We start from the raw sequence: 144,179 nt of genomic DNA on the forward strand, positions 1-144,179 counted from the left end.
ACAAATATGGTTATTAATAATTGTAGTATTTTATTAAATAAAATAATAATTATTGTTTTAATAATTTAATGATTAATATTTAAATTATTTTATGATGATTAATAGAGGCAATATTATTTTAATGAGTTAGCGGTAGTTGTACATTCAAATTTGAAAGTGAAAATGGGTTAAGTTGTATGGGGAAATATTATAGATTTATCAAACCAAAAACTTGCAACAAAATGAAAACTTGAACCTTACTGCTAACTAAAATTGTGTGTTTTCAAAACCAAATAGAAACTCTGAAACTACATTGCTCTTTGTATGTTGGGTTTGGGGTAGACTTAGAGTGTTGACCAGTTTCAAGCAGTCTACCAAAGGCTGGGAGTTATTGTTTTGATGATGTCTTGTAACGTCATGTGTTTGTAGATATGTATTTGATTTTGAATTAGTCCTAATATGATGATTGTATGGGTAAAATATGTGATTTTGATCATTGATATTTTTTAGTACTTTTCAGTTACTTGTTTAAGAACTTATCTGTATTTTTATGGTCATATGAGACCTTCTAATTTTACTAAGGTTATGGTAGGTTATATGCATGTCTTGTTGGAAAGTGGATTGCAATGGAGGTCGGAGCCCTAAAGAGGCTACTTAGGTAACCCATTATAAGTTATTTTAATAAGTGATAATGTTGCATTAAATGAGAGTAAATGAATTAACAGGAGTCATTGTTCTTCCTCTATGTCAATGATGCCTCTAGGTTTAGATGTCACTTGTGTCTTAGTACCTTGAGTTAGATTTCTTTTATCTTTTCCTTGAACTAGATGTTGATTTTGACTTTTGGGATTGTTATCCTATTTGGGACTTGAGACTATCTCCTTAGTGTGGTGGGAGTGGACCCTTTTTGAGTTACCATTAGCTCGGGTGGTAGTTCCTTTTACTTATACCATTGAGATCCAATAGTTCAATGATGTGGCTAGAATTCCTTATTTTGTATTTCCTTTCATTCTCTTCTTGTGTACTATGATGGATGGTAATGTTAGAAATAGGGAATACTGAAAGGGGGGTGGGGTGAATTAGCATTTTACAAAACTTTTTCACCAACTGGATATTATTTGTTACTTTGTACCATGCACAAGAAAGTAAACAAGTAATGCTGAACAATAATAATAACCATGCATAAAGAGAAATCATAACACCATATTTTGTTAATTAGGGAAACCCTAGCCAAGGCAAAACCCTAGTGGGGATGATACCCACTAGATGATATACTAATGTAAATGTTCCTTGTTAGAGGATGGACCTTGGTATGAGTCTATAAAATATTTAGTACATAGGAGTCCCTGTTAGGAGACTTTGAATCTCTATTACAAGATTCTAACCCTGTTAGGAGTTGCAGTACAAATGATACAAGAAGAAATCCCTACCCAAACATGCACTTTCAATTACAAGAAGAGCTCACTACCCAAACAAGTAACTGAACTTTATGTTTCTCAAATACAAAAGTATAGATGTTGTAACTTCTTCTTTAGTTGATCTCTGACCTTAGTTCGATCTCAGATCACAAAAAAGGGTTCTCATAAACTTCATAAATATCACTTCATAAAAAGTTCACATATAACTTTATTGCATTACAATATAGATCACTTGTACATCACATTCACAAATGACTTCACAAGATGTCTTTGTATAAATAGCATGCCTTTTCACAAATTGTTGCTTGGTTAGCTAAGACCATAATATACTTTACCAACTTAGAGTAAGCATCTAGGATGTCAGCTCTAATTGGTCAAGTAATTATTTTGTAAACAAAATAATTCATTTACCTTTAATTATGTTGTTTTGTTCACTAGTAAATCATGAATATCTCTTTTCTGTATTGTCCATACTAATGTCTAAGGTTATACATCTTAGTTTGTGGTCACTAATCAGGGAAGTACTATACATACTTCATAGTTTGTAAAAATTTTGGGCCTTATTTTATCAAGATTTTGGGCCGACATGTAATTATTAATTATAACTCTAAAGTGGTAAAAATAAAAGTATAAAAGGGATTAGGGTTAGGGTTTTTCATAAGGTGTGATGCAAAAATTACTTCTCATGGTGGTATTGAGCTATAAGAGATTACAAATAATAATCAAGTTGTAATCAGTAGATCATAATAATATTGGACTTATTGTTTGGTGGACGTAGCCCAGGGATTGGGTGAACCATGCTAAATCTTGGTGTCTTATATTCTCTTCTGTGTAATCTATTATTTTCTGTTATTATTTATATTTGCATGTAATTGTTATTTATGTCCATGTTTTTATCCTAACAATACACATCATCATAAATATGTAGACTATTGACCTTTCTCTCTCAGATAACATCTTATAAACAAGTTATACATCAAAACAATACATTGCTATAAACTAGGTTCATACTTAGACAATTTTTTGAGTACCAAAAGCTAAGTATCTTTATTTCTGAGGTTTTCTACAACATGTACATCATATGTTTCCATTAATGACAAAAATTACATCACTACATATAGCCAATTGTCAACAATCTCCCCCTTTGGCATTGATGGCAACAAAGTAAGGAAAATTGGCTAAGTGACAAATTTTACCAAAACTTACATATATAACATCTATAACATTACATGTACTTCATATTACAAAAATAGCTTACAACAAATTTTTTTTACACTTCTTTTTCACAATTTTCTTCTACACTTCTCCTCCTTTGACATCAATGACAAAGGTTAGAAAGTCCAAAAAACTATCAAAATCTTTCAAACACTATCAAAGTTTTTGTCTTGTGCCTCAAACTGCTATTATCTTCATACAATCATCAAAATTTTCCTTCAAACTATTCATGCCTTTCTCCCATAAATCCTTTGCTACTTCAATAGTAGTGAGCATTGCACATAAAGCATATGATGCAATCTTAACTGCATTAAGTTTAGAGTAGGTGAAATTGGCATAAGTTTCCTTTGCTTTGACACATTCTTCCAACTATTTGTCAATAGCTGATATATTCAGAGTAATAGACTCTTTGAATTTTGATAGTCTTCTCAAAATTTTCTCTTTCTTAAGTTCCAATTTCCTAATGTATATGTGAACACTGACAACTTGTCCTTCAAACTCATCAATTCTACAAGAAGGCTGTTGTATTTGACTAGTTTGAACTTCTAGCTCACTCAACTTCCCTTCAATCTTTCTATCCAAAACTTTGGTCAACTTATGAGATAAAGTACACTTGATGTATAGTACCTTGCCAACTTGTTGACATTTCCAGAGTTTTGATACAAGTATCAAGACTCAACAAATCATTCTGAATGTTTTGAAAAATGGTGCTAAAAAGATTAGCATCGTGTGAAATTTGAGCTTTAGACTCAGCAACATTCAACAAATTTGTAAATTTATCATCAATTGATTTTACAATTTCTTGAGCTCTCTATTCAAGGTCTACTTCTGTGTGATTGGCTATGAGAGTGTTGTGTAATCTGTCAATCACCTTCATTAGTGATCTCTATAGAATTTTGACTTTTCTATTCTTCTCAATAAATTTTGTCAAGGATGAGATCAAATTGGATTAATCATCATCATCACTTGTAAGGTCAACAAGAGATATAGGAGTGGACGAGCTAGATGCTTTCACCTAATCTTCCTCTTGTTTATCTTTGCTACCTTCTTAGATTTTCTATCTTCTTCTTCCTTCTCCTCTCTTTCTTTTCTTTCTGCTACCTTCTTAGATTTTTTGTCTTCTTCTTCCTTCTCCTTTCTTTCCTTTCTTTATCATTCTTTTCCCCCCCTTCTTCTCTACTCTTTTCTTCTTCTTTCTGCTTCTTTTCCTCTTTAAGCAATTTTAGCTTGGCTTCTTCAATATTTTTCTTCTCTTCTTCAAGCTAACTTTTCTCTTCTTCAACCAGTCTCAATTGATCCAAAATATCTTTGAAAAGGGGCTTAGGATGATCATAGCTTACAAAAGGGTTATCATCAATGTTAACTGTAATATTAGTTTGATCAATTTGCATAGTATCACTGCTTATTGATACTTTCAAAGTTTTCTTAGTAGTGGTAGGAACTATCTCTACCTTAATCATCATTTTGTTGATAGCTACAACAATTTCACTTCTTATCACATCCTTATCATCACCCATAAATAGAATTGGCCTCATTTTTTTTCTGTGGATAGGGTGCTAGTTTATCCATCAATCTCTTTACTTCTTCATTTTTAGTCTTGCACATAATTCTTATCATTGGTTTCTAAAGTTCCATATCTTCTTCTTAAACTAGTGCCTTCTTAGCTATAAGTTTGTTATAGACTTCTTAATTGACAAAACCTTAAATATCTTCAAGTTTCAAGCTATTAAGAATCATATATCTTATAGTAGAGATATCAATCTAATCTTTGTCAATATCATTACACAAATCATAAAAATTATTCATATGTACAAAGTTTCCTTCATTAACAATGGTTTTGTTAATCTTATCTATCTTAGGTTTCCATGGTTACCTTGTTTTACTTGCTTATTGCTTGGACACAATAACCTTTTCTAGTTTTTTGTCTTCTATTGAGATAATGGTTGTTGCACACATTGCATAATATTGTTATATTGTATTATTTTATTTTATAATGTAATGTTTCACTTAGGTGGACTTGAAACATGTAAATATTTCCATGGGATATACTTGATGAGTTGTACTATAACATTGTGATAATATTTAATCCAATTATTTAATATTAGGGAAAAAGGAATTAAATTTCCAATATTAAATGAGGGGTCAATGGGTTATGTAGCAGATAGTTTTAGCACATGGTTTATGTAATACCACATGGTGCTTTTGTGAGACTTTTTACTATATAAGAAACCATAATGGTAGTTTTTGGTGTGAGAAGAAGAAGGAAAAAAGGGAAAGAGTCGAGAGGGACAAGGCTTGACAGGTTAGCCAAGAGAGCATTTGTGAAGGTTGGAAGTATGACATGGGATGTGTGGATTCATGCTTGTTGACATAGATTTCTTGGTTGTGGTTATGGAATTGAAGGCTTCCATGGTTGTAATGCAATGGTATTTTTGCTGAATAATACATGGTGATAGATACTTTTGGAGGCTGGATTTCTTTTCCCTCAATGAAGGTTTCCTAGGGTATATCTTGTGTCACAATTTTGTGGGTATGTTGTCTATTCTCTTGCATGTGGATTTCAAATATATATTTATTTTAGATTTATTATGGGTTATGTGGAAATGGTTATATTCTTTCTTTCAAGTTTTCTTACAAGTGGTATCAGAGCTATGGTTTTATTATTGTAAATGTAGATTGAATCCATGAGAATGCATGAGAGGATAAAAGAAAGGGCAAGATATATGAGTTGTTTATTATAGATATGAGCATTTTGGGTTTGCTATTATGATGGAATGTTGAAATATTTTGGGCATGTGAAATTGTTGGTCAAAATATTTTTTTGGACATTTCATTTGAATGAGGGTTTTAGAGGAGCTTGTAGTAATGACCTCCTGGGTAAAAACAGAACTCACCATTAGATTTGGGTCAATTTTTCATAAATTTTGATATATAATATGCCCTAGTTTCGCCATGTTTAGAGGAAATGCAAAAGTTTTTTAGTTTCAGCCCATGATGGCCATCAAATTTAATCCCTTCAAAACTTTTGTCACACAAAAAAAGATCATAGTGAAAATGGTAAAAAAGACTGTCTTAGTAAAATGACCATAACTTTCTCTTAGAATATTGAATTTTAGACTTCTTACAAGCATTGGAAAGCTAATTTAGAGCACTACAACTTGATGTAGGTTTAGATCTATGATTTTGAGGTTTTTTAAGTTTTAAGAGCCTTAAAATCAGATGTTATTTATTTTGAGCACAAATTAGGGCATAACTTGGGCATATAGAGTTAGATTTTGGACTTTGAGTAGTCAACAGAATGCTTTTGGAGATCTCTACATATTGGTTTAGATTTGGTTTAAGTTTGGCATGGTTTTTTTGGTGATATATTGATCTAAACAATTTATGGTATATATTGACTATGGTAGCATTATGAGTTTATGACATTGTACGTTTGAAGATTTAAGATTTGATACCATTGTATACTCAGTTCATATTTTAGATTAGTCTCATGATGATATTATTATCAATATTTGGTTTGGATATGTATGATAACTTGATGGGTCTACAAGTTGTGTAGTGTTGTAAGCGGTTTATACTTACATGTTGCATTTATAAATTAGTTATGGATTGTCTTTTCCCATTGATATTTCATTTTTGATGCATATTCATATTGGTGGCTTGGATTTGGGTTGTCTATACCCTAAATCACATGATTTGCTAATTTTTCTTCATGTAGAAGCAATGACATTTAATTACCAAGTACAGTCATGGTAGAAGATTGTGGTTGACTATTTTATGCTAATTGGTTAGATATATTAAGAGCTAGATGCTCGATTCATGGATGTGATCATGGTGTCATGGATTTTGGCATGAAATGAGTGGATATATATGTACATCCTTGATGCTATTTGGCTTGGATTCTTAATTTGGTTATGGTGGTCTTCTTGGTTGAGGATCATGGTTATTTAGTTTATTTTGAGGAGCTCATGATGTGCACTTTGAGTTCTTTGATGGTTTGATGCCTGCATTGATTCTCATAGTTAGAGGATGATTTTTCATCATGATGTCATGGATATTTGGAGACATAGTTTAGTGGGAGCTTGTGATAGTGATGGGGTGACAGTGTAAGATTAGTTCCTGGTTATATTTGTATCTTCTTGGTTTGGAGATCTCTATTTCACTTGGTATTGAAACTTTCATTGTGTGAGTGTAGACTTGGAGGATCTTCATGTAGGAGATGGATTTTATGATACCATAGGTGACTTGGCTACCATAGTTGTGGGGGAGTTTTTGACATTGATATATTTATTGAGTGTGTGCAGATATTGGAGATTTGTCTTAGATCTTGTTGCTTATCTTCATGCTGTGTGAAGATGGTTAGATCTTGAGGACTCATGGAGTTCTTGGTTTTCTTCATTGTGTGTAGAGATGGTTACATCTTGAGGACTCACAAGGTTCTTGGTAAAGGTCTGGCTTATGCTTTCATTTGACATGTTATCCTTAGTGTTAATATGGTTTCATTATTATGTCATGATAAACTCTTGAGAGAGGATTATTTTTAGATGAATCTTGGTTAGAGATTTGGATATCTTGATGAGCATTGTCATTCCCCACTTTTGGTCTACTGAGTAGTTTGATACTTGAGAGATTTATGCTTGTCTTTCATGGATATGGATCTTGAGCTACGGTATATGAGTTAGTTCTAGAGGGTTCATTTGAGAGATGGTTTAGCATTGGTTATCTCCATTCATATATATTTTTATGTTGGTTGTGTTTGAGAGATTGTTTTATATTAGGCATATTCCTTAGATTAGGAATAGTTTTTGAGTTTGATCTTCTTGTGAGAGGATTACATCCATGATTAGTTATATGGTATGGTTTGGGTCTTGTTGTGGCTTCTTGGTTGGGGTTTTATGGAGGAGATTATACTTACACAATTTACATCTAGAGGTGTATGTAGAAGGACATGATACAAGTTATGATTTGCATGGTTTCTCTTTGGTCTTGGTTGTCTTTCTGGATGTTTAGTTTCACTTACATTGGATTTGAGATTGGTTAGAGATTGTAATCACTAGTTTGTGTTCATGTATGTCATGTGAGAGATGACATGGTTATTCCTTTATCTCTTTCCTCTATTGGTTATGGAGAACTTAGGAGATTGTTGGAGTCTTGTTATGAGAGTTGTTCTTGTAGGTTATTGGTTTATGTATTGCGGATGTCCTTCATACTACATGGATTCAGTTCTTTGAGATGTTGTGAGTGGATTGGTTTTAGATTTGACATTATCTTTTGCAATGGGAGCTTCTTGATATATATGTGGCAGGTATTTCTCTCAAGGCTTGTGATTGTAGGTTACATATTGGATATGTTGATGATGTGAGATTCACTTGGTATGCCTTTGGAGGTATGGATAGTTGGATGGGTTTGGCACTTGTTGTGGGTGTTATTTCAGCTATGGATATTTTGACAACTACAGATACATATGATTACCTTTGGATCAAGTTTTTGTGCTTGACATTATAGTTAGTATAGGATTTTATGATCTTCTAAAGTAATAGGTTGGGTGGATTTCTCTTTGGATGGCTTCTATGTATGTCTAATGGCAGTGGCATAATATAAAGTGAGATCATTCATGTTTGAGATGTTGGATACTTTGATTTTGTTGTGGGTACTAGGATGGAGCACTTTGTGTACTTTGATCCATGATGGTGGATGTGCAAGGAGGGATTGTTCCCTTGTTCATTTATGTGGCTACAAATTAAACCTATGCAATGTATACAACAAGTGGGAGATTGTTGAGATAATGGGTGTTGCATACATTGCATAATATTGTTATATTGTATTATTTTATTTTATTATGTAATGTTGCACCTAGATGGATGTACAACATGTAAAGATTCCCATGGGATATACTTAATGAGTAGTATTGTAACATTTTGATAATATTTCATGTAATTATTTAATATTGGAAAAAAAGGAATTAAAATTTCTAGTATTACATGTGGGGTCAATGGGTTAGGTAGCACATGGTTTTAGCACATAATTTATGTAATACCACTTGGTAGTTTTTTGGGACTTGCTACTATATAAGCAACCATAAGGGTAGTTGTTGTTGTGAGAAGAAGAAGGCCAAAAGGGAAAGAGTTGAGCGAGACAAGGCTTGACAGGTTAGCCAATGGAGCATTTATGAAGATTATAAGCATGGCATGAGATGTGTGGATTTATACTTGTTCACATGGATTTCTTGGTTGTGGCTATCATATTGAAGGCTTCCATGGTTGTACTGTAATTTTATTTTTTCTGAATAATACATGGTGATCAATGCTTTTGGAGGCTAGGTTTTTTCCCTCAATGAGGGTTTCCTAGGGTATATTTTGTGTCACAATTTTGTGGGTATGTTGTCTATTCTTTTGCATGTGGATTTTAATTGCATATTTATTTCAGATCTATTATGGGTTATGTGGACATGGTTATATTCTTTCTTGCAAGTCTCCTAACATCTTCTTGTTCCTCTTCTTCTTCATCATCACTAGAGTCTTTAATTGTGAACAATTTCTTCTTTCCATTATCTGGTCCAATAGCTTGCTACGTAACTCTTTTTTAATACCTCTTAGATCCACTTGGTTTCTTGGCTGATATAGGAGCATATGGAATGCTCTATTCAATAGGATTTTCTACAATAGATACATCAGATGCTTAGCCAATTGATAAAGGTGTCACATATATTACACCTTGTTCACTAGTTTTTTTCAATTTGGAGATTGTCTAGAGGTTGTTTGTCTAATTGCCAGTGATTCTTCTTCTAACATACAAGCCTCAAATAGTGCTTTCTTCATTATAGTTGCAATCTTCTTATGAGATGTCTTCTCTAAAGATGCCTGGTAAGCTACTAAATTATCTCCTTATACATTCCAAATCTATATAATGCTTGATCTATATCAGATTTCAACAATAAATCAATACAATCAATAGCTATAACATCACTTAACTCATAACTTAAGGGCTCAAGAAATGTTTCCTGAGTTTCAATTGCTTCGATATATGTTAGGTCTATGTCCACCATAAAACATATATCATTCTTAAATATGTCAACAATTGTAGGGGCAATTCTAAACCTCTATTTCATTTCGTTCTAAAATGTCCTCATAATCATATCTCTGATGTCCAAGATTTTCTCTATAGGATGCCTTCTATACACATCTGTTATCTTGTCCAAATGCATCTTTCACTGCTCATAATATCGGTTACTGATAAAAATGGAAACCTTTAAAGTAAATGAAAGAAAATATAATTAATCAGAGATTGGAATCTGAATACACCATTCTTAGTTCTCTTAATCTTCTACAACTTCTGAAGGAGTTTTACTCTTAGAATCTCACTTAAATTTACTTGGTTCTTTTCAACACAAATCTTATAGGCTACATAGATAAAACTTTCTAATGACTCATCATTCTTAGAACTTGCACAAATAGAATATGCAATGATTCTGTTCAAGAATCTTACATCATGTTGTCTAATGGTGCTAATCACCATTGCCTTACCATTATAAACTACCTTAGTATAACTCTTAATATTTTTCTTTACTAGTTTCTCACCAATAGGTACAGTTCCTTTTTTTCTAAGACCAGTGACCTCATGAATAAGGTCAGCAGAGATGTCAACTACATCTTCTCCCATCCAAATCTTTTCATTATGAATTTTGCTTAATATAATCTAAGTCAACTCTTCAATATCAAGTTTGTGGTAAAAGCGATATCTAACTAAGTCTAAATCCTTTAGATACTCATATCTAGGCTTAATAGTCATATCATTATTGAAAATGATTTCCATATCTTTGTTCATAAACTCACTTCCAATAGTTTGAAAACTACTACACAGGTAGCTTCCTATGTCTTCCAAGAAAACAACATTGTTCAGAGTAATTGATAAAGCCAAATTAGGGTTTTCCTCCAAGATTTTCACAAGAAAAACCTTTAATTTGGGTCTATCAACATTCTCAACATCCACATTTACACCAAGTAGAATTTTATCAAAGAATTCCTATGTGGAAAATGATAAAATGCCCTTTTCTCGAATTAGGGATTTGCATAAAATTAATTTTTCAATTCACTTCTTAGTGCTCTAAGCTTCTAAGATAATCACAATGTGGAAATAATCAATTTTGTACTCTATTTATTCAGGTAGAACTTTCTTTAATTGTGTACTTCACTAACTCAAAAAAGTTGTTAATTTTTCTCTGAAATCAAATATCTACTCAAGATCTTCCATCTGATCTTCAAATGCTATCCAAGATTTACCATAGCTTCCTTTCATCTTGACACAACTCCCAAAAACTTCACTCCATGATTTTTTTTGTAGAAATATAGATTTCATCTTCTATCATAGAATAAACTTTATTTGTTGTAACAATAACTTTTATTTCCTTTGTAACTTGTTACAATAAGCTTCAAATTGTAAGTGAGCTTAGTTATCATCTAAACTCATCAAGATACATATTCTCCCAACCTTGCTACTCATAGCTCGATCTCTAAATCAAGTTTTACATTCTGGTGTTGAGAACAAGCTTAATTCAACTTGGTTGAATCAAACTCGATTACTGAATACACTTTTCCTGTCTCATTATCATCTAAATTTTCCTCTAAGATATCTAATCCTTTAGTAAATGCCTCATTAAGTCCTTCTCAAAGTTCACTGACTACATTTGTTTGATCTTAATTATCTATATTAGTTTTGGAGTTACTTTCATGATTCCTTCTATCATTTTTGAAGTTTCTTCCATTGTTGCTTCTATTTATGAAGTTTCTTTCATGATTCCTTATGTCATTCTTGAAGTTCCTTTGATTTTTCCTTCTATCCATTTTTTAGTACTTTGTTGTATGTCCAAAGTGGTTGCATAACTGACATACTAGGGTTTTACTTCTAGGGTTCTGCTAATCAATAGGTGCTTGACAATTTCAAGCTATGTGTCCAAAGTTGTTACAATTATAACACATGATCTACTTTCTTTCATCAAAAGGTCTTTTTTCTCTCAATGTCCTTTTATTAGATCTTCTTCTATCTATAGTGTTAGTATTTTTGAACATTCTACCATTTCTTCTATCATTCTCATATTTAGGCTTCTTACAATCAATTTCTTTATGCCCCATACCATGACAATTATGACAATAAAATGACTTAACATGATTAAATGACTTATTTATACAATATCTTTCCATATGATAAGTTTCACTTCATGAAAAACACTTACCTTGAAATACATACCTAGTTTCCTTAGGAGATTTCACTTTCTTAGGTTCATCCAATTTCATAGTTTCCTTCTCTTGTTCAACTTCTTTGGATTTATTAGAAGATTGACTTGATTCAATCTTATCATTAGATTTATCCTTTACTTTAAGATCTGATCTATTTTTAGATTTCTTTGCAAACATGTTAAATAGGTAACCAAAACCAGTCTTATCATAGGTAGGTCTTTGTATTGACATTGATTCATCAAGATTTTATCTACTACAATAAAGGCTTTCAAGCTATACCTTACTTTGATTTAGTTCACCTTTCATAATAATATTTTACTTTTGAAGTTTTTCATGATCTACTTTTAATGTTTCAAACTCATATGTCAACTTTTCTAGATTCAATCTAAGATCTGAATTTTCAGTGTTCAATTTAGATTCAACTTTTCCAGGATCATTCCTCAAACTCAACTTTAGATTTGTAATGTTTAATTCATGTTTCAAGATCTTGTGCTCTATTTTTAGTTTTAAATATTCATCATCACTAATTTCAAATTCCGTAGATTTAGGCTTGGATTTGAGATTTTGGATTTTGTCTTTCAATTGTCCAATGTATACTTTAGAGTCTTTATGTCTATCTTTTAGCTTATCTCTTTCTTTAGTAAGGAGATCAATTTGTTCAAGTTCCTCTTCAAGGTTGTTCATCAGCTATTGCATATCCATAGGGATCTTACTCAAGCTATTAAGCCTCTTATAAGTAAGTGTGCTCTAATACCAATTATTAGAAATAGGGAATACTGAGAAGGGTGGGGAATCATTATTCTACAAATTTTTTTCACCAACTAGATATTATTTTCTAATTTGAGCTATGCATAATAAAGTAAACAAGTAATTCTAAATAGTAATAATAACCATGCTTTAAAAGAACTCATAACACCATATTTTGTTAACTAGTGAAACCTTGGCCAAGGGAAAACCCCGGTGGGGATGATACCCACTAGATGACTAAGTAATATAGATGTTCCTTATTAGAGGATGGACCCTACTAGGAGTCTATAAAATATTCAGTACATAGGAGTCCCTATTAGGAGTTTTAGTACAAAGGATGCAAGAAGATCTCACTACCCAAACATGCACTTTTAATTACACGAAGAGCTCACTGCCCAAACAAGTAGCTGAACTTTAGTGTAATGATCCTGAATCTGATCCTTACATTTTGGAGAAGATTTAAAAAATATTTTTTGGATACCCCTCTATCTCCCTGCTTCTCCCTTATTAAATAGCTAATATTCCCAATGGTTTTCTTTTGAAAACTTATTTAAATAATAATGTTATAATTAATTTAATAATCTATTAAATTTCATTAATTTATTGTTATTAGTTATGTTTAATACATTAATATTATAGTATATGATCATTATATGATATAGTTTATTATTATTACATCAAGATAACTATAGTTATTATTATTCACTCATAATATAATTATATTTTATTATTTTATATTATTTTAATAATTACTTATTATTTAACCCCATTAAAGTGGAGGTATCAATATTTATTTCTTAGATTACTATATCTTAATAATTATTTAATATTTAACCTTATTTTAGTGGGGATATCACAGTCCTCTCCTCTCGAATTTTCTTGTCCTCAAGTAATTAAAATTTTTCTTGTCCTCAAGAAATTTCAAATTCATTCTTTCCCCTACATATGTGTTAAAATATTTGCAAAGTACACATGCTAGTATATAATGGTCTACAAATGAAGACACAAAGTAGACACATTAATACAAGAAGACACAATGCAAACACAAGATAGACATATGGATACATGAAGATATGAAAAAGACAAAAATCAAACACATTGATGCATGAAGATATGATGTAGACACATTATACATGTTAGAATCTTGCTTCAAAATTGAAATAAGAAAAGGTAAGGAAATATTTTACCACTTTGATTGTGAATGTCGTGCTCCTTTCTGTTGTCTCAAAATAAAAAGTTCTTAAAGATGCATATTTTTAACAACTTTTTTATAGCTAGTACTATAATAGGGTGTATAATTCCATAGTGGATGGTAGATTCACTACTCCTTGAGGTTGGATATGCTCAACTTGGGGCTCTCTTAGATTTTTAATCCATATTGGGATTCTCTTGCCCCAACATGACCAATTTACTTCTCCTATGTATGCTTCCTACCAACAAGGAACATGCTTAATTTTGATGTGGATCGTAGATTTATTGCTTCTCGAGGTTGGATACACTCAGCTTGGGGCAACCTCATATCTTTAATTCATATTGGGATTCTCTCACCCCAACATGACTGATTTACTCCTCCCTTGTGCACACTCCCTACCCACTATGTACATGTTTAGTTTCATTATGGATGGAAGGTTTACTGCTGCTCGAGTTTGGACATGCTCAACTTGGGGCTCTCGTAGATCTTAAAATCTATATTGGGATCCTATGCCCCAATGTGACCGATTTACTTGTCACCCTATGCACCCTCCCTATTCATCATGAATTTAATCACAAATATTTTGAATAATGTCTCCTTTTTGAAACATTTCTTTATAATTCCAAAAATTTTCATCATAAACCTTTCAAAATTTAATTTTATGCACAAGAAATAATTTTTCTTCCAATCATGCCCAAAGTTACCATCATTTTTGAATCAAGAAATATAAATGTCATTAATATAATCACACACACACACACACACACACACACACACACACACACACACACACACACACACACACACACACACACACACACACACACACACACACACACACACACACACACATTCTAATTATATATCATAAACAACTATATAAGATAACTCTTCATCAAAGTAGGATAGCATAATACTTTATAGTAATTAAAATATGATCATACTTGAACATACCTCTCCATATTTCCATGATGAAATCACTTTAAATTAGTGATTATCCTTTTGTACTCTGATGGTGATTGGGTTGGCAAACTTAATCAAAGGAAGTTATCCTTGAAATCTCATAGACCATCTTATGGAAGTAACTGGTCATTGGTTTGGAAAACTTAATCATAAACGAATACCAAGCTCATGAATAAATACAAATTTCATCTTAAATATCCCTTTTCCAAAATTGGAAGGCCCATACATTAAGTTGCATGATTTTTTGTGATTTCATCTTACATGAGCTTTTTCCAAAACTGAAAGGCCCATGTATCTAACTTACACAATTTTTTTCCATAACTTTGAAAATCACATTGTGCTTGATAGATGTTCTTTATAATGCATTAGGTATTCTTCATTATGAACTACCTCATCATTCAATTTAGTCTCTGAGGTTTCAACAGAAGCTTGGAAATTTGTTGGGCTAGTCATATACCCTCTAGTACTAAAATAAACCTTTTCTATGAAAGTGTTTGCACAATATTGATTTGTGACCATTATATTTTTTAAGACAATAACATGTTTAGAGGGTGACAAGATAGAGGCAACAGTAATAAAACCAATGCTGGAGGAACTTATTACATTAAAATTGGAGTTTCCATGAGAAAATTGTAATGGTAATTTGACATGTATGTTGACTGACTAATGTGGCTTACTATCCCAATGAGATCCACCATTTTTCCATTGACTACTATTGAAGGGCTGAAGTAAGAATCATCCCTATTAAAATGACTTCTTTGGTATGCAGCACCTAATAAATACATTTTAATAAAGCACTTTCTTGAAGAATCACATCATTAATGCAGAGTAATACTTTTGACTATAGATTTATATTTTAAGGAACAATGAGTATTAGATATACAATGTGTATAATTTTACTCCAAAAAATTTGATGATAAAAGCTAGTTGCAAACTTTAAGGTAGTACTAGAAGTAACAATTACTTTGCATACCCATAAGGAATTTGGAAGACACGTAGTTTATGAAAAGTTTGTTTTGTGTGAAATTCGGGGACATTCTTGATCAGCGTTTTTCCCTTAGAATAGAGTCAATGTAAAGGACACAACCACTATATATTTGGGCATTCCAAACATCAAAATATCCATATGGAACCTCATAGATTTTAGTGTCATAGATCTAGCCTCCTTCCTCTGCATAAAAGTTCATAATTCTAAGCATAATGCTAACATCCTCTCTAGATGAGACAAGATCTATGAATTCCAATCCATTATAGATTTATTTCACTTTACTAGTGTGATATTTAATTCACACAAGTTTATCAAGGCAAATAGATTTGAAATGACATTTGATACTATTTTGATTAATTAAAATCAAGTTTTAAAGGACCCAAAACCTTTAACAAAGTATTAAGAGAATATAATAGTAGTACATTAGAAGTCCAAGATGAAACATAGAAAGTCTAACAACATAGTACATGAACTAAAGGCATCATAGAGATCAAATACAAACAAAAAATAGGAGGCCAACTATAAAAAAAACTTTAAAAAATAGCAAAAGGACAACAAAAAGCCAACACTTAACAACTATGTAGTTTGCAGCATGTCAGCAACTTAATCCACCAGAATGTGCACGTTCTTCATAGTAGCCTCCATTTCCCCGATCCTGTTTGTATCACCAACCTTCTTGGAATGATCCCTTGTACACTTACTTGGTCCCTAGTTCTCAATCGCAGTAGGTGAATCATACCCTTTATCTCGATCAACCTTTTTCATAAGACTGCTAACATTATTCGCCACTATCTTCAAAATGTTACTATTCTAATTAGCCATCTTCTTAACCATTTTTTCAATATTACTCATTCTATCCTCCAAACTCTCTAGTCTCTTCTAAAAGTTAGTATTAGCATTCTCCAATACCCAATGTGTTTTCCCCTCTAGCCGTCTTACTAATCTGCTTAAAATCTTCAGAAATAATCTACATTTGTTGTTTTAGATTAACAATTTCCTTTAGAATGGTACTAGGATTGCCCATAAGCTATTTTGTCACACCCATCACCCCCTCATTTGTGTTACTATTAGGGGATTGATCCTTCTCACCATAATTCTCTTTTTCCAAAACCATATTCTTGGAGGACTTCTCAACTCCCTTCTCTTAAGCCATTGCCACTTTTCTTTTTCTTTCCATTCTATGAATTAGAATTTCCTCATCTGAGGGAATCAAAACCCTATCCTCATTTTGGCCCCTATTCCCTGAACCCTTTCCTCCACTTCCTTTCTTATGAGATCCCCTCCTTTGTCCCTCATCAAAATCACTATCTTGATCAAAATCACTTCCCTTAGCTTTCTTATTCTTTTTCTAAGAACTACAACCAATACCCCATTTAAAACTTAGACTACCCCCTCCACCTTATCCTCAGTATCTGAATCATAGCCTTTGTTTGGGACACTGTCCTCAGTATCATACTCAATCAACTTCAAACTATGTTAGGGTTTGTCCATCCTCTTTAATTTTAGTAAATTCATTATGAGTACCATTAAACCCTCATGCCACACATGATCACCATCCGAGTCTTTTTGAGTTGTTTGTATGGAATTATCCAACAATTGTTTAAGATAGAAGGGCAAATTGAGCATGATATTATGTCTAAAATGGTTAGCTAGCATAAAATGATAACCATAAATCTTCGTGAAATAGCCATCCAAAGAAAGGTATTCAATGATCACAAATAACACAAATCTCCAAGGCCACAAGATAGAGGCATGATTGTAGTAAAAGTAACAATTTTTCATTAGTCGATTATGTTCTTTGTCAGAGTCCACGAATTATTCAATCACCCTATTTGAGAGCTTCTTGTCATAGTAGAAATTAATTCCCTCCTTATCCAACCCTGTGGCTTCTACAATAATCTCTTCTAATACCTCCATTATTTGATATCCAACAAGGATAGATCCATCCTTCCAAGTCTTAATAAATTTTTGGGTAATAGCAGGGTTATTCCCTCTAAGATTTTCCATAAAATTGGTGAAATTTCCATGCTTTAGAATTTCCCACACCTCCTTTTTCTACTTCCACTCATTACAATTGGTAGGTTCCACTCTTCTATTTCCCTCCCATATTCTTGTCTCCAATGCCACTACACTAATCTCTTAGAAAGACCCTATGTAGAAGAACACCTAATTCAATATCACAGTCGATAGTGATAATGGTAATTAAAACCCACAATCCATGTGGCATAAAGAACTCCATTCTAGACATCATAACCCACCATTTTCCAAATTTTTCCAATGCATAAATGCTAATTACTGACATGATCATCATCATTATAACATCTTTGTGTCATGCCCATTTTATCACAATCAATAAATAGACAACCTTAAATAGGTAAAAGATCATAATTATTCCAAATGATCTTTTAATGACTCAAATAAGCCACATTAGCTATCTAGTCAGTAGCTCAATTTTCTTCACTAAAGTTATAGGAAACAATATATATTTTAAAAGACTTAATAATAATAATTGCCTGAAAGATAACATTACTAATAGTCCATGAAGGTTTAGTGATTTTATTAAGGCAATTAATGATATTAAGAGAATCTCCTTCCACCCAAACCTTCCTCAAATTTAAACTCTTTGCAAAGATGAGACCATGAAGGGCGGCACTAGCTTTAGCAACATGATTGGTTTGGTTGCTGATAGAAATAGCCATAGAACCCACTTTCTCTCCATAAGCATCCCTAATAGAAACACCACAACCAACAATTCCCAAGTTTCCTTTGGAAGCCCCATCAAAGTTTATCTTATACCAATCCATCAGTGGGCAATCCCATCTCGTATTATCCCTTGTATTAGGATCCTTTTGGTTCACACTCAAGCCACCAAGGTTCCAATTTTGAATCACCTTCTCTTCCAATCATTATGGTGTTGTTTTCAAAAACCATTAGTTTTGATATTCTCTATCATTAGAGCCTTAATTTTATAGAACACTTGATCAGAATTAGATTCAACACATCTAAACACCCTATCATTTTGTTCCTTCCATATACCCCAACAAAGATATGGAAGAATAAAATCCCACATTCTTAAAATCAAAGAATTATTAGAGGGAGGCTTCTGACTAATGAAGAAAATTTGGATAGTAGTAGGGAAGAGCCAATCGATGTTCATTAGACCACACACCCTTTCCCAAATCTTTTTAGTACAAGAAAAATGTAGAATTAAATGGTTGGTTGACTCAGCATCATTCTTGCAAAGGTAACATCTATTAATGATATCGAACCATCTCTTCATTGAATTATTAGTAGTCAAGATCTTATCCTACAAAAGAATCCAAAAGATAATATTAATTTTAGGTGTCATACCTTTTACCCAAGCCTTGGCCCAATAAGGTTAAGGATGCATATCAAAAGAGTTGACATAGACTAAAGAAATAGAGTACATCCCACTAGGATCATGCTTCCATATCAATTCATCCTCCTCTTGACTTAAAAAGATAGCATTCAAAAATTTGTTTAGTTCAGCCATGTTCTCATCCACCCTTTTGAGATCTAGCCAAGAATTATTCTCTTAGTAATCCACAACAAAAGTACCAAAGATATTCTTACATTGCTCCATATAATTATTCCACCTTTGATCAACACAAAGTGGATGATCTAGGATCCAAGAATCTTCCCAAAAATGAATAGTCCTTCCATTTCTCACCTTCCATCTAGTCCCTTTCTTGATAATGTGTTTACATTTCTGAATATTTTTCCATATCATGGAACCCCCTTGCACCAAATCATGATTAATAAATTGATTAAATTTATGGTTATCCCTGTTATATTTATCATCCCAAATGTTCCTCCATTCCCCTTCCTCCTTGTACCATCTCCATAATAATTTGGCTAGCAGAAATTCATTCATAACAGTTACTCTTCTCAATCCAAGTCCACCCTTATTGATAGGCATGCAAAATTTCTCCCGAGCAATCAAAGTAATCTTTTCTTTTTCTCTGTACTAGTCCATAAGAAGAGCTTCTAAATTTTTTCAATAGCTTGAGAAAAATTTCTAGGAATCTTGAACACACTCAAAGCATAAAGTTAAACACTCTAAAGGATGGACTTCAAGATAATAATCTTCCCTGCTTGACTAAGAAGGGAGCTTTTCCATCTTGCTAGTTTCAAGTGAATCTTATCAATCATCAAAATCCAAAAACTCTTAGGAGGCTCTAGATAAAGAGGTAACCCCAAATAAGAACTTGGTAGGGAACCAATCTCATAACCCATAATCTTTATAATTTTTTTCTGCCTAGAAACATTAACATTTATAAAATAAATCACGCTTTTGTTCCAATTAATAATTTGTCTTGAAGCTTGTCCATATTCCTCTAAATCCATTTTAATGTTCCTAGCATTTCTAATTGAGGCCTCTCCCATGAAAATGGAATCATCCACATATTGTTGATGTGAACATATCAAAGCTCTAGAAGAAGGATTAAGGCCCATAAAGTCCCCCATATTCACCATTTTTTCCACAAATCTTCCCAAACATTCAGCCAACAAAATAAAAAGAATGGATGATAGCAGATACTATTGATAGTACCCATGTCATAAATCACTAAACATCTTGGATTTTTGAAGCTTGCAATGACCAATTTTCCAAATTGGAGTATTTGTTTCTTTATATTTTAATGTTTAAAACTAGATTTATTGAATTCTTTGTACTTTTGCCTCACATTTATAGTGTACATAAATTGGAATTGCAGCTAAACTATTCCTTGTCAACTGTACATTTTAGATTTCTCTGTCCCATAAATCTATAAACAATGTTTTAATTTCTATAAAAATCTTTATACCTTTGCATATTTTCCAACTAACTGAAGAAAAACAATAAATTTTCCCACAAAACCTGTAGTCCTTTCTCTTTAAAAGCCAACTTTATTTGGATTGAATTTCACTTGAGCTTATGGGAAAATGAAAAAATTAAAGCTACACAAATCAATGACCCAGATCCTTCACTTTTAAAACTTGGTTTAATACTCATCACTGCTATTTTAATATTTCACTTTATTTGTAATGAATGGAAGAAGCCACCTCAAAAGATGTATATGTGTACCTCCTTCATTGTTTGTTAACCAGATGTATATTATAATCTCATATTCCTTGTTGATTAGACTTGTCAATTTGTTGTCTTTCCTTCATTTCTTATTTATGTCACATGAATGGATGTTATATTAGAATCATCTTATATCTTGAGATTATGCTATACTAGGTTTACTAGACATTCCAATTTGGTCTATTCAAACCATTGATTAGAAATTTGTTGATGCAATTATTAATGTTTCTTATCATTGGAAAATGTGGATACTTATGCTGATCAAGCTTAGAATGCCAAAATTATTGTTTACAGTAATGCCTATTTCTCAATCTATTTCTCGGTCTCCTCTTTACTCCTTTGCATCATCTCACTATCACATCACTACTGTTAATCTTCACTTGCCATATCGAATAGTTTTCTTACTAGATACTCTCTTATTTTCTATTTTCCATAGATTGGTAAGAACATGCTCTGATACCGATTGTAATGATCCCCAATTTGATCCTTACATTTTGGAGAAGATTTTAAAATTATTTTTTGGATACCCTTCTCTATCCTTGCTTCTCCCTTATTAAATAGTTGATATTCCCAATGGTCATATCTTTTGGAAACTTATTTTAATAATAATGTTATAATCAAAATATAATTAATTTAATAATCTATTAAATTCCATTAATTTATTGTTATTAGTTATGTTTAATACATTAATATTATAGTATATGATCATTATATGATACATTTTATTATTGTTACATCAAGATAACTATAGTTATTATTATTCACTCATAATATAATTATATTTTATTCTTTTATATTATTTTAATAATTACTTGTTATTTAATCCTATTAAAGTGGGGGTATCAATATTTATTCATTATTTATTTCTTAGATTACTATATTTTAATAATTATTAAATATTAGACCTTATTTTAGTGGCGATATCACATTTAGGTTCGTCAAATACAAATGTATAGATGCTATAACTTCTTCTCCAGTTGATCTTTGACCTCAGTTTGATCTCAAATCACAAAAATATGTTCTTATAAACTTTGAATATATCGCTTCACAAAAAGTTTGCATATAACTTTATCACATTACAATACACATCACTTGCACATTGCATTCACAAATGACTTCACAAGATGTCTTTGCATAAATACCATGCCTATTCACAAACTATTGTTTGGTCCGCTAAGACCACAATATACTTTTCCAATTTAGAGTAAACACCTAGGATGTTGGCCCTAATTGGTCAAGTAATTATTTTGTAAATAAAATAATTCCTTTACCTTTGATTTCGTTGTTCTATTCACTAGTAAATCACTAATATCTCTTTCCTATATTGTTCGTACTGATGTTTGAGGTTATACACAACATCATCAATATTTATAATGCTACTATCTAAACTTGATGTCTCACATAACATCATATAAATAAGTTATACATCAAAAAAATACATTGTTCTAAACCAGTTTCATGCTTAGACAATTTTCTAAGTACCAAAAGATAAGTATATTTATATCTAAAGTTTTCTACAACATGTACATCATGTGTTGCCATTAATGAAAATAATTACATCACTACATATAGCCAATTTTCAATAGGTTATACCTATTGTATTGTATTTTATTTCATGGATCTTAAAAGATGATGTAATCTATTTTATAATGTATATTTTTTAGCCTTTCATACCCTATGACTTGTATAGTGGATGATTGTGCATTTTAATTATTTCCAAGTGGCATTCAAGATAATTGTATATTTTTTAAATGGAATTTGTACTTGTAGTTAATCTTTAATATAAATGTGTTATATATTCATTTTAGTATTAATTAAACTTAGATGTGATTCAATATTTGTTGTTGTCAAGTTATTACCTTTCAAAAAAAATTATTTGGGAAACTTAGTGAAACTTTAGGTTAATTTCTTTTGGGTTTCCTAGCAGGCCGTTACATAACCAAACCAAAATTGACAATTTTATATAGAGTGAATCTTCTCCATAATTTCCTTACAACTTCCTTTTCATCAAGAAAATTCTCCCAGTGATCCTCCAAATTAGGTAGAATCAAATACTATGGCCTTAGGGCACTAAATGTTCCCTATTTAAACTTTGTTATCAAAAGTAACTCTTAGTTTATAAAATTAAAATTAAGCTTCAACAAATCAATTTCAAGGTTAAAAACATTTTAGAGTAATTTACATTCACATGAGCCCAATTTAATTAGAAAATACATGCTTGACCCATTCCTAGGTGAGTAGGATTTTCTCACATGATTTGGTTATTTGCACAATTCCATCGTCACAAAATAGTCTAACACATACATGCGAGGATTTATAGGTTGAGCCTCAAGCTCTCCCACTCTAAGAGAGATGAAGTGGTAGATATTTACAAAGTAGCTACTATAAAAATTCACCAAATGCATAGATTCTTATAAGATTCTTCCATTTGGGATCTTTTCTAGTTCATGCGTAATTTATAGAGAAAACATTATTTACCATTATGTAGGTTTCACATCTCTAATTCTAGAAATGAGGTTAGTATTCATAGATTTATATCCCCTCTATATATGGTTCATGATGTAATGCTTTCATTGTCTTATACATATAGTAAATCAAATAGGGTCAAGTCATATAAAACCGTTGGACCCTAAAATGACTATCGTTTAACTAATCATGTAAATAATCTACAATAATCACACCCCAATCCAAAAGTTGTGTACCTCATAAGATGACCTTAATGAAAAAATACATCCAATCTTGGGAATAAAAGTGATGGTTAGACCCTTTCACTTTATGATGCAATGCCACTAGGTCTTTAATGTAGTGTTTCATGTGTTCTATTGCAAGTGGCCTTTGTGGTCTTAACCCTCCTTTCTTGAACTTTATCAGCTCCATTTTCTAGTAGTTCGATTTCTGTAGACTTTCTTTCTCTTAGAGAAAGAGGACCAAGAGAGTGACATAATAAAGTCAAAGTAGGTTCCTTATACTAGAATTTTTATGACATCTATGAATATTTCCCTATTAACAGATAAAAAAAATTCTCCATTGTCTTTCCTATGCATTCATCCCTTAGGTCATATATGTTCATGGATTCCTTGACAAGCTCATGAAAAATTAGGGTTGGAAACTTAGAGAAAAAGTTGAGGTGTTGATGATGCCAATTTTAATAATTTCTCATAAACAAACCTTCCTCAAGGTTTTTTGTTCTCTCCAAAAAATAATATAAGTCATATTGGACCTAAATGTTTCCTCTACACTTAGGAGAAGAAAAAACTAGACTAGACTCATTCTCAATAGTTTGGAAAGCCATTCACATGGTATTAAGATGTAGAAAAAATAAATCAAACTAAAGTTTTAAATAAGTTATCACACTAAACTATTGACATGGAGGAGTAGTTAAAATTCACCTTTGAGACTAAAAACTTATGAAGCTTCAAGTTCAAAAAATCCCACTTACCTTGTGTGTTGTCATGTTCATTCTAAAATATTTAGAAAATGGTAGCTAAAGCTTTCATTCATGAAATTTAAGAGCATATAATTTCACCCTTATGGATAATTAATTATCATTCTTTTCTATGTGTGAGATTGTCATTTCACTATGGTTACTATTAATAAAAAACCACATCCTTCCAAGAAAACCAAATTTTAACTTGATCAACTTCAATGATCACTTGGATTGCACAAAATGATGAAACATTAACATCATGTTTTTCCTTAAATATCTTAAGTCATGATTGTGGGATTCACATGGTCATGAGCGGTCAAGCACTGACTAGTGTTAAGGTTGCAAGGTTGCATTTACTTTGATTTCACCCAATTGCATGGTCATATTAGCTTGCTACAATTTGAGTTGTGACGACCCAACAAAGAAAAAGTCCTCTCTTATCTCCTATACCATCTGACCTTTCTAACTAAATAGGCCAACACATGATCACCATAGATCAAGAGTTGCTCAAGCTCTATGTTGTGATTGAGTGATTCCCTTTTTTTATGCTCGGTCACAAGGGTCAAATAGTGGTATTGGCTCAAGATGGTTAGGTAAAAATAATTGGAAAGTCATGGTTTCACAAACATAGATAGTTATTCAGGGAAGATGGTGGCAAAAATGCAATCATGGATAGTTGAACACAAGGCATGAAGATCAAATGCTAATAGGTTAACATAAAAAAGGGAGAAGTAGTCCACATGGTAGAATTGATGGTCAAGTCTCGATTGACCCAAAGATCATGATCGAGTTGTATGTTAGTAGGGATGGAGGGAGTTCCTTGAGAAATCTTTTGATCCCTTGCAACTACTTTCATTGATCCCTAGGATTGATGAGTGTAAAGAGTTACTCCACCACCATTCATTCAATTAGAGAGTAAATAACCATCATTCTTGACCTCTTAGGGATTTTTTTGGTAAAGAAGTGATCCTTACATGCATAGATTTACAAGAAAGTTAGATCGAGTTCCTATTTTTTCTGTGATTCTCCTTCAGAGATTTGATTATAGTGGTTAAGCTCTATCTTACAAGAGAATTCATCTAGGTCATACTAGCACTATAAAGGAAATTATTGTACTCTTTCTCAAGGTTATATTTTCTCTATTTCTTTGGTACTACCTTGGCATGCTACTATAAATTCCCTATTGCTTCTGAATTATATGACTTCTTACCTTGTCTCTTTTGATTGTCGTTGTACTGTGCAAATTTTCTTGCCTCTCTTCAATGTACTATGAATATTTGTAATTTGCACTTTCTGTATCTTTTTGACCCATGAATGATATAAGTAAAGAAATTTTCTTGCATCAATCATATGGTTGCCTGATCTATGTGTAGCTTATAGATTAAAGTAGAATTGAATCCATATATGTTAGACTATCATAATAATATCACTATGCATGTATGGGTAGATATTGATTCAGACACCCTATTTTTCATGCATCACCTCTTTAAAATAGATTAGGTAGTTTATTTCATTTATTCCTTATCCCTTTTCTTCCAAAGATAATTTGGGTGCATCCTAATAGTAGAGGAAGTTGGCCTTCTTTAGAGATTCAACCTCATAGTTCAAGTTCCACAGCTTGGAGGTTGTTTCCATGTTTCATGTGGCTATCCTTAGGTAAGACTTTGGGCAAGGGTGCAAGCTTTCATGATAATATTTTTTGGCATGCCCAGTGGGACCTCATGAGAAGAATATTTCATGATCATATTGAAGAAATAAAATTGACTCTAGTATAAAGTCTTAAAAGGGCTCATTGTCACCAATTAGGAGTGAGGCAATAGTGCACACCTCTGCAAGATCCATTTCCACTCCTCCTGTTGTTAGATCTCAACCTAGGATACCATCCACTCATATTAATTGAACACTTGCTTATATGGCTAGAGCTCATGCTTTTGCCACCTTCAATGGTGAGAGCACCCTCCTTTTATCCCAAAGGCATGATATGCCAGTACCAATCCTTAAGAGTGTACCTAAATTTACTGGTGAGGCCTCCACATTCCCTATTGTACATATTCAATTGATGTCTAATGTTTGTAATATCTATGGTGTCTCCAAGGATGATGTAGTGGTCAGACTCTTGGCTTCATCTCTAAAGGGGAAGGTGCTACAATGGTATAGAGGTTTGCCTCACAACTCTATTACTAATTGGGATTGATTAGAGGGAGCCTTCTGTAAGCATTTTGAGGAAAAAAGTGACCACTTGTCACTTTTGGAGCAACTAAATACTATCAAAAGGGCCCTCCATGAATGTATGACTGACTTCAATTACAAATTTCAGAAAATATGGGATAGATTACCTACTATAGTGAAGCCCTCCTTGGTAATACATTCTTATACTACATTAGATACCTTCAATAGTGATATTGCTACCACCTTGCAATCCATGGGTGGGGATACTTTATTGAATGCTTATAAGGTTGCCATAAGAGCTGAAAACATTTTGATATAGGGAGGAAAGTTAGCTCTAAGGGCACCAATGCCTTTTTTCCCTTGACATACCTAATCATCAGCCTGTTGTAACTATAAGTTAACCTCTTGATGTGCTTCCAATAGCCTCTACATCCTCTAGTGGGGTCGATAGGATAGAGGCTATGATGCAGACATTAATGTAGAATGTAGAAAGAAGAATGTTGGATTAGGAAAGGAAGGTGGAAGAGAATAATGTAGTAGTGCAGAAAATGGGAAATGAAATGGTGACCATAAAGAGGTAACAAGCTCAAAATAATAATCCTCTCCAACTCTAAAGTTAAGGTCTCATGCATGGTAGACCTCCAAACTAGAATCATACCCCCTACAATAAAAAAAGACCTATCGACCACCCTCACAATTAGAATAGAACTATTGACCACCCCTAGTCTTCAAATACCAACCTAAATCGATCCTTTGTTCCTCAGAACAACCTAGCCCAAGACCAAGATTTTTTCCCTTCTTATAACTACTGCTATGGATATTGCATGTGCCAGAAGGAAAAATCTTACTTGGTTGTGGCTACCCCAAAGTGAGAAGTTGCCCAACAACACAATGCAAATCAACCTATTGTGATCTATCAATAGGATGATTGTTCTTTCATAAATTTCCTAATGGAGGAACATGGTAATGTAAACTAGGATTCCTATGCTTACAATACCAAGAGAAAGAAAAGAGCCATGGAGGAAATACAAGCACAACACCATGTATACAAGCACTCACCCAACAACACAGTGCTAACTAGCTTAGTAATGTTTCTCTATAGTAGATATGGGATGAAACCAAAAATGAGGTGAATAACCCACATACCATTCCTCCTTAGGATTCTATTTTCAAGACTCCTACTAGAACATCTAATTATTCTTTTAGTGTGGTAGAGAAAATAAGGAAGACCAATGCAAAAATTTCTATGTGAGATGCTATAACTACTATACCATTGCAAAGAAGGCTACTATGGCAGGAGTTGGAGAGAATTGAACTCAAAGATCAACCACTTGGCATAGAGAATGGCATAAACTTGGTGCAACCATCAAAGGAGATAGAAGTAAGTAGAAAGGTTAAACCTCCTCCATTCTATGTTTCCCTACTTAAAGGAGATAAGTTGGTCCATAACTGTATGATTGACTCAAAAGTTAGTAGTTCAGTATGCCCAAGTGTGTTGCTGATACCTTAGAAATGAAATATGAACTTGTTGTTAAAGATGTGTTGCAACTTGATGGTAGTACCATAAAGACCATTGGAATCCTTAAGAATGTTAAAATGTCTTGGCATGCCTATCCAAGTTGTACTATAGTTCAAGACATATCAGATGCTGAAGTCAAGCCACATTTTGCCATTTTTCTATCAAGAGACTACACCACTCAAATTGGTGGCTATATATCTTTTGATTGGTCATTTATGTTTTTTAGAACTAGATATGGAACCAAGGCCTCAATTAAAGTAGAATAATTAGTCATCCATGATATTGAGTCTTATACTCCTAACCTCATCAATATGAATTGTGCCATCCTATAAGAAGATGAGAATGATGTAAAAAATGAGCCAGCCACTTTGTTATCTAATACACCTAATTTCCTCTTGGATGAATTGGATAATGCTTATTAGTTTGATCCCATATTAGAGACCTTGGAGACTAGCTTGGACACATATTGTATATTAGAAAAGGATGCTCTCATCCATAACTTGATAAAAGCCAAAGAAGATATGGATGGGATATGGAGCATGTACTTTGATAGATCAAGAAACAAGAATGGGTTAGGGGCTGGCGTAATGTTGGTTTCTCCCACATTAGAAAAATACTATTTATCATTTAGGTTGTAGCTCAATTGTACTAATAATGTGGCTAAATATGAGGCTTTGATTCAAGGTCTCTTAATTGCTTACAAAAGAGGAATCTAGGCATTAAGTGTGTATGGGGATAGTGAGTTAGTGATCAAGCAAATGAGGAATCAAAATATCACCAAGAATAATTTCTCAAGTCTTACAAATTGAGGGAATACTATTTGCTTGAAGATTTCAATGCATTCATTATCCAAAGTATTCCTAGGAAAGAAAACAAATATGCTGATCGACTTGCAGTAGTGGATGCATCTCATGATATCCCAACAATCCTTGAGGATGAAAAGAGATAGAGAATTAAGATGGTAATCAGACTCTCTATTCCTAATAATAATATCATTTGGCAGGTCTTTGAATCTAATGCATAAATAGTGAGTTTATTGTAGAATGAAGTGGAATTTTCAAATAGAAATAAAGTAAAGTTACATGACCAATATGGAGATAAAATCATCAATCTTAGCTCCAAAAAATTACATAAGGACCTGATTATCTTAGAGAGCATCTTCAATCCTCATGACCAAGAAAGGGAAATAGGAATGCATCTTGCTGCAAACAAAGGAGACCATGCACCAATCACAATCATTGATAGAAAGGCACTCAACTTGGGAAAGGTATTCTTTGAAACTGAACAAGAAATTTTTGTATATCGACATCAAGAATTTGATGATATATTTGCTTGGACATATGATGATTTGTGATCTTGACTTGTTTCAACATCCTATAGATCTGGTAGATAATGTCAAGCCTATTAGGTAGAAACAGAAGCCAATGAACCCCAAGATTGAGTCCCTAATGAGAAATGAGTTGTCTAATTAATTGAGGCCAATATCATTTTTCCTATCAAGCATTCCTCTTGGGTGGCAAACCTTGTCACTGTTAGAAAAAAGAATGGAGAAATTAGACTGTGCATAGATTTCAAGGATCTTAACGAAGCCTCCCTAAAAGATCACCATCCCCTCCCTTCTATGGAACAAATATTGTCTAAGGTTAGTGGTTTAGAAAGATTCTCCCTCTTGGATGGGTTCTCAAGTTATAATCAGGTGTTGGTCAAGGAAAGTGACATGTATATAAAAATGCTTTCACCACTAAATGGGGTACGTATGCCTAGAGTAAAATGCCATTTAGACTAACAAATGCAAGTGCCACATTTCAAAAAGAAATGGAGATGGCCTTCAAAAATATGCTTGAAATTTTTTTGTTGGTCTACCTTGATGATGACATAGTATACTCAAGAAATATAGTAGAGCATTTTGATCACCTTAGGTAGGTATTTATAAAATGTATAGAGTACAAGGTGTCTCTGAATCCTAGCACGTGTATCTTCACTACTAACCAAGGAAAATTATTAGGGCATATTGTATCCAAGGAGGGTCTAACTATCAATCTAGAAAGAACAAAAGAAATATGTTCCCTTACCCTTCCTAACCACAACGAAAGTATACAACGTTTACTTGGTAGGATAAAGTTTGTAAGAATATTTATTCCTAACATAGCTACCATGGTGAAAGCTCTTACAACTATGCTAAAAAAGAGTGTGTCTTTCTCATGTACTAGGGAAATCAAGGCAGCCATAGCTTTAGCTCTTATGCTCATTAATATAAATTTTGATAAGGATTTCATCCTTTATGCCTTTGGAGGTGAGTTGAGTATTTTTTCTATCTTGACACAACTAAATGAAAAAAATGAGAAGCAACCTATTGCCTATTTTAGCGAAGGACTTAAGGAATATGAAAGTAAATATAACTATGTTGAAAAAGTAAGCTCTTGTAGACATAATAGCCCTGATGAAATTTAGACACCTTCTACCTCATAAGATAATTCATTTGCTGGTTCCTCATGCTAGTGTAAAATATTTCTTGTTGAGTAGAGATATTAATGAGAAGAGGGTTGGCTAGATCACTAAAGTAATGGAATATGATGTGGACATTAGGATTACCAAACTAATAAGGGGAAGGGGATTGTGTGAGTAGATGGTCTCATCTCATGAGATCATAAAGGAGGCTATCTTAGTATTAACAAAACAATAGGATATAAGAGATGGCAATCCTAAGGGTTGGATGGATGATATGAAAGCCTTCTTGGTTGGGAATGGATATCCTTAGGGGCTAAATAAAGATAAGAGAAGAAATTTTAGGCTAAAGTCTATTCCTTATGCTATAATTGATGGTGTTCTTTTTAGAAAAGATTTTAATGGGACCCTACTAAGATGTATGGATGCAGGCCAAATAGAGAGCAAAGTCAAAGAACTTCATAATGACCCTAGTGGTGGTCATTTCTTAGTGAGGATTATTGCAATGAAAATTATGAGAGCTGATTATTTCTGGACCTCCCTATTCCATGACTACCACAAACATGTGAGCAGGTGCAAGAAGTGTTCTTTCTTCTCGAGTAAGTAGAGACTTGCAACTCTTCCACTTCATCCCATCCAGGTAGATCAACTTTTTTCTTAGAGGGGACTAGATTTTATTGGCCCTATCAATCCTTCTTCTATCTCTGGTCATAAATGGATTTTAGCCACTACATATTATTTTTCATGATGGACAGAGGTAGTAACACAAAGAGATGCCACAGAACCTTTAGTCATTGAATTCCTTGATGGGATTGTAATAGGGTTTGGGACTTCTTCAACTATTATTTCAAATAATGCTAAATCATTCATAGGAGCTCAAATTTTTGCATGGGCACTTTATCATGGTATTTAATTAAGCACGTCATCTAATTATAACCCTTAGGGTAATGGCTTGGCTAAGTCATCTAATACAAATTTGATTAGAATCATTAAGAGAATGGTGGAGGATAACCAAAGGTGCTAGCATTAGAAGTTGAGGACTGTCCTTTGGGAAAATAGAATCACACACACAAGAGCCATAGGGAGTTCTCCTTTCATGTTTGTCTACATAAGGGAAGCTAAGATTCCTATCTCATTGGAGTTTCCTTCTATTGAGTTGGCTTATTAGTTGGAATTGATTGAAAATAATGTTATGTCTATAAGAATGGAAAATTTGATGGAGTTAGAAGAAAAAAGAAGTCAAGCATTCCAGGTGCTAGAGATACATCAACTCCAAATGAAGAGAAGTTTTGATAAAAAGGCTAAGGTCAAGAATTTCATGGAAGATGACCTCATGTTGAAATGGGATGTAGACATAGAAAAGATTAGAAGACACTCAAAGTTTTATGCCTTGTGGAGTAACCCCTATGTGATCATTAGTTGTAAGCAACTTAATGGTTTTGAGTAAAGAAAACCTGATGGTGAAGTATTTCCCATCCCTATTAATGGGATTTACCTTAAACCCTATTTTTAATATTGGTCATTTTCCCATGTATATAATCAAAGTAGTTTTTTGCTTCTATTCTTTCCTATTTTCAAGAAGTGCACGAGCATATGTTTTGTCTTGTAAAGAAGGGTTGGGTTCTATCGTTGTTTGCAAAGTTAAAGATAGAAGGATTTATTAAGGCATGAAGTGTAATAGAGGTGGTAACTAATGAGTTTCATTTTTAGAGACTCTATAGCCCATTGGATCTTTTGGTCACTAGTCATATGCTAAGTAGGCTTGCATCCCCCCAGAGTCACCAAAAAAGCTAATAAAAAATTGCATCCTACCAAGAAAATCAAATTTGAACTAGATTAACCTCAATGGTCACCCAAATTGTGTGAAATGATGAAACCTTAAAATCATGTTTCGCCTTAAATATCTTAAGTCACAATTGTGCAATTTCCATGGTTGTGGGTTGTTAAGCATTGACTAGTGTTAAGGCTATGAGGGTGCACTTACTTTGATATCACCTAGTCGCATGGTTATATTAGCCTACTATAGTTTGAGTTATGATGGTGTGACAAAGACAGATTCCCTTTCTTATCTCCTATAGTGTCTGATCTTTCTAATAAAATGACCTAGTGCATGATCATTGTAGATCAAGAGGTGGTCAAGCTCTAGGTTGTGATCAAGTGATTCCCTTTTTGTTATGCTTAGTCATAAGGGTCAGATGACAATTTTGACTCAAAGTGGCAAGGTAGTGATAATTTGATAGTTAGGGTTTCACAAATTGAGATAGTTATTTAGGGAAGATGGTGGCAAAAATGTGATCATGGATAGTTGAATGTAAGGCAAGAAGATTAGACACTGATAGATTGATATAAAAAGGGAGAAGTACTTGGTCCACATGGTAAAAATGATGGTCAAATCTTGATTGACCCAAAGATCATGATCAAGTTGGATGTCAGTAGTGGTGGAAGGAGTTCCTTGAGCAATATTTTGATGGCTAGGCTTGATGAGTGCAAAGAGTTAATCCACCACCATTTGTTGATCCATTCATTCAATTAGAGAGTAAATAACCATCATTCCTAACTTCTCCGAGATTTTTTTGGTACAGAAGTGATCCTTGCATGCATAGATTTATGAGAAAGTTAGATGCTTCCAATTTTTGTAGTGATTCTCCTTCAGAAATCTATTTGTAGTGGTTAAACTTTGTCTTACAAGAGAAGTCATCCAGGTCATACTAGCATTATAAAGGCAATTATTGTACTCTTTCGTAGGGTCAAATTTTCTCCAATTCTTTGGTACTTCCTTGGCATGCTACTGTAAATTCATTATTGCTTCTAAGTTAAATGACTTCTTACCTTATCTATTTTTATGGTCATTATACTATGTAAATTTTCTTGCCTCTCTTCAATGTACTGTGAATATTTGTAATATGCACTTTTTGTATCTCTTTGACCTATGAATGATATAAGTAGAGAAAATTTTGTGTTTATCATATGGTTGCTTAATTAGTGTGTAGATTATAGATTAAAGTAGAGTTGAATCCATATATCTTAGACTATCATAATAATCTCACTATGCATGTATGGGTAGAGATTGATTAAGACACCCTATTTTCGATGCATCACCTCTTTAGAATAGATTAGGTAGTTTCTTTCATGTATTCCTTCTCCCTTTTCTTATGTCGATCATATGGTTTCCTAATCGATGTGTAGCTTATATTAAAGTAGAGTTGAATCCATATATCTTGGACTATCATAATAATATCACTATGCATGTATGGGTAGAGATTGATTTAGACACCCTATTTTTGGTGCATCACCTCTTTAGAATAGATTAGGTAGTTGCTTTCATGTATTCCTTCTCCATTTTCTTCCAAAGATAATTTAGGTGCATCCTAATAGTAGAGGAAGCCGGCCTTCTCTGAAGATTCAACCTCATAGTCCAAATTCCACTGGGGTTTTTCCTTGGTCAAAGTTTCCCTAGTTAACAAAATATGGTGTTATGAGTTCTCCTATTACATGGCTATGTTTATTGTTTAGTATAAATAGTTTTTATTTATGTGCAAGTTAGAAGGAAATTAATAATATCTAGTTTTGGGATAAAGTTTGTAATTGATTCATCCCCCTCTCAAGTATTTCCAAATTCTAAAAATTGGTATCATAGAAAAGTTACTCATGAGAGGCTGAACAACTTGAGTAAATCCCTATGGATATATAACATTTACAAAGGAACCTAGAAGAATCTCTTGAGAGGATTGATATTCTTATTGAAGAAAGAGATAACTTGAAAGAGAGATATGAAGATGCAAAAGACTATAGTAGAAAGTTGAAACACAAGATTGATCATCTCAAATCTAGAAGGGAACCTAAAGATATCATAAAAGATAGTGATGAAGTATCACAATTGATGAAAGAAAATGAGATTCTAAAACATGAGTTGAAGATAACTGAACTAAAGCTAAGCTTGAAAAAAGATAGCAAAATTTAATTAGATCTAGAATCTAAGAATGTAGATCTGAGATCCCATCTTACAAAAGTTATGTCTAAACTCAAATCCACCAAATTAGAATATGCAAAACTTGAGAAGTAGAATACTATTGTGAAAGGAGAGCTAACCCAAACTAAGAAATAATTAGAGAAGTTATATTCTAGTAGTGAGAAAATTGATGAGCAATTATATTTCAAGATACCTTCCTATGATAAGACTGGTTTTGGATATTTTATAGGAGAATTGTCAACCAAGAAATCTGAAGTGAGAAAGGAACTAGATCATGTTGTTGAGCATCCTGAAGTAGGAGAATACCAAAAGGAGATTCCCTAGCCCCCACCAAATAACTAGATAGAAAAAAAAAATACAAGATATAAGATTTGATACTAAACACAACTTTTTATTCATAAAGCAACTGATTACATGCAATGTGTCAAGATGCGAGGCCTTCCCAATTATGGAAAAAAATAAAGAAAATAATAGTTCTACAAGATCCCTCAAGATCCAAACCAAATCCTATCTAGTCTAGATATACACTTTGGTGGAAACCTTGAAGGAAAATCTAAATCTGTGCTCGCAAGCTACCAAGCAATCTCCTTGTTTCCCAAGCCGTAGCTACTAGCTCTTCTTAAACGTTTCTCCTCTTCCACATCCTCTTCTCTACGCTAGATCCCATGCTCAATTCCATGCTCCATGTTGACAAAAATGACAAGATAAGACCCTCTACTTATACCAAACCAAGCCACAAGCTAGCCTAACAAGTTACATTAAATAAACTTGTGCATTAAATAAACCCTCAAGCCACAAGTTACATTCAATAATGTCACCTATTGAATGCATTTTTTCCTCTTTTCTCCATTTTTATTTATTTATTTCTTTTTCTTTTTCTCTCCTCCACAATTTCTTTTCTTTAAAAATAAATAAATAAATAATGTTCCCCTTTATTATTTTATGCAACATGCTCTTGTATCAGACTCCCTAGGTAGATAGAAAAGTGTCTCCCACACTTTGATGCCAAAGAAATATCTACAACCATATTCATCTTCACTAAAGGTTTCCAATCCATCCCAGACAAAAGAACAAATCTACATACCAACCAAATCTAATTCATCCATAAAAACATATGAATCAAATGAATCTCACCAACACAATCAACACACTCACTCCTAGGAACAAACTAAACATAATGCATCATCAATAATCTCTGCAATTGATCACAATAAGCAATATCAATATTGTCAAAAATGAAATACATGACAACAACACCATATAACTTCAAAGCCAAGTCAACATGTAATCCCAAATCCACAACAAGAGAAACATGTAAATCCTCAACCATGTCAACCATGGGAAAATTAGGAACATATTGATCCACAATATCATGCAGATCCTCAACCACCTTAGCAACTAGTGAATCCACACCAAAAACATCCAACTCCATATGGGTAGAAACATCCATATGTAAATACTCACAATTAGCAACCTCATCATCCCAATAAGATACTTTTCAATTTTCATGCCATACCCATCTAACTGAGCATCTAAAAATACTATCTCCAACATGAGCAAGTTTAGGGATCTCTTCAATAACAACCACAAGTTGCTCCATAGGATTTGCATAAGACTCCTTATATTGATTAACAAAACTAGCTTCCACATCAACCATACCATCCCCTCTTTTCTATCAAAAAAGTCTTCTGACAGGTCAGCAAAGTCACTTCTAGATCGGTAGAATCCAAGGCCACAAATCTCTATGAAACTCAACTATCCCTTTCTTAACTCAATCAAACAAAACAAAATCCATTCAAGAAAAAACCTCTAAAATCTTCTTCTCCACCACATCAGACATCTCTGTTTCTTCTCCATCACCTTATACATCTCTATTGCTTCTCCACCACATCATACATCTCTAAAATCCTTTTCTAAACCACATCATGGAGATATGCAATCATCCTAGTGTCCAATCTTCTTAGAGGCATCTTCCAAAATCCTCACAAAATCTCTACAACAAATCCTTCCTATCTACCTTGTGAAAACTTGAATTTTTTGCAAGTTAGATTGCAACCCACCAGCTTGCAAAAACAACTAGGAACAAATTACAAATCTAGGAAAACATATCTGCAATACAAATCATAATACTATGTATGATCATGCTCCAACAAGATCAACCTTCCATCTTTACAGCCAAACAATCCACTTGTAAGTCTTCTACATTTGTAAGTTAGAACCAAGATCTTCTACCTCACAACCATTCTATCTAGGACTATAGAATGAAAAATCCACCACAAGATGAAGATCATTTTAGATAAACTTCTCCCAACCCAAAGTCCTAGTACAAACTACCTCACATTCAGCTAACTATCTACATGCTCAAGATCAACTATACTCTAATACTATGTGATGCAGTACAAAGTAGGAGAATCCCCAAAATATATGTCTTAGCCCCCAAAAAATAATCACATAGAGGAAAAACAATACAAGATATAAGACCTTTTTTAAAATACAACTCTTTATTCATAAAATAATTGATTACATGCAATGTGTTAGGATGTAAGGCCTTCCTGGTTATGGCCAAATATAAAGCAAGTAATAGATTTGCAAGATCCCTCAAGATCCAATCCAAACCCTAGCTAGTCTAGATCCACACTCTAGTAGAAACCTCTAAGGAAAATCTAAACTTGTGCTCATAAGCCAATGAGAAATCTTCTTGTTTCCCAAGCTACAACTACTAGCTCTTCTTAAACTTCACTCCTTTTCCACACCCTCTTATTCAAGTTGGATCTCATTCTCAATTCCATGCCCCATGCTAAAATAAAAATGACAATATAAGACCCTCTAATTATACCAAACCAAGCCACAAGTTGGCCTAGCAAGTTACATTAAATAAACCCTCAAGCCACAAGTTACATTAAATAATACCACCTATTAAATTTCCCTTTCCCTCTTTTCTCCTTATTTATTTATTTATTATTATTTTTCTTCTAGTTTTTGTCACTTTTTCTCTCCTCCACAAATTTATTTCTCTTTTTTTTCTTTAAAATATAATAATTTATGTCCCCCTTTATTTTCTGATGTAAGATGCTCCTACATCACTAAACATAAAAGATGACAAAAATAAGATTAAATCAAGTCAATTTGAAGATACATCAAAAGAAGTTGAGCAAGAAAATCAACTTGAGAAAATTGATAAACTGATATGGGAGTATCCTAGTTACCTTGTAATCTTGCACCTTTTTTTGTTCATTCTGCCAATTGCTATCAAGTTCCAATTTCCAGTTTCTGCCAAGCTCTAGTGACTACCAAGTTATCTAGTGTGTGCTAAGTTACCCAATGTGTGCTGAGCTATTTACTGTGTGTTGAGTTATCCAGTATTGGCCAAGTGTTCCTTCATGTGCCAAGTGAGCCTATTATTTGCTGATGTTGGGTTCCTTCTTTTGCCAAGTTGTCTGTGTTTAGGTTCTTAGTTGGATCCAACTTGCATATTTAGTTTCAATAATGAATTTAATAATAGCATCTTTTTTAGGGATGAGTGTTGGCTAATTTGGTAAGTATAAATAGAGTGCTTAGGCTTAGGTTAAAGGGGAGAACTAAGAGGGTTTTGAAGGTGGAATGCATATGTGTTTGAAAATGAAAATTTCAAGCTAGATCATGGATCTGGAGATTGTATTTTATATCTAGTCATAACCTAAAAGGCCTTACAGCTAGGTATGTATGCTAATTACTTGATGAATCAATAAAGTATTTTTTTTTTCTCTCTCTCTCTCCCTCTCTCTCTCTCCCCCCCCCCTTGGTGTTGTTCTCATTTGTTTTCTTCCATTGTGTTTACTCTACAAGGTGGTTTGGATAGTTGGGTGTTCCTTTGGCCCTAGTTTATTTCTTTCTTCCTTGCATTAGGTGGTATTAGAGCTCAAGGTTTGTCCTTGTGGAGATTGGATTGTGTATAACCCTAAGTGACTTTGGTTGTGGGGTAGAAAATTTGAGGATTTGAATTACAACTTGTAGAGGGTTATAATCTTACACAAACCTTATTCATAAAGATGGTCAAGGTAGAGAAAATGTTGATAATGTAGTATTGGATACATTGAGACAAATTGCGCTAGATTAGATGTTGTAGAGACTGACCAGAGGAGAGGAACACATATTGATGATGAAGTAGTAGCACTAAATCCTAATCCAAAACTTGAAGAAGATCAAGATGAGGCAATATTGTTGAGGGTATTATCTAGAAAAAATTCAAAGCTTGTCGTAGAAGTTATTTCTTATGATGCAAAATTGGACACCAATGCTATGTTGGATTAGATCTTTGAAATGGAAAAGTTCTTTGAGTATGAAAATACTCTTGATAATAGGAAGGTGAAGATTATAGTTACTAGGTTGAAAGGACATGCCTCATTGTGGTGGAGTATTTACGAATTGATGGACAAAGGAGAGGAAAGGAAAATATCAAAATTTGGGTGAAAATTTTGAACAAGGTAAAGAACAAATTCCTTCTTGGTGATTACCAAGTTATCTTGTTGAGAAAGATGCAACATTTGAGATAAAGAGACATGACTATGAAGGAGTATACTGAGGAAATCTATAGATTAGACATCAGATTTGGACATGTGGATGATGATGTTGAGAAAATTACAAGGTATATTAATGGATTGAGATATTGAATTCAAGATGAGATAAGTTTTATGAAATTGGAAAGTGTGGAGGAAGCATACCAATATGCCTTGAAAGATGAGAAGAACTTGACAAAGAAGCATGAAAAAAGACAAAGAGGTAGAGGTGGTAGATTCTAGAGAGGCAGAGGTAGATCTTATGGAGTAGGTGGAAGATCTGATAATTCTACACAAGATAAGAGAAAATCTAAATGGAAGAATGATGATAAAGGAAATACTGAGTTGAAAGGTGGTAATTCTTACCGAGGAGGTATTGGTTCTTACTAAGGAAGAGGCAATTCTTATTCTAGAGGTGGATTTCATGGTAAATGTTTCAGATGTTGTAAAGAAGGGCATAAATCCTTTGAATGTAGATCTTTTGAAAGTGACCAAGGTAAAAAAAATGTTGTGATTCAAGGAGACACTAAGGGGTTCACCAAGTGGACCTAAGGCTAGAGAAAATCTGATGGTGAGAAGAACTTTATGTACTAAGGGAAGTGATGAGGAACTTATCTTGAGGAGAAGTCTTTTAAAAACTAGATGTGAAATGGTTGGAAAATGTTGCAAGGTAATCATTGATTGTGGAAGTTCAACAAATTTGGCATTAGGAGAGTTGGTTACAACATTGCAGTTGCAGAGGCTAAAGCATCCTAAACCCTATCATGTTTCATCAATCAAGGATGAGCATAATATATTGGTAAGTGAGTAATGTATTGTGAAGTTAAAGATTAGACATTAATTTGATAAAGTTTTATGTGATATTATGCATATGGACTGTTGCCATATTTAGCTGGGTAGACCTTTGCAATATGATATATATGTTATACATGATGGAAGATTGAATTAATATACTCTTTGGGTAAATGGAAAAAAGAAAATATTATTGCCTTTGATTGAGAGTCCAGATGAGGTTAATTATACTACTGTGAAATTTTGCACGGTCATTGGGAAAAAATTGAAGAAGAAATGGAAAGGAACCAAGTTGTTTTTCTATAATTCCAAGAGGGCTGAGTTTTGGTAGTAATGATTGAGTGACAACAGAAGTTGGTAATGACTAAGTGATAGTTGGTAATGGCCGAGTGACAAAAGAAACTAGTAGAGGTTGAGTACTAGCATAAATTGAAAACTTGTTGAATGTGTATAAAGAGATTGTTGCAGAGGATATACTTGATGGTTTACCTCCAGTAAGGAGTATAAGTCATTGTATGGATATGACTCCTAGAGCCAATTTTTTGAATAAAGCAACATATAGGTTGACACTTGGAAAGAATGAAGAACTTAACAAACAAGTACATGAGTTATTGTAGAAAGGTTTGATCAAAGAAAGCTTGAGTCCATGTGTTGTACCTACTATAATAGCACCTAAAAAGAATGGAGAATGGAGAATGTGTACTAATTCTAGAGCTATTATCAAGATCACAGTGAAATATAGGTTTCCTATGTCAAGGATGGATGACATAATGGATTGTTTGAGTGGAGCAAAGTATTTTACCAAGATTGATTTAAAGAGTGGATATCATTAGATCAAAATTAGAGAAGGTGATGAGTGGAAGATTTCTTTTAAGAGAAAAGATGGTTTGTATGAATTGTTGGTTATGCCTTTTGGTTTGACTAATGCACCTAGTACTTTCATGAGGTTAATAAATGGAGTTTTGAAAAGATTCTTGGTTAAGTTTGTGATTGTTTATTTGGATGACATTTTGATATTTGGTAAGACTAAGGAAGAACATATTGAGCATGCTAGACAAGTATTGTAGAGATTGAAAGAGGAGAAGTTGATGATTAATCTAAAGAAATGTTCTTTTATGCAAGAAGAGATTGTGTATTTGGGATTTGTGATTTTAGTTGATGGTTTGAGGATGGATTTTGAGAAGGTAATAATAATTTTGGAATGGCCTACACCTGAAAATGTGGGCCAGGTAAAATTATTTCATGATTTGGCTAGTTTTTATAGAATATTTATAAGGAATTTCAGTTCTGTTTGTAATTGTATGATCGAGACAATAAGAGGAGATAAAAAAGAATTTAGTGGACACATGGAGCTGATAACATTTTTGAGACTTTGAAACAAATGGTTGTTGAGTTACCTATATTGGCTTTGCCTAATTTTAATAAGGTATTTCAAGTTGAATGTGATGCAAGTGGTAGTGCAATATGAGTTGTAGTGAGTCAAGAAGGTAAAACTATTGCTTTCTTTAGTGAGAAGCTGAATGATACTAAAAGGAAGTATTCTATGCCTTATCAAGAGTTTTATGCTATTGTTCAAGCATGAAGAAGTGGTAACATTATTTGACTCCTTAGGAATTTGTGTTGTATACTGATCATAAAGCTTTACAATACTTGAGAAGTCAAAATAAATTGAATTAGAGAAATATGAAGTGGGTTGAGTACTTATAGAGTTTTACATTTTTTATCAAGCATAAGAGTGGAGTTACTAATAGATTTACCAATGCATTGAGTAGAAGATGTTCTTTATTGACTGAGATGAAGATTAAAATTCTTGGTTTTGATGAAATGAAAGAGTTGTATGATACTAACCTTGATTTTTCTAAGGCATGGAGAGAGTGTAGAGCACTATATCAAATAGATAATATAAGTAAGTATGATGAGTATTTTATTCAAGAAGGTATTTTATTCAAAAAAATTTAGTTGTGTATCCCTAGAAGTTTCATGAGAGTTAATCTGATTAAGGAACAACATAGTGGTGGATCGACTGGATATTTTGGAATTGATAAGACATTGAGTTTGCTGAAGGAGAAGTACTATTGGCCACAAATTTATAAGGAGTTGTGGAGTTTGACAAGTAGCAAAAGGAGTAAGTCAGAGTACTAGTTTGTATACACCTATTTCTATTCTTGAGAAACCTTGGAGTGACATCACTATGGATTTTATACTTGGATTGCCTAAAACAGTGAAGGGGTAAGATTCTATATTTGTTGTTATGGATTAATTTTCTTAGACAACTCATTTCATACCATGTAAGAAGACAATGAATATTGAGCATGTCAAGCTGAACTTTTCTTCAAAGGGATTATGAAATTGCATGGATTACCAAGAAGTATTATTTCTAATAGAGATTGTAAGTTTGTTTTTTATTTTTGGAAGACTTTTTGGAAGAAGATGGGTATTGAGTTGAATTTTAGTTCTACATTCCATCCATAAACAAATGGATAGATAGAGGTTGTGAATAGAAGCTTGGGTAATTTGCTGAGATGTTTAGTTGGAGATAAGCCAAGTAATTGGGAGATGGTATTGGCATGAGCTAAATTTGCATTTAATAATTCTGTGAATAGGAGTACAGGGAAAACACCTTTTGAGACTATTACAGGAATGCAACCTAGATGTATATGAAATTTGAGGGATGTTGCTAGCAAAGAAAAGAGAAGTGTTGTAGGGGAAGAATTTTTTGATTTCATGGAGTCTTTGCATGAGGAAGTAAAATTGAGGATGGAACAAATTTATCAAAAGTATAAGAAGAATGTTGATAAACATAGAAGACATCATATTTTTGAATTTGGTGATGAGATGATGATTCATTTGAAGAAAGGAATGTTTCCTGTTTGAACATATAGTAAGCTAAATATGAAGAAGTTTGGAACTTGTAAGATCTTGAGGAAGTTTGACAATGGTAATTCTTATGAAGTTGAGTTACCTGATGATCTAGATATATCTCCTATATTCAGTGTTGTTGATTTGTATAAGTATCATTAGTCAAATGATGAAGTTGTAGTATCAAATGATTATCCCAAGAAGAAGATTGAAGAAGTTGGACATATATTGGATCAAAGAGTTGATAAAAGCACAAGAGGAAAAGATTTCTATGAATATTTGGTGAAGTGGAATAATAGACCAGTTGAAGATGTTACATGGATTTCTTAATTTGAATTAGATTCATCTCAAGTTGTGACACTTGCATGATTCAGGAGAATCATTTCTTTCAACCTTGGTTGTCTAATGTAGGAGCATCCTAAGTTGCCTTGTAATCCTGCACCTTTTCTTTTTCATTCAACTAATTATTGGTGAGTTCTAGTGGCTACTAAGTTGTAGCTTCTATCGAGTTCTCTTTGCTATCAAGTTATCCAGTGTGTGCCGAGTTACCCAGTGTGTGCCAAGTTATCTAGTATTGACCAAGTGTTCCTTCATGTGCTGAGTGAGCCTATTATTTATTGATGTTGAGTTCCTTCTTTTGCAGAGTTGTCTATTTTTTGGTTCTAGTGGGAGCCAACTTTCATATTTAATTTTGATTGTGAGTTTAATGATAGTATATTGTTTAGGGATGAGTGTTGACCATTTTGGGGTTAGCCTTTCTATTATGTAATGTTCTAGAAACTTATGTAAGCCATTTTGGCAAGTATAAATAGAGTGCTTAGGCTTAGGTTAAATAGGATAATTGAGAGGGTTTTCAAAGTAGAATGCATATGTATTTGAAAATGCAAATTTGAAGCTAGATCATGGATCTAGAAGTTGTATCTTGTATTTGGTTGTAACCCAGAAGGCCTTATAATTGGGCATGAATACTAACTAGTTGCTGAATCAATACCATATTTTGTTCTCTTTCTCCTTAGTGTTGTTCTCTATTCTTTTCTTTTGTTGTGTTTACTCTACAAGGTGGTTTCGACAGCTGGGTGTGCCCTTGGCCCTAGTTATTTCATCCCTCCTTCCACCATTAACCAAATTAAACTTAGTGAGCTGAATTACCTAAGGAAGAAAGATATAAATTTAAAGGAAAATTCTTTGCATGTAATGAAATTTTTTATATGAAAACAGACTATATAGGTAAGTCATTCAAACCTATTTCTAATTATTCTTGTTACAATTGTTATGGCTTAGGTCATAGAGAAATAGATTGCAAAAAATTTAAATTTGATAGTAATAATAGCAATAGTAGAATGATTAGAGGTACTAACCCTATAGGAGAAAGAAGGAGATCCAATGAAGGAACTAATGGAGAAAGATTGAATATTGTGTGTTATGAATATAACAACTTTGGATAGATTGCTAGAAATTGCAAAGCACTTATTAACTAGCCTAGACCTAATTACAAAAACAATGCACCAATATGCTAGCTATGCAATAACTTTGGTCATATAACAAGATTTTGTAGAATGGATACGAGGAACATCAACATGAACCCAAATTTCAAAAGGAAAAACAAAATGCATGTCAAAAGGACTGATAACAACAATAACAATTAGAAAGATGAGTTGAGAGAGAATGTAGAATAATTCAAAGAAGTGTTTGTCAAAGAAAATGTTCCATCAAGCTTGCATGTAGTATTAGAAGAACAATCATTTGATGCACTAGAAGGAAGACTAAAGTCAAAAATTATTTGTGATTCATCCTATTTGATTTGAGCATCTTTTTTATAACTGAATTAGAATATGAAAGACCAAAAAGGTAGCAAAAGGTGAGTTATGACTTGTGTAGTTAGTATGAGGTAGTTCACGATGATTCAAAGCTATAATTTAGAGTGCATGTCATTTAGATATCATATGTGAGTGTGCAAAAGAATTTTTTTTTACTGGTAATTAGACACAACTTTTTTATGAATTGCATACTTGCACAATTAATGTGGAGATCAATTTGGTGAGATTTAAGGGATGAAAATGAGATCCTATACACCATTTGATCGTGTGAAGAGTTAAATATAAGTGAATTGTGAAGTGAAGGAGAACTGAAAGCTAGTTCAGGTGAATTGAAGTGTGAAGTTTAGAAAGCTCTAGTTATGTGTGTTGAATCAAGGTATTTTATATTTGCACAAGCATTTGAGCAGAAAATTAAGTTAATAATTTAACTATTAAGATGAAAAAATCTCTAATTTATAGTTTTGAGGAATAATCAAGACTTAAGTTGAAGATAAACCATGTGAAACTCTTGGTAGATGACCCTAGTGTCACATTTTCAAACATTCTAGAAAATGTTATTCACCTAGAGGATGTAAGTAGTTATTTTAGAAGCAAGTTTGAAATAGTAGGAGAAGAACATGTGTCTAAGGAATTTAGCCTAATTTACAAATAGGACATGAGTTATAAATAATATTTTGAGTATATGAAGGATAATGACCTAGTGAAATTTGTGTTCTATTACAAATTTGATAATGAAGAATAGACTAAGATTATACAAAGTAGAATTCATGATGAAAATATTTGGTTGGGAGACAATGTAGTAGATATTTCAACCAACCTAGTTCATGAAGTTACTATTTTATGCAATGAGGCTAGTGTACCTATTAATGAGAAAAATTTCAACAAAATAGTTTTGGATAACACAAAGTCAATTTACAATAGTAGAGGAATAGTCATTAGCAAGATCAAACAAGATGATGTTAGATTTCTTAGTAGAATCATTGCAACACAGATATTTTCTAGTTCAAGAGAAGATGAAATGGAAGCTAGATTCATAAAAGAAACCTATATTATTTGTAATGAAAGAGAAAAGGTTAATTTGAGTGAGATTATTAGAGCACAATTGGTTGAGAATGTTGAAAGAATAAAAAGGGTCAAGAATAGTTAGTTCATATTCCAATCCTTAATTACATGCATGTTTTTCCACTTGATTAAGAGGTTTCCATTCATGCCAATATTTTAATTGATTAACAATGACATAAATACAATGGAAAAGATATTAAAAATTCACAATAGGTACCTTATTGAAAAATCAACAACAATGCAGATCTTATTATCTAGATAATTTAGATTGAGTTGAGGAAAAGATTTAGAATTCCACCCTTCATGGTAGAAAAGTTTGAAAATGATATTTGTTTCATGGTAGATGCTAATTAATCCTATACTAAAGTAATAGAAACAATAATCTTATATTTTGAGCCATTGGGCTATGAAGTTTCTAAGGTAGAAATTGAAGGATATGTTAAGACAGTCCTTAATTCAAACAAGGATGAATAATTTGATAGATTTGAGACTTATGAAGAGATGATGCAATTAGTTAGCCAAGCACAAATTGAGAAGAACCAAATAAATATGCTGAAATAGTGATGAAGAAGACCATGCAACAATTTGAAATGACAATAGAAGAGGTGAGTTTAGTAAGGAAGACCATCATAGGTATGAGACAAATACATCAATAAGGGATGATGTATGTACCACCCTTGGCATTAGAAGGATCATATGAGGGAGTCATAATAGAGGTACCATGTACAACAATACCTATAGCATAATATGCAATAGTTTCATAGGAGAAGACACCTATTACACCTACTATTCCACTAACCAAACCTTTAGAAGAAGAAGAAGAAGTGGAAGTGGTTGAAGTCAAGAGGAAGTCAATTAGATTGGCTGAGGTAAAACAAGAGTTTCCTAATTCACTAATGAAGAAGAGAGTGAATTCTATTAAATTCAGATGCAAAAAGAGACATAGAGAAATAATGTCAAACATGCTAAAGAAAAAGGTAAAAGGACAAAATAAGCCTTAGAAGCCAACAAAGAAGCAACCAAATGTTGCGTGCACAGACAGAAAGACCTAGAAGCCTAAGATTGAGAAACTCAATCACATAATATGTAAGATCATTCCTCGTATGTAATTATCAAATATGAATTCTCTATTAAAACTATTATAGGAGATTGAAATGAATATGAAGTAATGTTGTGAATGGCCTAATGAAAATTGAGATCGGTTGATACATCCATATTTTTAATACTTAGTGATTCGAGAGCTACTACATTATCTTGATTGTTTAAACTTTAAAATTTCACTAACGATGATACAAGGTGTTTTTATGCAATGATGATGGCGTTGATTATGGTACCTCGATGATTAGGTTATATGCATTTAGATAGTTCAGTATTCCTTAATTGGTGATGTTTATGATGTTTAGGTATATGCATGCCTAATGATGATTATTCTACTATTTTAATTTGAATTAATAAATAAAGTTATGTTATATTGATTATGTAATTACTGATGACTAAATGTGTGTGTCGAAATTAGAAAGGGTAATTTAAATGAAAGATTTATGTAACTATCCAAATAAGTTGGACTAGGTTAGTTACCTTTTTGCTAATCAATTAGTAATTGAGATTAATTACCCTAATAAGGATTAGTGATTAATTTTCATTTTTGAGAGTTGTTAGGAAGTCTAAATTTTTAAGCTTTTTGATAGTTCCCTAAATAGTCTTAGAGGCCAAAAATTATGAGAACTAAGTGCCTAAGGGGTATAGGTACGGGTTGGGGGCATTTTCTACCCCTCTAGCCACTTTTGTTGACTTTTATGGTCTCTGAACTATCTCATTTTTTCTTTATTACGAAAATTGAATATTTCACCATGAGTTGGATAAGTGAAACTCTAGCTGAGGTTAGCCTTATGACAAGTTGAGTTAGAAGACTCTAGAACCTTTAGGTGGGTGGGGGAGTTATTACATTTTGGAGGTGGTTGAGTTAATATTCTATTTATAGGCAAATTTGAGGGAGGAAGAGTATTCACCCAACCTCTAATTTTAAAGAGCAATTCAAGATTGAAGGAGAAGAAGAAGAAGGGAAGCTCATCTCAAATTGTTCAGTTGCCATAACCTTATTTTGAAGGTAGGAATCCCTCAACCTCATTTTGTTCATACTATGTTTCATGCTTAAGTAGTTTTCTTGCATATGTATGTTCATTTGTTTAATGAATATGTTTGGAAGGGATTGAAATGAGTTTTTTCTTAAATTTTTTTCCCTTAGTATTTGCTTTGATTTTTGAAGGGAAATTATGGGTTGTATTGGCATTACTCACCCTCAGATAGGGAAGAAGTGACCATGTATAGAAGGAGGTCTTTAGTTGGACTCCAAAAATGTAGAGTCTCTCCTCAGGATGAGGAGAGGGAGAGAGTAGGGCGTTATAGGCCCCTACTCGTCAGCACAAACCATATGTTAAGTTTTAGAATTTAGGAAATGGAAGAACATAAGTTCTTGTGATCATAGCCCCGAAAGGGCACCTATTTTGGTGTTGTGGTCGATGTCTTCTGTTGGAAAAATCCATCTTCTCCCTAGTCTAGTTCAATGAGAAACCTATTGTGCAAACTTTTCTAAATTATCTTCATGTTAAGATTGGTTTTCTCTTGGTCAGTACTTGTTCTCTCCTTGATCATCTTTATGTGTTGCAGGCTTCATAATAGTTTCCCTATTGTGGAGCCAAGAAGGAAATTCAGAATTGTTATTGAAATTCAATTATGTTGGAAGATTTCTCCCCAGGATAATATTCCTATGTAAATATATTATTTTAAACTTATTATGGAAATGGCCACGATGTTGGGTTTTCTTCCTAGTTCTTTCCCAATGGAGCCTTTGAATCAAGTGGTTCAATAAAATAAATGAGAAATGATTGGACCATGTATGTTGATAAAAAAATTTAGTAGTATTCTTGCTTATGAGATTCTCGTATTTCAGTTTTGCATATGTTTACTTGAACTTTGATGTAATGATATTTTATCTTACTATGGCATTTATATACTTGGACATTGCATTCATTTGATTAATGTTCATTGGACAAACTAGTGAAATACATGAAGTTATGAAATTTCAAAACCAAACCATGTTAAAGAAAATTCATATTTGATTGGTACTTTAATTTCGTAATTATTCATGAGTGTGAGGAAGTTAAATATTCCTATTCAAATTCTAAGGCATTACATTTCACCCTATGTTATAAATTCAATTAGAAAAAAATATATACCTTCCTTGTCAAAAAAATATTTGCAATCAAAATTAACACTTAAGAAAAAAATATAAGACTTGAATTTTTTTGTCATCCTTGCGACAAATTAGTTCTGTCTTTTGTATGAGAAAACAAATAAATCCTCTTTTTGGAATAGAGCATAATATAAAAGATTCCTTTAATATTCTTTTTTGAACTTATATATTATAATATATTTTTTGAAAAAAAGGGAGAAGCAAAAAATAAAAAATAAAAATAAAATATTAATACATAAAACATCCTAAGCTTAGCCTAAATTTTACCTAATAAACTTTACAACCATAACTTTAGACATAGGCAAGGCATTGAAGAAGGTGATGTCATCACATGAGTGGAAATTATTACCTTTTTTGATTGATTTAAACATGTCAACTTCAAGAGTTATGTCTTAAAGTTTTATGGGTGAGGATTTTTGCGGGGAGGAGAAATTGAAATAAGAAGATTTGGTATTTATATTTATACTTATTTTATTATTAGTTTTAGTAATTGATAAAATAAAAAATCTGGAAATATCTTAGAATTAGATTATTAGTTGTTATTTATTTAATGTAATTGTGTTGTCAAATTAGTATTATTTTAGTTAAGTTAATTGTTAGTAATTTAAAATTGTTGTTAATTTTTAATTTTTAAATATTAAAATATTTTTAGATGTTAGAATTTAGTAAAGGTCTTTTAATTGATAATGTTAGTGTTTAAATAAGAATTTTTAGTACTATTTATTTAAATTTATAGTTAATTTATGTTTTAGTTTGTTAATTTACTGCTAAATAGAATTAACAACACCTAATGCCAAATCTAGGATCACCAAGGATCTACAATATAGACTTACCTTTGTCAAAGACAAAGGTCTGAGAATGACACACCTTGGGACAAGCCCCCATAAAAGCTATGAAACATAACCAAAAATAAGAACCAAGGACTTGGATGAGCCCTTTAAAACTTCCAATGTACATCTAATTACAAGAAGACAAGAACTAGGAAGAATGAGGTCCTTTCATCACTATAAAATTTGAACGACTAAACAAAGTGGCAACCTGCCTATCCTTTCTTCTCTGTTAGAACTAGAGATCCATAACCATCTTGGCCCCTTTCTCAGGCAGACACTTTCAAAGATCTTCCACCACATAGTAGCCTCCTTTCCCACATCAATAGTGAAAGGGTCCCCCAACAAAAAAATTGGGGGAGAGAAGATCATAACATCAAGGTTAGGAAGGTGGAGCCACCAACTCCCCAACCTATCACAAGCAAAAGCCTTGAAAATGTCCCCTTCAATAGGAGTCTCCAACAACTCACACCAGATCTCCACCTCAATAGGAGATAGCCTCACTTCCATAGAAGCCATGCAAGAAGGAGGTGCGACAAAAATCCAAGTCCACCACCTCTATAACATCATTTTACTCATAATGAGAGGACAAAGGAGAGCCCTCCCAACAAGGAACCAAACATCAAGGTTAGGTAGATGGAACCACCAACCCGCCAACCTATCAAAAGTAGCAGCCTTGTGAATTTCCCCCTCAATAGGAGTCTCTAGATCTCCACCTCAATAGGAGATAGCTTCACCTCCATAGAAGCCATGTGAGAAGGAGTGAAGACAAAAATCCAAGCCCACCACCTCCATAACAACATTTTACTCATAATGAGAAGACAATTTAGAGCCTTCCCAACAAAGAACAAACCACCCACTAGTGGGGGAACCCAAGCTTCATCAACTAGTATAAAGGTACAAGAACCTAATGCTTGAAACTAATAGTGCCTAAGAGAGACAAGTTGCTTGAGCCTCCACAACCCAAGATTGCCCCATAGGTAGCAACCCATCATGACATCCAGCATAGGGAGGGGGTGAGGAACCATCCCAACCCAGTCTTTACCAGCATAAAAGTGAGGAGTACCATGCAGATAGCTAAACTCCCCACCAGAGCTTGGGAAGACATAGGATCCAAAAGACTTGATCCAAATAATGTCGTTCCAAGGTAAGATGAACCAGGGAGAATGAGAGCTTTGGAAGAAGCTTTGAAATCCAAATACCCCACCCTTGCCAATGTTACCATCATAACTAGCTACGAATCTAGGGGAAAACCTCTCTATCGATAGTCATAGAAGGGCAGAGCCAACCTCCACAAAAAATAGACAATAGCCCTCAAAGGAAAGCTGCCCCCAGCAACAAGTGACACCCTGGAGGAACCCATCAACACTGTCACTAGTAGGAATGGTATCAAAGACCAGACCCCAATCTTTGCACATCCTTCTCAAACAATGAAGGCCACAACCAACATGAGTTCCAACCTAATCAAAAAAACTCCAGCTGAATTGTACCACACAAGAGCAAGATGATGTGTTTGAAAAACCCTTAGCTTCAAACCAACAACAGAGAGCACTGGGACAACAAGACAACTAGATCCAACAGGGACAAGTCCACCAAAAGCTCACGAAAAAAAACTCCCTCACTACCAAGTGCCTCATCATCCTCATCATCATCGTTATCTTCCCCCTCACCAATCTCAGACACCCCTACAACACTCCCACATCTACAAGAAACCCACAGTTTGAAAACTCCAGACCTACTCCCTTTCCCACTCATTGCTGCCTAGTTAGTGGTTGTTAATGAAAGGTTAGTAGATAGTTTTCTTGAATAAAGAAAGAATATTAGAGCTTAATTTATTTACTCATTATAAGGTTGAGATTTCATGTTTGAAATATATTGTACTTTTTGATGAAGGTTTAGGGTATAGTAAGTATAATATAGTATTAGTTTTTTTTAATTTAATAATGTTAAATTGAAATTAGTAGTTGGTCTAAGATAAAGTTAAAAAAAAAAGGTTTAGTGGTAAGTAGAGAATGTTTAATGCTATTAGCTAGATTTTAAATAAAGATGATTATTTAATTTTAATATGAATGTTAAAATGTTTGAGATAGAAGTAGTGGGTAAGTAGTGAATCTTTAGAAAATATAGGTAAATAAGATTTAAGTAAGTGGGTGGGTTGGTTTTATTACAAGGTTGAACTATTATGTAAGATTAAATTATTTTATTTAGGAAAATTTTTTAATAATGCCTTATTATAATTTTTTGTATTTAATTTTGGATTTAGTTAATTCAAACTACTAAGGTTATAGTTTTGAAGGGGTTATTGAAGGGGTTCTTGTATAACCAACTTGAGGGTAGCATAGGATTATTTTTGCTTGGTAAATGTATGTCAAAACTGTTTTAATGATGAATATTTAATGTCTTGAATTAGTTTAAAATAGGTTATGATCATATTTGGAATTCAGTTTTAGTAGGTTATGATAGATTAACTATAAATATAGAACTAGATCCCCCTTAGAGAATGATCTAGTATAGTGTTAAAAGGGATAGCTTCATAGTTGACTTAAGAACTTAGGAACACTAAAATGTATTTTGAACTTGATGTCATACCTTTTCAATTTGAACCTTATGTTTAATCAATTGAATCATTTAACCAGAACTAAGTGTTCCCATAGTGTTAGGATTTTAGGGGTTCAAACCTGTACAGGATGTGGAGATGTCAACTCTGCATCTTAGTGATATGTATTCGAAACTCACTTTAATCCTTTGTCATCTTCCATAACCTCTTTAGTGTAGCATGTATTAACTTAGTAAATTAATTTTTAAAAAAATTGTTGGTGTGTCTTTGCCTTGAACTTTGAGCATGACACAATAATAAACAAAGGTAACTTTATGCAATTAAACAAATTTTATCAAGTTTACATTGGAATAGACATATTATAGATAGATAAATCAATTATTAGGCATATGATATTGTCTAATAAAACAATTGAAGATGTTAAGGATGAAATTCCAAAAGAGAGATTGTTGGACAGAAGAAAAAAGAGTAGCTGATGAAGACAAAGATATTAGATCAGAAAGGTATGCCAAATTGACAGTGATGAACACCTAGCCAACCTAATGAAGATTCTTGAACCTTACCTTAGGAACAAGACCAAATCCATATCGATAATGGGAGGTAATTATCAGGAATTCAATATAGAGATAGAAAATGTCATTGTACAAATGATTATAGATCTAAATAAGGTAGCAACAAGAATGCCTTAGATTACCATTGACACAGAGACAATGCAGATTGACACCACAAAAGTAACTGTCGACACTTTTGAAGAGCATTTTAAGGATTTTGATACAAATGTTGGCAATTTGACCAGCTATACCAACTAAAAAGGAGAGAAGAATAAAAGAAGAGAAGAATAGAGGAAGAACATAGAAGAACTAAGGAGGAAGAGAAAAAAAAAGAGGAAGAAAGAAAGAGAAGGGAAGAAGATAACAAAAAAAAGGAAGAAGAAAAGAAAAAGAAGGAAGAGGAAGAGAATGAAAGGAAGGAAGACAAAGAGAGGAAGAATAAGAGAAAAAGAGGAAGAAAGAGAAAGACAAGAAGAAGGAAGAAGATAAGAAAATAAAAGAAGAAGAGGAAAATAAGAAAAAAGAGGAAGATGAGAAAAAGGAAAGTGTACCTAGTTCTTTTAGGAGACCTCTCACACTTTCACCATTGATAGGTTCAGATGATGATTAGACTGAACTGATTGCATTACTAAGAAAGATCATTCACAAAAAAAGGAAGGTGAAGAGCTTGGAAAGATCTCTGATGGAAGGCATAGAGAAATTTAACAGCACGTTGAATGTAAAGTTTCCAAAATTAGATTCAAAGGATAGAGAAAACAATGAAGTACAAGCTTTTGATGGTGAGTTCACAATTTTTTTTGACATTGCATCCATTTAAGCTCAAACAAAGCATGATGCATAGATGTTTGACATTGTTTGTTAGAACATTAGGAATGGCCTTGGAGCTCTTGATACATGCATCAAGGAGCTAAGAAGATGTGAGCAAGAAGGTAAAGCCCTATATTCTAAGTGCACAATTTCATTTAAGTTTACCAAGGATAGTGATGATGAGTTGAAGACAAAACATGAATAACTATAGGCATTGGTATATCAACTTCAACAGCTTGACTAGAAGATTGAAGATATTGAGGCACAAATAGGAAATACTTATGAAAAAATTAGTCTTATTGAGATGAACAAAGAGAGGATAAAAAAGAGGTTATCACTTTTAAGAGAACATTTATCTTTGAAAATAGCGACTCTAGAACACCAAATAAAGTAATGTCTTAAGGAAAAGACATCTTTTGCGAATTTTGCCTACTCAGATCTGAATGCACTAGAAGTAACATCTTATGGACTTTGTGCCCTTCTCAACATATCTAAAAGAGTAAAAGATTCATGGGAGAAGAATTTCAAGAGCCTAAAGACAATGTTGATGACTATATGGCACATATATCTATCTAATGCAGAGGTATTGATCCACAATTTTGAATTGTATATATATTTTTTACACCTTTGTCATTGTTGTGAAAGGGGGAGTAATATAGGAATATTTTATAATGAAAGGATGAGTAATAATATGATGTATTGATATTTTTAAAAAGGGGGAGTAATATAGGAAAACTGTATAATAAAAGGAAGAGTAATAGTATGACGTATTGACACTTTTAGAAAGGGGGGGAGTAATAGTATGATGTATTAATACTTGTAGAAAGTGGGGGTAGTAATCATGAGAGGTATTATAGTCAAAGGGGGAGTTACAATGTAATAGGAGATATAAGGAAAGATGGTTATAAAATATAATGATCCAATTTTTTTGAAGTTTTGTAAATTTTGTTAAGGAAAAGATTTTGTAAAGTTTTGACCAACATTTTGGGACTTAGCCTATTTTCCCATATGTTTCCATAAATTCCAAAGGGGGAGATTCTTGAAAATTTGGATAAGTAGAGAAGTTGGTGTTGTCATGTATCGCAACACCTCTTCAATATGAAGAAGGAAAACCTTGAAGATGAAGTTATGACAATCATACTTAGAAAATTGTTTAAGTATTAGATAGTTTATCTACCAGAGAAGATACAATTTTGGTATGTATAGTTGAATAAGATATTATTGATATGTGCACACTTAGGTATGGACAATACAAGATGTTAGGATGACATTTTTAGGTGCAAAAGTCAATATGGCCAGTACAAAAGAGGATATAACAATTTTACTAGTTGTGATAGTATACAAAAACAATAAAGCATGATGGAAAATGGTTAATTGTGAGTTAAGAAATTATTTTTTTTATGAAATAATTACCTGATTAATTAGGTATGACATCCTAGATGTTAACCCTAAGAGGGAAAGAGTTTATTTTGTATTTTATCAAGTTTGTGAAAGCTTGGAGGCTACCTAGACAACATTTTCTGAATTGCAAAGGTATAAATGACAATTTGCAAATGTGAAGTTAAGTGTGCTTCTTATAAAGACTATGTGAACTATATGGTATGGGGATTTTGATGTATGATCAAAATATTGCGAGTTTTGTGAAGAGAATCAAGTGCTATATTAGATATTGAGGATATCAACAAGTGAGAGATGTTTGCATCTATCTTTTTGAATCACAAAATTACATTGTAAGTTACATGTTTGAACAATGGGTTTAGCTTGTACAAATTTTTGTGTATGTATATGTACTCACTCCTAATAGGGTTGAAGAAACTCCTAAGAGGGCTGAGGCTTCTAACAAGGCCTAAGTCCTCTAACAAGGACCAAACCACTATACAGATGTAATAGACTCCTATTAGGGTCAATATCTTTCACTAGATACCTTTGATTAGTGGATCATTTTGTGGGTACCATCCCCACTAGGGTTTTCCCTTGGCCAAGGTTTCCCTAATTAACAAAATATGGTGCCATGAGTTATCTTATTGCATGTTTATGTTTATTTTTTAGTATAGTTAATTTTCTTTCATATGCAAGTTATAAGGAAATTAATAATATCTAGTTTTGGGCTAAAGTTTGTAGAATATTGAGTCACCCTCCTCTCAGTATTCCCTATTTCTAACATATATTGAAGTAGTTGAGCTCATTGAACCATTTAAACTTATTAAATTTGTTCAAGGTGTTCAATCTATTTATTATTTCATGAATGGTGGACTTCGTAACCAATATAGGGAGATTTTAAAGATGGCCTTGGGAGCATTGAACTAGTTGAATGGGCTCAAGCGGTTCAAAGACTTAACACTTATATTAACTTGAGCCTTAATATGTGATTAATTAAGAATGACCCAATGTATAACTATAATGGCTTGACTTCATTTTGATGTATATAAACTCATAAAAGTGTAAAAACTAGGGGTCAAGATAACATACACTTATGTCACATCATTTCTTATATAACACTATTTTGTATTTGATTATCTTTTGACCCAAGGAATTGCATCCTTGAATACTTTGAAACTTTGTCCCCTCTTTGACTAGAAAATATTGATGATGTGGTAAGGAAAGATCTCTTCCTAGATAATGTACCATGTTTCATGTGATGAGAATGGCCAAATGGTACCATGTTTCATGTGGCATATCCTCCTACACATCTACAAGCTCTTTGTTGATAATAATGAGATCCTTGATTGTATAAATGGTGCATGGAGACTCATATTTGACCCCACTTTCTAGACCAAACATTTGATTGACACGTGGCATAAATTTGTTTAGACAAAAAACAATGTTTCATGTGACATATCCTCCTACACCAGGGGGCTTGTCAAAAAGCCTAATGGGGAACTAAATAGCTATTATTTAAGTAGATGGTATGAATCAATATTTCATATATTTATTATTATTATTTTTACCAAAGAGGTTATTTGGAAAATGACTTAAACATCACATGTGCTAAGGCTTGATTCCTAGGCTAAAAGTGTTCAATAGTATAAGTTGACTTAGTTTTCCAAGCTTAATCTATTCCTTAGTGTGTGATGCTTATGAGTGGTATTTATTTGAGTTAGTTTTGAACAAAATCTTCACTATACTTGATGTTATAATAGGAAAATTCTTAAGCTTAAACAAGAGCAATAGTCTTTTCTAGTCTATTTTATCTATTCATACATCAAGGTATATTTGAAAAAATCCTAACAATGATATAGACTCGATGGTAGGTATAGGTACCTTATAGAAGAGGAAATTTCTTGGAGTTGATCAATATGACTCTTCTTTGATGATAAAAAGGAGGTAATCTTTGGACACATATATGCTAAACTAGATGATGAGATGGATGACTTTGATATTACCTTTAAACAACTCCTTGAGCAACTGAAAGAGAGGCAAGAAAAAAGTAGACAAGAGGATTTCAACCTTGTGTCTCCATTGGTTGATCCTCTTCCTAGTGCAGAGGATATGATAGATCCATATGCTCTCTTTGAACTAAATGAAAAGATCTTTAAACAATTTGAAGGTCCCATGGGTTGGACAACATGGGTTTCTACCTAATACTAGATGTTCTTTATGAAACTTATCAAGTTATTAGTATCTCATATGTATGAAAATATGTCATGTAATCTCATGATCCAAATAAGAGACAATCATTCAGGAAATCCTCATCATAAGAAGCCATATTTTTTTGTACTGCAAGTAGATCTTAAACATTTACTAGAGTTGGTACATTCTATATAATTAATTAAAAAACAAATTATTATCTTTTCTATTATAATAAGAATTTACATAGGAAAATAAATATAAACATCTAAAGAAAAAATTAATTATTAAGAAGTAATTACTACTGGTAGATGTCCAATGAAATTCTTATAAAAATATGTATAGACATGGTCATGGATTGTTATATACCTAATTATATACAAGAAAACATTGAATTTTTTATTCTTTAGACTTTATTATTGCAATTTCTTACGCATTGAGGTTGCCTTCATTACAATTCAAGAATGAAGCCTAATCTTCCAAAATCAGATAATCTATTATAATTATTATTGCACAAAGAAATTGATTAGATTTTAATTCCACTAAGAAATTTTATATGTAATAATAAGAAATATCAAAAATTTATTTAAGAAAATAGTAGCTTAACTATTTTTGAACTTGCATCCTAAGATGCATTTTTCATTAATATAGTAAAACAAGTTTTCTATTTAGAATTGTTTCCTTTATATCTACTTGTATATGAGTTTTTGCACCATCAATTTTAGTAAAAATTATCATAAAACCTTCACTTTGAAATAACTATTTATTAGTTTTTAAGGTTCAACACAATGAAACTAAAACAAAAGTTTATGTTTGTAAAAATAAATAATTAAATTTGATGATTAAATAAAATATTTTTTATATAGAATTATAAGACTTTCATTAAAAAATAGAGTACTTTTATATTAATTAAAATAAAAACCATTAAAATCAGTTAACATGAAATTATCTTCTTTCTCTTTTCTTTTCTTTATTGTTTTTCTTATTAAAAAATGTTCTGAAAAAATTTGAACTAAGCAACTCAAAATTTATTGTGGTGTCTTTTATACTAATGAAAATATAAAGCTTATGATGCTCCTACTATAATTTAAATATTCTTAGGACTATGTTGAGGTGCTAATCAACTTTAATCTACTCATGTATATTATCAAAGTTTTACAATATTCAATTACCAACTTAAAATAAAATAATTAAATAAATAATAAAAAAGCTCATACACAGAGCTAAGACATGAAATTTCTTCATGAAAGTTTTATTTGAAATCAAGAGGTTTATCTGAAAACAAGTGTCATGAAATAATTGTTAGCAATATTTTATCTATTGTAGTAGTATAATTATTAAGTTTTTAATAGTAATATTGTAGTGTAAATCTATATTTAACATAATTATTGTGATAGATCTTATGATTCTAGATGCAAACTAGAACAATTTTAAAACACTAAAAATAATCTATTTTAAATTATAATTGACCCTTAAATGAAGAAATCAAAATCATTGACATAACTTATTTTTATTTCCAATTATAAATAATTGAATAACATAAAAGTTTTTAACATATCTCCTAACATAAATTTTAAACAACTTCAATTAAAGTTATAAAATGATCATATGAAGCCTGTAAAGACTACCCTTGCAAAACCATTGCCAGATCAAAAATCTCCATGAAATGTGGAAAAATTCAACGAAAGTCAAGTCTTTTGAATTTTGACTAGTCAACATTAGTTGATTAATTATCATTAACTTTAACTAAATTGATACATATACATATATGCTCAAATTTAAAAGAAATCACAATTTTGTTACCAGATACCGGTTACCAAATAGTCTAACCATGATGACAAATGTTGAAATGAGCTCCATAACTTGTCTAAGAATAGAAGGGCAAAAATATTGTAGGAGTGCTTTACCACCCTACCAAAAAGCTGTTAAGCTTCCCCGAAATCTTTCCTAACATGAAAGATGCCCAACTCGGCAACCAGATACTCTAAACAAGCAAAACTAAGAAGAAGTAATGGAGTTGTGTAGCAACAAAAATTATATTCTAAATTAATATACTACATAAACATTCACAAGAACCACATAATTAGGTTAGTATCCATCTTATCATAACTAAAATAACTTATCCTTATTTCCAATTCACATCATAACCATCATATATGCATGTGAAACATGTAGAATAAGAATCATGAGCAATCCAAAATGTGGCATTTTCAACAAGGCATGTGAAATCATCATAAAGTCATAAAACAACTTTATAAGACTATCATCTTCATCATCAAACCTTATAAAAGAATGATTTTCTATGACATTTTATACATATAAAGGAAAGTAAACATAAACTTGATTAAAAAACATGTCAATTTCATAATACTTTGTTTATTTATTCATATAATTTGACAAAATACTCACTCTTCTTGACTAATGGGACCATCTATATTCAATATATAGTATGTACACTATGAAACAAAAAAATAAACTTAAGGAAGCCAAAACATCCTCTTATCCTTTATTGATATATTAATTCTTTCCATATTTCAAAAGCACATGAACCTTTCTTCTACTTTTCAATATTAATAGTTATGAATTATTTCCCTTGAATAGTGTGTGTTTTTCTCTACTCTCTTTAGGCATCATCTAAGAGTTCATAGAATTTAAACTATTCATATTCCCAACCATTCCACATAACTCATGGGCCTCCAATTTTTATAGATTCAACATTTATAGAGTTCAGTACTATAAGTAACATTTTTCTTGAAGTTGCATTCACCCCTAGAATATTGATTTACAACAATGGGTTATGTATTTGATGACCAAAAGTTCATGATGATATGTCCATATCTAAATATGTTTACCACTACACAAGTTTTAAATGGAGCCTCTAAGAAGAAGGCATTAACTCCTAAAAAAAAATGTTCTAACCAACTGTGATTTCCTTATGAAGACACTTGTTCAAAAAAGGAAAATAAAACACCCAAACATATGAAAGAAAGACTCTCAATCAGTAAATACAACATTGTGGAACCATGAAGTAGTTACTGATCCCTCATAACTCACATTTTCATCTTCAACACCTCTAGTCTAGTGCTATGACTGAGAGAAGAAAGGTTCAATCATCATGTTCACTAATTTATGTAAATGGTGAGAAGTAGTTCATACCTATTGGGAATGAATGATACAAAACTATTCCATGTAGAGAAATGTTTCACATCTAATGTAGACCCAACTACTCAAATTACTATTTTAGTTCCTAACTTCAAGAAGAGTCAGGATAAAGTCCCAATTTTTAGTTTAACTCACTCTATAAGAGGATTTTATATATTTAGTCCAACATCTATGACATTCCTAGATTGTGAGGATGTTTACTATCAGTACAAGAACATAGTTTCACCCCTTTCCAACAAGAATTATATAAGATTTACACAATTTCAATAGCTAAGAATAATAAACAGAGCAATTCTTTGTTTAGACCAGTAATTAAAATGAACTCGATGCAAATCAAGAACCTAGTTTAACTGCAGTCACTTTCCTCAGAGCCCTTACTTCATGTCTTGCTTCTCATTTTTTCCACTCTCATCAGCTATAGACATGGAATCATCTCTAGCCTAATCTCCCCCTTTGAAGGAAAGGAAAATTATTAGAATCAACATCAAGAAGCTTGTCTTCATGGACCGCTAACACCTCTAATGCCCTCATAGTGCTCTCTACAATAGTATTTTGAAGAACATCATTCTGAGTAGTTTTTCCATAATTTGTGATCTATCAAATAGTCATCCACAATGAGGACATGAATTTTAGAAGTGGGTGAATCTGAACTCGTGAGGGTATTACTAAAACACTTCATTAAAACAACAATGGCAGAGAGTAAATCAGAGGAAGGAAAGAGTAAAATTGAAATGCACAAATGGGCATTTGAAATTGCCGATGGGGGAGAACTTATGAGGACTTTTGTACAGTGTAGAGCAAGTAGAAAAGGTTTTAGATGATTGGACTCCATAGTGGGGACCCCACTAGATTGTCGTGGCTTCAAAGATTTTTTGAGGATTCAACATATATTCCCATTCTGCAGACATTCCAAATATGCCAATGCTGGATTTGGGACTACCAAAATAAAAGACATTGTAAAACTTCTCAATAATTAATTCATTCAATACTCACCAAACTCTCCAAGACAAATTGAAGCAAGGTCATTTGATAAATTTGAAGCAATCAACAAATTGCAAAACATCTTTTGCTTCCAGAGATCGACATAAATATTATAATATGATCTCCCCTTGACAAGGAATCAATTGTAGCCATATAAACTTGGCACAACAAGAATCAAGTACTCAACAAAATTTCTCTAATTTTCTAGATTCATGAAGGTACATGGAATTTGAAAAGAAGCGAATTTAATAGGTTTTAAACATAACTACATTCATTCATTCATTCTTTTTTCCTTTTTTTTTAAAAACGATACCATAAACCACTAATGCTAATTTGTTTTTATAACAACAATTTTTTTAAGAATAAATCTATGTGGCATTAAGTTTATCGATTTATTTGGTTTGAGGGAAAATAGGTTGTAACAAAACCATAAAAAGTAGATAAGTTTTTTTCAATCATATAAAACAAACACAAGAAAAAGTAGGGATGTCCTATATAAAGAGGAGTGAATTCATCTTCTTAATGTTCTGTTAAAAAATTTTCGTAGTGATTCAAGAAGAATCCATCTCTCATAAGAATAAATGGAACACTTAGGACTCATTGGATCTAGTCAGTGGTGCTCAAAGAGGTGAAGCACAAGAACTTCCTGGGAGGTCATCCATCTCAGTACTACTCCATCTTGAGTGCACTTAACTACAGAGTTTCCTCCATGGTTAAAGCCACTCTTCTTGCAACCCCATTTGCAAAACCTTCACCAAATGTTATGCCTTATGAACTATTCATTAGAAACCTTTCTTCTTCTAATTTCTACCCTACCATCGAGGGTGAAACAAATCTTCTTCTTCTTCATGCCAGGGTTTTCTATCATACCCTAAGTACAATAATCTCAATCTTCTGCTTCATCACAACAATTGATTTGGTTGTGCACCCTCACCTCAAATGGCTTGCAATCTTCCTACTTCTTGCCTATCCTCTTCTTATTACCTCATCTCATCTATATAACTCACTCATTTCTCTTCTTTTGGGAAAAAGTTGAACTTAAACATCTCTGACTTTGTATTAACTTCTACGTAATTTGATTTATTGATAGAAATTTATCAGTCCTAATTATGAAAATTGATATACACAATTAAATGAAGCTTCTTGTTTTGATATTGAGTTTATGTTTTATATTGGGCTCCCATCTTCCCTAGTTTTTAAGTATTTTGATCAGATTCTTTGTTGTAGTTTTTTAGATACTCAAGTGACTATAAAATTGTTTAAATTTGAGCTTCCATGGTTCCATTCAAAGTCATATTTGCTCCATGGTCAAAATCCAACAAGTATGAATGCCAATTTAAAGAAACTCTTCTTCTTTTTCTGCTAAATCTGGTGCATGCTCATCCCCACCAGCTTTTTCTTCTCACTCTCTCATGCTTACCTAGTCAAGTAGAGTTGATCACAAAATTTTATTCAATCACATTTAATAATGTCTTAGCTTTTATGGCAACTAAAAATGTTCTTTAATTGCAGGTTATCCTAGACTACCATAGAGTAAAATCCACAAATCTCCCAATTATAATTGTTTACAAAATGAAATACACATCATAAATATAACTTTAACAAATTAATTATTATTGTAGTCTTGTCCCACTTTATCAAATTAGAATAAATTAATTATTATATAAGACAATTTTTAGATATCATATGTCTTAACATGTATAATTTTTTTCTTTTTTGAAAGGGGTGAAGAAGAGACACACAATGAGATGGATGTGGTGTACTATGAACAAAGAACTAGGTGGCTTGAGTTTGAATAATTTGAGGATGTTGGGTATCACTCCATCTGTCAAATAGATGGAAAAAGCTTCTCAAGGTGAAGAACCATGGAAAGTGTTCATTAGGAATGAAATTTCTAGATTACACCCATGAGAGACTCCTCTTGGAAAGGATTCCATATCAATGATCTTTTGTCTACGAAGTTTTCCATCAAAGTTACAAGGTGTAATGCACTCAAAACTAGAAATGTTGGGATAGGGCGAGACACTTTTTTTGAAGTAACAACCTATTTGATGAAGATAATAATATATATGGAAAAAGATGCATCTTGTGGAATCTCCAACATGGAGAGAAGCCTCTAGCTTTTATACACAATGGTTGTTCTTCTTGTAGTTAGGCTAATAAGAGGATTATATGATTTATTTCTATCATCAAGGATGGTAACCTTATCAACAAACAAGAATTGGAATGTAAGTAAATGAACTAACCCATTTTCAATCAAGGACCTATTCCATGGTAAGAGATGCTTATAGAGTGTTGAATCATCCTAGACAATGCAGTAGATGGTCCAAGAAGTTTTCTCTCATGAGTGGTTAGATAGTGCCTTGTTTCCCTTAACCAAATCCAAATAAATCTACAAGCCTCAAACTTATAATAATGAGAACCTTGATCATATGAATGGTGCCTATAAACTCATCTTTGATCAGTCTTCCTAGACCAAACATTTGATTGACTTGTGGCATAAGCCTATTGAGCCAACAAATAATATGGTTCATGTAGCATCCCCTCCTATGTAGGCTTCTTGTCAAGTTAAGCATAATAGAAAACTAAACATCTATTCCTTATGTAGATGTGATAAGTATCTAATATATATTTTTATTTTTTTACCAATGAGGTTTGGGGATTATTTGGCTTGGTATAATTGGATAGAAACTTCACTATAGTTGATGCTCTAACATGAAAATCATTGGGCTTAAATATGAGAAATAATATTTTTTGGTCAATTTTATCTACTCATTTATATTTTTATATTGATATCTATAATCATAGGAGTGCATTCCTCACCTTTGGGTACACAACTACTATGATGAGATGAATGAATTTGATATTATCTTCAAACAACTCCTTAAGAAATCAAAAAAGAGGAAATAAAAAGATAGACAAGAGGCTTTAAACCTTGTTCCTACATAATTAATTACACATTCTCGTCCTATATAAGAGAAATAAGGATGTTGAACAATGGATATGATGTTGAGTAAATCATAGATCAATGAATACATCAATAAAGTATAGGACCATGTGGTTGATAATAATACATGAAGAAGTATACCAACACATTTTTCTTCATTTGCATAAATACTCATCTCTTTATCCATCAAACAATGTTCATATACTATCATTAGATGAGAGAGTGGCTTAGGTATTTTGGTCAAACAACCATGGAGTGGTAAGCTCCCTCAAGGTTCTTCTTGATATGAAGAATGTATCGACCTTACTTGAGAATCCTAGATACTCAACACTGGTGGCCTTAATGGATTAATGCAACTGTGGAACTATCTATATGTACATACACAGAAAGTAGAAACATATCCATTGATATTATAGGGAGATGACACATAATTGTGCATATTAAGAAAACAAGAGTTGTACGCAACTGAAGTCCCTGCCTATAATGAGCATCATCCATGATGCTAGTAGAATGCTCCATCTAAAACTGTGAATATAAATACTTCAAATATTAAGAGTGGTTTCATTTAAATTTATCTCATAAAAGTTCAAATATGTAAGCATGTTATGCTATCTATACGGCCTACATGTGCATGTGGTTGTCACTTGCATGGATTTTTGGTCAAGTGATTAACTGACAAGTTATATAAATGAATGTGAGTGGAAAAATAATGTCTTTGTCTAAAGGAGGAAAATGTGTAAAGATGGCTTTTACACTAGGATGAAAATTTTAGGCCATTACAATATGTCAACTATATGGCTCACTACTATAATCTCACACCATGCAATTTATATTCCATATCATGCACATATCTATCTTCAAAGAGGGTTGCCCTTCTAAGTAAATTGATGTGCATCAATCAATAAAGTTTAGTTTTTATAATAAAATTTAATTGTCTTCAATTCTTGTGACTTAGAATCTCTAACATAATTCAAAGTTTTACATTGTTTTATTTGATACGCAAAGTAATATTTGTAAAGATAAAAATGATCAATTTTTGAAATGACTTAAATTCACTAGGATAATTATATTTATTTTTAATAATGTGTTGATAAAATTTTCAACACAATAATACATAACATTTAAGAATTACACTATGATATTTTAGAATTACAATTTAAAATTTCAATATGAGTGAAAATTATTGATCCATCGTATACCACATATCACCTTAGATATACCACCCTAAATTAAATAGCTCTTACACCAAATGAATAATAAATAAACAAATCATAATTTATTTAAAATATTTTATAAATTTAAAATTTAGATTGGATCAAAAAATATATTAAGATTAGAAATTTTCCAACTTTTATCTTTTTACAAAGATTGAACTTCATCTTTTATTAAAAGAAAAATGCTTTAGACAATTATATAAAAAATAATTATTAATATTTTAAATTACATGTACATGAGTGCATAGCACCAAAGTGGCTCGATGTCTTAGATCTAATCTCCAGAACCTAACCAAACACCCATAAGGAAAAATAACAGTCTTGGAGAAGATCAACAATTCCAAGGCCAAAAATCAAAGTTAAATTATCATTTTTTCTAACACTATGATTATTAAAATTATTTTATTATTTTATCAAAAGCAATCTTGAGAACAAAAAAATTGTACAAATCATTTAAACAAAAATCTATAGTTACATGGCCAATGATAGATTCATGATCAATAAATAATCAAGCTCTCCTCAAATAAATAAATACTGAAATTTTTAAAAATAAGCACCTCTTCAAAATAGACATGTGCTAATGATAGTCTTGGCATTGTGGGGTATAATAATTTGAAGAGAAGTTATTCTTGACTACCCATCTACTAAATTAAGAAATGAAATCATGAATTGTGTAGCATTTCAATAATGGGTAAAGAAGAGAGTGGAAAGAAACCCTCAATTTAAAAAAAAACCTTTTTCATTTTAGAAGCATGGGTAGCTTCATTTCCTCTGATCTTCTCATTTTAGTAAAAGATTATTGTTATTCTACAAATTTAATATGTAATTTTTTTTTTGGCATCAAATTTATGTTTACCTGATAGGCTGGCTTGATAACCACAATATGAGATACACTAATGACAACAGGAACATATTGCTATGACATTTTCCACCAATTGAGATACTTTGTCAGAAAGAAAAATACAATACACGATGAGACCAATTGTAAAAATATACTACTTTGAAAATAAAACAATTAAATAGAGATGTATTTTCTCTCATGACTTTTGGCAAGCTTGTATTTGAGTAATTTGAATAAATTATAATTTCCTTACTCTTTAAAAAAAAAAAAAAGGTACTTACACCTCCATCAATAGAAACTTGTTGGTACATGTAGAATTATCTATATACTTATCAATTTTTGAAAACTATTTCTCTATTTTTTTCCTAGGATGCTAAAAAATCTTGTGATCATTCTACTATGGTGACTATAAATTTCTTGTAACAAAGAGCCTATTCTTTTTGTCTAACTTTTCTCCTTACTATATATTAATAATTGTAGAACATGCATATAACTTCTTAAACATAAATATTAAGGTATATACATAGCTTGCTTGTGTTCAAAAAGTAATAGTACTATAAGATTTAGTATTCAAGAATTAAAAAAATATATTTTAAAAGTAGATAATAAATAAATTTAGGAATATTTAATAGTATGAATTATATCGATAGCTTCAAAGTGGAGAATATGTGTAAACAAGGCAACTTCTAAAAAATATAATTAACAGAACACGTGTGTAAAAGCAATAAAATGTAGTCAAAGTTCAAATAGATAAAACCTTATTGTTTCAAGGTAAGTATCACAAAAGTAAAAATCACAATATGTTGTAACTCAAGAAATTGGGTAGGCATAGCCTCCAAACAAGAAACCTAGTAACTTAGCATTACTCTATAGTGAACTTTTGTAAGGGATTTTGCATACAAAACATCGTATTGCAGTACTATTTTAAAAAATATTGCAATATGATACCAAAATTGAGGATTCCAAAATTTGCATCAAGATAGACTTCCTCCAAATCAAGTACATTATCTAACAATTTTTTTTTTGTACAAACTTATGCACGCTATTTTAGCCCATTGGCACTGATAACAATTGCTTGATAAAATGGTGAGCACCATTATAAAGACCCTACCCTAATCTCTACAAAATAAAAATGTCTTAAAAACACAATTATAATCTCATAGAGAACAAAGATAATCAAAGCCACAAAAGCCTAAAATATGTTAATGCTCATGTAACACTGGATACTTGATTCTTATGATTTCAACTTTTCATCCGATTACTCCATAATTCCTTAGGGATGAAACAAGGAATGAAACTAATTGTCCTAGATTACTATGAAAACTAATTTTATGAACCACATTAGGGTAAACCAAAATTAAATAGATACTTGCCCTTAAAAATTCAAAACAATTCAGAATTTGGGACTACATTTGAAAAAGGTCACTTGACATATAGCATTCACATTGAATAATTGGTCAAGTGACCACTCGTCAAGGGATCCAGAAGAAATAACTAAAGTTTTACTAAGTTTTCCAACATTTTTTTTAAAACAAGAAAGAATAACATACACATCAAACACATAGTAGCGGAAGTAATAACATACAATCAACTAAAAGCATACATAACAAGTTATATTTCTTAAGGATCCCAAGAAGTTGAATCACATATAAATTTAATCTACTACTAAGTCCATCAAAACCACATCCATATGAAAGAATAATTATAAAGTCCAATGTCCATTTTAAGAATATACATTTGTTCTGAATGCCTCTTGGCAAATTAAATTGGAAATGCTCAATCATCCATTGTACATGTCATAGGGTATGAAAGGCTTAAAAGAATATACATATGTAGAAATAGAAATACATCATCCTCATTAGATCCATGATACAAAGTACAATGAAAATAAAAGAAACCATCCACCATACATGATACATCCATCCATCATAAAAGATATAACATCCATCAAATGATACATAGAAAGAATGAAAGTAAATGTACATAAGGAAGCTCCAACCACAGTGACTACAGAAAAATTTCAATGGTAAGAGTAAAAAGCATTAGCACCCGACTGCATGGAACCTAAATGGCCCACTCCCACTACATTGAGGATATAGTCTTAAGTCCCAAATAGGATATCAACCACATATCAAAAGTACACTCTAAGTCTACTTCCTAAAGGTACACAAGACACATAGGAAACCTACGATGTAAGTGAGCAAGTGTCATTGCACAAATCATGCTGGAGTTACCTTGGTAGTCTCTTAGGACCCTAGGATCCCTAGTGATCCCTATGTAGCCACTAGTATCCTCTCATATTGGAAAGGTATACTACAGATTGCAAGGTCGCAACCAAGTTTTCTCTTTACTCCCATCCTAGTCTGTACTAGCACTCACAGCATGGACAAGAACATACAAAGACTCTTATTAGGTTCATTGTAATCTCCATTTAGTTTAATGTTTTCAATTACTTAAAAACTTACAATGAGTTACCCTGGGAACCACTTAGGGCCCTAGCCCCCATTGCGAGCCACTTCTAAGACTACATATAGATTACCTACCCTAGGCTCATAAAAAACTCAAATCAATAATCATATAAAATCACCTCAGCCCTGTACAAGTGACTAGAAAGAATCAAAAGATAATCATAATAATCACATCAATTCTCTATGAGCAACTGGAAAGCATCCCAAGATAAATCACAATACCCATTGGTTCTCAACAAGCAACCGGAAAGTATCAATAATACTGATCAACAACTCAAAATGGTTAAGTCAAACATGACATCACCAAGATCAAAGCAATTACTTTAGTCCCATCAAGGTGACTAGAAAGTAACCCAAGTATAGCTGATTGAGGACTAAAAAATGGTTAAGTCAAGTAGGTCACACATTCACCTTAGTGTCACATAAGATCACTAGAAAGCAATAACAATCAATGCATCAAAATATCTCATAGAGCTTACCAGACACATTACCATGGTTGGGTTAAAAAGATCTAGATCAAATCATCATAATATCACAAACACATAACCCCCAAGCCTCTAGTAACAACCTAAGACTGGTCAATGCTAGGACCACCCAAACCCCAAACATAGACAACATACAGATAAAAAGTGTAAGTTTCATGTTTTGATTTATTTTGAAAACTCATGGTTGAGTTAATTATAAAGTTTCAATTTTCATTTTAGTGTATATTCTAGGTAAAAGATTCTTCATTTGCCCTATAGGTTAACCCATGCATTTGTGTGAATAAAATAAAGAATTAACCCCCATGTTTTGAAATCAATTTACTAAGGGTATATTATATGTTTGTTTTGTTGGAATTAACAAGTGGGAAGATTTACTTCTTAGAGGGGTGGGGGGTGAATAAAAAATAACTAACTTTAATCTTTTCAAATCCTCATAACTGAAACCATTCACATGCATCTAATTCATCTAATAAACATGAAAGTAAAGACATACATGAAAATAGATAACACACAATTTTGGTGACCCAGAAACCCTCCAAAATGAAAAGGTGAAAATGGGGTGGGGATGACACCCACAAAATATCACTACAACAATGTGTAACTATTTAAGGTTACAATGTTTGACCACTTCCAATGGTTTACCCTGTGGAAGGCTTATTCTATTAAAGACTTTACACTTTGTTAAAAGTGACCTGCTTAAAGGATTTCACTACCCTACTAAAAGTACGCCTGGTTAAAGGACTTTAGTACATTCATTTGGAATGCCACCTTTTTAAAGGATTTATAAATGGTTGCTAGGCCAACCTAAGTCCATAGGATTTCCATATCTAATTCAATTGCTAGAGAGTATTAGAAAGCCTTTGACCTAATAGCTTTGCAATCTTCAATTGCTGATTCCTAATCCTCATTCTTCTCTTACTGATCTGATCCTTGCTTGATTTTATATGTCACTCTGTGAGGTTCTGATACGCTATTCCTCAACAACTGGATTCTTCTATGCTGCTCTATCCTTCACTAAGTTTTTTAACCCTTCTCCACTTCGCTATAATTCACCCATACACCTTCTTCTTTTTTGCATGTCCTATCTCTTGCATAATCAAGCTTCATCCTCCTTTTAAAGATTTTGAAGACTTAGGATTAGGCATGAATCCATGATCAATATTAAATCTTCATTTCCCACTTATTTCTTGTATTTTTCTCATTGGTTGCATTCCTTTTGCATTTTTCTCATTGGCTACATGGTGATTACATAGGTAATGCAAAAGATTCGATCTTATCTTCATGATTCTTCGAGATTCATCCCATGTTAGCTCCAAAAATAGTTTACATCCGAGTTTGTGAAGGCACAAACTCATATGATGATTTTGTGTTACTCAACACATACTAGTTGCTGATGCTCGAAACATATAGGAAAATTGGCTCACTTGGGTCCTATATCAATTCTATTTCACTTGGCATCTATACTTTGCTTGGCACTTGAACTTTACTTGGCACTTAAAGATCACTCAGGACTTGAAGTTCACTCGACACCTATTGAATTTTCTAGCTCGACATACATTGTAGTTTGATTTTTTTATTATACTTGGCATCAACTGAAGAATTGGTTAAGTGTGTTGACACTCAATTGTCAAAACCAATCTGAGACCAACAATCTCCCCCTTTGACATGAGTGGTAAAAACACTTAACTAGACATTATAAATCTAATCTTTATGAGTATACTACATATTCTATTTAGCATATGTACAAGAATTCAAAAACTTATTCAAAATTTTGTATACCTCAAAATCTTGTAGCTCTCCTTGAGCTGATGTGGCATTTCCATTCCTGTAACCAAAATTCTTGTGCTTAATGTGTCTCAATCTAATGCCTTTTTGGCTTGTCTACACTTTGTATCTATTTGTACCCTGTTTCTACTCCCTGTACTCTTTTTTTTTTTTGCATCCTTTTGGCTTTATTACTTCCTTAAAATGTGAATTTGAATATCTCTCCCTTTGGATATTCTTATTGCTTCCATCAACAAATGTATTATGTAACCATTCTTATTCACATCTCCCCCAAAACATTATATCTCCCCATTCTTATTAGATATAATAAATAATGAGTTATATCCCCCATGAATATATTCTCCCCCTTTTTGACACTTATGTCAAAGGGTCCTAAGGATAAATAGAATATTTTTCCAAAAATGTTTTATTTACCTCCATAATCATCTTGAGAGAAGCATCCCAATTATCTAAAGAAATCTCCAATGACTTGTGCTAGATGGCTATCTCTACTGCAAGATGTACAAGGCCTTTTAGAGTAGAAAGATTAGGATCCTTCTTTAGAACATTTTCTACATAGGCTTGTTCCTTATGGAGTACTTCCAGATGTGGGGTAATGGAAGATTGAATTTGCATCAATTTGGCCTTAATATTGGCCTCTTCTGCTATCAATATAGCTAATTCTTTTTGTGTGTGAAGCGTAGTTGCAAAATGCTTCTCACTCTAAGCTGGATCTTTGGGTAGCTATGTGTTGAAAATCTTTAGATTTCTTTCGAAGCTCAGTATCCTTTGGCTAGTTTCCTGTGTGAAATAGGATGAATCACACAACTTGTTGTACAATGAGAATACATTCTTAAGTACTTTCTTCACTTTTTCAATCTTCTTCACCAATTCAACTTGTGAAAGTGCTATTTCACTTGATATTTTCTCATTTACTTTCATCTAAAACTTCTTTTCTGACTATTATAATAATTTAACATTGGTTTCTAGGTCCTCATTCTGTACCTGGTCCACAATTTTGGATAGTTGCTCCATTATGGACTAGGTTTCATTAGGTACTTGCAAGTTGAATGCATCAAGAAATATGTCCTTGATTTCCAACAGTGCTTTCTTTTGTTTAAACTCATTTCTAAGTATTTCTTATTTCTTCCTCGTCTCTAGTGCCTCTTGCACTTCATTTATCTATTGTAGGTTCATGGTTCTTGAGTCATAAATAGGTATGACTATTTATTCATCAGGTACAGGGTATCCATAGTGAAGTACCCTTGCAACCTTGGTAGAGCTTGAGCCTAGTGCTAAAATTTGTGAAGGTACTACATTAGTGCTCGACTTCTTATTAGGTGTCCCTGAGGTAGGCAAGTTTACCAACGTTTGTATTGCCTCCTGCTCCTTAGGGGTTTTCTCTTCTCCTTTCTCCTCTTCTCCACTACCTTGATCAATAATGATAATTTGTGGAGGTGCACCTTGACTTTGTGCAGTAGGAACATCTTGCCCTATTTTTCCTTTGCTTGCTCCTCGGTAGTTGTTGTCACTCTTATTGTAGAATCAACTTGAGCAATTTTGTCTTGTTCTTCTTGCTCTTTGGGTTGATATGCTGTCACTGTGGGAGATTGTGTAGATTGTTCTTGTGTGCTTTCCTTCTCCCTTGTTATATCTACTATAACTTTTTGTAGCTCATCAAAACTCACCAAAACTAGATTTGTACAAAGTTGTGCTTGCAATGTAGATTGGTGAAGGATCTTTTTGAGATCCTATGTAGTTAAAGGATTGATGTTTTGATCTAAGGTGTCAGGAACATCCTTTACAATTACTATTTCTACATGTGTTGTATGTGAAGGACTTGGTGGTGGTAGTTGAGTGTCTTGGACACTCTGTTCAGTTTTCTGCTCTTCAGCTATTGCCTTTTCACCATGTGTCTTCTCCACTGTCTTTTTCTCTCTTTCATATTTTTATTTCTCTCTGTCTTCCTCTTTCTCATTCTCTTCTTCTTCTTCATCATTTCTACTCTCAAATGGGTCTTCTTGCCCTTCTTTCACAATTGTCAATCCATATATTAATTTCCACATTTGTGTGAACTTTTGGACAACATCTTCTATTTGGTTCTGCAAAATTTTGAAGGCTCTATATTTGGGTGCAAATTTGCTCCCATGCTTCTTACTAACCTTTTTTATTTTACCTTTAGTAAGGTCTAGCATTACATGAGCCAATGTAGACTCTCTTATTTCCTTCTCCATTTTGAGATAGTAATGCCATTTATTATCTATTAATGAGCTTAGCCCCTTAGGCATTGAATTGTCTAGTTCAAGTGAGGTGGCCTTGAACTTAGCCATCATAGTGTAGATGGACTCTTCCTCTATGTTTTTTTGTTCCTTAGAAAACTTATTGAAATCTATGGTCTTTAGACTAGTTAAATCTGCACTATCTCTAATATTATTGCAAATATTTTCTAATTTAGATGTGGCAAAACAACTTACTAGTCTGAATTGTTCTTCATCAAACTTTGTTCTTGCTTTGTCTGATTCAGGAGGTGCAACTTACTTTCTTCTCTTTTCTACTTTTTAGGTCTTCCTTATTCTGTTGCCTTCTATTTTTCCTACTCTTTTTCCCTTTGAGTTGTAGCCCTAGTGTTAGCCCTTGTAGTTGGCTTAGCTTGGCTTGGCTTTCTAGCCTTCTTCTTTCCCTTAGGCTATGCAGTTGGCTATTTTTGAGCTTTTCTCCTCTCTAGCTTAGCCTTTGGTGCTTCCTACTTGGCACCTTCCTCCTTATCTACATCTTCTCCCATACCTTGTGTTAAGGAAAGTGGCCCCTGATCTTGTTCTTCTTCATCACCCTTGGCATCTTCATCTTCTTCTTCTGCTTCTTTTGCAATACCTTCCCCAAATTTAGCTTTCAGCTTCTTAACAAGCTTGTCATTCTTTGTCAAAGTGGAGAAAGTCTTCAACTCCATATCCACTTTTGATCTCACCATGTCATAAGTTCCAAAATGTGGTGCATCCTTGTCAACTTCCTCTGCTAATAATTCAATTATTGTTGCTGATGCTTCATCTATGTTTATTTCATACTAAAGAGGTCTTAACCATCTTAATCTTGGTATGGCAGCTTGTATGTATGTATAGTCTATATCTATAAGAAAACATACATCATTTACATGTTTCTCTACTAAGGAAACTAGAATTCTTAGCCTTTGCTTCATTGTCTTCTTAAAGTCCTAAAAATAACTAGTCATCAAGGTCTCAAAATTATCTCCCATCTATTCTATGTATTCATTGACCTCTATGATTGACCTATTAGTTTTCCATGCCACTTTTCTAAAAGAAGGAAATGCATTCTGAACATAAAGAAAATACATATCAGAATGGAACCAAATTTGCATTGGGCTCCCTTTGTTCTCCTGATTGTTGCTAGATTTTCATTGATCTGTTGCAGTTGTAGCTCTATGAGATCATATGTATAATCCTTCTTCACCATTTTGTATCCTACATCTACTGCAATACAAGGCACACTATTGAGTCTGCTAGATTGATAAAATTTGTGTGCAATGACCCTAATAACAAAGTCAACTAGAGGGTCTTGGATAGTGTCAATTATCATCACTCTCTTATTCCATTTTGCACTTGTGTTTTACTCAATTACTTCCTTAGAATCACTCCTAAGGGTCTTTGGCCAATCTAGGGTTGGGTACCGTATCACTCTATGTACAATTATCTTTGTGATTTTTATAGGGCCATCCTCCAACCATAAGATACCATCATGCATTTTTCTCAACACTAGTTAATCCATTTAGTCTTGAAAATGGTGGGGAATTCAAGGGCTCATGTTAAACCCTTCCTCTCAACAATTTTGTACTCTTCCTTGAACACTCCATTTTCAAACAATTTCTCATATGCCTCCTTCATTTCCATGTCACCTATGGCTCCAATCTTGCAATTATAGCATTTCCATACATCTTGAACCATTACAACCTTAGGGGGTATGATGGATAGGGCTCCAACTAGGTCGCTCTTATATGCAACTTCAAGTGTTGGATGGAAATCGGGTTGTCTAACCTCTTTGAACACTAATTAGACTTCAAATGATTCCTTCTCTTGAATTTTTCTATAACTAGAAGCCATTTTACACAATCTAGGGTTTTAACGCAAAGAAAACATGAAACTACGTAGCTTGGCACAGTCATAAATACCTTGAAATCAATGGAATCGTGCTTGGAATGTTGTTGAAATCTTCTTATACACTAGATTCTCTACTTTGGATTCACTCTGCACTCTTTCTCATCTTTGTTGTTTGTTTGTGATGAGGAAAAATGATTGAAAATAGGATAATATACCCTATTTTCATTGCATTTAATGTTTAGTGCATTTATAGCTATCCACTTAGCTTTTGAAGGATTGTACATTACTCGACTTCCACTGGAGTATTACTTACTTGACCTCAACTAAGATTTATTCTTCACTCAACTTCCTCTACCAACTTGAATTCTACTAATCATTCAGCTCCTATAGTCTTGACAAGCAACTTGGCTTATACTAGATTTTTACTCAAAATCTGAGGGTAACTCAAAAACACTTGTGAAATCTTGAATTTTTAACTTTGCATCTTTGTTCATGCTGATCTATTTTTTTTTAGTACTTTCTTTTCTAAGAACTAATACATGATAAAACTTTGTAAATCAGTCCGTTATGCCTTCTCTTGCTTAGTTTGATGAAGTGTGATAACTTGACCTATGAGGTGAAGTGATCCCTTCATTGGATGTGCTACTCCCATCTTTTTTTTCTATGTCTTGTTCATTTCTCCTTTGATGTGTTCAACATCTACCTTCTCTTTACCTTTTTCATTCTTTGAGTTGGGTGCCTTTGACTTTGTTAGGTAATTCTTGCTGATATGACCAGTCTTCAAGCAATTGAAACATGTGGTTTGGCTCAACCATCTACTGTAGTTCCCTCTAAAATGTGTCATTATGCAATTTTCAGGAATGTGTCCATGTTCTTGATAGTAATGATAACTATATCTGGTGTTGTAGTCCCAATTATATTAATGACCATGGTTACCTTCCCTTGTTGCCTGATTTGATGTCCACATAGGCTTTGATCTACACTCAAAAGCTCTATGTTCATACTTCTTGCAATTGTATCAGTGAACTTCAAATTTTGGTGTTTTGATAGTTCTAGTCTTGCAGTTATGTGCTTGATGTCCTTGCTTTTTTCACTTATGACAATAAATTCCATTCTTAGGCTTGTCATGCTGATGGGAATTTTTTCTCCTACATACATTAGAGGTATGTCCCTTTTTACCACATAAACTACAAGTAGGTTTAGTGTTCTTACCTTTGTTACTCCTTTCTTCTACAATTTTGGATGGCTCTCCTTGTTTAGTGCTGTTGTAACCTAGTCCTGAAGTGTCATTGCTAGCTCTTGGTGATTTTAATAGCTACTCAAAGTACTTGATGGCCTCATTGGGTTTGTTGAATCTTTCTGCAATCTCCTTCTCTCTTTTCAAACAAGTCATTTTGCAGTTGTTCATTTTGCATCTTCAATGTAGAGATCTCAATATCCTTGACATTCAGTTCATGATGTGCATTCATCATCTAACTCAGGGTGTCTAGCTGCATGTTTGAGATTCTTGCAAGCTCAATTGACTTTTCTTCCAGTCTATTGGCAAGGTTTCTCTTGTCTTCTTCTAGCATAGCCTTGTCTTCAATGGCTCTTTTCTTTTGTTCAATCACCTCACAAAGCATTATGGCTTGTGATTCTTGTTCAAGCTTGAGTGGTTTGATTTCTTCTGCTTGAGCTCTATTTTTCTCCATTAGGTTTTCTATTGTTGCATCAAACTCTTTGGAATCTCCATTTGAAAATAGATTTGAGGTGTCAATCTCCTTGTACCATGTGTTATTCTCAGTTATGGCAATGTCTCTTCTTTTTTTAAAAGATTTTTCAGTTCTCCTTTAGATTCTTCTAAAGCATGTAAAGCAAGTTGTATGTCAATTGCCTAATTTTCTATGATCTTCCCAAGTTTGTAGACTTCCATTTCTAGATCTTTTCTGCAAGTTGTAAGGCTTCTCCTTGTGAGAACTAAGCTTTGATACCAATTTATGGAATTAACAACTGGGAAGATTTACTTCGAAGGGGGGGGGGGGGCGTGAACCTTTTCAAATTCTCTTAGCTGAAACAATTCACATGCATCTAATTCATCTAATAAACATAAAAGTAAAGACATGCATGAAAATAGATAACATACAATTTTGGTGACCCAAAAACCCTCCAAAATGAGAAGGTAAAATTGGGGTGGGGATGACACCCAAAAAATATCACTGCAACAATGGTTAACTATTCAAGGTTACAATGTTTAACCATTTCCAATGGTCTACCCTATGAAAGGCTTGTCCTATTAAAGACTTTACACTCTGTTAAAAGTGACTTGAGTAAAGGATTTCACTATCCTACTAAAAGTAGGCCTGGTTAAAGGACTTTAGTACATTCACTTGGAATGCCACACTGTTAAAGGATTTACAAATGGCTGCTAGGCCAACCTAAGTCCATAGGATTTCCATATATAATACACTTGCTTGAGAGTATTACAAAGCCTTTGACTTGATAGCTTGGCAATCTTCAATTGCTGATTCAAAATCCTTGTTCTACTCTTACTAATCTGATCCTTGCTTGATCTGATATGTCACTTTGCGAGGTTTTGATACTCCAGGTTCCTCAACAACTAGATTCTTCTATGATGCTTTGTTCTTCACTAAGTCTTTTTACCCTTCTACACTTTGCTAGAATTCACCCATACACTTATTTTTTTCATGTCCTCTCTCTTGCATAATTGGGCTTCATCCTCCTTTTAAAGATTTTGAAGACTTAGGATTAGGTATGAATCTACAATCAATATTAAATCTTCATTTCTTGCTAATTTCTTGCACTTTTCTTATTGGTTGCATGCCTTCTGCATTTTTCTCATTGGCTACATTTTGATTACATAGGTAATGCAAAAGATTCGATCTTATCTTCAAGATCCTTCAAGATTCATCCCATGTAGGCTCAAAAAATGATTTACATATGAGTTTTTGAAGGCACAAACTTATATGCTAATTTTGTGTTACTCAGCACATACTAGTTGGTGATGCTCGACACATATAGGAAAACTGTCTCACTCGGCTCCTATAGCAATTCTATTTTACTTGGTATCTATAGTGACTCAGCATCTATACTTTTCTTGGCACCTAAAGATTTCTTGGCACTTGAAGTTTACTCGACACCTATTGAATTTTTTTGGCTTGGCATACATTGTAGTTTGACTTCTGTATTATACTTGGCATCAACTGAAGAATTGGTTAAGAGTGTTGACACTCAATTGTCAAAACCAATTTGAGATGAACACATTTAAACTTTCTTATATAGATTCATATTTCATTCCAACAAAATAATTGAGATTCTACTAAATTCAGATTTTGAACAATCTTCAACAAATTTACAAAAGTATCCTATTTATCTAATACTCAAAATAAATTAAATTAAAATTCATTTAAAATAAACTAATATCTATTTATATATTATTAATTATAAATTTATTTTAAATAAGTTAATAACTATTTACATATCATTAATTATTTAATGTAAATTAAAAATGTTTAATAAATTTTATTTAATAAAAATAATATTAAAAAATTTATAATAATTAATATTTAAAATCTTTTAATAAATTAATTTTTAATAAAATTTAAATTTTTTTAAAATAAAATAAAGTTTAATAGCATTTTAAGCCCACCGGCTTGCAAAAAGGCCACAGCCTCTATGCTGTAGTACCTACTGTCGCAGAGCAGGGATGAGGGGGTATGGGGTAATTCCTTCCCTCTCCATTTATTTATTAATTTTTTTAAAAAAAAATTATTCAATAAAATTTTGAAAAAAATGTTTTATTATGATTTGCATTATAATTTTAAATATATAAATTAATTTTATGTTATAGATTTTATAACACAAATTTTATATATAGAATTTGTTTAATAGTCTTTAAAAAAAATAAAAATCTTAGAATTAATCTAATTGGAAATTTATAGTGAACCCACCAATTAGTTATTTTTTTAAAAGAAATATCCCATTTTAATTCAACCCTTTCTTGATTGATTTTTTCCATTTCTAATCTATTGAAAGAAAGACTATCAATCAATTAAAAACATTCCATGTATAGAAGAAATAACAGATGTCCAGAACTCACAACATGTGACATTCTTCACAAAAATTATCTAGCCATTCATCCAATAGACACAATGAAGATAGGAAAGAAAAGAGCATATTAAGATATGCAAAAATCACAAGTGTCTACCTGGACATTGATGCTAATCACTACTCCCCAAAAAATTATAGAGAAAATTCCTCCTTTCAGAACCTTCTCCTTTATGAAATTTTTTTCCTTTTCCAAAATTTGTGGTGATTCAAAAATGAACCCCCAAGTTGTGATATGGAGTTCTCTCCCAAAAATAGGGGCACTAATTGTGCATTCACCCTAGAGAACTCCTTGCTCATAGCCCTTAACTCATTATTAACTTTTATTTATCTTTCTTTTATCTTTCCCATGCACATTTATTAATTAATTAAATCACTTTATTTAATTTTAACTCAACTTCTTTTCAATTAATTTATTAAATTTAATCTCATGCATGCATCATGCAATCATGATTTTTTTTTTAAATTGTTTTTTTTTCCCACTTTTAAATTTATTTTCAAACCTTAAATTTGGTAACTATTTATTGACTTAAATAATAATATTATTTAGCATTTATTTAAAAATGAACTCTACATATATTTTTATTAAATTAAATAAATATTATCACATTCCAAATTTATACTATAACTTTTACATTCAAATTTAATTCTTTTATTTAATTAATTTCTCAATTAATTAAATATAATTAAATATTAAAATATCATTATGATTTTCTATTAAATTAAATCATTAATTAAATCTTTTAATTAGACTTAATTAATAGAAAAATAACTAAAGACTCATAAAGTAAAATACAAAAACCAATCATAGAAAAATACACTCAAATAAAACTAAAGGGTTATAATCATGAATTAATGTCATTCGACACATTTAGAGGGTACTCAACTCATATACTTGTCCTAATTTTCAATTAGGACAAATGGCTTAAAGGTTTATGATTTGGACTTAACAATTTATCTCCCCTCTCTTACCATTGAGATAATGCGATAGAGTATGCTCATCTTGGCAATTCAAGGAAGTTGATGCACGGTACCTGCAACCTACATAAAATTCACACATGTACATACACAATATATACTAAGCTAACAAACAATAGCAGAAAGTGGTGCATCATGTAGATCCTGACTAGCAGATGACTGCGATTCCCTTCCTTAACCACATCAAAAATGCCATACATAAAGAAAACAAGCATGCACACCATACACATGCAGTATGGGGTAAGTATTCATAAGAAAACACGTATAATGATCCTTCTAACTAAACATCATCAATAACTGAAAAACATTATAATAATCATCATGCACATAGGAAGTATAGAGTACCAAGTAATCTCATCATAGATCAACTAAATCTGAAACAATATATGATAATCTCAAGATAATGCTTCTAATTATCAAACACAAAACTAGCATAAAAGAGTTTGGCAATGATAGCAAAAATGTAAACTAGGGGTAGGCACTACATCCACCCCCCTAGGAGTAGGCTTACTCCTAGAAGCCTATAAACAAGTAGAGATATAAATCTCGTAATCTAGATGAATCCTCCCATGTAGCTGAAGAGTCATCAGTAGGGTTCCATTGGACCCTTACCTACTCTATGGTTTGACCCTTGAGGGTTAACTCCCGCTGCTCTAGAATGTGAACCGGCTCCAAAGCCACCTGCCCATCCTCTACCTAGAATGCATTCCAATCAATAACATGTACCACATCAAGGATATACTACCTAAGTATTGAAACATGGAAAACATCATGAATGCAAACTAGATTGGACGATAAAGCAAGATGATAGGAAACTAGAGCAATCCTCTCAAGTATCTCAAATAGTCCTACAAAGCAAGGTGCTAGCTTCAAACCCTTTCCATAACGGATCAGACTCTTCGGTGGATGCACTCTCAAGAAAACCTTCTCTCCCACAGTAAACTGCTTATCTATCCTATGTGCATTAGCATACTTTTTTTGTCTATCATGTGCCATAATTAAGTGCTAATGGATACGCACTACCTATTGCTCCATATCTCAAAGCATCTCAGGACCCAATAGGAATTGATCCTCAAGACTATCCCAACTCAAAGGTGTACGACAAGGATGACCATATAAAGCCTAAAAAGGTGTCATGCTAATAGAACTATGATACTCGTTGTTGTAAGTGAACTCCACTAGGTAGAGATAGTCCTCCCAATGAGTCTACCTATCCATCACATCCATCCTCAACATATCTTCTAGAACCTGACTCACTCTCTTTGTTTGTCAATCTGTCTGTAGGTGATATGCTGAATTGAAACTCAACTGTGCCCTGAGATCATGTTGTAGTGATGTCCAAAATGTGGAAGTGAATATAGGATCCCTATCCAAAATGATCTTTTGAGGAATACCATGTAGTCTATTGATGTCACACATGAAGACATTAGCTATAGAAGCTGTAGTGTAGGAAGACCTTATTAGTGAAAAATATGCCACCTTAGTCAACCGATCAATAGTGACCATGATAGCATCATGAAGATGAGTAGTCATAGGTAATCCTACTATGAAGTCCATAGAGATGATGTCCCACTTCCATGAAGGTATGAGATTTGGCTACAAAAGTCCTACCAGATGCTAGCTCTCTGATTGGACTCTTTGATACTCAAAGAACCTAGCCACAAAATTAGCAATGTCATGCTTCATCCCTATCCAATAGAATAACTATCGCAAATCTGCATGCATCTTGTTGACACCTGGATGTGCTAAGTAAGGTGCACGATGGGACTTTGATAGGATCAATGTGCAAAGCTCATCCAATAGTGGCACATAAATCCTTCTTGAAAGTCTCAAAAGGCCATCTAACTCTAGGACATAGTAAAAAAACTTACCCTCCAAAGGTCTCCCTGAATCTATCTCTCTACACACCTACTGATACCAAGAATTAGTATGGAGTGCCTGAAGTATCTGACTCCTGAAATTGACACTAAGAGTCATAGATGATATCACATGTCTCTTTCAACTCAAAGCATCTGCTACCATGTTCTCTTTCCCCTGAATGTACTTTACCTCGAAGTCATACTCACATAAAAATTCCATCCATTACCTCTGTCAAGCATTCAAATTAGGCTGAGTGAAAATGTACTAGAGATTGCGATGATCCCTATGAAGTTCAAATCTATGCCCCAAAAATAAATGTCTCCATCTCGTCAAGGCATGAACTATTGTTGCTAACTCAAGATCATGTGTAGGATAATTTAGCTCGTGATCCTTGAGCTTGCATGATTCATATGCAATCACTCGTCCATTTTGCATCAAAACTGCTCCAATCCCCTTAAGGGAAGCATTTGTACACAGCATGAAATCACCTACTGGATTAGGTACTACTAAGATAGGCGCACTGGTCAAAAGCTCCTTGAGCTTCTAAAATGCTTCCTTGCATTTCTCCATCCATAGAAACTTTTTTCCTTTCCTCTAAAGGGAAGTGATAGGATGTGCTATTTTGGAGAAGCTTTGGAAAAATCTGTGATAATAACCAGCTAGACCCATGAAACTACAAATTTTTGACATAGTAGTGGGGTAAAAGCACAGATCTGTGTCACCGTTTGTGATACAAAAACCTATTTTGGTCAAATCTCATTTCTCTATCAAAACTCAATTTTTTTCAAAAATTAAAAATACCCTTTTATAGATCTCAGATTCAATATCATCATTATATAAATTTTTGAGTGTTTTAATTAGTTATAAGATGTTATAATCTCAAAATATTATAAGTCGATATTTTAACATTTCAGAAGATGCTCTCTCAGAAAATGAAAAAAAATAGTAAATCATATCAAAAAAAAAAAAAAAAATTATCACTAGAGGAGAGAATCCTCTTCATGAATATGTAATTATTTTTCAAGAAGGTATAGATTTGCTAGGGAAGTTTTGACAGGAGGAAAATTTTTTTGGATTCTGACAAGGTCGAACTTGAGTACTTATAAGAAAGAAAATATACATCAAAAATAATTATTTCTTTTTTTGTTCACTAGCTATACATGTCATCTATAAAATATTTTCAAATCAGAACAAAATAAGATGATTTGCACATACTTGTTTGACGGGAACTACATCCTATATTTTTTACAGTTAAAAAAGGGACTTCAAAATAAAATAAAATGAATAAATTCTAAGTCAAAAAAATTATAAAAATTATAGGCATAAAATTCATACAACTCTACACATTTCATCAGTTTACATCATTTTCATATTTTAAACACAAATACCATTTTTTTTGTCATTAATGTTGAACTATCACATTTCTTTATAAAAGGTGACACAGGTTTGCGCTTTTACCCAGTGGGTGTAGGCCAAACTACTATTACCTAAATCTTTGTGGGGTCTACAGAGATACCCTCACCTGATATGAGGTGTCCTAAGCACTATATCTTTGATTGAAAGAAATCACACTTCACTTCATTGGCATCAAGTTGATTATCTCTCAAGCACTGTAAAACCAAATGTAGATGTTCCTCATGCTCCTTTTAGGACTTAGAATATATCATTATATCATCAAGGAACATAAGTACAAATCTATCAAGGTAGGAATGGAACACCCCATTCATTAGGCTCGTGAAAACTGATGGAGCATTCATCAGCCCAAAAGGTACTACTGTGAACTCATAGTGCCTATAGCAAGTTTGGAAGGTGGTCTTATGAATGTCAATTTCCTTCATGCAAAGCTAATGGTATCCTAACTTAAGGTCGATCTTGGAGAACATTGTAGCTCCCTTGATCTGATCAAATAAATCGTTGATCCTTGGTAGAGGATACCTGTTCTTTATTGTCACCTTGTTTAGCTATCTATAATCAATACAAAGGCATAAAGAACCATCCTTCTTCTTCACAAAGAGAACTAGAGCTCCCCATGCTGATACACTAGGCCTATACTACCCTTTGCCAAAAGTTCCTTTAGCTTTAGGCACAACTCACTCAATTCCTGAGTGGTCATACGATAAAGAGCTCTAGAGACAAGCTTCACTCCTGGAGTGAGGTCAATGCTGAAATCAATATTTCTCTTTGGAGGCATGCCTAAAATCTCACTCGAAAAGACATTTTCAGACTCTTGTAGAATAGTGTGGTCAAAATTCTTTCTTTTAGGATCTTCTTCATCTAGTTCACTTACCATAACAAAAAATATTTGACATCCCTTAAGAAAGCTCCACTTCAATTGCATAGTAGAAATCATCCATAGAGATATAGGCTAGCCTCGGTATCCCCTAAACTCTCTAAATAAAGGATCAACATCCCTTATCCATTGGAAAACATACAAGATGCTATAATAACCATAACCATACTACTATAAAGCATAGATAAAAGACACATGTTTTGCTAATAGAATAGGTTTTCAATTTTCAATTTTGCCTAAATTTAGGTTTATGTATAATTTTAGTTTTGAAGTCTAAGTGTTGAAGTATGAAAAATATACAACTAAAAGTTTAAGTTTTGTTTCAGTTCAACTAGTTCACGTTTCAATTTGAAATAGATATACATAATAGTTTTAAAATTTTTGTTTTTGTTCAACTAGTTAACACTAGTGGCATTCCAATATACCTAGAGCTCCCAATGTAGAAACTTGGGCTCTGATACCAGATGTAATGCCCCGCCAAGGGATCCAAAAGAAATAACCTAAAGGTTTACTAAATTTGCCAACATTTTTCTTTGAAACAAGGAAGAATAAAATACACATCAAACACATAGTAGCGGAAGCAATAACATACAATAAACTAAAAGCATACATAATAGGTTACATTTCTTAAGGATCCCAAGATGTTGAATCGCATATAAATTTAATCTAATACTAAGTCCATCAAAAGCACATCCATATGAAAGAATAATTATAAAGTCCAATGTCCATTTAAATAATATACATTTTTTCTGAATGCCTCTTGGCAAATTAAATTCAGAATGCTCAATCATCCACTGTACATGTCATATGGTATGAAAGGCTTAAAAGAATATACATATGTAAAAATAGAAATACATCATCCTCCTTGGATCCATGATAGAAAGTATAATGAAAATAAAAGAAACCATCTAGCATACATTATACATCCATCCATCATAAAAGATATAACATTCATCATGAAATATAACCATCCATCAAATGATACATAGAAAGAATGAAAGTAAATGTAGACAAGGAAGCTCCAGCCACAGTGACTATGGATGGATCTCAATGGTAAGAGTAAAAAGAACTACCACCTAACTGCATGGAACCTAAATGGCCCATTCCCACCTCCTTAAGGAGATAGTATCAAGTTCTAAACATGATATCAATCACATATCAAAAGTACACACTAAGTCCAAGAAATCCTAAAAGAAATCTAACTCAAAGGTTCTAAGATAGGTCGACATCTAATTCCTAGAGACACACAAGACACGTAAGAAACCTACTATGTAAGTGGGCAAGTGTCATCGTACGAATCATACTAGAGTTACCTTGGTAGTCTCTTAGGATCCCAGGGTCCCTAGTGATCCCTATGTAGTCACTAGTATCCTCTTGTACTAACAAGGCATACTACAAAATGCAAGTTTGCAACCAAGCGTTCTCTCTACTCCTATCCTAGTCTGTACTAAAACTCAAGGCATGGGCAAGAACATACAAAGGCTATTACTAGGTTTATTTTAATCCTCATTTAGTGTAATATTTTCACTTATTAAACAACTTACAATGAGTTACCCTGGGAACCACTTAGGGCCCCAACCCCCATTGCAAGCCACTTCCCGACACTACATATACATTACCTACCCTAGGCTCATAAAAACACAAATCAATAATCATATAAAATCACCTTTTTCCTATATAAGTGACTGGAAAGCATCAAAAGATAATCATAATAATCACATTAGTTCTCCATGAGCAACTGGAAAGCATCCCAAGATAAATCACAATACCCATCGGTTCTCAATGAGCAACCAAAAAGTATCAATAATACTGATCAACAACTCAAAATGGTTAAGTCAAACATGTCACAACATGAAATCACAAAGATCAAAACAATCACTTCAGTCCCATCAAGGTGACTGGAAAGTAACCCAAGTATAACTAATCGAGGACTCAAAAATGGTTAAGTCTAGTAGGTCACACAAGATCACTAGAAAGCAATAACAATCAATGCATCAAAACATCTAATAGAGCATACCAAACACAGTACCATGGTTGGGCTAAAAAGATCGAGATTAAATCATCATAACATCACAAACATATAACACCTGAGCCTCTGGTAACAACCTAAGACTGGTCAACGCTAGGACCACCCAAACCCAAAACATAGACAACATACAGATACAAAGTGTAAGTTTCATGTTTTGGTTTATTTTGAAAACTCATGGTTAAGTTAATTATAAAGTCTTAGTTTTCATATTAGTGTATTTTCAAGGTAAAAGATTCTCCATTTAGCCTATAGGTTAACCCATGCATTTGTGTGAATAAAATAAAGAATTAACCCCCATATTTTGAAATCAATTTTCTAAAATTTACTAAGGGTATATTATATGTTCGTTTAAACTTGCTAAGATAAATTCATATTGCATTCTAACAAAATAATTATAATTCTACTAAAGTCGGATTTTGAATAATCTTTAACAAAATACAAGTCTCCTATTTATCTAATACTCATAATAAATTAAATTAAAATTTATTTAAAATAAACTAATATATATTTATATAAAATTAATTATAAATTTATTTTAAATAAGTTAATAACTATTTACATATCATTAATTATTTATTATAAATTGGAAATCTTTAATAAATTTTATTTAATAAGAATAATATTAAACAATTTATAATAATTAATGTTTAAAATCTTTTAATAAATTAATTTTTAATAACATTTAAAAACTTTAAAAAAAAATTAATAGTGTTTTAAGCCCACCAGCTTGCAAAAAGGCCGTGGTGTTTGCATCATAGTACCTGCTGTGACAGGGCTTGCGATGACAGGGTACAGAGTACCCTATTGTCACAGTACCTATGACGATAGGTACTAGTCATAGAACAATGATAGGGGGGATGGGGTAATTCCCTCCCCCTCCATTTTTTTATTTATTTTTTAAAAAAAAATTATTCAATAATATTTTTAAAAAAATGTTTTAGTATGATTTGCTTTATAATTTTAAATATATAAATTAATTTTATGTTATAGATTTTATAACACAAACTTTATATATAGAATTTGTTTAATTAACTTTTTTGTTTAAAACAAAATCTTAGAATTAATCTAATTGGAAATTTATAGCAAACACACCAATTAGTTATTTACTTTTTAAAAAGAAATATCCCATTTTAATTCAACCCTTTCCTGATTGATTTTTCCATTTCTAATATATTGAAAGAAAGACTATATCAATCAATTAAAAACTTTCCATGTATAGAAGAAATAATAGATGTCCAAAACTCACAACATGAAACATTCTTCACAAGAATTATCCAGACATCCATCCAATAGACACAATGAAGATAGGAAATAAAAGAGCGTATTAAGATATGCGAAAATCACAAGCATCTACTTGGACACTGATGTTAATTGCTACACCCCAAAAAACTGTAGAGAAAATTCATCCTTGCAGAACTTTCTCCTTTGCGAAAATTTCTTCCTTTTCCAAAATTTGTGGTGATTCGAAAACAGCCCACAAGTTGTGATATGAAATTGTCTCCCAAAAATCAGGGCACTAATTGTGCATTCACCCCAAAGAACTCCTTACTTAGAACCCTTAACTCATTATTAACTTTTATTTATCTTTCTTTTATCTTTCCATGCACATTCATTAATTAATTAAATTACTTAATTTAATTTTTTTGATTGATAAATAGCCAAGGCCATGATATATTTTATTAATAACAAAAAATAACAACAGCTTACTCCATTCAAACAAGCACTGGTAGGAAAGAACGGAGAAGAAAACCTCCAGTCTAGCTTGGGACTGAAGTCTTATATTATTACATCTTATAAAAGGGGCATACCCCAGTGACCTATACACTAGATATACATAGATACCATTCTTCTCATGTATGAATACACATAGACAGTTGATTCCATTCAACCTTCATGAAATATCTACAATAAGAGAGAGGACCAATTTGATACATCCTATTTACATAGATATATTGTTGTCCTCAGGATGGTCCTCCTTGCCTGCACCCTGCAACATGACAATTCTACCAAAGGAAACTTTCTAGCTAACTAAACATCAAATGAAGTTACAGTGTAAAATTAATAAACATAATCCAGTCAAAATAGTTGAATTTGATCTCAAATTGGTAAAGCTAGAACAAAATATGCAATGATATTTAAGAGACTACATTCTATTCTATCCATATTTCAACTCTCAAAACTAAAGAACAGACCAGAATACAAACTAAACCACAACCTGAATAAGAAACTAATTAACATAACAACTAAGAATCAAAATATAAGATGATAGAAAAAGCCCTATCCTCCTATACCCCCTAAATTAAGCTCATAGGAGACTTACAAACTTAACTTTCCTCTGAATCTAGAAATCAGTTCTCATAGATATAGACTAACATAACCTAACTCAGTCAGGAAAGCTATATCAAAACTAAAAAACCAAGGAAAAGATCCAACTAACCTATCAAAATTTCTTACTACAATAACCAATTCAAAATTGCAGTGCTACTCCCAGAGGAACCATACTACATAACTCGATGACATCTATGATAATTAATTTGAAGAAAGCCCATACAGAATTCAGGGTTCTACCTAGTTATGATTTTAGAGATGACCATCTAAATCTGGCCTGAGATCATCAAGCAATATTCCTGGCATAAAAAAAAAAATCCATCTTTGTACTACTACAGAAAGGGGTACCTTCTAAAATTTTGATACAGAGCATTCCCAAAGCTTACATATCCTAAACCCAACTAAAGAAATTCATACTAGAAAAGGTCTAAGAGATAATATTCTGATAAAAATTTTCAATGAAAATCGAGTCGGACATATCAATTAAACATATTAATGATGAATGGTGCAAAAGGGTAGAGACATAAACACAACCAAGCCCAAGACAATGACATTAATTCTGATAGCCAAGAAATATCAGGAGGTGACATACAACTATATAGTTTTGTGAAGATACTTCCCATTCTATAGTTTTAATCCTATAAAGGGAGTAAATACATACTTGAAGCGAATAATCCCCATTGCATGTTATAGGATTATGACTATCAGACTTGCTATTTCTCAAAACAAAAAACAAATGTCTGCACCCTTAAACCAAACATAATGCAAGCTAAGCTGCAAAATTAAAAATTGCAGGTTCCAAAACAATCTTTGTCAAATAAAGAAGATACAGGGGATCATCCATAAAGCAATTTAAATATATGACAAAAGACCCCACATTCTATATATATATAAACAAGTTCTGAAAGTATTTATCACATTAACATACTCTAAATACATCTAATGTAACTATTCAGACAACCCCTGGTGAATAGAAGCATTCAAGACTTGCCTTAATCCTTATTATATCTATACGAGACTAGACTTACTGCAAACTATATACCTATTCTATAACAAAATTGGTCGCAAGCACCACCTAAAGATCTACATACCTTATACTTGCAAAAATTAGAAGTCCAAGCCCTAATTCAAAATTCAATTCTCTTCCTCCCTACACCTTTCTTGTTTCTTCCATGAAACCATGATCACCTCTAGGACATCATCAGATTCGTCCATGTTCATATAAGGAGGCAGTTCAAAAGATGCCATGTTTCTACTTGTCTTAACCGTATTCATACTGCAAAATTCTAGCTCACTGAGGTCATCAAATATCACTCCCGGCTGCACATAAACCTTGTATAAATTGAGGTAATCTATGACCCATTTGTTGTTTTCCTCTGCAACTATCCTTCTCTAACGTAAAAGAAAATTAACACTGGCCTCCATTTGCGGCCATTCCCTATAAAATGTCAGGTTTTCCTTGACTATGAGGGATTATCGCCGAGGGGCCGTCTCCAAATCTGCAGAGACCAATGGTTCCCTCATATATCTTTCAAGCAATGGAATTTTGAATTTATCATCAATGCTATAAATTTCCTTCTCCACTCCTTTCCTCCACACTAGGTCAAAAAGTTTGAAGCAGAGCCTTAGGATATCTTCTTTTTGAGTTTTTGCCCTGATCATTACCCCTATCAAGGAGCCAATTATGGAGCTGTTGGTTCTCCAAGTAGCACTGTAGTCAAAAACTTCTTCTCCAATAGCTCTGATTGTGGGAAAGCGAGTCATATCGTCTACCTCTCTAAGAAAATGATTCCATCTCCCTAGTTTGACCTTCCCTAAAAAGGCCATTGTCCTATTTTTAGTTGAGTGAAAAACATGTATATTAGTCTCCATTCACTCTGAGAATAGGGAGTTTGAGGATATCAATTGAAAGATCTTAATTGAGATCCATCTTCACTTCTGCATCTACAATACTCCCATTCTATTCTTTAATAGAACGAGCGAGATTACGACCATCATTATGTCTTTGATACCTATCCCTACTTAATGAAGCTTCACATGTAAAACCTCTTACCTCATTGTACTTGAGTAGCATGACATTGATAAATATGGATATTGTTACCAAAAGAGGAATCCTACGAGTGCCTTCTAATGATGCACTTTGTACAGAAAACTACAGTGGGGTAAATCATACTTAAAACAGATCTTTTAGGATAGGACTTAAGAGGGATGCATATGAGAGCCTTAATTACTACAATACCTTATGCACATAAGATTTTGAGTTAATTAAACTCATAATATTCCTATTTATTATAACTTATTTTAATGGTAATTAAAATCTAAATTTCTAGCTACTAAGATGGGAACGATCAAATCTATAAATTACACATTGTATTTTAAAATTGAAATTCCATCCGCACCCTTGTTAGCTAACTTGTCAGATTTAATATTCCCTTCTCTAAAAATATGAGTAATATGAATTTCCTTGAAATTATCCAATATTATAAGGATTTTTTGAAGCTTTGAATTTAGCACCCAATTTGGAGTCTTTTTCTTATTAACCGCATTGAGAACAATTTGAGAATCTCCTTCTATAATGATCTTGGACAATCGTAGTTTCTCGCAAAATTGTAATCCTTTCTCTAAAGCTACTAATTCAGCTATGTTGTTAGAAGACGGAGGTATCAGTGATTCCAACTTGGCTAACCATTTTTCGTGTTCATTGTTGATAATGCGACCAATACTAGCTATCCCTGGATTACCCTGGGCTGTACCATCAAAATTTAATTTATACCACCCTTGAGGGGGGGGGGGGGGGAGTCCATTTGCAATTAGGTCTTGCCTCCTTGCTGTGTGTGTGATGAACTAAAGGAGGGTTGATAATAGCAGGCCAATTTTTCTTCATCAACCCATCCCATATAGAGAATGAGCCTTCTTCTTTTGATAATTTCCTAAGATGAGCATTTAGCACTTCCACTATAGAAGCTTCTAATTTTAATAAAAACCTTTCTATGCTCATTGATTTTTCTTGAAAAATGCATCGGTTTCTTTCCTTCCACAATTCCCAAGCCACAATTGAGGGATTAATATTCTAGAGCTTGATATATATCCCACCTATAGAATTTGTGGGCCATGAACCGAGCAACCCTTTTATAGAATTTTGCAAAGGGGAAGTCCAACGGAGGCGAGCCATAAGCCATTCCCAACAATTAAGTGCATAAGGACACTTTAGGAATAGATGGTCTACATTTTCATTGCTCTGTTTACATAGAACACACCAATGAGGGCCCATAATACCTAAACTTGATAACATATTTGAGGTCAAAACCCTCTTTTATAGGACTCGCCATAAAAAGAATCCAGCCTTAGGAAGGCATGCCGCATCCCAACACAGATTAAGCGAGATTTCAACCTTAGACCATTTCTGAGATTGAATAATAGAATTATATCCTTGTTTCACACTATATAGGCCATCCTTTGATCTTGCCCAAATAAGGTTATCCAGATTTGCGACTTGTTTGATATTTCTGCTGGAAATGATCTTTTCATAAGCCTAAACTAGGTTTGAATCCAATTCTATGTTGTCCAGTGAACGTCATTTCCATTTTAGGACCCCTTCTAAAGCTTCTTTTATTTTATAGTCCTTAACTTTACTACCCCACAAAGAGGTCAACCTTTGCTTAAGAATATCATTAGTAGGGGAGGATTTAATCGGAGGAAGTCCATCCCATGAGTCTTCCCAAAATAGTGCTTTGTCACCAAATCCAACATCCCAAGTAAGGAATTTACTAATAAGACTTCTACATTTGGCCATGAAATTCCAACATTCCAATCCTTTAGGGAGTTTATCCATTCTAAACAAGGATTTTGAGTCAAAAGGGTTGAGATATTTGTTAAATAAGACTTTGGCCCATTTTTTATTTGATTTCTTATATAGTCTCCATATAAGCTTTGCTCCCAAGGCCTCATTTTTCCATTGGGGCTTTTTGATACTAGGCCCCCAAACTCTTTTGATTTACATATGTTATCCCATTTTATAAGGGCCATTTTCTTATCTTCTCCTTAATGTTTCCATAAAAAGTTCCTGAGTTTGGATTCGAAAGACGAAGACATCCAATTAGAGACAGGTAAATAAGCCATAAGGAAAATTGGGATGGCAAGGAGGACTGACATGATCTTTGTAATTTTACCTACCTTAGAAAGCTAGTTATATTTCCAACTCCCAATTCATTTATCTACCTTTTCCAAAGTGTCCTTCCATACTTTGGATTGCTTTGATCCTTTCTCCAGGGATATTCCTAGATATTTGCAAGGAAATTGACCTTTTTTAAAACCCATGATCCTACATATCATCTTTTCCATCTCTGGTTTGGTATTCAAAAAGAAAATCTTAGATTTCTCTTTGTTCACTTTTTGTCCCGAGGCCTCCATATAGGTCTGCAAAATATTTGTATAGCCCAAAGCCTCTTGAACTGAGCTTTTACCTGGGAGGATTGTATCATCTGAATACTGCTGATGAGTTATGTTGGGGACATTTCTAGTTACAGTAATACCTTAAATCCTTCGTCTCAAATATGCATCTGAAATAGCCCTTCCAAATGCTTCAGCCATAATGATAAAGAGGAAAGGTGAGAGTGGGTCTCCTTGTCTAATACCCCTAGAAGTCTCAAAAAAACCTTCTAGGATTCCATTGATGAGAACAAAAATTTTAGACGTAGAGATAAACATAAAAATTAGATTAATCCATTGGTGAGAGAAGCTGAATGCTTCTAATACTTTACAAAGGAAGCACCAATGAACCATACCATATGCCTTCTGTATATCTAGTTTCATTAACATACATGGTTCCTTATCTCTATTTACTGAATGAATAGTTTCCTGAATTATAAGAATGTCATCCAAAATGGATCTTCTTGGAACAAAACCTGTTTGTTCTTCTAAAATTAGTTTTGGTAGGTATTCCTTAAGTCTGGAAGCCATAATTTTTGAGAAAATTTTGTAAATTGTATTACATAAAGCTATAGGGTGAAAGTCACCAGGATGTTCTATCCCTTCCTTCTAAGGAATCAGTGTGATAAAGGAAAAATTTATTTCTGCTAACAGTGATCCACCATTACATGATGCTTCAATGGCTTTCCATAGGTCTGTTCCTAAAATATCCCAACATTTTTGAAAAAAAAAAGGCTTGAAAATCATTGGGCCCTAGCAATTTGTCAAGGTTCATATTAAATACTATGTGACGCACTTCTTCTAGAGTGATTGGGTAGTTGAGATTTTTATTATCTTCAAGGGTAATGAGTTTTGGAATGAATTTGAGCATATTGGACTGTGCTATCCTATTTGATCCTTCATAATTGTTGAGTAATTTATTGAAATGGGAAACTAATGTATCTGCTATTTCTTGTGGATTTCCAGTTTGCTGACCTGAAAAGTTAATAATACTTTTGATTCTTGACCGAGCTCTATTATAAATGGTTGAATTATGAAAAAAATTTGTATTCCAATCTCCCTCGTCCAGCCATTTCTCCCTTGACTTTTGCCTCCAAAAAATTTCTTCTTTTGAAAGTATGTCTTCTTGTTTTGTCAATAGTTCTTTTTCTAAAAGTTATTTCTCATAATTCATACCATATCTAATGATTTCCTGATTTAAATTATTTAATTTTCTTTCTATCTCTAGTTTATTGTTAAAGATATTATTAAAATGTTCTCTATTCCATCCTAAAATGTTTTCTTTTAACATTTTAAGCTTAGATAGAAAAATGAACATTTTAGAACCCTCAAAGTTTTCTTGTACCCACCGTAGCCTAATTTGTTCAATAAATTTTGGATCTTGAAACCACATTTTTTCACACTTAAAAGGATTTATGGGTGGTTTAGATGGTTTCGATATTTCCATACGTACTGGAAAAAGGTCTGACCTTGCAAGTGGCAGGATGGAAAAAATGAGATTTTTATTATATTTTGAAATTCTACCTACTATGAAAAACCTATCTAACTTTTTCGCAATGAAAGCATGGTCCTTCTATTATTCCATGTAAAAGTACCATTTCTTAATGGAATTTCTACCAAGCTATGTTTATCTATCCAAGACTTAAATTCCACCGAGGAGGATGAAAGATGCTGTACTCCTCCTACTTTTTCATTTAGATTGGTAATGGTGTTGAAGTCACCACCCATTAAGACATGGCTATTTTTCTGATTATATATCACCATACTTAATTGTTCCCACACATCTTTTTTCTTAATTGGACAAATAGGTCCATATACATTAATTAAAATAAATTTAATATCAAATTTTAAACTTTGTATGCATACACACATCCAGTTAAAGCCATTATCTAAATATTTCAATTCTATTTTTTTGGGGTTCCAAATAATACCTAGACCACCCAATGCTCCCATTGCCTCAACAAATACTAAATCCTAGAGCCCTAGGCTTCTATTTAATTTGGAACTTTCTAACTTGTTTAATTTAGATTCTTGTATTAAAATATTTTCTAAATTAAAATTATTAAGGTATTGCTTGATTAGTCTTTTTTTACTAGGGGTGTTTAGACCCCTAGCATTCCAAGTTGTAATCCTCATGGTGCCCTGGGAAGGAACTTCCCCTTCCCCATGTTTAGAAGTTCATCAATTTTCTTGTGTTCCCTGCTTAGTCCTTCCATTTCTCATAATTCCTTTAGAGATTTCCTTCCTCTTTTTCTTTTCAACTTTCCACAAATAGGGGAACTCCGTCCTTCCTGATTCATACATAAACCCAATACTTGCATATTATCATCGTAATCATGCACTGATGATAATACAACATCTCCTATTGTTTGGAACTCCTCTTCATCTATTTCTCTGCAAATTTTGGTCCCAATCTCTTCTTCAACCATTGTTTCCAGCTTTTGTTCCTCTTCATTTCTTTCTAATGTTCTATACTTCCCTTTAGTAGTTTCTAATTGATTCCTTCTTTGCTTGTCCATTTCTATAGCACTATCTTCCATCTGAATCTGAAGTAGATCTCTTTGAAGGTCTTCATCTATATACTCCTTCCCCCCAGTTTGATGATTCTTTGAATCAGTTCCTCTTTTTAGGATGTAGTACTATTATTTATATTATCATAATCAAAGGCCTCAACCAGCTCTTTCAATATCTGTTCAAGCTGGTTATAAACATTCTCTGGTACTTCTGCTTCTTGAGTGGACTATGAGTCCTTATTTAAGAAGTTTTGAACTTCTACCAATAGTAAGCTATCTAAGCTTATTTCTTTCCTCTGCCTCTCTATCTTACTTTCCTCTAGGGTGAAGGGTGAAGTTGGCATTTCACTGGGTGTTTGCCAAAATTTGGATGTTCCTTCGGGCCTCTTGTTTCCAGGTGTTAAAGAATCTAACCTCAATAATCTTATTGTTGTTTGCTTCATTGCATCCTGATTATTATCTCACACTGTATCTTCTTTCAATTTGTCTTTTGGAGATGAAAAGAGAAGGTTGTTTTCTTCTACACCTATGTCAAAATTTCCTATTATTTTTGAAACTTTAGCTTGAGAATCGCTGAGTTCCTTTTCTTTGAAATTCATTTCCCCTATTTTACTTGCAACTTCCTTAATTTGGTTTGTTTCCCCTATTTGTTTTGGGATCAAAGAACAACTATTAGACTCTTATCATTATTGATAACTATGTGTTTTCTTTAATCACTAGTTTCTTATTCTTGGGGACCACTCCCTTTATCACTGATGCATCAATGACTTCATTGTATTTCATAAGCTTACTGCTATAGTGTTTCCTTAACATATTTCTCAAACTTATATTTAGGTTGATCACTGTGACTCAAGTAACATTGGTTTGGGTTTATCACAACATACTCATACCCCTTTGCCTTTGTAAACAAACATGCCTACTTGCTTGCCATGACCATTATTTTTAGACATTATCTCTGTTATGTCATTAGTGTTGATGGTTAGATTATTTTTTCTATAGCACATGACTGCATATGTATTTTAGTTTGATGTTCAATGCCACTATTTGTTGATGGTTCCATGGTCACTGCATCTTTTGCATAATGTCACTGATGGTCATAATTGTACTCTCTTTGTTATGAGTTGTGATGTTGATGTCTTATTACCATAATGATCAGTTATTCTTCATTGTTTTAGAGTTCTAAAAGTGATGATCTATTCTTCATTGTTTTAGAGTTTCAAAGTCCACTATTTTGATGAATTATACTCTATGTCCTTTGTGGCCTTGTACTCCTATTATAGCAGCATACCTTTGTCCAAAAGAGAATCAATTTTCCCTTTTATATTTTGTTCAATTTTTCTTTGCAAGTTATTGTTTTCTTTGTGGAGATTGCACATGTATAAATCGAATTTCTTTTTTATTGACATTTGACAATTGTCATTAAGATATCAATTATTGGATGTGTTCCATATTTAAGTCCTATGGAAAGCTACCTAGTGTGATTGTTTTGGTTCCAAATCGAGAGCTTGCAAAATAGGTATTATGTCAACATTGACTTGTAAACTGTCAGATTATGTTAGTATTTTGAAAATATGTTCTTTCATTGGCAATTTCTCTACATTAGCAAATTTGGGAACTTTGTATAATGACTTTTGATATGCAGGTTCATGCGGATTTTGACTTTTATGGTGGATCTGTTGGCATTAATACATGTTATGTGTATGGAGGTGCTCTGTATGGTCCGCAGGAGAATGAACTACGTAGAGGTGTAGATGTTGTTGTTGGAACACCAGGTCATATCAAGGTAAGTGAGTAGCTTTTATTAACTACTTTCTTGATATGTAATAATTCATTGGTAAAAAAAATGTTTCAATTTCTTTACCCAAGATCATATTGAGAGAGGAAGTCTAAACTTGAAATCACTGAAATTTTGTGTCCTTGATGAGGCTGATGAAATGCTTAACATGGGCTTTGTGGAGGACGTCGAAAACATCCTTGGTATGATTTGTAATTTTGTATTGAAATTGTAACTAATAGACTATATGACTTCTTTTGTGAATGACATAAATTACATGTTTGCTGAGTTTTCAATAAGAAGTGCCAATTTCCATGATGTATCTTTAGCACCTCACTTTTAATGGTTACCTTCTCATGTTTACTTGTTCTTATTCTCAAATTGAATTTAGTTTCAAGTGTTTTTTTTTTCTGCAGTGTGTCAAATTATGCTATCTCTGCATTTAATTAAGATATTTGAATTCTTACAATCTTGTGTTTTGTATAGATTACTCAAATATTTGGTGCTCTATACTGCATCAATTTGTGCTTGTTTATCTAGATTCAACTTACAGTGATCCATATTTCAATGAGCAGTGGTTAGTGGTTAACTAAAGTTCATATCTCATGACCCATGTTTAAACTTCGTTGAACCAAATTGAACATAAAATATATTCTCCAGATTTGTTTTGAAAAATTGACCTTATATTGTGATATTGCTAACAAGATTCAACTCTTGACCCATGTTTCACAAGTAGTGGTTCATGAGAACAAATTTCTCATTACATTCGCTTGTATGTAGTCATACAGTTTGCTGAGGCATTTTTTTGATGTTATTTTGACTCAGAAAATATACTTATGGGGCACTTACAGGGCCAACATGAGATTTGTAAAGCCAATATGTGACCAAACTCTTCATAGAAAGAGCCATAATTTATAAGCTTTAGCATAAAGTCTTGTTAAAATCTTAAATAGCACATATATGACCAAAATTGTTGTAGTTGTGCATTAAAACCTGGAAAGACCTATGATAACTGTAGACACCTAAAAACCTTTAGAAAATAAAGTATTTTTATTTTCTAAAAAATTCTTGATGACATCATCATTTATTAATTAATTAATTTATTTTTATGCCATTAAATCCCTTTATCTTAATTAAAAATATTTAATTAAGTAATCTCTCCCAAAAATGTTTAAATCTTATTTAAACATTATTTCCTTATTTAAACATTATTTAATTAATAAATTGACCAAAAAACCAAAAATAAATAAACAATTTATTTTTTGCCGAAAACTTGGCCAATTTCCTTAAGACCACTAACCTCTTCCAAAATCTTCTAATCCTTCTTTAATTTTGATTAAAGGCTAATCCCATCATTTCCTACCCCTAATCCCAACTCAAAATATTTAATTAAGATTAAATATTAATCCTCATGTTTATTAAAAAAGTTTTAATAAATATCTCCTCAACCCAAACCCTTGAAATAAATAAAACTTTATTTATTTCCTAAAAATCTAATTTATCCTCATCCTAAGAAGTTCTAGACTCTTCTAGAAAGTCTTCATCCTCATCCTAGGAAATTCTAGACTATTCTAGAAAGTCTTTATCCTCATCCAAAGTCTAGACTCTTCTAGAAGATGTCTTTAAACCTAATCCTAATCCCCTCCTAACCTTGTCACATTCTCTAAACATGGGTTAAGACTTACTAACCCAAGCCAAAGTTAACAAATATCTCCTCCTTCACCCACCCTCATTAAATGCCATCCACTTGCCTATCCCTAAGCTAATCCTAAACCATCCTAATCCATACTCTAATCATTTGCACAAGCCTAAGCAAGCTTAAAACCTTCCTAATCAAATCCAAGTCGAAATTCCTCTCATCTCTCTCAAAATATCCCAACCATAAAACGTTATGAAGCCCACTAGGCCATAAATGACTCTTCCAAGCCCTTTTATTGCTCTTACAAGCCATTATGAGGGTCTTTATGAAGATTTTATCCCTTGAGCCTCCTTTTTTGACTCATCCTTCCCCTTTCCTCCATCCTCTCACCCTATGATGTGTCACTCCCTGATTAGCTATAAGGAAGCACAATCCATGTGCTCTCCTCTCATGCAATCTGAGCCCTCCATGAGCTTTTTCCCATCCTTGCATCTTAGCCCTCAATCCCTCAAGCCTCTTGCCTATAAATTGGACCCTTCCCCTTTGCAAAACAACACAATCCATGAAGTAAAGTCATAATTCCATTTTAAGAAGCCATTTTACATCAAAACCATACACTCACACCCAAATTCCAACTCCATTTGAAGCCCTTTTTGAAGCATAAGCTTGAGCATACATCCTATCTGTTTAGACAAAGCCACTCAACAAGAGAGCTTCTCATTGAGAGACTCCATTAATGGCTCATATTCTCAATTGAGAGTTCATCTTAGTCTATCTTGAAGTTTATGAATTTTATTTAGTTTGTAGAAGCTTTATTTAAATTTGGTTTCTATTAGCATACTAACATTGCTCATATACAATAACAATATCATTCCTTGCCACTTTACCCTAGAAATAATCTAATATATTTCTATAGGATTCTTTTTAGTATTTATTTTTTTGGGGTATAGTGGTTTTGTACAAATTGAGTCAAACCTTCATTTTTGAACTTTCTCAAGTTGCAATTGTTTTACAGTAGAAAGGAGACAAAAGGTCCCGTGGGTGAATATTATTAGCCCTTATCACTATAGACTAAGATTTTCCTGATTAGACTATGATTTAGGTGAAGAATTCTTGGATTGTAGTGTTTGTCTCATCCTTGGCCCTTGAGGCAGTGGCCTATTGTCCATATCCATATGTTTTTTTGAGAGAAAACAAGATTTCCTCTATTAAAATAATATCCTCACTTCGTTCAAATAATTGAAGTTATATAACCTCATAAATGCTTGATCCTTTAACATTTACTAAATTTGGATGGTGCATTCACCAAATGGATGTGAAGATGCATTTCTTCTTTATTCATTCATCCACATGCATCTGGCATGCTTTAGATGATAATCGAGTATACATTTGCTATAGTTGTGAAGACATGTTTAATTTTGTGGAGAAAGCTCATTATAATTTGTGTATAACAGAATACACAAAAGAACTACAATTTTATGTAGAACTTTTTCTTTATACGGTAACACTAATTATACTAAAGTTGCTTAGACTGATTGAAGTTATTCTTATGAAATTTTGTACTCTAGGTCTATTCAGTTAGTGAGAAAAGTGTGCTTTCCCAGAAAGCTTACATACTATTCTATATACAAGATAAGAAAACTAGAATTCAAACAACAAGTGGATCTAAATCTTAGTATAATGGCTCTAAACTAAAGAAGAACTTTCAGAAGTTCCACAAAGTTAAACTCAAACCATCTCAGGCATACCAAGAACTTTCAGCCAAGAGAAAGGAACTAACACCAAGTCCTCAAATTGCCAAACTCCACAAAGAAGAGGATAAAGCTACTGACGAAGCACTTCAAGAGGCCTGGTTAGAGCGCACCATCAAATTTAGCCAACATCTAGGAGTTAACCCTGCTTATGCCTTACCAACTAGGCATGATTTTTATGATTAGACACCTTTGTTTCTCCACACCTTCTTGGATAAGCTTCACCTTAGAGTCATCTTTGTAGAAAAGTCAGCCATCTTATTTTATCCCCTTAAACATTATTAGCTCATCCATCTCATTTAGGACTAAACCATCTAGCCAGCAATCCAAAATCTTCACATCCAAGCCTTCAAAAATTGTTATCACCTTGCTAAAAGTTTCCCATTCCTAAAATCTTTCAAAACCACCAATCTCACCAAGTTTATCCCTTTGACAAAGCTTTTTCTAGGGTAATCTAGCTTTGCCACTTGTTATCCCTCATCACCTTGAGCTAAAGGTTGGGATCCACAAGTGGTCAATCTCGTGTTCTTCCTAAAGGATCATCAGTCTATCCTTAAGTTGACACAATCACCACCAAGCTTGCACATAGGAAAGCAGACCTTTTGTACTTTGGCAACATATCTTTGAAGTTGGAATCCCGAACCCAATCCTCCTTAGGTTTTGTCATATAGCTTTGCCTCAACCTAGGAAATCATTTGCATAGAAAAGCATTCCTCCCTTGTGCATCCACCAACATTTGTTGCATCTCATCCCTGGGAGCATTTTTCATGCCACCTGTCACTCGCTTAGCCAAGAAGAAAGAAACAATGGAGCCCTATCATTTGGATCGAATAGCCTCACCCCCCTTGAGCACTCAGCCATCCTTTAGCCTAGAGAAAGCTATGCCATCATCTACTGACATTGAAGCTTTCATGAACCAACCAGGAAATGCAGTATTGGTAAACGCCATTATAGACAAGAACAAAGAAACAATCATGGCTAATTTTCGAAGGGACAATTTAGGAACCTTTGACATTGGAAGACCCCCTCCATTATCAGATCCATCTCACTCGTTGTTTGGGCAGCTGCCACCACCCATAGGCTCTTATGATCCAAATTATCCTCAATATATGCCAAAAGAAGAGCCTCCAACCAATCCATATGATCCAACAGACCCAAATATACCATCATCCACCCAAGTTGAAATCTCCATGCCGCAAGCCAACCCAACCACCACCACTCCATCCTTGGTTCTCTCTGCTCCAAACCCCCTTTACCACAAACACCTCACCGTTCATGTCCTTCACTATTGTTGCTGCTACTCCCCAACCCAACCTTCCAAATCCACCCATCTCCCAAATCAGTGCTAGCATCTTTGGCCAACCTCATCAATATACAATAGGGATGCCACCCATGGGGCCAAGTAATCAACCTTTCATCGCCCCCAGCTTCTTCACCACAGCCCAAAGCACAATCCCATCATTTCCATTAGGTCTTGGGAGATTAGTACCATCAACCACAAATCCACAAGCTACTACCCTCACTCCACAAAGCTATCAAACCCCACAAGCTACTACCAATGTTCTGCCCAACTCTCAAGTGACCCAAGCTCCCGCCACAACTCTACAAAGCTTCCAAATCCAGCCACCAAGCTATCAAACCCCCATCAATTCCATTTCCTAGCTTTCAATTCCCACCACCTCCACAACCAACTAATCGATTACCTCCTACTACCAACTACTTTTCAATGCCACTTCTAGGAGGTAACCCACCAATCCAGCCAACCACCAATTATTTGCAGGTACTATCCCAAATGGGGGCACAACCCACATACCTTGGTCAAACCCCACAAGCCCCCCGATCCTTTCCCTAAGCTTCACAACCATCTTATACCTTACCTCCACAAAGCAATTCATTTATCCCATAGCCAGCTTATGTTCCTAAATCCCAACCTCAGATCCTATATCAATAGCAAGCCTCGCAGCACATGCAACACTATGCGCCACCTCCCCCTTAGCAAACTGTCATCCACCATGCAGCTTCCCAAACAATGTACAATCCCTATCAACAAATCCATCCATCCATATTCAGTGGCCCCATCTAGTGCATACCTACCTCAAGGCACTCCTACATTAGGGGCACCCTAGCCATCACCCATTAATTCAGAATGGGAAGCCATGAAAATAGCTTTGAAGAACATCCAAGAGGGAAATGATCCAAAAACTTTCAAGTTTGAGAATGTGTGCCCTTACCCATTTGACAGAGCCATTACCATGACACCATTCCCCAAGCATTTTGAGACACCCAAATTTGACAAATTTAGAGGAAAAGGAGACCCTGTCACACATATCAAAGAATTTTACATGCACTGCCAAGAAGTGGCATACGATGACGTCTTCCTCTTGTGTCTCTTTCCCAAAAGCTTGGTTGGACCAACTCTCGAATGGTTTTATAGAATCCCCTATGGCACAATTAAAATTTTTGCTAAATTATCTGAGGCATTTGTAGCCCAATATGCCCATCTTGTTGAAACAGAGTTATCAGTAGTTGATCTTGTCCACACCAAGCAAAAAGGTGGAGAAAGCCTTCTTGAATATCTGCAAAGATGGAAAACCCTTACCACCCGCATATCTTGCACCTTGCTAGAGCGCCATTTGGTGAAAATGTTTATTGATAATGCCCATCCTAGCTTGGCTCACCACATGACCATGAACTGTTTGTAGACCTACAAAGATATCAAAGAGAAAGGAATGATCCTTGAGCAAGGACTCATTAAAGATGGTGTGGTCAAGATTTACAAGGAAGCCAACCAAAATAAATCACATTCCAATGACAAGTCTAGGTATTGGAACAAAAACAAGCATGTTGCAACAGATGGCGTCACTGACACCAGACATGTGAATATTGTTGGTCCTTCTCACAACCAGTCCAACGCACCCTATCAACCAAACAATCAGCAAGCTATCAACTACCAAAAATAGAATAACCAAAGCTATCAAAACCACAATCCAAGACCCAACTTCCAAGGGTCTAGCAATCAAGCTAATGCCATCAATGTAGCTGCAGGACAAAAGCCTAGATTCCAACTTGCACCTAAAAATTATACACCCCTTGGTGAACCTTTGGATGTCATTTTTGAGAAATTAGTCAAGGAAAACCTCATCAAATTTCCTCCTACCCAGCAAATTGACCCAAGCCAATCCAAAGCTGCATGGTACAAAGACAATGAGTACTGCAAATTTCATAGGGTAAAAGGTCACACTACCCTCAGATGCATGAAATTGAAAGACTATGTGCAGGGCCTCATTGATCGAAAGGAAATCACTGTTGGTGCCCAAACCTCTCCCAATGTAGGCTTATAGATCTATCAAAATGCTTTTCCTCCTCACAACAATCAAAATCCTGGAAAAGCACCTATCCAAACCAACAACAACAACACCAACATCCGTCAGCCAAACCAACAGCATGGGAAGAACAATGACCACACTTCATCCTATATAGACTATGGTAGCCTTATAGGTTGTATATCTGAGAAAGAGCCTTTTGTATATGTTATCAATATCCAAGGACCAAACAATGAGTGTGCAGTCACCACTCGAAGAGCCCGATTTAAATCGCAGGCCGACCCATTTCACCAGCACCATCAGCTCCATCAAAAAGCCAGTACAATATCTTGGAACACCTTGGGAACATGCCAGCGCAAATATCCATTTTAGACATTCTTTGCACTAGTCCTGTGTACAAGAACATCCTTGACAGTGCTCTCATAGAATCCCGTGTCCCTTCTGATATCAATGCTACTAATTTTTGTAATCTTTTTGGACACCTTTCATACTCATGTGCCCTATCGTTCAAACCCACTGACATACCTGTAGTCGAGCTAGATCACACCCTTCCGCTTCGCATAGCCATCATGGTATCCAATTTTGCCGTGAAAAGAGTAATGATAGATAATGGATCAGCCTTGAATATTTGCACCCTAAATTTCATAAAACAAGTTGGGTATACTGAGGCAGATATCATTAGTGAGGTTATCACCATCAAAGCTTATGACAACTTGGAAAGAACCATAGAAGGAACTATTTTGCTACCAATCAAGGTTGGGCTAGTCATCCAAGAAACACTCTGCCATGTCATTGATCTAAACCTACCATTCAACATCCTCCTCGATCGCCCATGGATTCATGCCATGAAAGCCGTTCCATCCACTTACCATCAGTGCATCAAATTTCTGCATCAAGGCACTGAGGTAACCATCCATGCCGATCCAGAACCCTTTGCTTACTGCAATGCGATTGAAGCTTCATATACAAACCATTTCCCTAGAATTGATATCGACACATCCATTGCCAGCTCATCCCACACTTGTAATGACTCAGAAACCATCCTCGCCTCTACGCTGTCTACCATGCAGATCAATAACAAGGGCTGTGGAGAGTATAGTTTGTCGGATGCATTTTTTGTCGAGGCACTCCTACTTGATCCACATGCCCATGGATGACCAACATATCACAAAGCTAAGGAGATTCCACCTCCTTGATACAAACAGTTTGGCCCAACAACCTTTGTATCCTTGAAAATCCCTCTTCATGAGGAGCTCACTCCAGATATCAACAATTGGTTACATAAGGATGCACCTCAAAGGAATCAAGCACGCCTTGATCACTTCAGCTAGAAGTATCCCCAAGAACATAAGCTCATCACTGACAAATAGAACTATCAAGGTGGTGGTATAGGACCAGAAGAAAGAGGAATGTAGTGCCCCATCGACACACACAAGTGGGAATTGAAGTCAAGTCTTGGCTTTGGCATACCCACAACTGAGGGAACCAATACGGACGGTCACGCTTTTTTGAACATTCACTGTGACCTTGTCGAGATTGAAGACATTCCTGAGGAAGTTGAAAAGAGAGCCTACGATGATATCCTATACCAAATCTCCCTTGAAGATTCTGTTCTCCAAGAACTATCCATCCACCTCATTGACCTACCACTTGCCCATCCACAACTCATAGATTGGGACCAACCAAGTGTTATACACATTGATGAGTTTACATTAGAGGAAGTACTTATGAGATTCATGGGAGCTGAAACACCTCACAAGAAAACAAAGATAGATTTTGCCTATATCTACAAGCTAGATCCCAATGGGTATTTTGGAGAAAATCCCCAACCTAGTTTCAATACACCCAAAATTGGAACTAAGGTGAATTTGAGACTAGCTAAGGCAGCGAAGAGAACCCCTCAGCAAGAACATCCAGAGCCACAAGCAGAACATGAGGATTTAACATTACCTCCTCAAGATAATCGACTAGAGATATCTTCTATTCTAATTGAGGATACTATTAGGATAAACCACAGACAGAAATAAAAACTACATGCAAATATAACCAATAATAGAAAAAAAATAATAGAACACACAGAAATGAACACAAAGCACCAAGATTTAATGTGGTTCACCCAATCCCTAGGCTACGCCCACCAAACAACAAGTCCGATCTTATTACAATCCAGTGATTACAACCTGATTACAATCCGTAATCCCTTACAGCTCAATACCGCTGCAAGAACCAATTTCGTCACCACACATATAAAATACCCAACCCTAAGCCCTTTTTATACAAGTATTAAACCGCTTTAGGGTTATAACATGTCGGCCATATGTCGTCCATAATATGTTAGCTACCATGTCGGCTACTTCCCAAAAAAAAAATTTCGGGGCGATGCCTCGAACCCCACTATTTATGAAGTATGTACAGTACTTTCCTGATCAGTCACCACAATCTAACAATCTCCCACTTGGGGACTGATCAAGCTCCACACTAAACAACAGATACTAGGGAATTCAACATCAGTTCTTCAGAGATCCCTAGGCTTGTTCACATTGCTGCATCCCTATCACAAGACCAAGCTAATCTACTCTTTGAGGTCTTAAGAGAGAACATTGGCTGATTTGCATGGTCATATCAGGTCATGCCAGGGCTTAATCCAAAGCTTGTAGTTCATCATCTTGCAGTCAATCCATAGATCAAGCCCGTCAGACAAAAACTTAGAAAAATGCACCCTAAGGTGGCATTACTGGTCAAAGCTGAGTTAGAAATAATGTTAGCTGCTAAGGTTATCCAACCTATCGACTATTTAGAGTGGATCTCCAACATGGTCCTCGTCACTAACCCTTCTAGTGACATCAAAATCTGCACTAATTTCAGAGATCTTAACAAAGCTTGTCCAAAAGATGATTTTCCCTTGCCCAACATAGATATGATTGTAGATCTTATAGCTGGACATGAAATTTTGTCCCTCATGGATGGATTTTTTGGGTATAATCAAATCAAGATTGCAGAAGAGGATCAACATAAGACAACATTCAATACCCCTTGGGGAACCTTTTGCTACAACATGATGCCTTTTGGCCTAAAGAATGCTGGGGCTACCTATCAAAGAGCTATGACAGCAATTTTTCATGATCTCATCCATAGCATTTTGGAGGATTATGTGGATGATATCTTGGTCAAGTCTCATACCTTCATGGATCATCTTGCTGACCTAGAGAAAGTCTTTGATAGGTTAGCCAAATATCATCTCATGCTGAATCCCAAGAAATGTGTCTTTGGGGTCACATCTGGAAAGATTCTAGGCTTTATAGTTTCTAAACAAGGTATAGAGATCGACCCCAAGAAGGTCAAGGCTATCTTAGACATGCCTCCTCCCCAAACACTTCGACAACTTTGTTCTTTTTAGGGAAAGCTTCAATCTATTCAGCACTTCATCTCCCAGCTTGCAGATAAGTGTACACCATTTTCACATTTACTTAAGAAGGATGAGAACTTCAAGTGGGATCCTTTATGTCAGTGCAACTTTGACCATCTCAAGTAGTATCTCATCAATCCCCCTATCTTGGTTCCACCAGTTACTGGTCGTCCCCTAATTTTGTACATATCAGCAACACCTACTGCTCTAGGGGCACTTCTAGCACGGCTTGATGACTACAGCAGAGAAAGAGCCATCTACTACATTAGTAGAACCCTAGTTGGTTATGAACTCAATTAAACTCCTATGGAAAAAGCTTGTTTGGCAGTTGTTTTCTCAACTCAAAAGCTTCGCCATTACATGCTAAGTCATACCATCCAACTAGTCTCCAAGATTGACCCTCTCAAGTATATGCTCTCCAGAACAACACTTAGAGGCTGTTTAGCCAAATGGGTTATGCTCCTTAGCAAATTTGACATCCAGTATGTGGACAGAAAGGCAATCAAAGGGCAAGCTATAGCAGATCACCTAGCTGATGCACCTCTAATAGATGCTTATTCATTAATCACAGAATTTCTAGATGAGCATATCTATCTAATTGAAGAACAACCCCCATGGAAACTTTATTTTGATGGCTCATACACATCTCATGGATCAGGGGTAGGAATATTGTTGGTCACATCCAAGGAGATTACATTCCAAAAGCCTTCAAGCTACAATTCCCTAGCACCAACAATATAGCTGAATATGAGGCCCTCATAGTAGGATTAAAGATAGTTGTAGAATGGAACATTACTGAGCTACAAATCTTTGACGATTCTCAACTCATCATCAAGCAAGCCCTAAATGAATATCAAAACAAAGATGAAAAGCTATTACCCTACAAAGAGCTAGTTGATAAGCTAACCCAACATTTTACAAGGCTTCAATTTACACAAGTGCCTTGAATACAGAACAAAGCAACAGATGCTATGGCTACTATAGGCTCACTCTTGGAAATTCCCCAAGTAGCTAAACAGTATGAGTTTTTAGAAGAGCAGCTCCTCACACCTGCCTATGTGAATGAGGATTCAAACCGTGTTTGTATCTTGGTTGGTCCCCAATACCCTTGGTACCATGAGATTCACGCTTACCTTAATGATGGTATCATATCCCCTCACCTCACATGTACCCAATGCCAGAACCTCATCCAAAAATCATCCTGCTATCCTATCGTAGCCAATACCCTATATCGTCAGGGTTATCACGATACTCTCTCTCAATTTTTAGACCAAAACGAGGCCACGATGGTGTTAAAGGAAGTACACTCTGGACTTTGCGGTGCCCACACAAGTTGTATTGTCCTAGCATGACAAATCCTTAGAGTAGGCTACTATTGGCCTACCATTGAAGAAGACTCCTGTGACTTTGTCAAAAAGTGTCTCCCATGTCAGCAACAAGCAAATCTTGTGCACACTCCAGCACAGGATCTACAGCCTATTGCACCACCTTGGCCTTTCGCTTGTTGGGGCCTTGATCTAGTTGGAACTATCACACCCCTCTCATCTGATGGACATAAATGGATAATAATAGCTATAGAATATTTTACTAAATGGGTGGAAGCAGTCCCCCTAGTCTCAGCTACAGGAGTTCAAGTCTCCAAGTTCATCTTGTACCACATTGTTTGCCGCTTCGGCATCCCATCCACCATCTTCACCGACCACGAAGGTAACTTTGAAAACCTCAACATGGAAGAATTATGCACTTCCCTCCACATCGATCACCACTTTTCTAGCCCATATTTCTCACAAGGTAATGGCCAGGCAGAGGAAACTAACAAAAACCTCCTCAAAATCCTAAAGAAAGTTGTCAATGATTCCGGTCGTGATTGGCACTTACAAATAAATCCAGCCCTATGGGCCTATCAAACTTCCTTCTGTACATCCACAAGCACAACTCCATACTCCCTAGTCTATGGTGCCAAAGTGGTACTACCTATAGAGGTTGAACTTCCCTCCTTGCGCATATCTTTGCAAGGGCAAATATCAGATGAAGAATACAGAGTAGCTCAGCTCACCCAGCTAGATCTCTTAGACGAGAAGCGACAACAAGCCTATGATCATCTCATAGTCTATCAAACTCATCTCAAAAGGAATTTCAACAAGAAGGTGCTTCCACGACACTTTCAGCCAGGTGACATGGTCCTTAAAGAAAACATGAAAGTCCAAGCAGATCGAGAAAAGAAAGGCAAGTTTGAACCTACATGGCTTGGTCCTTATGTTGTCACTGCTTCCTTTGGCTCCAGAGCCTATCAGCTATCTACACCAGAAGGAGAACTCTTGAATGATCCTACTAACATCATTCATCTCAAGAAGTTCTATGCTTGAAGATCCTTGGTATACCCAGCTTTTGAAAAATACAAAAAAAAAATAGTAAAGAGAAATAAGCATCCAATGGTGAAAACTTGGCAATTCAAGTGCCTTGGATAGGTACCTTGGTGAAAACCTAGTAATTCAGGTGCCTTATGTACTAAGACTAATCCATTATCTATCACTATCCTATCCCTCATCCATTCACCCACCATCCCATAAAACACCTGCTTGTTCCCTTGGTGTTCCAACCAAATATCCAAAATCTATTGGAGCTTGTAAATACCTCCTGTACAGCTTGTAAATCTTGTACCTCAGCTTGTAAATCTTGTATCATCCATTGTATCATACCTTGTATATCTGAATCTTGTCCAAAGTTTGTACCATATTCTAGCTTGTAAATAATCTTGTATCCTAGCTTGCATCCTATCACATGCACACAAAGAATCCCATTTTCACTTAAGCTTTTTGCAAACCATCTACCTATCCACCTATCACCTATTATAGACATCCCATCCTTTACAAACATTTCCATCTCACAAAAACCAAAACATGAACAAACTTGTACATTTGTAACATATGCTGGTCCATCAACTTGTACATCCTCTTTAGCTTAGTACCATTGTATCTATCCAGCATTCGTGTCAGTTTGTCCTTGATTAGCATCTTGCACCCATCGCAAATCTTGGTTAGCTATTCCAATGCATCCTTTAGCTAGATTTCCTATCACCAAAGTGTTATCTTTCTTAGTTCAGCTTGCCAAACGCATCACTCATCCAAATCTACCAGTTTAGGTGCTCTCTGATAGGTCCTTGTAGGATATAGCTTTCCTCATGTCTGATCTTGGTCCGTTAGTTACTTGTCCTACCCATCTCGTTGGAAAACGGTTCTCTTTTGGATTTTCGCTTTCTTTTGATTTTGACTCTTCCCTGTTGGGTCTTGAAATATCTTTTCCAAGCAATCTCCTTGTTCCCTCCTCAAGTTTTCCACGATCTTCCATATCATGGTATATTGCAAATGGGGCAATTAGAGTGTAAGGTCTTGATCATGTCTTTTTCTTGTTTTCTTTTCTACTTGTGGGTTACCCAGTGTCGTTTCCACACTACTTCCTTTGGGATTCATGTGTGATACTGGGCCAATCCTTGTGTGTTTGTTTTGAGTCAGTCTGTCAGTCCTCTAGATGGTTGGTGACATAGCCTTGATGTTCTTGGTAACCTTGGAAATTAACCAATAGCCCTATAGCAAATCTAGTGCTCAACTACATGGTGGTACTTCTCTTTGATGTATCCCCCCGCTCAAAAAGCTTCAATGGTTTTCCTTCATCTCCATTATCCCGCATCCATATCCAGCATCCGTCTCTCCTACCCCAGCTTATGCATCAGTATCTCTTTGAATCACTCCTCACCTGTAGCTTTAGGGATCCACAATCCTAGTCTTAGGGATCCACCAATCCAAATCAATCCACCAAGCCTCATCTTTTGAGATCCGCAATCCTAGTCGTAGGGATCTTTGAAACCCATATTCTGCCAATTTGACTCTTTGAAATCCTGTTGCATCAGCTTTTTAATCCCCTCATCCATCTCCCCATCTTGGATTCCTTTTTATAGCACTCTGCTCCTTCATCCTCCACCTTCCCTAAAGTCTTAAGCTTGCTTCCTCTTGTGCATCTGATTCTCCTTTATCATTCTCCCATAGTGAGAGTTTGAGCTAATTTAGCCCCTTCTCTTTGCCAATCTGAGTTTCCTTGCTCATCTGAGATTCTTGTACTTTCCAAGAAGCCATCGAGCCTCACTTTCTCTCCCCGCCACCTTCTTGAGGGGGCATCTCACAGTCCATTCTCTCCTCTTTTGCTCTAGCCTTGGGCATCTTATTTTCTTATCTTTGATGCCATGCCATTTGCGACATCACATCAAAGAGGGGAAAAATGTAGACACCTAAAAACCTTTAGAAAATAAAGTATTTTTATTTTTTTAAAAATTCCTGATGACATCATCATTTATTAATTAATTATTTAATTAATTAATTTATTTTTATGCCATTAAATCCCTTTATCTTAATTAAAAATATTTAATTAAGGAATCCCTCCCAAAAATGTTTAAATCTTATTTAAACATTATTTCTTTATTTATTAATTATTTAATTAATAAATTGACCAAAAAACCAAAAATAAATAAAAAATTTATTTTTTGCCCAAAACTTGGCCAATTTCCTTAAGACCACTAACCTCTTCCAAAATCTTCTAATCCTTCTTTAATTTTGATTAAAGGCTAATCCCATCATTTCCTACCCCTAATCCCAACTCAATATATTTAATTAAGATTAAATATTAATCCTCATGTTTATTAAAAAAGTTTTAATAAATATCTCCTCAACCCAAACCCTTGAAATAAATAAAATTTTATTTATTTCTTAAAAATCTAATTTATCCTCATCCTAAGAAGTTCTAGACTCTTCTAGAAAGTCTTCATCCTCATCCTAGGAAATTTTAGACTATTCTAGAAAGTCTTTATCCTCATCCAAAGTCTAGACTCTTCTAGAAGATGTCTTTAAACCTAATCCTGATCCCCTCTTAACCTTGTCACATTCTCTAAACATGGGTTAAGACTTACTAACCCAAGCCAAAGTTAACAAATATCTCCTCCTTCACCCACCCTCATTAAATGCCATCCACTTGCCTATCCCTAAGCTAATCCTAAACCATCCTAATCCATCCTCTAATCATTTGCACAAGCCTAAGCAAGCTTAAAACCTTCCTAATCAAGCCCAAGTCGAAATTTCTCTCATCTCTCTCAAAATATCCCAACCATAAAACTTTATGAAGCCCGCTAGGCCATAAATGACTCTTCCAAGCCCTTTTATTGCTCTTACAAGCCATTATGAGGGTCTTTATGAAGATTTTATCCCCTGAGCCTCCTTTGTTGACTCATCCTTCCCCTTTCCTCCATCCTCTCACCCTGTGACATGTGTCACTCCCTAATTGGCTATAAGAAAGCACAATCCATGTGCTCTCCTCTCATGCAATCTGAGCCTTGCATCTTAGCCCTCAATCCCTCAAGCCTCTTGCCTATAAATTGGACCCTTCCCCTTTGCAAAACAACACAATCCATGAAGTAAAGTCATAATGCCATTTTAAGAATCCATTTTACATCAAAACCATACACTCACACCCAAATTCCAACTCCATTTGAAGCCCTTTTTGAAGCATAAGCTTGAGCATACATCCTATCTATTTAGACAAAGCCACTCAACAAGAGAGCTTCTCATTGAGAGAGTCCATTAATGGCTCATATTCTCAATTGAGAGTTCATCTTAGTCTATCTTGAAGTTTATGAATTTTATTTAGTTTGTAGAAGCTTTATTTAAATTTGGTTTCTATTAGCATACTAACATTGCTCATATACAATAACAATATCATTCCTTGCCACTTTACCCTAGAAATAATCTAAGATATTTCTATATGATGCTTTTTAGTATTTATTTTTTTGGCGTATAGTGGTTTTTTACAAATTGAGTCAAACCTTCATTTTTGAACTTTCTCAAGTTGCAATTGTTTTACAGTAGAAAGGAGACAAAAGGTCTCATGGGTGAATATTATTAGCCCTTATCACTATAGACTAAGATTTTCCTGATCAGACTATGATTTAGGTGAAGAATTCTTGGACTATAGTGTTTGTCTCATCCTTGGCCCTTGAGGCAGTGGCCTATTGTCCATATCCATATGTTTTTTTGAGAGAAAACAAGATTTCCTCTATTAAAATAATATCCTCACTTAGTTCAAATAATTGAAGTTATATAACCTCAAAAATGCTTGATCCTTTAACATTTACTAAATTTGGATGGTGCATTCACCAAATGGATGTGAAGATGCATTTCTTCTTTATTCATTCATCCACATGCATTTGGCATGCTTTAGATGATAATTAGGTATACATTTGCTATAGTTGTGAAGACATGTTTAATTTTGTGGAGAAAGCTCATTATAATTTGTGTATAACAGAATACACAAAAGAACTACAATGTTATTTAGAACTTTTTCTTTATACGGTAACACTAATTATACTAAAGTTGCTTAGACTGATTGAAGTTATTCTTATGACATTTTGTACTCTAGGTCTATTCAGTCAGTGAGAAAAGTGTGATTTCCCAGAAAGCTTACATGCTATTCTATATACAAGATAAGAAAACTAGCATTCAAACAACAAGTGGATCTGAACCTTAGTATAATGGCTCTAAACTAAAGAAGAGGGTGTCATTGAACATTGGACATCCAAAGGAAAACCACTTACAAGATTCATATGCCCCCCAGGTGATAGAAAACATGCATTCTTTCCAAACGACAACAATCTCTTTTAGTGTTGCAGGTGTAAACAAGATACCCCAACAGGTAGAAAATTTTTCAAATGTCAATTTCATTTCAGAAAGTCTAGAAAAGAATACAAGTTCTAGCCAGTCATGCAGTAAATCCAGATCATCAGCAGATCATGATGCTACATTACAGATGGTGCCTCCAAGAACTAATGGTATTCAAACAAATAATTTCTTCTAGTCAAGTCATACCATAAGTAATGGATGCACATTGAATGGGTCTAGTAATAATGTTAAGAAGCAGGAATCTAAAATAAAAGGAATTGATTCTGTGGGAAATTTTAATGATATGGTTGTTAGATATTCTCGGAATTGTGATGTGAGCAATGATAATGAGAACTATATTGGTAGAAATTCTGAAGCTTATTCAAAAATTAATGGTAATAGATCATGAGAATGTCAAACATTCTACAAATGGTTTGATAGGTATTATTACTTGGCATCATGCTACTAAACTTCCAAAAAATGATTCAAATGGTAAACTTGTAGCTAATGAGCATCTAGAGAATGGTAGTGTGGTCCACAATTCTATAGATAATGAGAGTGAGGCTACTAAGCTCCTATCCTTGGAAGATGGTTCCTTATTTTAGGTGCTTTTTTTTTGTATTAATGTTTTAGTGTATATGTTTTCTTTTGAGAAAATTGCTTTTAGTCCTAATGAATCTTTATATGTTCCTTTTGGTAGGGAGGCAAAAATGGTACTTTTCTCTATAAGGGAAGGGAAATGAATGGGTCATGTGTAAAAGCTATGCATCCACATAGGTTGCAGAAATATAGTCAAGAAACTAAATGTATTTCCAGCCAAAACTACCAAAAACACCATGGGGACAACCACTACCTTGTTAGTAGAAATAGATTGAAGCTTATGAAGCATCTTCCATGTCCTCAATTTTTACAAGCATTGTCTTTCAGGGGGCATTTTCTTCTAAGAGCAATGCATATTTTGAGGAAGAAACGATCCAATGAAAGGAAGAAATGCACGAATTACAGCTTAAGAAGGCTGACATTTTTCTTAAGCAGAAACACTCTGCAAAAATGCCTTCTAGAAAAGAGTATCCAGTTGTGAAAAGTTTTGCATGTTTAGTCGCTTCTAAGTATCCACAACAATCCCATGGAAAGGGTTTTTCAAACAAAATAAATGGTTGTGTTTCTATGCAGCAAACCAAGACATCTGAAATTATAGCTGGTGTGGTTCAGAATGGGTGTAACATTGCTAAATTTTGTGATACTTTGATGCCGCTTGTAAATAGGTAGCTTTCTAGTGGAAATGGTACTAAGCTAAAGAAATAAAGAGAAGTTCCTAGAAAACTTGGTTTAAGTAAAGCTAGACAATATTCTGATGTTGGGGCAAAACCTATAAAACAAAGGGAAAATCACATTGCTGGCAACCATTCAGAAAACATGGAAAACACTGTAGAAAGTTGATAATGAAGTCAAAATATCATGAAAAGATGCATTACTTCAAACTTTTTCAATGATTCAACATTAGATCCCTACAACCAATATTTCCTTATACTTCTGAAATTCATCAAATAAATGTGAGAAATGGAGATATATTTCTACTTGTCAAACTTGCAAATATGTTTGTGGCTGAACCAGCAAGCTGAATATGCTTGCAGCGATGTTGCTATGGTAGTGACAGTAGTTGGCATCACCGCCACAGCGGCCCCATTGCAATTCCTACTGTGGATGTTGCAATTGCAACGTTCCCCCAACCATTGCAAAAAACTTGGTGTCACTACCATAGTGGCGCCATCGCAATGCTTGTAGTGACGTCGCAATTGCGACATTTGCAACAAGCATTGCGATGGACATTGGCGTCATCGCCACAATGATGTCGTCACCATATTGATGTTGCAATTGCGATGTCTAGGGAAAGAATTGTGACGAATGTCAAGATCGCCACCACAATGACCTCGTCGCTAGATGCCATCTCTACCCCATCGGAATGGTTGAGGGGAACGTCGTAATTGTGACGTATGCCACAAGCATTGCGACGGGGTTCATACCATAATAAAGTGGTTTTATAGTGATGGATAGGCATCATAATTGTGATGGTGAAGGATAGACATCGTAATTTGCAACTAAAAAACAATGATGTCTATTACTATCATAGTGGCAACACATTGCCGACACAAATCGATGTTAAATATATTAGTGATTGAGGAGACAAGAAGACATGAATTATTTCTTTTGCTATATAATTACACATCTCTCCTATTACTAAACATGTAAATTCATCTTCCCTTGTGAAGATTACAATATTTAGATCATGGCTTCTAAGATTCCAATCATTCATCTTTCTCTATTTGGAAATAAAGAAAATAATTTTGGTTTGTAAGGAAGTAATGAGTTGAAAAAAATTGGAGAGGCTTGTAAGGGACTCAATTTCTTCCATGTAGTAAACCATGGAGTGGACAAAGATCTATATGAGAAGATGGAATTTTCTTCTAGAGATAGGTTTTTTTATCACGGCCAACTTTAGGACCATATGGAAAGAATTCAATGTCCGAGAGTATGGATTTCCCTAGTGATAGTTTTCTTCCCAATTCAATTGACCAGATCTACCCCAAGCCATGGCCTCATGGTAACCACACCTTTAGGCATGTGCATTCTCATTCACCACCTTTTATTACTGACTACTTAGTGCACAAAGATCATTTCAACAATATAAGTTTATTATTATTAGTATACATTTTCTGATTCGATTGTCTAAGGAGTTCTTTTTCATACCAACATTTTGATTTGAACCATCATCAATATGAGAGAGAGTTCAATAAGTTTTTTATTGAAAATGAAATGATTTTTTTATTTCGATTATTTTTGTTGTTGTAACACCTATTATATCTTACTGTATCATTACTAATAATTATTGTTATACTATGTAGAGAGGTAGCTCATGCATAAAAGTCCAACATGATGAGCCTTGCATAATTATGATAGTAGTGCAACCATCCATTAAAAAAACTAGTTAGCATGAAAAAAGTGACAATTAGTAATGACCTAAGATCATCATTTTTCGTATGCTCATTAATTTGTGTTAACATTTAAAGACAATAAAAATCTAGATCTTTTAAGAAATGGTGCTATCCATTTGTAAAAAATGAAAATGGAATATCATCTTTGAGTGTACTTTGTAAATAAAGTTCAAGTGAATATTAATCATATTCAATCAACCAAATCAGAGCATATCAAACCTCCAAACCTATCGGCTATACACTTGCAACTTGTTTGGCGCAAGTGCAAGTTAATTAATCATTTATTAGAGTATTATAGATGGCAATAATACATAATTAAATAGGTCTAAATAATTTTATTTAATAAAATAAACCTTAAAAAATCATGTTATTTTTCTCCCTTCATTTAAAATTTTTCGTCTATCTAGAAATAAAAATTTAAAAAATTAGAATATTTATCTCTATAATTATTTCTAATAATAATGATTTTCATTATATATTACAAGTAAATAATTAAAAAATATTAAGTCCTATATATAAATACTATCTTATATATACTCTCCATGTCATGTGATTGTTTTATATCATTACTTTCGCTTCCAATCAAGTCAAAATATAAATGATTTTCACAGGTGCAAAATATATTAAGAAATTTGTAATTTTCACTTATCCACATTTGGTATTTTATTTGATTTAGAATTAACCCTTAAAATTAATACTTTTAGCTAGGAAATCCACATAATCTATTAATTCCACTTTCATTCATAAATTTATTGTCCACACTACTTCCTCTGGAATTATCTTTGAACTATAGGTATTGATGTGTGTCTATGTCATGAATATATATATTCATTTGTATGACTTATTTATTGAATAATTTTTTTTTAAAAAGGAAGTGGCATTCTAAAATGGTTGCACAATGGACTAAATTTCCTGATAAATTTTTCAATTCATATTTTTTACAAGTTTCATCTTTAAGAATATCAAGGAAAACATAGAAAAGATGCAAGTGATTTTGTGACTCCAAATTGAAAGTAACAAGGGTAATAATTGTTGGATTTTTCAAAAAAGAGCCCAAACTCTATAGCCCACAATGCATCTATTGAAAAAAAAAAAAGCCATTTTTCTTAAAAGAAAATATTTAAATGATACAAGAGATATGATGAAATATTTGAACTAATTTGAAAGCAATTATGCACCTACCATGCCATCTAATGAACTCTTAAAAAAAATAGCTGAATATAATACTAGAACAAAGTTTTAAAAAAAGAAACAAAATAGAGATGAATAGAGGACATATGCACACTAAAAATATATTAATTTATTAACAAAGAACTCACATTTTGTTGTTACTTATGTGAGAGGAGGCTGATCTTATTTATAGAGTTACGCAACATTCTGGAGAATTTTGTAGAAGCCATGGTGGGAAATTTTGTTGGAGTCTTCCTTATGACTAGATGTTTCCAGACACTACACTAAATGCTCAACTACTTGGGCTATTAAATAAACATTATTCCAAAACCCCCTCATAATTTTAATTTGGAGAGGGTAGAAATCTCTTTAAGTTCTAATAGATCTCCAAATTTCATAATTTTGCAATGGACAATGATTTTGTAAGTACATCAACAATTTAGTCTTCTATTCCACAAAATTGTAGCTCCACCTCTTGACTTTCAATTAGATCTCAAAGAAAATGGTGATGCACTTCAATATGCTCAGACCTCACATGATATACTAGATTTTTCACAAGATTTATAGAACTTTGATTATCACAAAATATTACGATTGGAGAGTGTTGTGGATGGTGTAATTCATCAAGTAATTGTCTAAACTACAATGCTTCTTGAGATGCCTTTGATGAACCAATATATGCAGCTTCTGTAAATGAAAGTGACACCATTAATTTCTTTTTTCTACTCCATGAAATTGATCCTAATCCAAGATGGAAGATATATCCTGAAGTTGATTTTCTATCATCAATATTGCCTGCATATTTATAATCTATATATCCAACTGGAGTATGCTCTCCTCCATATTTGTATTCATTGCAAAGATGGTAAGTATCCTTAATGTATCTTAATATTATTTTCACTTCTTTCCAATGGTTAATGTGTAGATCTACCATGTACTTAGATATAATACAAGCCACGTATGCAATATCTAGTCTAGTTATAGTAAGATACAAAATATTTTCAACAAGTTGTCTATACAACTTTCCATCCACCTTCCTTTGAGTAGAGTTAGCACTCAAGTTTAATCCTACTTCACATCATGTATAAGATGGTTTACAATCACTCATGTTGAATTTGTTTTATACTTCAAGAGCATATTTAGTTTGAGAAAGTTTGTTCTTTTTTCCATACTTGTATACCTAAATCAATTATTTCAAAAACTTGTTTGAGTTGATCCTTTGTTATCTTAGTGTTATGTGTGTGATCTCCTATAATAATCAAGTCATCCACATATAATACATTGATAAAAAGAAGTTATAATCATTGTTCTTTTATATACACATCTAGATCAACTTTACTTCTTTTAAATCCCTCATCTAGAAAGTACTTATTTATTTTTGAGTACCATGCCCCTGGTGCTTTCTTAAGGCCATGAAGTGATTTTCTTAATCTACACACAATATTTTCTTGACCATATTTAATAAATCATGGAGGTTGTTGCATGCAAATTTCTTCCTTTAAATCATCATGCAAGAATGTAGCTTTTACATCCATTTGAAAATTTTTCCAACCAAACTTTGTGGCTAAAGAAACTATTGTACGAATGGAAGTCATTTTAGCTACTAGAGAAAAGGTTTCTGTATAGTCTATACCTTCTATTTGTGAGAAACCTTTAGCTACTAACCTTTCTTTGTAATTTTCAATAGCTCCATCTGATGCGAACTTTGTTCTAAAGGTCCACTTGCAACCAACCACATTTTTTCCTTCTAGAAGTGTTGTTAATTTCCACATTCTAATCTTTATCAAAGATTTGTATTCTTCTTGCATAGCCTCTTCCCATTCATCTTTTCCTTTTGCTTCTTCATATGTGCTTGGAGTGTCAACTAGCATCACTTTAGTCATAATATTGTAGTTAGAAAACATATTTCTAGGGCCTTCTTGATTAATTTCCTAGAGGCTTCTAAATTTTGTTGGATTTTCATTGTCACTTTCACTTGATTCTTCAACTTGTGGCTCTTCTCCTATAGAAGATTGCACACCTTGGCTTTGAACATTGGTAGAAGAAGACTTTTCTTCTTTAATCAAAATTAGAAAGAAATATAATGTTGGGGAGTTATCATTATGAACATCTTCATCAAAATACATTTCTTTTAATATAAATTTGATTTGTTTTAGGATTGTATAACCTATATCCTTTTGATTCCTCACTATATCCAACCATTGTGCACTTTTCACTTTTTCTTTCAAGTTTTCTTCTTCTCTCATCGGGAATGTGGACATATGAATTACAACCAATTACTTTAAAATGAGACATGGTAGGTTTTCTTCTACTCCATGCCTCTTCTAGTGTTATGTTAAAAACTACCTTATTAGGTGTTCTATTCAAGATATATACGACAATATGAATTGCTTCAGGCCAATATTTAGCTTCTAGATTTCTAGAATGAAGCATAGACCTAGCCATTTCTATTATAGTTCTATTTTTTCTTTCAACAATCCAATTTTGTTGGGGTGAATAAAAGATAGTTGATTCTTTCTTTATTCGAAGTTCTTTGCAAAAATCTAAAAAAGGCTTTATTCATGTATTCAGTCTCTCTCTAAATTTTTATTATCTTTAAACATTTTCCACTTTGCTTTTTAGTCAAAGCTTTAATCTCCTTAAAATTTTGTAACTCTTCATCCTTCCTTTTTTTAAAATACACCCAAATTATTCTACTATAATCATCTATAAATGTGATAGTATACCTTGATCCTCTAATTGAAGGTGTTTTAAAAGGACCTATTACATCACTATGAACTAGATGTAGAGGAGTTTTTTCTCTCCTTGATTTACCTTGTTGGAAACTTTCCACATGTTGTTTTCCTATTGCATATCCTTCACATACCTTTTTATTTGATGATATCTTTGGAATGCTATACACCATTTCTAATCTCTCCATAAGCTTAAGGCTTTGAAAATTGATATGCCCCAAATGCTCATGCCATAACCTACTCATATCATTATATTGGGAAATAGCACACATATGTTTATCTTCACATTTAGAAGTAAATTCTTGAAACTTATATAATCGATTCTCCATTTTACCAATTTTTGTAACTCTATAATTATCATTAACATCTTTGATTAAGGAGTTATCATTGTAGAATTCTATTTTATATCCTTGACTTATGATTTCAAATATTGAGGGTAGATTTTTTTTTTAATTTAGGGACTAACTTCACATTTTCAACAAAACATTATCAACCTTAACATTACCAATCCCTTTAACTTCTAATTTACTATTATCTCCCAAATACATTTTCTCTGTAGTATGGTTACTTATTGATTCAAATTGTTCCTTATTATGAGAAATGTATTGTGTTGCACCAGAATCAATAACCCAATCATCTTTGAAAGCATTATTTTCTTTAAATGTAACACACAATGCATTTATTTTAAAACCAACATATTTTGGAGAACTATTTATCTTCTTCTTTGTATCTCTATTCTTCTTGAAGCATTCATTTTCCTTATGACCCATCTTACTACAATAATTACATTTCCATTTACTTCTATTAATCTATGGATGAAGAACTTTTATTTTCATACTTCCAGTTTCTTTCTTTAGATTGATTATCTTGTGACTTCTTATAATATTATTTTCCTTTGATTACAAATTCTTGAGATTCACCATCAAATAATTCTTTTTATTTAACTTGTCTTTTCTCTTCTTAAACTAACTTAACACACAATTCTTTAGACTTAATACTATGTAATTTTTCTATAGTATCTAATCCCCTTATAAATGATTGATAAGATCTTGGAAGACTTTGTAATATAATTTGCACAAAATATCTTCCAAGAGAAGCAAGTTCATTTTTCTTTACCTTTAGTTTTCTTAAATGTGGGACTATCTCTTGTGAGCTTGATAATTTCTATTGGAATTCTTTAGAATAACTGAGAGGGGGGAGAGTGGGGGTGAATCAATTATCCAAGGTCTAGATGTACAAATAAAACTTTTCAGTGCTAATCAGATCCATATCCCTAAAAACTTAACATGCACACATCCATTAGATCATACAATTTACCTTAACTTAGTATATTACTATCCTAGGTCAAAATAACTCTATAGAAATGTAAACATGAAATACCATTAGTACATTCACACAACTTGATACAAGGATTCTATGTGGATACCCAATTTGGGAAAAACCACTAGTAACATGCTACTAGTTCTCACCCTTTTGAAATAATACCTTGTAAAAAGGCCAACCTTGTTAAAGGTTACAATACTCACTGTTAAATGTGACCTGGTTAAAGGATTTTAATCACCCTATTAGGAATGATCCTTGTTCGAGGACTTTAGACCATTCCAATAGAATGTCACCTAGTTAAAGGATTTACAAATGACTGTTAGGTCAACCTTAATACAAAAGATATTATACACACTGGTAGAGTTATTAGAATTAATAGTAGGACTTGATTTGATAAAAACTTACAACTCACTTGAAGATTACAGATCTCTATTTGATTCCTCCATTATGTTTTTCATTCATACTCTTCATCTCTGATAGCTTGTTCATGCTTCAAGAATTCACCCCCTTAAGCCTTCTTGCTTTGTATGTCAATTGCAGTCTCTTCTATTTGGCCACTAGATGAAGCAATACCCTTGATTCCATGTCTTCCTCAGGTTCTTGCACATGAAAATCTTTGCTTCTGACTAGCCAACTCTATAAATAGAGAATTTAGATCTTTTTCCAGTTAAACACAAGCACCCATTTTAGGGTTAGGTAGGATTCAATGAATCTACCCACTTTTCCATTTTGTTCCTCTAGAAACTTCCTCTATAATGTTCCTTGAATTTTCCTCAAAATGGTTTACCTTGAATTCTATGCACCAAATCATAAAAATTATCTTCCACACACTTCACATAGTTCAAGAAGTCAAATTATTCAACTTAGATTCATGAAATCTTCAATTTAACATTGTTTGCTATCACTCAACATCTATATTGTTCTATCACTTAGTCAACACTAGTTCACTCAGAAAACACTAAAGTTTATTGATGCTCAACACCAACTAAACTTTACTCAACATATACTAACATTCACTTAGCTTGCACTATTTTTCTTCTTTGCTCAGCACCTATTATTTTTCACTCGATTCTTACTGATTTCTACTTAGCTTGCACTGACTTCTTAGCAAGGCTTGACATACACTTTTCTTACCTGATCTTCTTCTAGTATTTTCTTGTGTAATATTTCATTTTAGACTTTAAGTAGATAAAAAATACACTATAGTATTAATTACTTACTTGGTCTCATTGCTTCTTTTATACACCAAATAACTCAACCTTTCTCTAGGTTCTCTTGTTATCTCCTCTTTTCAAATCCTCTTCATCAAGAAACCACATGATAGATTTCAAACCAAAAAGAAATTATCTCAGCAACAGCTAGCAGGTTTGACATCATTGAAAAAATAATGAATTTTTCCATTACATGTTCTTCATTTCAAAACAATCTATTTTCAACAATCTCCCTCTTTGGCATTGATGGCAAACTAATACCAACAACAATACCAAAAATAAATAAATATCTTTGAAATTTCTCCCTCTATTAGTATATATGCTTCCTTTGTATAGGGTAATGTAAGATTTTTCAATCTCCTTCAATGTATCTCTCTTATATCTCCCTTATCAGATACCTTGATCCCTCTTTCATATATCTCCCTCATTGGAGTATCTCTCTCTCTTTCAAAACAATGCTACAGACTTGTCATCTTTTCATATAGATATAATCAATTTAGGTTCCCCCTCTATCACCTTGCATGTGAATATAATTCTTCTAATTTAGTTCCTTCTTTACTTTAGGCAACTCCTAAAGTAAGATCCATTGCATCAAGTTGTAAGATACAATATTCAGCTTAGTTGATATAGGGCACTACTCATGCTTCTTAAGTAGCTTGGGATAGGGGTATCACCCCTAGTTTACCTCTATGATATTTATGTGCATCCTTAGGTAAATTTTTTTGAATATATCAGCTATCTATTCTTTTGTATTCACATATTCCATCCTCACTTCTTTGTCTTGAACCAACTCTCTCAAGTAATGATACTTGATTGCAATGTGCTTAGTCTTTGTGTGCATCACAAGGTTATTTAATATGTTTATAGCACTTCAAGTATTATCGCAATAAAGTACCATAGGTTTAGTGATTTCTTCCTTCATTCCTTTGAGTAGCTATTTGATCCATACCACTTTTGTACAATTTATTATAGCAGCCACATACTCAGCTTCAATAGTAGATTGAGACATACAATTTTGTTTCTTACTAGTCTAGGTGGCCAATCTCTTTCCTAGGAAAAATGTTTCACCACTTGTGCTCTTTCTATCATGTCTAGGCTCTTAACTCAAAATTTTCATTTTTCTTGTATTATGGACTCTAATCTTCTATTCCTTTTAGATATCTCATAATTATCTTAACAACCATCAAATGATTCTCCTTAAGATTTGCAAAAAATATTGCAAAAATCTCAACAACTAATGCAATTGCAAGTCTGCTATGTACTACATATTACAACTTACCAATCATAGACCTATACAATGTTTCATTCACTTTAGTAGAATCATCAGTCTTTGAAATTTTATGTCATATGACCAAGGAGTGTTAAGTGGTTTTGAATCCTCTAATCCAAAAGTTTTCAATATTTCCTTCACATACTTAGACGGAGTGATGTGCATCCTTGAGTAAAGCTTTCGTGAATATATCAGCTATCTATTCTTTTGTATTCACATATTCCATCCTCAATTGTTTTTCTTGAACCAACTCTCTAAATTAATGATACTTGATTTCAATGTGCTTAGTCTCTATGTTCTTAGTCTCTGTGTTCATCACAATGTTATTTAATATATTTATGTTCACTTGTATTATCACAATAAAGTACCACAAGTTTAGTGATTTCTTCCTTCATACCTTTGAGTAGCTATTTGATCCATACCACATTTGTACAATTTACTATAGTAGCCACATACTCAAATTCAACAATAGATTGAGATATACAATTTTGTTTCTTACTAGTCCAGGTGACCAATCTCTTTCCTAAGAAAAATGCTTCACCACATGTGATCTTTCTATCATCAATGTTGCCAGCCCAATCAACATTTGTATAGGCTCTTAACTCAAATTTATCATTTTTCTTATAGTATAGATTATAATCTTCTATTCCTTTTAGATATATCATAATTCTCTTAACAACCATTAAATGATTCTCCTTAAGATTTGCAAAAAATCTTACAACAATCCAAACAACTAATGTAATGTCAGGTCTGCTATATACTACATATTACAACTTACCAATCATAGATTGATACAATGTTTGATTCACTTCAGTAGAATGATTAGTCTTTGAAAGTTTATGTCATGTCACCATAGAAGTGCTAACTAGTTCTGAATCCTCCAATCCAAAAGTTTTCAATATTTCCTTCACATACTTAGATTGAGTAATTTATTTACCATATTTCATCTAATATACCTGCAAACTGACAAAAAACTTGATATCTCCAAACATAGACATCTCAAATTCTTTCTTCATTTCATTTGCAAATAAGGTGTTTTTTAATGATGAATATTTGTAATTTTGCAAATTTTAGAAATTTTTTGCTAGTAATTGGCTAATAATTTAAGATTTAATGTAACTTAAATCGCCACATTTTTATTAAACTTAGTTCTAAAATATTTAAAATCCCTCAATAATTTGTTTTATTAATTTTTTTTTGATATTTGATACATGATTAGATTTGATTCACCTAAATATTGTATATTGTCAAAGAAATTAAAATTAATTCACCAATAATTATGATAATTATTAATTACTTTAGGAATATATTACCAATATTTAGTTTTCACTATTGATTTAAAATATAATGTAATTATCCTCATAATTTCCATGAGATGAAACATGTTCAATTTTGATTTGTAATATTCCATTACGATTAGTGAACTTCCTATTATTATTTAGATTTGCCAATATTTTCTACTCAAAACTTATGATTCCAAAATAATTGCCAATTTAAATAATATAAAAAATAAAAAATTAAGAGATTCACTAATAAAAATAATTTGATTTTTCAAAATAATGAAAGATTTGCCAATAATTTATATCTTTTTTCTGGAGGGGGTTTTCTTAAAGTTAACCCTATTTGCAAATGACTTACATAATTCATTTTGACCTCCAAATATGATATCATAAAAAAAAATTTAGTTAGTAAAATACATTTACCTCCTTCTATCTTCGATTATAGATTGTTGTTATCATCAGTCTTTTCAAAACCAATCTTCACAAGACAACTGCGAATCCTTTCATACCATGCTCTTGGGGCTTGCTTTAAACCATATAAATCTTCATGTAGTCTACATACCATGTTCTTATTGTTATGATCAACAAATCCTTTAGGTTGTTCTATGTAAACCTCTTCTTCTAGTATACTGTTAAAAAATGTTGCCTTCACATCCATTTGGTAAACTTTGAAACCTTTGTATGTAGAGTAAGAAAGAAAAGTTATTACTCCTTTCAATCTTGAAATTGGGGCAAAAGTTTCTCTATAGTCAATTCCTTCTTCTTGTGCATACCCCTTGCAAACTAGTCTTTCCTTATTATTTGTGACTTCACTCTCATTTAACTTGTTTCTATACACCCACTAAGGTTCAATCACATTTTTGTTCTCTAGTCTAGGTACTAGAGTCCATGCTTTTTTCTTCTCAATATGATCAATCTCTTCTTTCATGGCTTTACTCTAGTCTTCATTCTCTAATGCATCCTTCACTATCTTAGGCTTATGCATGCTCAACAAACATGTATTACTTCTCAGCCTATTCTTTGTCATTGTTCTAGCTTCTTAATCTCCAATAATTTGTTTAGTAGGATGATGTCTTCTAACTTATTTTGACAATCTTGGTTCTACTCTTCTTTATTCAAATGGGTCTATCAAATTTAGAATCACTATGCACTTCTCTATCAAGTAGATTGGCATTCCTATCATGTACACTTATCTCAAAATCAAATTGTACCTTAGCTTCTATCTGCAACTCGACTCCTGAATGTAACTCGATTCTTGAATGCAACTCAATATTCATTGTGTGTGACTCGGTAGGCACTAATACTTGCTATTGATTTATAGGTTGGTTCACAACACCTTCATTAGCAGACATTCTTTCATAAAATTATATAAAGTATTTGTACTCTTCAGCTTCCTTCATAGGTTTAGCTTCATGTACATCTATATATTCATCAAACTTCACATTTTCACTTTACACAACTTTGTTACTATTAGTATTCAAACACTCATAAGCTTTACTTCTTGTGGAATAGCCAAGGAATATACCTTCTTCAATTTTAGCATCTAATTTACCATTCCTATTGCCTTAAATAATGTAGCACTTGCTTCCAAATACCTTAAAATATTTTACATTGGGTGTGTATCCATACCATAGTTCAAAAGGTGTTGAATGAGTATCTTTCTTGACTTGTACTCAGTTTAGGGTATAGATAGCTATACTTATAGCTTCTCTCCAATATTTCAAAACAACATTCTTCTCCATCACAAGTGTTCTAGCATAGTCCATTATAGATATATTCCTCCTTTCAAAAATTACATTTTTTGGAGGGGTCCTAGGTGTAGAAGTACATATCTCTTGATTCCTCTATTATTACAAAATATTTCAAACTCATTTGATGTAAATCCTCCACCTCTATTAGATCTCAAACATTTCAAGATTTTTCCCATCTTCTTTTCAACTTGAGCCAAGTACCACTTAAACATTTAAAATGCATCATTTTTTTTTGAAAAACATAATTGTCATCATCCTAGAATAATCATCAAAAAATAGAATAATCTACTTATCATGTTTGTAGCTTTGCACATCAATTGGTCCACACAAGTTAGTATGAACTAATTCCAAAATTTATTTAGAGGAGAGAGTCTTACTTTTAAAACTAGAATTTTTTATCTTGCCTAACTAACATTGCTTGCAAAAAAAATTGTCAAGTTTCTTCAAATTAGGCAAACCTATGAATCTTTTCATGTTACTGATACTAACTAAGTTATCAAAGTTAACATGACATAACCTCTTGTACTATAGCCACACATCATTACATTCTACAACAAGACAAGTAGCATCATTCATGTCAAGATAAAATAGATTGCCTCTAGTTTGCTTGCCTTTTCCAATTATTTTCCCTTTAGTGTCATAGATCTTTTCTTTCTTACTCTCAAACTCAACTTTGCAACCTAAACTATTTAGTTGTGACACACTCAACAAGTTATAGTTAAGTCTTTCAACATAATAGGCATTTTTACACATGATCTTTTCTCTCAATTCGAAAGACCCTTTACCTTTTATTAGATAGGGTGAATTTTTACCAAATCTTACACTATTTCCATTTAATAATCAAGGGTAATGAACTTACTTTTATATCTAGTCATGTGTTTTGAACACCCACTATCAATTATCCATCTGCCACTCTTGTTCACATAAGATATTAGTTTAGTTTCCTCATCCTCATCACATAATCATCCTTCATTGCAACATACACCACCTCATCATCATGGTTATCAAATTCATCTTTTGTTCCTCTTCAGCAATGTAGGAAGACTTATTTCCTTTATCTTTATAATCTTTGATGTTCCCATCTCTTTTACTTCTATATTTGTCTCCCCTTCTATTGTTCTTCTTCTCTAAACATCTATCAATGATATGACCAACCTCATTACAATTAAAGCACAAGATAGGTAGCTGACCTTTTAATTTCCTTTTCCTCTATGAAATCTCCTTGCCAAAAATGCTTCAAGATTTTCTACATCCTCCTCATCTATGTCACCACTACTAGAAACATATTTGACCTGTTGCTTTATCATTTTATGTTCCTTTAATGACAGTTTAACTTTGAAAGAAGTTTCAACATTTTTAGTTTTAAAATTATCAAAATTAGAGAGTTCAAAAGAAGTGAGTCTACCCATCAATCCTTCAAGGGATAGATTACTACTAGGTATACACCTTAGTTCTTTTATGGTAGAAAATATAATAGCATAGATAGGCATAAATGTTCTTAGTATTTTGATGATTATAGTCTAATCATTAATGATACCACTAGCTCCTCTAATAGTATTCACATCTTTTATTCTAGTGTAATATTGAACAATGTTCTCACCTTCTTTCATTCTCATGTCATCAAACTTCCCTCTTAGACTTTTAGATTTGGTTCTTAAAATATTTGTATCTCCTCCATCAATTGTTTGTATAACATTTCACATCTTCTTTGTAGTGTCACAATCTTTGATGTCATCAAACTCTGAGTAACTTATTATAGAGGTAATCTCCAACATTTCCTTATTGTATTTTTTTTAGATAATCAATAGTTAGGGATTTAGAAGGATCAACATGCTCAATGGTGATGGTAGATTGTGCATGGTCTCCAAGACCCCCTAGGTGTAACTTCATCAAAATTTTCCATGTACGAAAGTTTTCCATATTCAGTTTTGGCACCTCCTTTTTATACATCTTGATCTTTGGCTCTTAGTACCTTCAAACTATTCCTCTCAAGCACTAGCACTCTAATAACAATTGTTGGAATTCTTTAGAATAACTAAGAAGGAGGGTGAATTAGTTATCCAATGTCTAGATGTACAAATAAATTTCTTAGTGCCAATAAGATGCATATCCATAAAACCTTAACATGCATGCATCCATTAGATCATAAAATACATTAACTTACTAGATTACTTTCCTAGGTCAAAATAAATTTGTAGAAATGTAAACATGAAATACCATAAGCACATTCACACAATTTGACACAAGGACTTCATGTGAAAACCCAATTTGGGAAAACCACTAGTAACATGCTACTAATTCTCACTCTTCTGAAGTGATGCCCTATGAAAGACCAACCTTGTTAAAGGTTACAATATACATTGTTAAATGTGACCTAGTTAAAGGATTTCAATCAGTTTGTTAGGAGTGACCCTTATTAGAAGACTTTAGAGCATTTCATTAGAATTTCACCTAGTTAAAGGATTTACAAATAGCTGTTAGATAAAGCTTAATCCAAAGGATTTCATCCACATTGGTACAATTATTAGAAAGTGACAGTAGGACTTGATCTAATAAAAACTTACAACTTTTTAGATTACAAATCTTTGTTTCAATCCTCCATTTTTTTTTACATTTATACTCTTCATCTCTAATAGCTTGTTCACATTCATCCCCTTAATCCTTCTTGCTTTGTTTGCCAACTATAGTCTCTTATGTTCAGCCACTAGATGAAGCAATACCCTAGACTCCTTGTCTTCCTTAGGTTCTCTCAGATGAAAACCTTTTCTTCTAACCAACTCTATAAATAGAGAATCTAGATCATTTTTCACTTAACCACAATCATCCATTTTAGGGTTAGGTAGGATTCAATGAACTTACCCACTTTTTCATTTGATTCCTCTAGAAACTTCCTGTACAATCTTCCTTGAATTGGCCTCAAAATGGTTTACATTTAATTCTATGCCACCAACTCATTATATTTATCTTGCACATGCTTCAAATAATTCAAGAAATCAAATTAGTTAGCTCAAATTTGTCAAATCTTTGATTTGACACTGTTTGTTATCACTCGACATCTATACTATTTTGTCACTTGGCCAACACTAGTTTACTTGGCAAGCACTAAAGTTTATTGATGCTTGGTACCAACTAAAATTTACTCAAAACATACTAAAATTCACTTGTCTTGCACTATTTTTATTCTTTTTTGGGAACCTATTGATTTTCACTCAACTTCTACTGAGTTTTGCTCAACTTGCACTAACTTCTCGACTAGTCTTGGCAGACATTTTTCTTAGTTGATCTTCTTCTAGTCTTTGCTTGCGTAATCTTTCATCTTAGACATTAAGTAGATTAAAAATACACTATAGTATTAATATCTCACTTGGTCTTAGTGCTTCTTTTATACACCAATAACTCAACCTTTCTCTAGGATCTCTCGTTATCTCCTCTTTCCAAATCCTCTTCATTAATCAGCCACATGATAAATTTCATACCAAAAACCAATTGTCTCACTAGTATGTAGCAGGTTTGACATCATTGAAAAAATAATGATTGTTCCATTATAGGTTCTTCATTTCAAAACAATCTCTTTTTAACAAATTTCATATTATATAACTCAATAGTGTGAGATAAGACCCATACATCACCTCAATTTTGATATAGGTCCTCCAAAATTTCCCATATTTTGACTCTGCTTATTTCATTACGAACTTATGGAAAAACCTCATTTGAAAATATAATTTTGATTAGTGATGCTGCTTTCTTGTCCCTTCTATCCTAATTATCTTAATCATTTCCTTGATTTACAGGCGTTTGTTCACTACCAGTCACAAAGTCATAACAATTTTGAACAGTTAGAGTGATTTCAATATGAGATACCCAATCATAGTAAATTTTCCCACTTAATTTAACTTTGGGAAGAGTAATACCAAGAGATTCTATTGTAATATTGTCTCCTTTTTGGATGAGAATGAAAGAAATTTCAAATCAAACTATCACCAAATTGTTTTAAAAAACTTCTTTTCTCTTTCTACAATGCTCTTCTTTTTTCAAAAGAACTGTTAGTGTTGTTGACTCCAAGATTACAACCTGAAAATATTAAGATTCATACCAAAAAACTTGTATGCATAGCCCAAACATCAAAACATTCTCAGATACCATAATGAACTGTTAAAAAAAATAAAACATACCAAAAAATAACAACAGAATTGAGTTAAAAAGTGGAGCAACAAAATAGAGTTGAACAAAGAGCATATGCACACTAAAAAAATATTACTTTATTAACAAAGTACTAAATTTTTTGTTGTTACATATGTGAGAGGTGGCTGATCTTATTTATAGACTTATACAACCTTCTAGAGAATTCTATAGAAGATATGGTGGGAAAAACCTCTAAAGTCTTCCTTATGACTGGATGTTTCTAGACATTGCAATAAATTATCAACTACTTGGGCTATAAAATAAACATTATTCTAACACCATCACAATAGATGAAGTTACAAGCTTGAAAAAACTCAAACATCATGAAAGATATCAAATGAAATGAGAACCCAACCCATATTTTTGAGGATGGTTCACAGGGACTTCCATGGTGGTCAAGGCATGTGAGAAAAATTTCTTTTGGGGTTGTGACTATGAGTGCAATCATGGTCAAGAAGAATAGAGTGCTTGCAACAACTATGGTTTTAGTTATGGTGTTGGGTTCACTTCAAAGGAGGTGGCTTGGTGGTGTCATGTGCATGAAGAGATTCATAAGATCTAGAATCTTCTATTTCTCTCAATTGTTATAAAACTTGAATGTGTTGAAGGTGCCCTTGAATTAGCGTGTAGTAGAAATCCAAAAAACCCTGACAGTAGATATCCAACATTCCCAAGTGACCAATTTTTGCTATTTGTGGGTGCCATCTAGCTCAACATTTCCCTAGATGATAGACAAAAAAATATAACTTTAAGAAGATTCTAGAGTTTGATTGTTGTTTTTTTTGTTTATAAAAAAGTAATATTACCCTAGGAAAATTGATATCCACCACTAGAAAATTAGAATTTTAATGTACATAAATATATTTAAGAATAAAATATCTTATGCTTTAAAATATGACAACTTTGGTGTTGGAAAATTAAAAGGTGGGGGGGTCTATTTAAAACATTAGTTCCCTAGGACCAATAATAAGTTTGAAAATTTAAAATAAAATTATGAAAGTTTTATTTAAATTTTGGTGATCGGTTTGCCAAGTTTGATTTGCAAAAAAAAAGTTCTTTGATTTTGACTTTTAGTCAATATATGAAAATTTATAGTCAAAATTCATGGAAATAGCCACTCAGACACAATGATGAGTTTAGATCTTGTTCTAGATGCTTTCCGTAGTTGTTGATACTCTAGATTTGAATTGTGTCCATCTAAAATGTGACACAAATTATGTTCTTCATTGGCTAACCAAAGAAACTTATTTAGCTCTGATACCATGTAAGAATTTTTTGAAGGAAAATACTAAAAATGCCAAGATCCACCAGCTTAATTGATAACACATGAGAGACAAAATGATATGACTATCAAATGACTTGATTCCTTGATGATCAATAATAATGTGGAATGGATGTCCAAATAAGATGTAATACATGTAGATGTGCTTGAATATAGGTAGTGGAATATGATGAGGAGTGATTCAAGAGATAACCATAAAAACTAAGCACATGTCCACCAAAGGTGGATTATCCTCCATTGTGCATGAAAGTGTGTCCAACAATGAGAGGATAACAACATATAAGTGTATCACACAAAGAGAGATGTGAGACAACATGTGCTCAAATTAAGTGCAAACTCATATGTGTCTACATGATAATTAATAGGAAAATGCATTATCCTAAGTAAACTTAAGTAAATTGAAATTAGTAATATTTAATTGCATCAATAAGATATAGTATAATTATTTTATAATTATGAAGGCTCAGAATTTCAACATTTTAATTTGGTGTTCCTCATTAATTTTATTTGCAAACGAGTAATATTATATGAACACTACATATTATTTTCTTTAGAAATATTTGGCTATTTGGAAAAAGTCTCTCCAAATTTAATTTTATGATCTTATATAATTTTTAGAACTCATATATTGTTGTGTTCTTTCAAGAGGGTTATTAACAATCATATCCAAAAAGAAATAACTAAAATATGAAATAGTTAATTTACATATTTAATAAGTTTTCAATTAAAAATATATATTAATAGATTTAGATACAACTAAACTATAATAGTAAGAGAAGGTACAATCATCAAAAGAGTCATAGGAGGAAAAATAGAAAATTTTAATGGCGTGGGTAGGAAATTTTGTAGGAAGAATCACAATGAAAGCTTTGGTAGTAGGTAGGCGGAGGGGGTTTTTGGATTTGTTGGTGCAATCATCTCCTCTTCTATTTAGGTATTTTTTGGTGTTGATTAAATATGGCATGAGTCTAACTAGGGAGGGCTCAAGTGAAGGGATAACTTTCTCAAACAAACTTGATGGTGCTCATGTGGTGGGGGTCCCATTGGGTGGGAACCATACCCTTATTTCCAAAACCTTTGAAGATGATATTGGCAGTAACTTGGAGGGGAATCCAAAATTATTTATTAGGAAAGTGATATTTGTTGTCTTTAATATTGCGAATAATCTAAATAAATAGTCAGCTCTATTTGGATTTAAGCCACAAGGAAAATCTTTAATCCTAGAAGTTGAAGTCAAATCCAAATATCCAAATGATGAGTTTTTTATATTTTTTCTCGACCCTCTCCTTGATCACTCAATTTCTTCCATGGAGTTTATCCTCATTGGAAAATTGTTGGGTGTGTGGTCAAATATTGAGGTTATCTGGTCCCTTGATAGGAAGAGATGGCATCTAAAAGGCCATGTTGATATTTATGCTCTCCCTAAAGTGTTGCAAGCTAGAGTTGTCGTTGCACCAAAAGATCAACTTGTCAATGCCTGATACAACCACTAGTCTCATAGAACATAGGAGGTAGTTAAACCATGTCATGAATTCCAAAGGGGAATGTTGGTGGTTAGTCCAACAATCCCCCCCTTAGTGTTACTCGAGGATATCTGAACCTGTGACCAAGCTCTAATACCACTTATTATAAGCAAGGGTTGTTGTCACACCAAAAGATCAACCTATTAATGCCTAATATAGCCATGATACTTATAAAACACATTAGATAGTTAAGCCATGTCATGAATCTAGAAGGGGAATGTTGGTGGTTAGTCCACATTAAGGGTTCCTATCTCTTAAATTTTCCAATAAGAGGGAACATGACCTTGTTTTTTATGGTGGCCCTTGGGTGTTTGGTAAGATGGCCTTGGCCTTCCATAAATGGTTACTAAAATAGAACTTTAATGATAACTTCTTTGCTTCTACAGATTCCAATTTGAGATTGTTGTTTGTTAGAATCTATGTTAATATTTGTGGGTTTAAAAACCCTCCTTTGGTTATTTATATTAACTCCAAGTTTGGGAATTGGGTATAGGATGTAGAGGTTGAATCCCTCACATTTCCTTCTTTTTTTACAATAAGACAAGCCAGTGGGAAAATAATTTCCTAAAAAGGGTGAAGAAGGAAGATATTAAAAGCCATACCCCAACAACTTCATGACCTAAATATTTAGCTCCCATTTTGAAACAATATTGTGTTAAAAAGGAGGGGTAGTATGTACAAAAGAGGGGAATATTTGAAAGGATGTTGTAGACCCAAACCTTCAGGAGGGAAAAGTGGTGGAAGCTCATCTTGAGTTTTTCAGTGAGTTTAGACGCTGGAAGGGTGATTCTAGTGCCCCAAGAAAATTTTATGGTAAGAACCTAGACTCCTTGTCTATTATCCCTCACCCTTCCCCTTAGTGATTATTCAACCTTTTGTTGACATTGTAGTGGCTAAGAGTGTAGTGAGTGTGGTGGTAGTTGACCCATTTGATGCCATGGGCAATATAAATAGTATGGCCATTAAAGAGTTATTAATCCTTGGTGGTTTTATTATACACTCTCATGGTTGTCTTAATAAGGTGAAGTTTGATTCTTTAATCGAGATGAAGAACATGGGTCAGATTCCATAGGGTGATCTAAAGGAGACAAGACCTCTCTTCAAATTCCCCCTAAGGAGATTTCACCTTTTGTTTGGGTATGATCTCTTTAGGTGATTATCCTAAGGTATATGATGATGGAAAAAATATAAGAAACTCAAAATTGTAATGTGTTGTAGCAATCCTTTAGGAATCCCTATGCCCCCTCCCTTTCTCCTATGGATGAGTTATCCTTTATCCCATAAACCATTTACATAGGGACTATGGCTGATAAAGATGATCAAAGGGTGAGTGATGATATTTTCACCAACCAAGGGGAGTTTCTCCCATAGTATCTTGTAAGCATGAAAAGGAAAATAATTTTTTATTTCTATCATTCAAAAATATGGTTACTCAAAATAATCTAAAGGTAGAAGTGGGTAGGGAGAAGTAGGGTATAATGATATGAACTAAAAAGGATGCTAGAGATTACATTAGTAAGTAGCACACAATGGATGTGAAGCAACTCACCATCTAGGAGGTTTGTTCATAAAGTAATAAATGAAGATTATTTCATGAAATAGAAGGAGTCTAGATATTCCCCATAAATATGACATTCTAAGAGATGTGGTTAGTGTTAGATTGTGGTGACTGATCAGGAAAGTACTGTACATACTTCATACATATTATGGATGACATATGACCGACATGTTATAACCCTAAAGTGGTTTAATACTTGTATAAAAGGGCTTAGGGTTGGGTATTTTTCATAATGTGGTGATACGAAATTGGTTCTTGCGGCGGTATTGAGCTGTAAGGGATTACAGATTGTAATCATTGGATTGTAATAAGATCGGACTTGCTGTTTGGTGGACATAGCCCAGGGATTGGGTGAACCACGTTAAATCTTGGTGCCTTGTGTTCATTTCTGTGTGTTCTATTATTTTTTGTTATTGGTTATATTTGCATGTAGTTTTTATTTCTGTCCGTGGTTTATCCTAACAAGTGGTATCAGAGCAAGGTTGTCTTTCGGTTATCCTCTGTAGGAAAGTCTCACGATTAAGTGGGAGTCTCACAGTTGAGTGGAAGCGATGGAAAATGAGGGTAAGTTGAGGGTTGATAGGTTTAATGGGCAGAACTTGCAGTTATGGAAGATGCAAATGGAAGACTATTTATATTAGAAGGATTTATGGAAGCCATTGGAAGGAAAAGCCAAGAATCAGGAAACTATGTCAGAGGCTGAATGGGATCTTTTGGACAGAAAGGCACTCAGAAGCATTCAGTTATGCTTGGCACCATCAGTGGCATTTAATATTACAAAAGTAAAGACGACAGAAGATTTGATGAAAACCCTAGCGACATTGTATGAAAAGCCCTCCGCTTCAAATAAGGTATTTCTCATGAAGCATTTATTTAATATGAAAATGGCAGAAGGTGGATCTGTTGTAGATCATTTAAATGAGTTTAATACTATTACTAGTCAATTATCTTCTGTAGGTATCAATTTTGATGAAGAAATTAGGGCTCTCTTGATTTTGTGTTCTTTGCCTGAAAGCTGGAATGGCTTGGTAATGGTGGTGAGTAATTCTGTTCCTTGATCTAGTACCCTAAAATATGATGATGTGATCGGTGTTATTTTAAGTGAGGAAACTCGTAGAAAATCCTCAGGTGGATCTACATCAAGAAGTGCTTTAAATGCACAAAGCAGGGGCAGAATGACTGAAAGAGGAAGTAACTCTGGAAATCGTGGGAAATCAAGAGGAAAGTCAAAGGGGAGGAGGTCTCAATCTAGAGGACCAAATGATTGCTGGTACTATGGGAAACCAGGGCACAAAAAGAAAGATTGCTGGAATTGAAAGAAAAATGAAGGAGATAAATCAGATGGAGACAAGGAGGCAAACGTGGTAAGTAACAAATCCGAAGAGGATGCTTTGCTTCTGTCTTTAGAGAGTGTTGATGATTCATGGGTTTTAGATTCTAGTGCTTCATTTCATGCTACACCTCATAGAGGTTATTTCATTGATTATGTCCAAGGGGATTTTGGGCTTGTTTATTTGGGGGATAATGAACCCTGTCAGATTGTTGGAAAGGGGAAAATTAAGATTAAGTTGTAGAATGGGAATCATTGGCTACTACATGAGGTAAGACATGTTCCAAAACTAAGTAGAAATTTAATTTCAGCAGGGGAACTTGGTGATGAGGGTTGTGTAGTTACTTTTAATGATAAAAATTGGAAGGTTTCAAAAGGTTTCCTTGTAGTAGCAAAAGGTGTGAAAGTAGGCACCTTATATCTTTGTACAGGTCATATTGTTCCTTCTACTTTGATTATTTCAGAGAAAAATGAATATTCAGGAACAATTACTGCAGTTGAGTAGGGAGAGCAAATAGCTGCTGTAGATTCTGATACAGCGCTGTGGCACAATAGACTTGGGCACATGAGTGAGAAAGGTATGAAAGTACTTCATTCAAGGAAAGTTTTACCAGGTCTAAAATGTGTGAATATGGATTTTTGTGAAAGTTGTGTGTATGGAAAACAAAAGAGAGTGAGTTTTGTAAAGACAGGGAAGGAAAACAAAAAGGAGAAATTAGAGCTTGTGCATATAGATGTATGGGGACCAGCCCAGGTATCTTCCCTTGGTGGCTCTCATTATTATGTTACATTTATTGATGATGCAACTAGAAAAGTATGGGTTTATTTCCTTAGATAGAAATCTAATGTATTTCCAACTTTTAAGAAATGGAAATGCTTGGTTGAAAATGAGATTGGTAAGAAATTAAAATGTCTCAGATCTGATAATGGTGGTGAGTATTACAGTCATGAATTTGAAGATTATTGCTCCACTAATAGTATTTGTAGAAAAAAAACTATTCCAAGGACTCCACAGGAAAATGGAGTGGCTGAACGCATGAATAGGACTATAATGGAGCACGCAAGGAGCATGAGGTTGCATGCTGGGTTTCCCTTACACATGTGGGTGGAGGCTATCAATATTGCATTATATTTGATTAATAGAGGTCCCTCTACTCCTTTGGGTTGTGGTATTCCAGAGGAAGCATGGACTGGTAAGAAGGTGAGTTATTCTTTTCTCAAGACCTTCGATTGTGAAGCTTTTGCTCATATAGACTCTGAAAATAGAACCAAGCTAGAAGCTAAATCAAAGAAATGTGTCTTTTTTGGATATTGCATTAATGAATTTGGTTATAGGCTTTGGGATTTTGAAAATCTTAAAATTATTAGAAGTCGAGATGTCATATTCAATGAGAAAGTGTTGTACAAAGATCTGTTGCAGCAACATGAGAAGAAAGAAGATGATTATGTAGTGCTGGATGATACTCCAAAAGCTAATGTTCTAGCCATTCCTCATGATGTGCAACAACTGCAACAACAAATACCACACACACTAGTGAATGTTAGATGGTCAACAAGGCAAATTAGACCTCCACAAAGGTTTTCTCCCTCTTTGTATTCTATTTTACTTACTGATGCTGGTGAACCTGAAAGTTATGATGAAGCTGTGCAGGTGGATACTAAGATTCAGTGGGAGTCTGCAATGAAAGATGAAATGGACTCTTTGCTAAAAAATAAGACATGGGATTTGTGCAAGTTGCTTGTAGGTAAAAAGGCTTTACAGAATAAATGGGTTTACAGGTTGAAAGAAGAGGAAGGAGGTAAGAAAAGATTTAAGGCCAGGTTAGTTGTAAAAGGATTTGCACAGAAAAAGGGAATTGATTTTGATGAGATATGTTCTCCTGTTGTTAAAATGACTTCTATTCGTACTATTTTAAGTCTTGTGGCTACTGAAGATTTGCATTTAGAGCAGATGGATGTTAAAACAGTCTTTCTTCATGGTGATTTGGATGAAGAAATATATATGGTTCAGCCATAGGGTTTTGAGGTCAAAGGTAAGGAGAACTTAGTGTGCAAATTGAAGAAAAGTTTATATGGCTTGAAGCAAGCACCTCGGCAATGGTATCTGAAATTTGATAGTTTTATGCATAAGCATGGATATAATAGGTGTCATTTAGATTACTGTGTTTATTTTAAGAGGTTGGATGATGATAGCTACATTATTTTATGTTTATATGTTGATGATATGCTTGTAGCTGGGTCTAACATGGATCATATTAAGGGGCTGAAATGCCAATTAGCACATGCATTTGCTATGAAGGATTTGGGGGCAGCAAAAAAAATCCTTGGTATGAAGATTTGTAGAGATAGGAAGAAAAGAACAATGACGCTATCTCAAGCTGATTATGTTGAGAAGGTGTTGCAACGTTTCTCTATGGAGAATGCTAAAGCTGTCAGCACACCTTTACCTAGTCATTTGAAATTGACTAAGGAGATGTGTCCCAAGACACAGGAAGAGGAGGATAAGATGTCCAAGGTACCATATGCTTCAGCTGTAGGAAGTTTGATGTATGCTATGGTATGCACTAGGCCAGATATTGCACATGCAGTGGGAGTTGTTAGCAGGTATATGAGTCATCCAGGATTTGAGCATTGGAATGCTATCAAGTGGATTCTCAGATATTTGAGAGGAACATCCAATAAGTGTTTACACTTTGGGGGCTCTACTACTGATTTACATGACTATGTTAACTTAGATTTGGATCAAGATATTGATACCAGGAGGAGTACTACAAGTTATGTCTTTACCATTGGTGGGGCAGCCGTGAGCTGGGTTTCTAGGTTACAGAAGACTAATGCTCTCTCCACTACAGAGGTAGAGTATGTTGCTGCTACAGAGGCAGCCAAAGAGATGATATGGCTTCAGTTCTTCTTGGAAGAATTGGGACATCCTCAGAAGGATAATTATTTGTTCATAGATAGTCAGAGTGCCATTCATCTTGCTAAGAATTCAGCTCTACATTCTAAGACCAAACACATACAGTTGCGGTACCATTTCATTCGGTCAGTTTTGGAGGATGGACAGTTAAAGTTGGAGAAGATACATACCAATGACAATCCAACAAATATGTTGACAAAGGTTGTAACAAGGGAGAAGCTGAACTCCTCTTCAGCTTCGGTTGGTCTTTAGACTGAACATGAATAAAAGAACAGTAGAGTCTAGGATGGTTTGATCCAGTGGGAGCCCCATGTGGTAGTGGTATTGCTACAGGATCAATCTCCAAGTGGGAGATTGTTGTTTAGTGTGGAGCCCGATCAGTCTGCAAGTGGGAGATTGTTAGATTGTGGTGACTGATCAGGAAAGTATTGTACATACTTCATAAATAGTGGGGTTCTGGGTTGACATATTATGGCCGACATATGGCCGACATGTTATAACCCTAAAGTGGTTTAATACTTGTATAAAAGGGCTTAGGGTTGGGTATTTTTCATAATGTGGTGATATGAAATTGGTTCTTGTGGCGGTATTGAGCTGTAAGGGATTACGAATTGTAATCAGGTTGTAATCACTGGATTGTAATAGATCGGACTTGCTATTTGGTGGACGTAGCCTAGGGATTGGGTGAACCACGTTAAATCTTGGTGCCTTGTGTTCATTTTTGTGTGTTCTATTATTTTCTGTTATTGGTTATATTTGCATGTAGTTTTTACTTCTGTCTGTGGTTTATCCTAACAGTTAGGGATCATAAACCAAAAGAAATATTAATAGAAGAAACTAAAATGCCTAAAGAGAAAGTGGAGAAAAATTCTTTGTTCAAGAATGGAGAAGTTCTAGGTTACAATTTAGATGGGGCTTCAAGAGGCATGGGTGTGTTATGGAATTATTTTTTCGTCCATGTTGAGTTCCTAATATCATAAAGTAATATTATTTGTATTATATTTTTACATATTACAAGTAATGTTTCTTGGATCCTTTCAAATATATATGCTCATATCACCAAATATTTTAAACATTATTTTTTGAAAGCATTAGACTTTTTTAGAAGCTCTTTTTTGGAAGAAACTTGGTTGGTATTGAGAGACTTTAATTATCCACTTAAGGATAGTGACAAGTTTGGTGGTAGTGAGACCCAATCTCAACTAGATGGTACATTGGATCAAATTAATTTAATTAATCAACAATCCCTAAAGAATGTGGAGCTTTAGGGAATCAATTATATGTGGTCCAACCATAGGTCAGGTGGGAACCTTATTTAGGCTAGACTAGTAAGAGTTCTTATATTTGGTTATTGGATTAAAAGGTTTGGATGCTTGTTGTCTTTAGTTGCTCAAGTTATCTCAAATCACTTCTCTATTTCTTTTGTGGCTAACCCTTTGAGTGCAAAAAGAAACTCTCCATTCATATTTGTAGTGAGCAACATGGCCAAGTGATGTAGGAGCATCCTAGGGTAGTTGGTGTTGTGATGTTGAGCCTAATAAAACTTAGAGGTTTATCCGATGTGCTTCCCCACCAAATTATTTATATGGGGGTTTGGGGGTATCACCCCCAAGAAGACATTAAGGGTCAGCACACCTTGCGAGGTCCTAGGCTAGCTATTTTTCTATTGGATGAATTATTCTAGCCCTAATTTTGTAAGTGAAAAAAGATTTTATAAAATGGCTTAGGGTTAGGGATTTCAAAATGTGTGATGATATTTTAGCTTCTTGTAGTAGTATTGAGTTGTAAGGGATTGCAAATTATAATCATTGGATAATAATAATATCGGACTATCTATTGGTGGACGTAGCCCAAGAATTGGGTGAACTATGTTAAATATTTGTGTCTTGTGTTCTCTTCTATGTGATTTATTATTTTTTGATATTGGTTATATTTGCACATAACTATTATTTCTATTCATGGTTAATCCTAATAGTTAGAAATCATGCATGGTGAAGTGGTTGGACATTGGAGTTGGAGAACTTGTTTGAAGAAGAGGTGATGCTTAGTCATTATTGGGTAGTTCTTGGGTGTACTATTGGCCGAGAAGCGCAGTTGCTAAAGGTTCTCAACATCTACGCTATTTCTTAGCTTATACTATATTACTTGACACTCTAAGGAACTTGATAGTGCTTAGCTGGTGGTTGCTAATGTTCAACAATTTATGCTTGCCAAAAAAAGGTCTTATAGATTTGATCTATCGACTTGGTGCATTTAATGCATGGGGAGTGTGATTGTGACATGGAGCAATCATGAGAGTTTGTGTGGGCCTATTTGGGTCTTTTTAATTTTCCCTATGTGTATTTAATGGGTGTTGTAAGCCTTCTAAGGTATTTAGTATTTAATAGCTATTATAGGTTGACTTGTGGTTTAAATATGAATTTAATATAAGGGTTTATTTAACTTGTAAATTTCTAGGCCAACTTGTGGCTTAGTTGGGTATAAGTAGAGGGTTTGTGTAGTCTTGAAATCATAATCATCAACATGGAGAAGAGGAGGTTATTAAGAGAGTGAAGTTTATGAGCTAAGCTAATAGTTACGACTTAGAAGCAAGGATATTGCTTAGTGGCTTTCAAGAATGAGTTTAGATTTTTCTTGGGGTTTATACTAGATTATGGATGTAGCTAGCTAGTGGTTGGATCTTGTGAAGTGTTATAAAATTACAATTGTAATTTTTTAATATTTGGTCCTAACATAGAAGGCCTTACAACTAGGCATGTTGGATGAAAATCTTATGATACTATTATGAGATTTGGCATTGTTGTGGATCTTCATCTCTATGTTATTGTTTATATTCCATTGTGTGGTTAATTATTGGGGGCTAGGACATCTCCTTATGAGATTTTTCTATCTTGTATTGCATCACCAAGGCTACCAATAGGCTCAAGAATAGCTTTGATACAAGAAACTTATTTGATAGGAGTAGTTGCAGCTTGAAGGTATTTATTCTTATGAAAATGATTAGGAATAATTTGATATTTTTAAGGTGGATATGGAGAAGTAATACAAGGGAATAAAGAGATAATTTGATCTTGAATTTTTTTTTTTGGGTGGAATAGGTAGAGCACCTTTCTCTTTATCTTCAATAAGCTCAATGGATGTATTGGAAGTGGTATCTTGGTCTTGTTTGGGAGATGGATAATAGTAGGACATGGAGTAATAGGTTGTTCTTGGGATCGAGGAATGATGTCTTGAAATGTTATAGAAGGATCTTGATCTTGATCTTTCCTCATACTTATTTCTTCATTTTTTTGAAAGTCCTCTTGACATGGATCCACTTTCAAGGATAAGGTAGTATCTTGGGTTTGCATGATAGGATCTTGAAGAGGTAATGAAGGACTAGTTGGAGTACACAAGATAGACACATTATAAAAGGAAGGTTTAGGGTCTTTTGTCTTAGTAGCATTGAAAATAAGTTCAACCCAATTTTTGTTAGCTTGGGTATCTTTTGGAGTTAGCCCTTGAGGGTACACATAGTTAGTATAGAAAGCATTAAGTCCTATGTTTGATGGAGGCATGTTGGAAAGTTCATGAGTGTTTTAAGAAGT

Source organism: Cupressus sempervirens, chromosome 3 (assembly GCF_028749045.1).
Source record: "Cupressus sempervirens isolate cs-2001-9-10 chromosome 3, ASM2874904v1, whole genome shotgun sequence".
Taxonomy (NCBI): Eukaryota; Viridiplantae; Streptophyta; class Pinopsida; order Cupressales; family Cupressaceae; genus Cupressus; species Cupressus sempervirens.